At 36.2% G+C, this 144,179-nt stretch overlaps 5 protein-coding genes across 8 annotated transcripts; 3 read left to right on the forward strand and 2 right to left on the reverse strand.

The window, feature by feature from the left end:
• The first annotated feature begins 11,346 nt into the window (after nucleotides 1-11,346).
• LOC127806447 (xylose isomerase) lies at nucleotides 11,347-49,058 on the forward strand. 4 transcript variants are annotated; one of them, XM_052343753.1, is made up of 21 exons: nucleotides 11,348-11,512; nucleotides 12,276-12,363; nucleotides 13,425-13,523; nucleotides 13,648-13,722; nucleotides 13,818-13,947; nucleotides 14,040-14,131; nucleotides 14,349-14,399; nucleotides 14,643-14,719; nucleotides 14,798-14,852; nucleotides 14,964-15,065; nucleotides 15,361-15,412; nucleotides 15,633-15,678; nucleotides 15,756-15,811; nucleotides 16,970-17,021; nucleotides 17,524-17,603; nucleotides 17,722-17,792; nucleotides 17,878-17,918; nucleotides 18,356-18,455; nucleotides 18,550-18,621; nucleotides 18,729-18,806; nucleotides 19,313-19,588. In XM_052343753.1, exons 2-21 carry the CDS (start codon nucleotides 12,292-12,294, stop codon nucleotides 19,346-19,348), a joined length of 1,437 nt encoding a protein of 478 aa, XP_052199713.1. In that variant the 5' UTR covers nucleotides 11,348-11,512; nucleotides 12,276-12,291; the 3' UTR covers nucleotides 19,349-19,588. The 4 variants fall into 4 exon arrangements, with proteins under 4 accessions (XP_052199716.1, XP_052199713.1, XP_052199714.1 ...); XM_052343754.1 differs by having other exon boundaries at nucleotides 11,356-11,512; nucleotides 12,248-12,363; XM_052343755.1 differs by lacking the exon at nucleotides 12,276-12,363 and having other exon boundaries at nucleotides 11,371-11,512.
• On the forward strand, nucleotides 36,143-92,385 carry LOC127806450 (uncharacterized). The gene is made up of 4 exons (XM_052343760.1): nucleotides 36,143-36,195; nucleotides 75,920-76,021; nucleotides 85,812-85,863; nucleotides 92,194-92,385. The coding sequence occupies exons 1-4, from the start codon at nucleotides 36,190-36,192 to the stop codon at nucleotides 92,274-92,276; spliced, it is 243 nt and encodes an 80-aa protein (XP_052199720.1). The 5' UTR covers nucleotides 36,143-36,189; the 3' UTR covers nucleotides 92,277-92,385.
• Nucleotides 52,517-53,738, reverse strand: LOC127806449 (thaumatin-like protein). Its single transcript, XM_052343759.1, has one exon. The coding sequence runs from the start codon at nucleotides 53,595-53,597 to the stop codon at nucleotides 52,839-52,841; it is 759 nt and encodes a 252-aa protein (XP_052199719.1). The 5' UTR covers nucleotides 53,598-53,738; the 3' UTR covers nucleotides 52,517-52,838.
• Nucleotides 92,386-92,741: 356 nt separating the features above from the next.
• On the reverse strand, nucleotides 92,742-93,727 carry LOC127806448 (thaumatin-like protein). Its single transcript, XM_052343757.1, has one exon. The coding sequence runs from the start codon at nucleotides 93,631-93,633 to the stop codon at nucleotides 92,872-92,874; it is 762 nt and encodes a 253-aa protein (XP_052199717.1). The 5' UTR covers nucleotides 93,634-93,727; the 3' UTR covers nucleotides 92,742-92,871.
• A 5,357-nt stretch (nucleotides 93,728-99,084) lies between these two features.
• LOC127805733 (ADP-ribosylation factor 1-like) lies at nucleotides 99,085-103,255 on the forward strand. Its single transcript, XM_052342486.1, has 8 exons — nucleotides 99,085-99,317; nucleotides 99,411-99,449; nucleotides 99,621-99,683; nucleotides 100,828-100,846; nucleotides 101,452-101,563; nucleotides 102,081-102,128; nucleotides 102,316-102,446; nucleotides 102,791-103,255. Exons 1-8 carry the CDS (start codon nucleotides 99,215-99,217, stop codon nucleotides 102,822-102,824), a joined length of 549 nt encoding a protein of 182 aa, XP_052198446.1. The 5' UTR covers nucleotides 99,085-99,214; the 3' UTR covers nucleotides 102,825-103,255.
• The last annotated feature ends 40,924 nt before the right edge of the window (nucleotides 103,256-144,179 follow it).

Consider the following 144,179-nt stretch of genomic DNA (forward strand, 5'->3'; position numbering starts at 1 on the left):
CAATTAATTCAAAAGAAATAATTAATTACCTCATTCAATTGGAAGGAAAAATCGGCCAATCACCCACGCCGACGTTGCTTCCCGAGCTACCATCACATGCCCAAAATCCCATTCTCGAGCTTCCGGTATGCTCTACGAGTCTCAATATAATTTCCAGGACCTTTCCCCAAATTTCTGGAATTTTTCGGGATTTTTCCCTATTTTTCCAGATTTTCTTACATTTCCTTTTCTTTTTTCCTTTTTCCTTTTTCTTTTATTCTTTTCCCTTCTTCTTCCTTGGTCTTCTCCCGCGCGCGGCCTACCCTGTTCATCACCTTCCTCCTCCAGCGCGCGCCTGTGCACGAGCAGCCTCCCATCGCCGAACGCCGCTGGCACTGCCTTAGCCAGCCCGCTGCGTCGCCCGTGTTTCCGGACCACCGCGGTACCTTCGATCGGTCGCCATTGCTGCTGCTGGCTTCCCCTGCCCGCAAGCTGCCTGTGCGTTGCAGCTTCCATGGCCGGTTACCCCCAACGTCGCTGGTTGACGCGACCAGCATAGGCCGCCTCGCGCCACCCTGCACAGAGCCATTGACGGCTGCTCTTGGCTGTCGCACGTCCGCCCGCCAACGCTGCCTCTGCTTCGCTGCAACTGCCGACTGCCATGGCTGCCTCGACCGATCGCTCCAGCTTCGACCAGCTGCCTCTTGGTCACCGCGAGCCCTGCCATTGGCCGTTCCATGCCACCGCGACCCCGACCAGCCATCGAAGCCGGCCCTCGCTGAAGCTCCAGCTCCCCCGAAGCTGCTGTCTCATCGGCCATGGCAGCTTCCAGCGTTGTTGCTGGTCACGGCTAGCCTCTGAGCTTCCTCAATCGACCATCAACGCCCTATCACTCGCTCTTCTCCGATCACGCGAGCCTCGGCCAAGCTCTCTAATCCATCCCTCGCGAAGGCTCTCACTCTCTTCTGCAATGCTCTCTCACTCGGCTCCCACTCACTCTCATTTCAAATTACAGAGGCTAGGAAGCTTCCTTGAAGCTTCCTTACACGCGCGCCTCTATATATATATATATTTAATTACATATTAACTCCCTTGATTCTCATTAATTACACTTGAGAACCCCTAATTCCATTTAGGAACTTTTAATAATACCATTTGGGCCCTCCAAGCCTAATTTAATTATCCTTAAGCCACACCAAGACTTGACTTCTTTAAACATTAATAACCGACTTTACTCGATAAAGCCGATTTCGTCCCTGCGCCTGCCCGGGACCTTTATTCGATCCGAAAATGCTTAAGGGTTGCGTTACTCAGAAAACCGAACCACCCCTAGGGTCCCCTTAGCTTCCAGGAGGTCCCCTCCGCCTATTCGGTATTGGCACACACCCGGGTTTATACAAAATTTATTCCGAAAATTATTCCTGTTCGGACTGCTTCCAGCATCATTAATCTCATCTTGAGACGCTCGTCAATCTCTTGCCCTCTTTCCTGGACATCCAAGTCCCGAGGCACTCCCAGCCGCCAATTCGGCAAATTTGTTAATAAATTACTCAAAATTAACTTTTGGCCTTCCCGGACCACCCGAGGTCCTTTCAAAATAACCAAAAAATTATTTATTTTCAACACCATGTAATACCGGGTATTACACGCGCGCAGGTTTGTTGGAGATTCATGTTGCCTTTCAGGGTAGCGGCAGGTTGGTATGAGACTTGGGTGTCGTGTGTCTTGTGTGGGCCCCAAGGACCGGTATGTGCTTTTATGTTATTATACTATTGTGTTGTGGCGTCTCATGGTTTGTGTGTACTTGGGGTTGGTGTTTTGGGGGAAGTTTACTGGTTTTGTGTAGCCTTCAGCCTTTCTTTCCTTATGCTTGCTGAGTCTCTCGACTCATCTTGTTTTTCCATCATTCCAGGTAATCGTAGCGTGGGCCATGGGAAAGAATGTCAGCTTTTAGCAGTGGAGTCAGTATGGTGTACAAGCAGTCCCATCAATTCCTGTTAACTTTGATAGTTGAGTAGGATTTACTCTATTATTTTTACTGTGCTAGGTCATCTCTCGAGTCTCATATATGTTGGCACAGGAGTCTGTGTTTATTTACTTATCATGTGACCGCTGTAATCGCGTGGTAACCGTAGAGCATGCATGTGTTTAGTTTTGCTTCCGCTGTTCTTGTTTTTGAGTATGCATGCTAGGGTAGTTCTTGTCTCGTGTTCATTCTTTTTCTCCTCCTGTAGGCGCTCCCGTTCAGGTGGTCCTGATGGTTGGGGATATCCGAGCGGGGGTGCTTACATTAATATTTTCTAAAGATTACACATACCTCCCCCTAAGTTTATGGAAGTTGCATGCTCACCCTTCTTCTTCTTCTCTAATGGCTTATTTCACCTTTAGCGAGCCTCTAACCACCCTTATATAGAATTTTTAGCCACATTTGATTGTTGAAATTAACTACCCACCATCTTCCAAACAGAGTCGGCCCTATAGTAAGGCCAACAAGGCAGCTAGCTGCCTAGGGCCCCCAAATTAGGAGGGCCCCAAATTTTAAAAATTTGTTATTTATATATATTTTTATTTTTAATAATAAATATTTTATTAAAAAATTAAATACAAAATACAATTTGATGAAAATATCAATGATGATAAAACAAAATCTATTGAAAAATTCTTTAGAGTTGATTATTTTATGTACACGATTGATCAAGTCATTTCTTCACTTTGAAATAGGTTTGAGTAATTTGGAATATATGAAAAAAAAATAGATTTTTATGCAATTTTAAGAAATTAAAATCAATGAATGAAGATGTTTTAAAAGGATATTATTTGAATCTTAAAAATGTTCTTAAATTTGATGGACTTTCTGATATAGATGATTTAGATTTATTTTTAGAATTAAGAGTGTTAAGAGAAACTTTTTAAAAAGAAAAAAATAGTACATTGAAAATTCTTCACTATATCAAAATAGTCGATTATTTTCCAAATACATATATTGTTGCTCATAGAATATTATTCACAATTCCAATTTTAGTGGCTTTGCTGTAAAAAAAAATTTCAAAATTGAAATTGATAAAGCCATATTTGAGGTCAACTATATCGCAAGAAATATTAAATGGATTAGCTATATTATCCATTGAACATGATTTATTAGATAAACTTAATTATGGAGATTTAATCAACGATTTTGTATCTCAAAAGTCAAGAAAAATTAATTTTACATAAAACTAAATATAGTTCAACGCACATTTGTGGAATAAAATTTGATCATTATTGGTGAACTTTTCCTTTTCAATGTTATTAGTTTAATACTTTGTTTTATTTTATTCTATAAGAAAATCAGGAATGTATAGTTTTTTACTCGAGTTGCACTGATTTTCTTAGAGTTTCAAGAAAAAATTAATTTTATTTTTTCTTTGTTTATTGCAGTAGGTTGTTTAGTATTTTTTAATCTCTGAGATATTATATCTTAGTTAAAAATTTACTATCATTAAGAAATTATCAGATTTTGTAGTCAATTGAACTTCAATTTTTTTTTAATTTAATGAAGTGATAAAATTTTCAGGTAAAAAAATATATTTTTTATTTTTTATAAAAAAAATAATAATCTTAAGAAGGCCTCGATAAATTTTTTCGCCAAGAGCCCCCAAATTGGTTGGGCCGGCTATGCTTCCAAATACAACAAAACCATCTCTTTGTTGAAAATTGTCAAAAACTATTATTTAGTTGATTTTTCTACAATCTAATTTGTCAAATTAATTTTTTTAGTGAACTCGAATCTCTTCTTCTCTTTTTATTTTCTTATATTCTTTTGGCCTTGCCATCCAATTGCTTGATTCATGGCAATTTTAGATCGATGTTGTGCAGTAAATCTTGGATGCATATCATCCAGAATTTCTTACAATTTTTTGGTTTAATTTGGCTAGTTTTCTCTTAATTTTCTTCCTACTTTTAGTTTTAAGATGATCTAGATTGAATTTGGATCACATCCCAACAAGATTTGATCATTCCATGATTTTAACCAATAATTGCTTAGTTTTCTTTTAGTTTTTCTACTACATTGTTTATTTAATCTTTGGCCTTTAATTTCTCGTTTGTTTATAACCAAAATTTCTTATTGAAATCATTGAGTCACTCATTGTCAATTTGTTCCAATTGATGAATAATCATTCTAAAATCGAGTTTAAACAAGGTATCAAGAACTAATTTAGTATTTTTGACATGTTTTTCACTAAGTTTAGTACTTGATATTTTAGACTTCATTAATCAAATTTGGGAGTTAGAAATCTCAAAGAATTCTTTGTAACCTCTACTTCAAAATCCTTTTATTGGTTTACTTCATTTCGACCCCATTATTATTTTATCTAAGCTCAAATTTGAATTGGTAGTTTGATTGTTTTGAGTTGATTCCAACTTTAAATATGAATATTTTTTAATTTTTTCAACATTTTTCAATGGAGCTAAGTTCCCCAAATTTGCCTCAATGCTATCTCTGAGACCCGCTGATAGACTTAGATCAATTTTGTCGGGGCCTATTTCCGGATATACCTGCTAGCATAGGACATCCGAAAGTAGGTCCTTTCAAAATGAAACACAAAAATAAATATTTCCAAAAACTTCATATTATAAATGTGCTCACTTTTAATTTGAGCAATAATCATTCTTATAACATTTCTTAAACCTTTAAAAGCCATACACGTCTCAAAATAAATAAAGGGCGCCATTAACATACAAAAATGATTGACTTTCGACACTAGCCCTCCACACAAATCCCAAAATTTTTAGATAAGAGGAGATCTCTATACACGTTTAAAATCAACTTTAAGCCCCACTAAACTTCCTTTTTGCTATAGTTTTTCCCTTACTTGGAATGACAACAAGCAAACAAGTGAGCCACAAGGCTCAACAAGCATAAATATAGCAAATGGAATAAGATAGATGGATCCCTAAAAGCATGCATAATTAAGATAAGAGTTAAGGGAAAACTACTACCCGACATTTAAAAACAAATATTTTGATCATGCCTTCCTCATTAATAATACCTCAGAAATTGGTATTTCTTCACTTAATAACAAAGCACGCATTTAATTCATAGAGTAATATTCGCACAATTTATGCAATGGCATAGCACTCTATTTCCATACATGACTCATAGTAAGAAGTCATCAACCCATGCTCATGCAACATTATATAATGATAGAAATACAGGCACCATTCTGGTCCTCTAGACCTCCACATCCATGAGACTATGTGAATACATATATAGAAAAATTCATCAACCACCTATAGTGGCAAGAACATTGCCTACTGGGTTTATGGCCACCTCACCTGCGTCAGACGCTCATGGGATATCCCGTCTCACATTTGCAAAACTTAGCTGTCGTGCCAAAATAATAATAAGAGGTGCAAATATAATGATAGCAATGCATCACACAAGAGAAGAGATTTATGTGGACATGTCAACCAAAAACATTACTTAACAACTTCCCAAAACGTGATCGATATGGTTAATTTAGATTTAGAAAAGGCTTAACTGACTCAAACCATAACCAAAATATATGATGTTATATATTAAATTGAATCCCTCAAAATTTAGTTTATGACGCTTTAAACGGATTTCAATTTCGAGTTCTACATCAAAAGTTATGGCCGAAAAAGCGAAGCTCGCGCAGTGTAGTCAAGTCGCTACCGAGTCGACTTGGGAGAAATTCGAGTCAACTCGAGCCGAGTCGACATGCCCCAAGCCAAGTCGACTTGGGCTGAGTCGACTTGGCTGAAAATGGGGAAAAATGACCTAAAAAAACAAGTCTTGGCTGAGTCGACTAAGGCTACTACAAGTCAACTCGGCACAACCTGAAATGCACAAAATGAATACAAAACACCCAAAACCACCCATGGCTAATCCCTTTACCCCCAAGTTGCCATTCCATGAATGAAAGATGGGGAAGAACAAGCCCCATGGAGACCAAAAAACAAGACTCTATGACCTCTTGAAGGAAACCCACATTTTTAGAAAAAAGTTGGAAACAATCCACTCAACTCGAGCTTTAAAAACATCACTTGGAGATTTGAAAATATCAATTTAGTTACACATGAGGATATAGTTTTGCATTAAAAGATAGAAAAAGAGAAGATGGATACTTGCCTTTTTGATGAAAAAAAACCAAGAAAAGGAGAAGCACTCCAAGATCTCCAAACCTCCCAACCTTGAGAGCTTGATTCTACCACAACTATTGGAAGAAGAAGAGAATGATGAAGAGGGAGAAGAAGAAAAAGTTTGCTGAGAGCACCAAGAAAATGAGGGAGAGAATGAGAAGATGAATTGAAGAAGGAGCAAGAGGGCATGACAAGCCCTTCCGCCAACCACCTATACTCAACCACTTTGCCCTATTTTTCCTCATTTACCCCTTACACAACACACACACAACACTACTTTACATACCCATTTTGGTCTTTTGGTTCATTTCCATTTTCATATCATTTTTTTCCTTATTTACAATTTTGTACACAATATATATATATATATATATATTTGCCGAGGCCCAATTTCACCCATGGCCCAAACCCATTCAAAAGCCCAATTCATTTTAGGCCCACAGAATTTCTCTAAACTCACAACCTTCATTGGCCTTAAACACTTGGCCCACGCCCATTTATAACACAATTATGCTTTATTTTACACACACACATTAATTCACTTTCAGTTAAATTTTTTCCAAAAAAATTATTCTTTTAAATTAACTACCTCTCAACTACAAGGAAACAATTGACACCATTTAAGGCCCACATGAAATGCATTATACAAAAAATATATTTATCATCTAAGACCCATTAAACAAGTTATTATAAATTTAATTTGGGTTGATCAATTTTTTACATTCAAAGTACGCTCATTGACTTGGTGAAAAATGACCCATTTAGCAATTTGAAAGAGTTGATCTTATTGGTTCTCGTAAATTCTTCTCAAGATTTAATAATTTGTCCATTTATCTCTAGATCCCCTATTGGCTTTAAATTAATTCAAAATTTATATTTAATATCCAATAATTTTTTAAAAATTTCAAATATTACAAGTGGTGAACTATTTATTGAATAACTACTAATTTCGTATATTTATTATATTATCCAATATGTCTTGATATTAACCTATTATTAGGCATCACTAATTTGACAATGTCCATATTATATAACTATTATACTTAACAACATTATTACCTTTAAAAACTTTTCGTAACATTAATAATACTATTTTTATTATAATAATAGATCTAAAAGTATTCTTGTAGTGATCTAGTCCAATACTTCTCTCTAAAAATATTTGCATCTACTAGAGCCTTCACTCTAGTGACTAAGACACACTATTCTATCACATGTGGTAATATAACAATCTTTCAATGAACAGCTTGCCCCACAATGTTCATAGATTATAAACAATTTTAATATTACGAAAAAAAATAAAATCATATTTCCTTGTAATTGCTATTTCTAACCTGATTTTATACAATGTAATATACAGACAAAATATCTCCTAATATGATATAATAAATAAATAGTACCCACAAAATGCATTTAAAAAATAAAATATTAAATTCTATTATAAAATAATAATAGTTACTGGCGGCATATAAAATTCTCGTGTATATATATATATATGATGATTATTACTATTTTATACTTACAGCACAATTGTTTCTTCTTGCCTAAAGAATTGCCGGACCAAAGAATTGCCGGACGAGGAGATTCTGGTAGCGTCGAAGCTAGCACTCCAATGATGAAGTAAGTAATGAATTTAGTAGACAGCATCAATGGGCTCAAAGGAACATATTTTACCCCGTGGTGTAGGTTGGTTTATATAGATGGAAAATAAGGAATTTCCAGACATGCAAGATGGCCATAGATATTACAGTGGGATGAGATAGAGATATTCGGTGGTGACAAGACTTTCTGATAGAAGTATGATGGCGATGAAATCTTCATTAAATACAGCATTAAATGTCAATGGAACAAGAGTGTTGCATGTATATGAGTGATGAGTCATGTTACATGTACATCATTTTTGTACATCTTGGGCTACATAAGGTGTATCAATGACAAAAATATCCTACGCCTCTCCATGCGCCTCACGCGTCTCTATACGCCTCAGAGGGATATTTTTGTCATTGATACATCTTTTGTGTAACTCAAAGTGTACACAAAGGTGTACCAATAGCATTTTCCATGAGTGATAATGATCACCACTGACAAATATAATCTCGGGATCTGGCTGATAGAAGTCTTGGGTCTTCATTGGGCCGGGCCTCATTGGGCCAGTTAGGTCCAACAATCATATTATAATATTATATACACGGCAGAATTGCATTGATGAAGCATCATGCCCATGATCTTCGTTGTAACGAAATAGCGTAAGTTTCTGGGATGTCACGTCAAACTTGGGCATGCGTGTGATACTGGGATTAGTTGTTGATCTTAATTACACTTCCTCTGATCCCTTATTGCTTGTACTTTTAGCATTTGGTTTCAAGTCAAAATATTCATTATGAAAGTAACAGATATGTGTGGTATAATTAATCTAATTGAAAGTAGACATATTTGATAACTTCAACTATTAGGCATGATTTTAGTTTTATTTATTTATAAAAATTAAGAAATAATATTGTGCTAATATAATTAATTAGTAATTGTTTCCCTCCTTTTATATTCATAATCATGTATTGCACGAATCCCTAATCATAAAAAAATGTCCAATAATATTAAGGCTAATCAACTTATTTATCCGGATTTTTTTACTAATTTTAATTTAATAATATTTTAAAATTACTTTAATTTATACCTAATACTTTAATATTACTTACAATTATATCCCAATTTGCTTTAGCATGTGTCTTTATTGACTTGCTAAGATGAGCTGATATGCTAATGTAATGATGACTTAGATTAACTTATTCAAAACTCTAAAATGATGCCCAAAATCAACCCATTTCAATTACCATTGTGAAATGAGAACCTTATTTTGCTTTTTTCTTTATTTAAGTAGTGAAAACATAACAACTCAAGCTTTTAGGGTTCTTTTTCTTCACACGATTCCATTGTCATCTTTTCTCTCAATAATTTTCTTCCTTTCATCTTCTTCACACTGAATCAATTCTTTTTCTCTGTTTATATGAACTAATGATATGAATCGAATTAGGGTAAAGCTAAACCATTCAGTGCTCTAACCTTTTTCTTTTCTTTTCTGCCATTGAATTTGTTTTCAGTTGAGATGACTTTCAATTTGGAAATGGATGAAACTTCAATCAACTCCTATACCTTGCATCAAAGATTTGTATATGAGCATGGTGTATATATTTGGTGCTACACATCACAAAGTAAGGCTAATTCTAGGAGGAAATTTTTAAGGTATTGATTCACGGACATCAACTTTAAGGTTGCAGATAAGTCGAATCGTTCGTGAGTGTCTCGGTGTTAAGCTCGATAAAAACTCGTTCAAATTTGTTCGTTAAGGTAAGTGAATTGAACTTAAGTCTAACTTTAAAATTTAATTTATAAACGAGTCGAATTTGAGCTCAGTAAAGCTCGACTTGTTAGCTTGCTCGAGCTAACTCGATTAGAGGCTTGTGAGCAAGCTTATTAGAAGTTCGCAATTAGCTTTTGAAAACAGATTCGTTTATAAATGTATTAATAAATTTATTCACAATTTTATAAATATATTACTTTATAATTAACTAATATATGTATGTATAATATATTAGATATATATTTTAAAAATATATTTTTTCCCACTTTTCTCTCTTATCTCTGCCTAAGAAACCCACGTTTCCTCTTATTTTCTCTCATCTCTTCTTCCCTTGGCTGTTTGTTGCTCTTATTCTCCAACTCTCTTCTCTTCGTAGCCTTCCTCTCACCATTGCCTCGCCTCTTGTTGTTGCCTCTCCTCTTACTGTCGTCTTGCCTCTCACTACTTCATCTCTTGTTGCCGATCATCGTTGCACACTCATTCCTCTATTGTCTCAGCAGAACAACCTCCTTTCTGTGGTGAGCCCGAGCTCAAGTTCAAACTTAAGCCTGAGCTCAGGAAACCTGAGCTAAGTCAAGCTTTGTTAAGCTTGGCTCAACTTAACTTGATTGCAACCCTAATCAATCCTACCCAAAGTCACTTTGTTTATTTCTTTGAACCACAGGTGCTTTGTGTCAATGGATAAATCTCTTCATTGTCTTTTCAGTGTGGGCCAGGGGTGGGCAAGTGGGCTTCAGCCCACCCAATTTTTTTAAAAAGTAGATCTTAAATACTAAAAAATAATATTTTTTTATTATAAGCCCCCCAACCTAGCACAAGCCCAAGTTCTGCCCAGTCTAGCTCCCCCTACCCTTCTTCTTTCCTTTCCCAGATATTGTTAAAATTTTAGTTTCGCCATTTGACTATTGGAGTTGGAAAAAAAGAAATTTCTATTGGTGAAGTTCATGATTGAATTTTTTTTTGAAACCCCTAGGTGAAAAATCCTAGGTTCGTCCCTGATGTGGGCCAACTCGAGGTTTAGTTAAGAATGAGAAGAAATCTCTTCTTAGTTCATTTGTCTCTAACCTAAAGAAATTGGGATTTAGGGTGTGTTTATTAGAGTTTATTTATTCTATTACAAAACCATTGTCATTCCTTACCCAAAAAAAAAAAGAGTTGATTTTGAATTTCTAACCGGTGTCATTTTAGAGTTTTGAATAAATTGTTTTAATGAGCCAACATTAAAATATATTAGTGTACCAACTCATCTTACTATGTAAGCAGAAACATCTGTTAAGATATAATTGTCACCAATTTTAAAGGATTAAGTATAAAATAAAATAATTTTTAAGACAAAATTAAATTGAAAATTGAGAAAAAAAATTCAAGATAAATATTAGTCCAAAATATCATGATTGAAATTTGAGGAAAAGAATCTCATCCTTTTGGAAATTCAACGAAGCACCATTCTGTTTTTCGAGGTGACTCAATGCTGAGTCACCTTATCATTTGGTTTGCCACGTCATCTTTGAATTGCGTTGTCTTTGGAGAAGCTCCTATTTGGCGAAGGTAAGGGCTACAGTTACCATGCATTGCCATCTCAGAACTAGTACTGACCAATCGAACGTAGCAACATCAAAGAAAACGTCTCCTTTGTCCAACCGGCAAGTATGCTTATCACTACTTTCGGGATAATGTTTTCTTTCGAATTTTATATCTATTATGTATTCATCTAATATTCTAAATGACATATCTACCCCCACGTTGGAGTCAGTGGCAGCAGCAGAAAATCCGGCCAGCTTAAGGGTAAATCCGACAAGGTGCGGGAAACTTAAGTAATCGAATCCTTATCCTAAATATAAACAATCTCCTTAACTTTTACCAATTAAATCGTCTCTTCTTCCATGTGAATAGAATACCATTATAAATACGAAATTGCTCGCATAAACCATCAAAAGCCAAAAGGTTTGCTGTCTTGGAATTGGGTTATCATCGCCTCCAAGGATTTTGTTCCGCTTCTGAGTACAATTCCAAAGCCATTGATAGAAATCTGTAAGCTCTGTCTCTTCTATCGCTTTCTATGTAAGTATATGTCGGTGTATCGAAGTCGGTTATCGTGTTGCTAGTGCTAGAAATCTTTTGGAAGATTGGGCGCTTGGTTTGAATATGAACTCCAACTCTTGAAGGGTTTAGTAGTTCCATTCCTGAAAGGACTGGGCTTTGGCTCTATATATAGATCTATTGAGGGGCCATGTTGGTCTTTCATCAATGTGACGTTGCCCTGTCCTCTCTCTTGGGTGATTGACCTCTTTCGAGGGTGTTGTCCGGCTGATTGTCAAATTAATTGGGTAGATTGCAGAAGTTTAAGTAAAGGGTTAAACTTGAAGTCTTCAAAGGCTTAGTTACTTTCAGTAAATTTATATAATATGCGGCACTGACTGTCGTCTTTCTACGTTTGATCTCTTTCAATGGTGTTAGGCCGCTGATTCCCAAGCTATTTTGGTAAAGCACAAATAAATTTTTTTTTTTTTGAATGGGTCTCTTAAAGTACAATGATTGTTGTTGAGTTTCTTCTTCAGTCTAGCGTCCTGTCTTCTTGTTGGCTGCTCTGGAATGTCAGTCAGTTGCTAAAAATTTACAGATTGCTTGTGGATTAGTTTGATTCCTGTTTTTTATAAGATGATTAAGCTGACTATATGTTCTTCTCTTACATAAAACATTGCAAATTGGGGTGCAATTTTTTTTCTAATATTAATGCTTCGGTGATTCCTGATGTTATTTTTTTAATTTCGTTTTTTTATGGTTTGGCTTGTAGACGTTACTTTTATGAGATGAGAACGATGAAGGCTGCCGCTAAGTTATTGTTGTTCGTTCTTTGCATTCTAGCGGTCTCTCTGGCAGTGGTAATAAAAACTCTCTTCATCCCGTTTTCTGTTTTTTGTAACGCTCAATACATGCATGACATTTTTTTCTCTTTTTATGTTATTTATGCGACTCTATGGAATTGAAGATAAGAGTATGATGATTTTAAGGGACCAAAATTATATTATTATGTATTTCTATTAGTTGCATCTACAGAAATAATATCCACAAACTATCACAAATATAAGAAAGGTAACATTATCTTAGTTCCGTTTCTGAATATGGGAGTATTCAACTTACATTATACAACAAATACCAAAAGAACAGAAAAAGATAGTGGTCAATGAATTTTCATAAAAGTTAGATAAAGACACAATTCATAAAAACGTCACTCAACATCCCATCCTTATGGAAGACACTATATATATATATATATATATATGCAAACATATAAGTTCGATTTCCAACTAGCAAACAAAGCCAATTTAGACCAACTCATTGCCATTAGCATGTAATGAGGCATGTTTGGTTTGACATATTTTGATTTCTCCACATACAGGTGTTGATTTGGCAAGTTTTAATAATCAAGACACAACACAACAATAAAATATATATTTTCTTTATAAACGTTAAAGTAATAACTCCTTTTTTCCCTTTACAATACATTTGATTTTTTTTTTTTTAATGTAGACGTGATAAAAGATTATTTTTACATCCTACATATTTGAAAAAGAGTTTGAATAAAAAATTGTAATATTTATTTTAGAAAGCTCCAGTTGTAAATAAGGTTAAAGTTTTAGGTTCTAAATTTCTAAATGACAAAAGCTTGAAGGGCAAAGTGCTAATGGATGTAGGCCCAATTTTTTTTTTTTTTTTGTTTTATAATGGATTTCCGCAGATGGTTTCTGAAAAATTTGTTTGGTTCTAGAAAAAAAAAAGTCTCTGTTTGCTCAATTCAAATTTGGGATGTGGGGTAAATGCTGATCTATGATGCAAAGTGTCTGTGCTTCTTAGGTCACCATTCGTTGCTTCATGTGTTTGATTCATATTTTGTTATCCATGCTTTATGCATGCCCTTTTATGTTGCTCATGTTGAAAGCAGATTGCTGGGAGTCCGCCAACTTGCCCTGCTGGTTTAAGCAGTGGATGTGGTGAATGGGAAGGGGAATTCTTTCCTGGAATTCCCAAAATTAAGTATGAGGTAAGATAGTTATACTGTCACATCTGTGGTAGACTTTTCATATTATGTTTCACCTTTGGTTCTCAGGGTCTTTTATTATTTATCATGTAAATATCAGTAATACATGACTGGACTGTTGATTTAGGGCCCTTCAAGCAAGAGCCCACTTGCATATAAGTGGTATAATGCGGAAGAGGAGATTCTTGGGAAGAAGATGAAGGTTGATGTTTGGTTTTCCTTTTTAAATAATTTATATACTTTCTCTTGAGAGGCAATATATCTGTGTTCATTAACAAGGTAAATTGTTTACTACAGGACTGGTTCAGATTTAGTGTTGCTTTCTGGCACACATTCCGAGGAACTGGAGGTGACCCATTTGGCGCACCAACAAAGATGTGGCCATGGGAAGACGGTACCAATTCATTGGATATGGCCAAGAGGAGGAGTAAGACTAATCTTAATTATGCTCTCCTGATTAAGAAGCTGTAGGTTGCTATGCACATGCAAGTTAATATTTTCTTGTTATCAATGTTTCAGTGAGAGCAAATTTTGAGTTCATAGACAAGCTTGGAGTAGATTTCTGGTGCTTTCATGATCGGGATGTTGCTCCAGATGGTAAAACACTTGAGGTGAGTACTGAGTAGATCACTCAACTTTATAAATATTTTTTGTTAACTTTATTTTAGTGACATCATTTTTGAGACTTATTTTTGCAAGCTGCCAACATGTGTTGAGATCTAGTAAGTTAAAGAAACATGCTTAAGATGATAGTTGATAATTTTGGTTACTAAGATTGTGAGTTTGCTTATATAACATACTTATTATTGTTTGTGCTGGTTCTCTCAGGAAGCCAATTCTAATTTGGATGAAGTGGTTGCCCTTGCTAAGGAGCTGCAGGTATTCCTTTCTCTTGATAGGCTAACTTTAGGTAGTTTAAGTGGATGAAAAGGCAAACAGAAACTTATACTGTGTCTGAGTAGAAGACTTGTGTTTTAGTACATTATTATGCATGTCTTTCTTTTCCATTTTGGTAATGCATATACTCATTATACTTTACGGCGGTGAATTTCTAGACTATTTTAACTTGCTCCCCAGTTTTTGTTTCTGTCATTATTTAGTAAAATTCATTTGACGATACAGGGGACAAAAATCCGTCCATTGTGGGGTACAGCTCAGTTGTTCATGCATCCTCGCTTCATGCATGGTGCTGCTACTAGGTATTTTCCCATATATTCTAGATTGAATATAGTTATCATTTATAACAGGGTTTTAAATCTTAGGATCTTGCTTTGCAGCTCTGAGTTAGGTGTATATGCATATTCGGCAGCTCAGGTCAAGAAAGCTATGGAGGTGTGTGGTTTCTGTGTGTGATTTTTGGAATTTACAATTCTTGTGCACATGTTCTTGCTGTATAATTGCTTATGAGAAATCCTAAGTGTGCTAAACTCACACATGCTACAGGTCACACATTATCTAGGGGGAGAAAATTACGTCTTTTGGGGTGGTCGGGAGGGTTACCAGACTCTCCTAAACACAGATATGGAAAGAGAGCTTAACCATTTGGTAAGTCACAAGACTCACAGATGATTGTGTAATGTCTAAGTAAGCAATTGCAGTGAAAACATCAAGTTATGGCTTCTTCTGGCCTTTTAGTAGAGCAAATCTGAGATTTGTTTTATACTGGAAACATGCTTTTTGGTATTGTCTTAACTTCTTATTTTGATGTTTGAATGTGCAATGGTAAATTTGATTTTTGTTCTTTTCATGGTTTGTTGGCTATAAGTGCAATGCTCTTTTATTTATTTGGTAGCTTGAAAAAAAAAAAGGTTTCATCTGAGTGTTGTTTACCTACGCGCAGGCAAGGTTTCTTCAAGCTTCTGTAGCATATAAGAAGAAGATTGGATTCAATGGTACTTGCTCAATTCTTAAGTTGGGTCAGATAATGTAGTTGCATATAACTATAGAATAGAAAATAATTCACTCTAGAATTCAATAGGTCATATTATTCCAGAAGTTAATGTAAATATAATTTTTTCCTCTTATTGAATAGCTTTTATTTTTTTAAGTATTAGTACTACTTTTGTCATTTTGTTGAAAATAATAGTAACTTAATACTCTCTGTCTCTCCAGGCACATTACTTATTGAACCCAAGCCGCAAGAACCTACCAAGCACCAGTATGTTTCTTAGTTATTTCTTTTATGAAAAGTGATTGACAGCAAACTCTATTTTTCACACCTGATAACAATGACAGGTATGATTGGGATGCGGCAACCACAGCTAATTTCTTGCGAAAATATGGCCTTATAGGTGATGTTGCTGTCCCTCTTCTGATTTGCCATCTACTCATCTAATACCAAGATTTATCTTTGTTTCTAATGTCACAAGATTTAATGTCCCTATAAAGCTTTCATTTTAATTTGTTATCTTTCCCTTCCCTCTAATCCTTGAGTTCTTCTGCTATTTGTTACAGTGTAGACTAATAGTTGCTTGATAGCTTTGCTCTGTATGTCACATGTGTAGGCAGAAGAATTCCTTTGCATCCTTCATTGCCTGCCCTGTTTTGTAACTTGTCTATGGAATTATGTGGATCTTTGAAATTGCAGTAACCCTTAAGTTGATAATTTAGGGTGTTGCACACCAAATGATCTTAGAGTCAAAATGCTTAGCTATCAGTTACACCAAATGATTTCTCTGGCTATGATGTCTTTTTGTGATCAACTTCTTGTACTGTTGTGTTGTGTTGTGTTTCATCTTTTCCTTGTTATCGTTTTTTGGTGTGGGGAGGGCATGAAATTGATTAAACAGTGTTCTCATTCATTTTTGGCATTTTTAGAACTAAGGTAAATGAATATTCTAATATGTTCACAAAGTTCAGTTTTGCAAAATGTGCAATGTCAAATGGGAAATACCCACAAACAAGATTGACAAATAACCCTCACAAACTTATGTGCCACACACAAATTCATAATAGTTCTATCCAAATTTGTAACAGTCCTATCTAAAATTAATAATAAATATACTCACTACTGTGAACTATTGTTAATTTTGGGTAGAATTATTATGAATTTATATGTGCCACCTCAGTTTGTGAGGGTTATTTGTCAAACTTGTTTGTGGATATAGCATTTCCCATGTCAAACACTATAGCAGTTTACTGCTTTGATTGAGAATCAGATCTATTTGACGCCTTAGCTTTCTTTTATATGATAATGCATTTGTGTCATGTTAACAGACCTGTTCACTCATATAATTTAGTATTTTATACATATAGAACTTGATTTGCCATAACAGAGTCTGGTACTTGTTAGTAAAATCTTACATTTGGTAATGGAACCATAGCTAGTTGTTACAAGTTCTCATCTGAAGTCAATCTGTTGTTATCCATTTTACAATGTGGTAAAAAGGCCAAAATAAGTGATTTTAGAACTGAATTTAAACGTTAACTCTTGGTTGTTATTTTTGCAGGGGACTTCAAACTCAACATTGAATGCAACCATGCTACCTTATCTGGTCACAGGTTTGTCTTCTTAAACCTGAAATTTTGCTCAAGTAAAGCACACAGAAATTTTTACTCAAATAAAGCATGTGCTTGCAATCTCAGGAAGGATTTTATCAAGGCCTTGAACTGGGACAAATTAAGTTAAAATCCAGTTACTGAAGCTTCAAATTTGTTGATATGGAATCTGAAATGCACATGATTTATGAGATTTATTTGTAGCTGTAACCAACTTGAACTGAGACAGCTTGATGCACATGAGATCCAAATCTGATAAAGAAAATATTATGTGGATATTTTTCATGTTTTATTTATATTTTTGGAATGATAGTTCGTTGCATTATTTCTCTGAATATGAAAATCTACCGGGAAAGAAATAGTTCAGTTTGATTAAGCTGTGTTAAACACTACCATCTGTCATCAATTTCAGATGAATTTTGGGCATTATTTGTATTATTATGCAAGCTGACTTGTTTGATTCCTCAGAAGGTTCCATTTTTTTCATGTTCTTTGTGCTTTACAGCTGTCACCATGAGATTGAAACTGCCAGAATCAATGGTTTACTCGGAAATATTGATGCCAACTCTGGCGATCCTCAGACTGGTATAGCATTATAACCACATGTTCCTTTTTTGTGGTTATATTTCTATTGTTATATGTCATCTTTTTTCATGGAAGTTGTACTGTCTGTTGTAACAAAGAACCATTGTCAACCCTACAGGGTGGGATACGGATCAGTTCATGACAGATATAATGGAAGCAACTATGGTTATGCTGAGCGTTGTGAAAAATGTATGTAAACAATAATTTCTGAAAGTGTATAATTGCCGATGACACTCTATGAACTTATTCTAATAATATTTTCTTTTTATTTCAGGGAGGCATAGCACCTGGAGGATTCAATTTTGATGCCAAACTGTTAGTACATTTCTTTCGTATACCTTCTTTCTGTTTTTCCCATGTAGGAAAGGCATGCTTAGATATGGTGATTAATAGTATCCTTTGAAGGTTACTTGTAGATTTATTATTGATGTTTGTATGCACTTTGTCACTATTCTAATACAACATAATGACATGCCTCACCCACAAATTGATTGGCATAAAATGCTAGGCACCTGCAAGTTTTTCTTCTTCTCCTGTAGTATTTTCCTAAGAAGAGTTTTATCAGCAAAAATAAATAACTAAATAAATAAATAAAAGAAGGGTATTATGTCAGTGAATAGTTGTATTTGATGATGAGTTTGGTATCTGTAAATCTCAAAGGATTACAAATTTGAGTTGTATGCGGTTCACCTCTCATCTTATTTTAGTATTTCTGGTCTTGGATAATAACAATATTTTACGATGGCATACAGGCGAAGGGAAAGCACGGACGTGGAGGACTTGTTCATTGCTCATATTATTGGAATGGATACCATGGCCCGTGGACTGCGGAATGCTGCGAAGCTGATTGAGGTAACACATTTACTTTTCCAATGAATTATTTGAGGTATTTCAATGCCTCCTGGTTGTTCTAGTAAGTACCGTTTGCTTTTGGTTGACATAAAAGGATGGTTCCTTGGCTGAACTCGTTCGGAAGAGATATCAAAGTTTTGATACAGAACTTGGTGCTTCAGTGGAGGTAACATATGTCTTCAAGTTCCTTTTAACTTTAATCAGTTTGTTGGGTTCAAATGTATTTTATTGGTATCTAATGACTGGTTTGCAACCCTACTTTGCTGCACGCAGGCTGGGAAGGCGGATTTTGAACTGCTGGAGAAGAAAGCCATGGAATGGGGAGAACTTAAGGTTCCCTCTGGGAAACAGGTAAGTTTAATATATATTATATTTCACTTTTTATATGTCTCTTGACATCAGTTTCTTTTATCGTAGAACATGCTTGACATGATAAGTGGAACTTGTAATTGTAACAAGAAAGGGAATAGGATTACTGTGCCAATTAAAGACAGACAAAAGAATGATAAATGGAAAGAGAAAGGAGGAATAGAAGGGTGTGTAAAGGTATAGTAAATAAATAACTCACAGAAGCTGTGTTTTGAAACATGGAAAGAGAAGGGAGGAAAGAAAAATGGGAATAATTTTGCCTTCTCGGGAGAGCTTCGTTACCTAGAACAATATGTTTTGAGTACAATTCTATGATACTTAACATCCCAAAATTGAATTCACATTCAAAAACACTTTAACGCTCTAGTAAAAGAAAAGAAGATATTTTCTGATCCTTTAACATATTCTTTAATTTATGAGTGATTTGATGTGCCTAGTGTTACTTTTGGCCTGCTTAACATAAGGTTTGTTTGTGTAAAATGCTGCAGGAACTTGCTGAGATGATTCTCCAATCTGTGCTGTAGATGATGAAGCCTACTTGTTTTATCATCCTCCTTTCTTTAGAAATAATCAAATGATGTACTATGGTAGGTAGTGTAGTGTTTTTCAATAATAATAGGAGCAACATGTACGGTAGCTGGAAACTGCTTAGCTTAGATCTCCTCTCCGGATATACTGTGACTAGCTCTGGTTCATAATTATTCTCTCTCTCTCTCGTTAATATTATTATTCGTGATAAAAAAGTAGAGAATAATTTTGCATAACCAGGTTCATTAATAATGCCTACCTTAGATTTGCACAGCAGACAGCACATGGCTTCAGGCAATGAAGGTTTTATACAGATTTTGTGTTATTATTAGATGAAAAAAAAAATGTTATAACAACGGTGTTGTGCTTGTGGGCCATGTATTGTATTTGTGCACTTGTAATCTCAACCAAGTCTAAATTCACGGTTACATGGTAGGTTGAATGCTTTTTGTTTTTGACTTCTTACTTCATGGGAAGATGAAGCAATGAGCAATAATGGAGTCAGATCGATTAAGATAAGAGAATGAATGATCTTCCATCATGTGTGATGTTAATTTGTTTTGGTACGCATTAAACAAACATCCAATGCCTGATCTGCCTGCGACACTTTTATAAATTTTGAATAAAGAGTGAAGACTTAAAAGTGATAGTTCACTTAACCAATTAGTAATTAGTTGTGTACTTAATATGATTACAATAACATAAATTGTACTCAAACTCAAGATAAAATCCATTAAAATTTGAGATAAATTACAGTGAAGATTGAGGTAACTAAAGTAATTAGATAAATTTAATCAAATAAGCTAGTAACAGTTTAAATGATAAAACGTATGGTGCTGGAAATCACATCAAAACTTGGGCATCGCTCCTAAGTTGGATATAATTTTGATTTCATTTTATAAAAGATTGTTACAACTACTTTTTTACCCTCTATTTTTAGAAAACTACAAAATATCCTTATGCAAAAAAACTAAAAACAATATTTTTTTTAAACTCAAAAATCAAAATAATATTTTATTAACACCAAGAAGGTAAAACTATTATTTTATTTAAACTCAAGAAAATGAAAATCATATTTTATTAAAACCCAAAAAATAAAAATTATATTTTACTAAAACTCAGGAAAATAAAAATTATATTTTATTAATAATCAATAATACAAATAATATGTAAACAATAAGGTTTCAACACTTAGATAGGTTTAAATTTATCGTTCATTAAATAATTATTTTAATTTTTAAGATGATCGTTTTTACATGACTTTCGATACTTGTACTTCTCAATTATGTTATGAGAAGTAACTCATAAATTGAGCCTTTAATTTTTATAGAATAAAAATAAAATTCATAATTTATTAAATTAATACTAACATTTTACACATTGACCGACTTTCCTATCCCATCCCTAGGATCTATGAAGCACGGAAACGGCTCGGAGGCGTCGTTTCGGCGTTTCCGAACCGTTTCCCATTTCAGAAACTCGAAAAATGGCCCGAAACGTTTTTCGGGCCGTTTGTGTAATTTTTAAAAAGTTTCGGATCATTTCGAAATTTAAAAAACATAATCGGAAACGCGTTTCCAGTCGCCCAGCAAGGTTGCACGCACACAGCAGCTTCCTCCTTTCTTTTTCCCTCTTTTCTTCTTTTTCTTCTTCCTTTTTTTCTTCTTTTTCAAGCAATTTCACGCAGCAACTTTTTCCTTCTTTTTTCCCTCTTTTCTTCTTCTTCTTCTTCCAGCAATTTCTTCTCCTTCTTATCCAGCGATTTCTTCTCCTGCTTTCTCCTATCTTTTTCCCTTTTTTCTTCTTATTTTCCCATCTTTTCTTTTTCTCATTCTCCTAGCGATTTCTCCTTCTCATTCTCATTCTCCTTCCCTTAACAGTGTCTGCAACATACATTTCCTAATAATATATATATATATATGTATATACATTTCTTAATAGTGTCTTCAACGAAGATATATATATATATATATATACATATGTGAAGCTAACAGTATATATATTTATATATATATTTCTAATACGTTATAAAATTTATGTTTGTTATTTATGTTTGAATATTTTTTTATATTAAAAATTATATTTATAAAATTTTTTTTATATTTTTAAAATTTACAGTTTATCCTGCGTTTTTATTTTCTACTTTTCTTAAAAAATGTCATTTCTGCGTTTCTGTTTCCTATCGAAAACGTCGCGCGTTTTCATTTCCGTGCAACCTAGCCTGGGATAGCCATTCTATTTCTAATTCTTATTCTCATTGTCATTCTCTACGTGTCACTGTTTGTCTATCGTTGTTCCCGTCTTCTTCTCTTCCTGTCCTTGACTGTCTGTGGCTATTGCGTGCTTTGGGAATACTGCGTTTATCCATTTGCGGTATATCCTCCGTGTTTTTTGGTTTTGTTTATATTTGATGGGTTTATGTCGTTTTTGTGCGCGTGAGTTTCTTCGTCTTGGTGTGGTTTCTGTGGACCTGTATATACATATATATGTCCGCGTGGTTTCTGTTTTCCTGGTTCTGTTTTCCTGTTTTTACTTTTTAGAATGGATTTTTTGGGTTTTTCAGGATTTTCTTGGTTAAATTTTTAGAGCTTCCTTGATTTAAGGATTTCGTATTTTAGGGTTAAAGACTAGCTGAAAGGTGCATAGAACTAGTAAAATGAGGATCAGTCTACGGTAAAGTTGCGCGGCCCTGTGGTCCAAACGTCCAAAGATGCGTAGGAAATTGAAACAGGGAAGTTCTAAAATTCCAGATCAAGGTCACATTAGCATATGGATTCTTTAAGGTGTTTTGTTATGTTATCTGCTTGATAACCGAGTTGTTTTTTTTTTTCCCCCCAAATACTTGATGATATGGATGATTGGTGAGACAGGAAATGCATTTTGCACCTGTTTTATAATGCTTTTTGCATTTCTTCTTGTAGTTGATTAATAATGGGTTAGAAGAGTTTTGAGGGAGTTGTATGTTGTTTGGGGATCATAATTGATGTGTGATAGACAAAAACTCATAAAAAGATTAAAAAAATCAAAAGTTCTAAATAACTTTTTTTTGGGGGGGAGGGAGTTCTGAATAAAACGTAAATATGATAAGTCTAACATTCGCAAATCTCTCCAAGAATTATGCGAAAAGGATAAACGTTATCTATAAAAACCTAATTCTAGTGGATAATAAAATATCAGGATAAGTATTATCCATAAAAATTTTAATTTTAGTGAAAAACAAAATATCAGGATAAACATTATTTATAAAAATTCAAATTCTAGTGGATAACATAATATTAGAATAAGCATTATTCATAAGAATTATAATTTTAGTGAATCCTGAAATATCAAGATAGACATTATCCACAAGAATTCTAATTCTAGTAGATTTCAAAATGTCAGGTTAACGTTATCCATAAGAATCTAATTCTAGTGGATCTCAGAATATTAGGATAAACATTATTCGAAAGAATCTTAATACTAAGAAATTTGGGAAAGCTCTATATTCTTCTATGAATAGATGAGCCCTTATTTTAAAAGAGATACGTCTCTGATATTGATTTCAATATAACATTTAAGTTTTCAATGTCTGATTTAAGTATCAGAGCGTTTGTGTAGGAATTGTCCTACTCCATTTGATTGTTCTCTTTCTTTGCAGAGTTCAAGCGGCTTGACGACGATGTTTTCAGTCAATAAATATATTGTTGTGTTCAAGTGACAACAATAATAATTAGCTTCATTTAGGCCTTCTACATTTTTATGGCAAGACTAACTTCAATCTAGATACAAAATACAGAATGCTTAATGATGGCAGGACCTGCATGCTTATGATGCCAATGGAAATTAATAGATTCTCAGAAACAAACTAGACTTCCAGAAGAAGAAAATGTGGGATAAATGGTAGCGTACAGCTTACATAATCTTTAATGGAGAAAGTTATGTCAAAAGAACATGACAGTAAAAATTTTAATATTATAACCCAACGGTTTGAGTTTTGTCTTTCTCAATATGTGCATATAACAAATTGTCATTTTAGTTGTATTTTGTTTTATAAAATAATATCTTAATTATTATCATCCTTTGTCTTTTAACTTGGCATTTCACTGTGATAAATGTGTTGGCCATGAAAAAAAATGAGAAAAAGAGTTAGGAATTATTGAGAAAATGGAAGGATAGATGAAGAAGCTGGCGGCAAAAGAATTGCCGTTAGCTGCTGCCAAACCTCGCGACAGCTTGCTGCTAGAGGCAGCCTGGTGGCTGCTTGCTCCGAGAGGCAGCCTGGTGGCTGTTTGCCACGAGTTGCCTTGCGGTCGTATGCTACGAGGAGACTCGCGGCTGTATGATGGCTGGCTGCGAGGCTCAGCCTCGCGGCCGCATGCTACGAGCAACCTCACAACTAGGCGTCAAAAGCCTATTCCCGGCAAAACCTAAGCTCCACTCATCAACCGCCACGTGTCGACACCAGCCACCCTTGAGAATCGTGCCCTATAAATACCAAGCTATAGGACATTGATAAGGACCGTCAATTTCGATAAAATCTAGATACTTCGAATGTATCCTTATTGTTTTCGTGAATAGTTATTGGGATTCGAGACTGACTTTGACATCGGAGGGTCCTTGCGGGGGAAGATTCCCGCGAGCTTTCTAACTTATTTTCTGAGCATCAATAGGGTCAAATCCTTGCAGTGAACCTAGTGGCGAAGGGAAAACCTTGCGGCGAAGTCAAAAGCTTGTGGCGAATCTAGTAGCGAAGGCAAAACCTTGCGGCGAGACCTCGTGGCGAACCTAGCAGTGAAAGCAAAAGCCTTGTCGAAGTCAAAAGCTTGTGGTGAACTTAGCGGCGAAGGCAAAACCTTGCGACGAGATCTCGTGGCGAACCTAGAGGTAAAAGCAAAAGCCTTGTGGTAAGACCTAGCGGCGAAGGTAAAACTTTGTGGCAAAAGAGCTAGTGGCGAAGACTTGTGACAAAACCTTCTGGCGAGAGCTAGTGGCGAAAACTTGTGACAAAACCTTCTGGCGAGAGCTAGTGGCGAAGTCTTGTGGCAAAAGAGTTAGTGGCGAAATCTTATGGCGAAAGAGCTAATGGCAAAATCCTTGCGGCGAGCATCCTAGCGGCGAACTCCCTTGAGGCAACTTCTTTTACGACAACCTAACTTCACTTGACACCGAACACGAGTGGACTCCACATCACAAATTTTAATTGTTGTATTTTGGCAACAACAATTTGACGTCGTCTGTGGGAAACGTAACAAAAAATCAATCTTAACACAAGATGCAGAGAGAGACAAGATCAACCAGTTGGACGAACTCGCCCGCCCCCGCCCGAAGGAGTGCTCGTACCAGGACGGGAGCCATGAAAGGCCCCCATCAGGTGCACTTTACAGTGCCAGAATTTTCAGTAAATCACCCTAACAACAAAGTGCGTTAAGGGAACTTTCCTGTACTCGAATGTAGCCATACCACCGGACTGGGGGGCATGGAGTGCTCTGAACAAGGAGAAGCACACGTAGTTGGATTAAGGAGATATGCGATAGGGCGAGATAAGCGAGTCCCACATGCAACGCCCGCTAGTCAGGAACAACACTCTTTTGGGCAGTCTTCAATTCTAAATGGAAACCTCGTGGGGACTTCAAGGATAGCTCCACCCACAGTCTTACTCTCAGATTATGAACTATTGCAGAAGAATTTTGAGGAGCTGAAATAACAGAATGATGAACTTAGGATGAACAATGAGGAGAATATGAGAAGACTACAAGTAGTCGTTGCTTTGTTTCGTGAACTAATGCCGGACATTCACATTCCCACATGGGACGAATCGATTAGAGGGGAGAACACCGGAGATCCCAAGACAACCCTTCAAGGTCCCCTCGGCGGGGGATAAAAATCAAAACTCCAAGGCTGAATAGCTAAGTCCCGGAAGTAACAGACTCGAGAAGGAAATATGGCAGGAGGGCAAGAAAAGCTCCCACGTATAAAGAGACAGCAGAAAACACCTACTCAAGAGTCCCTTATGACCCATCTCTTTGCTAAAATGAAGCGGAACAGGAAACACTCAACGCATCTGACATCAAACGCCTTATAGAAGAGGTGCTAGAGTAGAAGCAGATGATGATAGTGCCAAAGGTAACTCCCCTGAAGGGGTTCTCTCTATCGGAGGAACTCCAAAGGCAACCAGTGCAACCTGAGTTTGAACTGCCATAGCTTTCGGTATACTCAGGAAAGGAGGACCCCGAGAAGCACTTATAACGTTTTGTCGCAGTGGCCGTGTTACATGGATGGAATGAGGTCACTAGGTGCAGGGTTTTCCCACTCTCCCTGGCTGGACAAGCTCAGCAGTGGTTCGCTGAATTACTGGCAGGACATATACGATCATTCGAACAGTTGAAAAAAGAATTCTTAAATGCATTCTACGTCTATCTCCCGAAGAAGAAGAGTGCAACATATCTAATGAGCTTACAACAAAAGTCGAATGAATCCCTAAAGCAATACATTGAGCAGTTCAGAGCCGCGACGCAGGAAGTAAGGGATCTTCCAGTCGGATTGGCGACGTCAGCCCTGCTAAACGGAACTACATACGCCTCGCTTAGAAGATCCTTAGCCTTCTCCGAGCCAAATTCTGTGACTGAGTTGTTCGACCGAGCATAACAATTTATCATCCAAATGGAAATTTTGGACACAGGGGAAGGTAATAGAAGAGGAAGGAAAACCCAACCCGAAGTGCGAAGGACCTTACAAAATTCAAAAGATGTTAGGCCCCAACATGTGCACATTATTGACACTACAAGGCGAGGCGATAGCAAAAGCTTGGAACACCGTGCACCTCGAGAGGTACTTTCCAACTTTAACCCCAGGGGAAGGGACGAAGCGCGAGATGTAGAGTCGAGCCTGTCACCTGAAGCGTTACTTAACCCGGCTGAAGGCCGGAATTGTCTTTAATTTTCCATTGTAATAAACATCCCCCGATAAATAAAAGAATATACCCCCTGTATTCCCGTGGAATAGGAAAAACTATAAGTTGAACCACGTAAAATCTCCATGAGCCCAGATTATTTGTATGTGTCATGCAGGTACAAGCTGGCCCGGGATCACCAGAAGATCCAATCCCTATGCCTGCAGACTCACCCGGATCCCTCGTTTGAGTTCAGTGCTATGCCTTTTTGGCTAGACCTAACTCCTTGGTTGATCTAGCGCCTAGGTCTCACGGTAAACTCAGATGTCTGGTAGGTATCCCGTGTTGGACCACTGGCCAAACCCAGATTCCCAGAGGTAGACTGGCCCTAGGAAGGCGAAAAAGAAGTGAAGCGATCACATGATAACTCTAGCATAAGCCCGTTCCTGAAGGTCAAGTCGCCTAGTGGAAATCTGGTGCCGATGACCACGAGTTGGCCCGGGATCACTAGAAGATCTGATGCCTATGCCCATAGACTCACCCGGATCCCTCGTTTGAGTTCGGTGCTATGCCTTTTTGGCTAGACCCAACTCCTTGGTTGATCTAGCGCCTAGGTCTCCCGATAAACTCGGATGCCTAGTGGGAATCCCGTGCTGGACCACTGGTCAAACCCAGATCCCCTGAGGCAGACTGGCCCAAGGAAGGCATGAAGAGATAACAACCCTATAACAGTTCTGCCATGATTCCGCTTATCAGAGTTGAGTCACCCAGTTGCAATCTGGTGCTTATGACCACGAGTTAGCCTGAGATTACTAGAACATCTAATGCCTATGCCCACAGACTCACCTAGATCCCTTGCTTGAGTTGAGTGCTATGCCTTTTTGGCTAGACCCAACTCCTTGGTTGATCTGGTGCCTAGGTCTCCTAGCAAACCCGAATGCCTGGTGGGAATTCTGCGCCAAACCACTAGTCAAACCCATATCCCCTGAGGCATACTAGCCCAAGGAAGGCATGAAGAGATAACAACCCTATAACAGTTCTGTCATGATTTCGCTTATCAAAGTTGAGTCACCCAATTGCAATCTGGTACCTATGACCACGAGTTAGCCTGGGATCACCAGAACATCCGATGCCTATGTGCACAGACTCACCCAGATCCCTCGCTTGAGTTGGGTGCTATGCCTTTTTGGCTAGACCCAACTTCTTGGTCGATCTGGCACCTAGGTCTCCCAGCAAACTCGGATGTCTGGTAGGAATCCCGCGCCGGACCACTGGCCAAATCCAGATTCCGTGAGGTAAACTAACCTCGAAAGATAAACATGGAGAACACAATAGCCAGTGCGCCATGATCCATCCTGGGATCATCAGATGCTCCGAAGCCTGTGGCCCTAGGCTTGTCGGGATCCCTTGGTTGAGTCTAGTGCTATGCTCCCAAGATAGACCCGACTCCTTGGCTGATTTGGCGCCTAGGCCTCCCTGCAAGCTCGGACACCCTGCGAGAATTCTGTAGCGGAACCTATCTCTCGAGGGCATGGTTGCCCAAAGATAATTTGGTATCCCAGCCCTCGGTCGACGTAAGATTTTTTGGGTATTCTGGAACCCTTGATTGAGTCTAGGTGCTAGACTCGACTCCTTGGCTAGTATTTTACTCTTCAATTTTATCTAAAGACAAAACAGAAGAGTGTGAGACAATTGTTGGGCCATGAAAAAAAATGAAAGGAATTATTGAGAAAATGGAAGGATAGATGAAGAAGCTGGCAGCAAAAGAATTGCCGCGAGCTGCTACCAAACCTCGTGGCAGCTTGCTGCTAGTCGCTAGTTGCCTCGTGGTAGCTTGCTTCGAGAGGCAGCCTCGAGGCATACAACCATGAGGAGACTCGCGGCCGCATGATGGCTAGCCGCGAGATTGAGCCTCGCGGCTACTTGCAAGCTGGCTCGCGGCCGCATGCTGCGAGCAACCTCACAACTAGGCGTCAAAAGCCTATTCCCGACAAAGCCTAAGCTCCACTCATCAACCGCCACGTGTCGACACCAGCCACCCTTGAGAATCGTGCCTTATAAATACCCAGCTATAGGACATTGATAGGGATCGCCAATTTTGATAAAATCTAGATACTTCGAATGCATCTTTACTGTAATCGTGAATAGTTATTGGGATTTGAGACTGACTTTGGCATCGGAGGGACTTCGTGGGGGAAGATTCCCGCGAGCCTTCTAACTCATTTTCTAAGCATCAACAGGGTCAAATCCTTGTGGCGAACCTAGCGGCGAAGGGAAAACCTTGCAGGGAGACCTCGCAGCGAAGTTAAAAGCTTGTGGCGAATCTAACGGCAAAGGCAAAACTTTGAAGCGAGACCTCGTGGTGAACCTAGCGGCAAAAGCAAAAGCCTTGTAGCAAAGACCTAGCGGCGAAGGTAAAATCTTGTGGCGAAGCCTTGTGGCCAAAGAGCTAGTAGCGAAATCTTTAAGGCAACTTCTCTTACGGCAACCTAACTTCACCCGGCACCGAGTTCGAGTGGATTTCATATCACAAATTTTAATTGTTGTATTTTGGTAACAACAAAATGCTTTTTTTTTTTTTTATGAAGTTTCTATTTGTGTATCACCCACAATTTTTTATGAAAAGAAGTTTATGTTTGTATACTAATGAGAATAATTTAATTCCATGTGTCATTTGATGTTTCTAGCTATCATTTCCAGTGGGCAAGACTTTTTCTTTTCTGCTCAGCAGTCAAGACTTTGATTGTGCAATAGATTTGATACTGAGAAATTCCATGATTTAGTAATTTGTTTTTTTCCCTGTATCAAATCTTATAATTGCAGAGACCAACATTGAAAATGTGAAAATTAGAGCTATGGATGTTTGTGCTTATTGTAATGCTTCTTAAAATCAGTAAAGAAAGAAGTAAGAACTCTGATTATTCATTACCGTCTATGTGTATGACTCATGATGTGAAGGACCATTCTTTTAACCTTTAGCATGGTATATTGGTACCTTTTGGATATACTTTTACCAAAGAAATATCTTTTGTATGGTTGCTGAAGCCATTTGAAGTCATATCTGGCCAGAAAATGATGCCAAAAACTCTGCTATTGCTAACCTCCAAAAACTCATGGGGAAGAACCATTCTGCAGGATTTACGGTAGCGTACTAATGCTCTTGAAATTTGTTTAGAATGAACAAATTTTTGCATCACCAAATTTACGGACTTTGTTTCAACTATTGCGTGCATATATATATTTATACATGTATGTATTATGCTTGGACCTTTTTAGTACTTTACTCTTAGAGTACCTCAGGCATAGAAGTGACACTTCATTTGAGATTGCATATGAAGAAGGGGCATCACGGTTACAAGGGAAGCAGAGGATAGGGTGTGTGATAGAAAGAAAAAAGAAAAAACAAAGAGCTAGAGGAATGGTACTTGCAAGTGATGATGATTTTTGATATGATTGATGATTGATTGTATATATAATGTTTTAATTAAAACATATTTTGGATTAATTATGTTATGAGTGGATTCCATCAATTTGCGTGTTTTTTATTTGTTAGTGCTTAAATTCTAATTGATGATGATGGCTTGACGAGCGTGACTACTGTGAAACTTTTGTGTGGTTCTAAAGAAATTTTGTTTATTTTGACTAACCTCACACATGTATATTAAGCAATTTTTATTAATCTGTAAATTTCGTATGCTTACAGTATTGGTTTGTTTGGGTTTTGTGGACTTTATTCATGGTTTGATTTGCATTGGGAGAAGTATGTGCCCCGTCACTGATTGGAACCTAAACAGTCTCTCTGGCTGTGGGTCACAATACCAATTTATATTTTGCCGTTACTTATCAGACAGATATATATACATGAAAGAGAATAAAAAGTAAGGGAATTGGAAGCCTTTGGGCCTCCAGGTGTTTTGTGAGATATAGATTGTTACATGTTTGCTTGGTGTTCATTTTACGCATTTGTTTGACTTGATGACCCCGTAGTGGGATAAAGGGCTAGTATGTTGTTGTTTGACTTGATGTATATCATGGAATTATCACTAGGTTTTGAGAATAAATTTGGGCTAAACAAAGTCTGCAAGTTGAGGAAAGCACTCTATGGACTAAAACAGTCCTCTAGAGCATGGTTTGGCAAATTTATTGAAGTTATGCTAAGGATGGGATATTGACAAAGCCAAGGAGATCATATCCTCTTCATCAAACACTCAAAGGAAGGTAAACTCAGTATCCTTTTGGTATATGTTGATGATATAATTTTAACTGTGGATCATGATATTGGAAAAGGAAAATTGAAGATTTAGCTTGGTAAAGAGTTTGAAATTAAAGATCTGGGAAGGTTGAGATATTTTCTAGGGATTGAATTCTCCTGCTCTAAACAAGGCATATTTATTTTCCAAAAGAAATGTGTTCTTGATTTGCGCAAAGAAATGGGAAAGCTAGGATGTCGAGCTTCTAGTACACCAATTGAGCAAAATCACAAATTGGGAGGACAAAAGGCGAAAATGCTGTTGGTAAATGTCAATATTAAAGATTGGTAGGAAGGTTAATGTACTTATCTCATACATGACCTAATGTTGCCTACTTAGTAGAGGTTATTAGTAGATTTATGTATGATCCTAGAGAAAAACATATACAAGCTGTTCACAATAAACATTGCACGTAACTCAGTGTAGCATGATCGAACTAAACATATAGAGATTGACTGACATTTCATCAAAGAGAAATTAGACAATGGTCTTATCACCATACCATATGTTGCTTCAGATAATCAATGGGCAGTGAACTAAAACGCGGCCTAGACGGCCGCTGGCTGCCGCAATTATGGCCAAATCGACCACCTTAGGTGCCGGCTTGACTAATCGGTACCGGGCGGCACCTAGGCGGCCAAGGCGAACGCCTAGCTGCGTGAACCGCCTGGCCGATTATGGCCTAATCGGCCGCGTGAATCGATTTAGTATAAATTTATTAGGGTTTTTGTTTCCCCTTACCCGTTACCCCTTCTCTCTCGCGCGCATCGCCACCGTCTCTTGCAGTTGTAGAGTCGTCTCCGGTTCTGTAAAGATCCAAAAAAAAAAAAAAACTAAATTAATTAAATTAATTAAATTATATATATAATAATTAATTAAAACAAAAAAAAAACAAAAATATAAAAAGAAAAGGGGGAAGCGCTCGGCAGCCCCCCCCCAAATCAGAAAATCTCTCTCTGTCTTTTATTTTCTCTTGATTTCCTCTCGGATTTTCTTCGATTCCAAGCGATCCGGCCGTTCGATCGTTGATCCGACTTCGCTTTCACCATTAAAGTGCCCCCGATCTACAAGGAGGTAAGTGTTTTGGCTTCATCCTCTCTGTTTTGCTTGTTGTTTTCGTGAAATGAGGGTTGAGGCGCGGTGGGGCTTGTTGGCCGAATGTTTGAGGTTAGATCTACGAAGATCCAACCGTTGGATTTTTGTGATTCTTGGATATGATGGTCGGTTTGCTTAAGAGGGTTGGGTGGCGGTCTTGGATCGCTGGAAATCGCCGGCCACGGTGGCCGGCGACGTTGGCAGTATTTTTTCTCTTTTTGGCCGAAACTTCGACTCTAGATCTACGAAGATCTAGCCGTCCGATCTTTCTCATTTTTGGGTATGTTGCTCTCCTTAGTGTTGCGCACCTCGGGGTAGTTTCTGATCGTCGAAAAAATGGCCGGCGGCCGGCGAACGGCGACGGCCAGATTCGCCCCTATTTTCGGCTGAAAATTAAATCTCAGATCTAGTAAGATCTGACCGTCCGATGGGTTTCATTTTAATATATGTTGTTATTCGTGGCGAGGGCTTCGTATCGGTATATTGGTCGTCCATTTTTGGCCGGCCGGCGGCGGTGGCAGTGTGTAGAAAAGAAAAGAAAAAAAAAAGAAAGAAAAGAAAAGAAAAAGAAAGAAAAGAAAAGAAAGGAAAAAGAATAAAAGGAAATAAAAATAAAAAAAATAAATAAAATATAAGGAAAAAGGAAATGAGGGCTTTTGGGGTTGGGCATGTCGGGTTAGGTTTTAGCCTAGGATGGCGGGGCCCGATTGGGTTTTAGGATGGCCCAATGAGTTGGGCATGACTGACCCAGTTGTGGCAGCCCTTGGGCTGGCCCACTCGGCTTGTTCTCCCTTGTCGCTTGTCTGGGAACCTAGGATGACTTGGTTAGGTTGGTCCTACTCGAGATATCGATGTCAGTTTAATTTGGGTTCTCTTTAGGTCTCCTAGAATTAGCGATATGATTGGCGAGTCATTTTGTTGATTGGAGTCCTAAGGACGAAGCCCTATTAGACGACTCGAGGCCGAGTAAGACTGACCCCGAGTGCGTTCTAGGCTAGCCTATGATGATGACGTGGGTTTATTTCGAATCCTGATTTCTGATGGATTCCTTTTATCTGAGGCTAGAATATTGCAATTTATTCCTTTTAAACCATTTATTAAATTATTAATTAATTATTAAGTTTTCAAGAAAATTTATCAATTTAGTTATAAATATATATATGTATGTATTTTTGATAAAGGAGGAATTTAGATAAAAAATATATTATCTATATTAAAAGAAATTTAGTTTATGGGTAAATATATATATATATATATTAATGATATTGCAGCCTATAAGTGGGTGTGTAGTTCCACTATACACTTACACGTAGCAAGCAAAGCGAGACATGATGACGTAGTCGATGGCTTAGCTCGACGAATTCCATGACGCCAGATTTGAATATTGCGCGGGCCAAGGTACCAAATAATCGATTTAGGGTGTTAGGCAATGGTTAGGATTTTCGGTAATTTCTTTACGTCGTTATTCTTGTTACCTAAATGTGACACCCCATTCTATTTATTGTAGGCTCAGATTCTCAGGATTTTGTTCGATCTTCTCCCCAGACTCGGACTTGAGTCATCATTTCCCAGGCGAGTAGACATGATATGTTATGTTTACCTTATATTATGCACGTATATACTGTTTTATTCATAAATATTATAACCTTGTATAAATTTTTATATGCATAACTCGTACATGATTTTTATATGCGGATCATAGAAAAATACTCTTAAATGTTTCTAATTTGCATGAAATATTTTCATCCTACTGGGAGAGACATAAACTGAAAGATACCCTAATTGATTTCTTGTTTTGAGAATGTGAATTATTGAATGATATGGTGTATTTTAGGCACCACATGAAATGATAAATGATTATGACTTGTGCATAAATTAGGGTATTATTTGCATTATTATTAGAGGACTATCTAGTAGATTCCCTGGTGACTCACAGCAGGAAAAGATCATGGTACTGTGAGGCTTGGCATGCCAAGGCCATGAGAGACACGGATAGTATGTTTCAGCACTGCTATCACGTGGGCCTTTATGATGATATTGTGTGATGATGATGTATGTGCCGATATATATATACTTGTGTGCATGTGTATATAGGCGTTAGGCCAGTTTCTACTAGTGTGTCCTCAGAATCAGTGCATGCATCTCATACAAAAGTATAGGGGACTTAGGTGGTTAGGGAACAACTTATGGGGGTTGTCTTTAGGCACCTATTTTTCCTACACTATGTTTTCCTTTGAAATCTCAAATTATTTAAACTTATGGTTTATAATTCCACTGTTTATACTGTTATTACGTTATTATACTCATGATGATCATCCTAGCATTTTATTGTATACTCTCCTAGTGGGCATGACATACCTTATACTCGCGAGTCCACAAGACTCATCTCGTTTTATTAAAAATATTTTCAGGGAATTCTCCTTTTGATTATTGGTCCAGCAAATCTTCTGGTATGATGTCATACCCTCTTTTGATTTCGGATGTATTATAGGATGCTCTGTGGAGACATACCCATGTTGTAGAGTCTGATGTTTTGTCTTTATTTTTGTTGGCACATAATTGTGCCAAGGGCCCGAGATGCGGGATCGGGTATGTATTATTGACAGCAGTGTGATAGATATTCTTATTTTGTACAGCTGCTGTATATGAAATATTGAGATATTATGTTAGAAGGTGAATTGGTATTTTATTCATGTTCTATATCTTGTCAGTAATATTGTTTTATTCAAATCGAGCTAGAGAAGAGGCTTACTAGTCCATTTTGGGGCCGCTGGGCCTAGGGATTAGTGTCGGTCATGACATACCAGATTTCGGGTCGTGACAGGTTCTTGCAGTTGCAGAGTCGCGTCTCTCGTGCTCGCGCACCGCCACCAATTTCCCCTTCTCTCTTGTGCTCGCACACCAGTTGCAGAGTCACCTCCAGTAAGCAGTAAGCAAGCAGCACCATCAATTTCCCCTTCTCTCTCGTACTCGCACATTAGTTGCAGAGTCGCCTCCGATTTCCCCTTCTCTCTTGTGCTGCTTGCTGTTGCGTGTTGACTCTTTTGTTTTCTTTTTGTTTTTTTTGTTATTTAATTAGGATTTATGTTAATATTTGATTATTTGTTATTCACTTATTTAAATATTTATTATTTATTATTATTAATGTTTTAAAAAATTTAATGTCATTCCATTATTGTTGTATTATTGGTTTATGTTGCATTATTGATACTTTTCAACTTTGATTTAATTGAAAATAATATCAAATTACATCACAAAATTAAAAAAAATAAATAAATAACAGTTTTCCTAGGCCCTACCTAGGCGCCCCAGGTGCCAGGCCCCAGCCTGGCGCCTGACTAGCGCCTAGTGCCTTTTAGAACACTGTCAATGGGTAGATGTCTTTACAAAAGGTCTTCCTACAACTAGATTTAAAGAAATTACATGGAAGCTGGGAATGGAGAATATCCACACCAGTTTGACGGGGAGTGTTAGAAATATCACAATTTACTCAAAGAATAATTCGAGTAACAACTAGATTTGTCTTCTTATCTTATGGCTGAAAAATAGGAGATAAAAGGATAAAGTGATAAGGTGATTTGGAGACTAGAAAACTCTAAAAATAAAAGGATAAAGACAGCAGATAATTCAAGATACCTTAGCAGTTTTTTAAATTCTTCTTGTTGTATTTTATCTTCTAAACATTCAAATTTGTTCATAGAGTATAGGGGATAACCTAGGTGATTCTTCTTGTTGTATTTTATCTTCTAAACATTCAAATTTATTAGTAGAATATAGGAGATAACCCAAGTATTGTGTATAAATACCCCATACTACCCGAGAATAGATCAAGCAAGCAATATACAGTTATTTCAGCTTGTTTCATCTTCTTCTACATATATGATCTCTTCTACAAGTCCTAGCAGATTTTATTAGAAAGTGAGGCTCGATTTTCATGCTAATTTTCTAATGTAACTCTTTTTTTGCCTTGGTAAAAGAGGAAGATGGGGCAACCAGCATAGCAACCCCCTTTGGATGTAGCCATGAGGGCCCTTCTTTATTAGGGAATGTCTAGTTTGAGCTATAGCTAATGCTAAGAAGGCGAGCCTATCACCCTAACCCCTAGGCTTGGCCCTATATCCACCGCTCATTTTGGCATGACATGGGTTCAGGTCATCCTGCAAACAAGATGGGTTTAAGGTTCAAACCTCCAAACCTAGAAGACACGGGAGGACTCTAGAACCATTGGGCTACCACCACAGTGGTAATACAACCACCTTTTACTAACCTATACTTGTGAGTATATGTGCATAATTCTTCACATCTTGTTTTTATTCTATATGTTATGGTTGCAGAGCAATTAATCTCTACTACTAAAATGTAGTATTAACAACTCGCTTCGATAATTAAAAGTTGTTTAAACAACTAATTATTAATTTAAAGAGAACATCCACTTTGCTAATAAATTATGTGAAGTCTGTATATTTATCTTTTTATACTTACATGTTGTGGCCAACAGGAGCACTAGGTATATTGCCCAATGTTATGAATGAAGTTCCATTTTGCAACCAAGTATGGATCCTTTGTCATTACCTCTACCAGCACTGAGTTAGGTGTATATTCATATTCTGCAGCTTAAAAATCTATGGAGGTTGGTGGTTTCTGTGCGTGAATCTTTGTTTGACTTTCGTGTTCATTTATGTTCTTGCTGTTTGAGAAATCCTAAGTATGCTAATCTCACACATGCTACAGGTCACACATTATCTAGGGGGAGAAAATTATGTCTTTTGGGGTGGTTGGGAGGGTTACCAGATTCTCCTAAACACAGATACGGCAAGAGAGCTTAACCATTTGGTAAGTCACAAGAGTCACAGATGACTGGCTAATATTGTTGAATATTGATTCAAAGTTGCTGATTTAGTGGATTGATTGGGTCAAAATTCTGTTTATTGATTTAGTGGGTTGAGATAATTTTGTTATTTTTTAAATTTAAGTCCAACAGTAAATCCTATTTTTTTGTTATTCAGTTGACAAGTATTACCTATTTAAAGACATGATATGAATAAAAATAATGAGGTTACAGTCTTTCACATTCATGTTTTTTTTTTCAGCTTTTGTTCGTTAACTTCATAGCTACCAATGTTTTTAAAATTCCAACAGTGGTATCAGAGCATTCAATGATCGTAAGGGGTCTGTGAGAGAGAACCCATCAATGCCTTCTTTATTTCTATGGCTTCCACCAACACATCATATCTTTCACCACCAGTTTTTGATGGAGAAAATTATCAAGTATGGGTTGTCAAAATGAAAGCTCATTTGAGAGGTCTCAGTTTATGGTAGTGGGTCGAAAGTGAAAGGGAGATACCTCCGCTTGGCAACAATCCTACGGCAATTGAAGAGGAAACGCTCTTCTAGTTGGTGAGAAGTGCACCAAGAAGAATTTTTTGAAGAGAAGTGCTCCATGAAACTAAATTGAGTTTTTTTTAACATTTGAAGGAAGTATTGATTGTGATGAGAAGTGCATCAAGAAGTGAAGAGAAGTGCTTCACAATTGGGAAGAAATTTGGAGAGAAGAGCTCCATAAAAAGTTGAAGTTTTGCAACTTTGAATCAAGGAAGAATGTTGAATATTGATTCAAAGTTGCTGATTTAGTGGGTTGATTGGGTCAAAATTCTGTTTACTGATTTAGTGGGTTGAGATAATTTTGTTATTTTTTAAATTTAAGTCCAACAGTAAATCCTATTTTTTTGTTATTCAGTTGACAAGTATTACCTATTTAAAGGCACGATGATATGAATAAAAATAATAAGGTTACAGTCTTTCACATTCATGTTTTTTTTCTAGCTTTTGTTCGTTAACTTCATAGCTACCAATGTTTTTAAAATTCCAACAAATATCTACGCAAGCAATTTCAGTATAAATGTCAAGTTATGGCTTCTTTTGGCCTTTCGATTGAGCAAATCTGAGATTTGTTTTGTACTGGAAAACATACTTTTTGATATTGTCTTAACTTCTTATTTCCATTTTCTGAATGTGCAATGGTAAATGAGGTTTTTGTTCTTTTCACATGATTTGTTGGCTATATGTGCAATTCTCTATTCTCTATTTGGTATCTTTAAAAAAACAAAAAGGTTTCATCTGAGTGTTGTCTACCTACATGCACGCAAGGTTTCTTCAAGCCAATGTAGCATATAAGAAGAAGATTGGATTCAGTGGTAATTGTGTTCAATTTTTAAGCTGGGTCCACACCCCACAGATAGCTTAGTTGCAAATAACTATAGAATAGAAAATAATTCACTATAGAATTACACAAATAGGTCATATTGCTCCAGAAGCTTAATGTACTTATAATATTTTTCCCACTTATTGATTGCCTTTCGTTTTTTTAAAGTATTTTTTATGCTATTTTCCTAACTTTGCGAAAAATAATAGTAACTATCTCTCTCTCTCTCGGCACATTACTTATTGAACCCAAGCTGCAAGAACCTATCAAGCACCAGTATGTTTCTTACTTGTTTCTTTTGTGAAAAGTGATTGACTGCAAATTCTATTTTTCACACACGATAATAATGACAAATAAGATGGGGACGTGGCAAACACAATTAATTTCTTGCAAAAATATGGCTTTATAGGTGATGTTCACTGTCCCTCTTCTGATTTGCTGTGCACTCATCTAATACCAAGATTTATCTTTGTTTATCTAGTTTCTGATGCCGCAAGATTTAATGTGTTTGCAATGCAATCACTTTAATTTGATATCTTTCTCCCAAATCCTGTAGTTCTTCTATTTGCTACAGTGTAGACTAAATGCTTAATCATTTTGTTCTGCATGTCACATGCGAAAGCAGATGTTCCCTTGCATCCTTTGTTGCTAATCCCATACCTGCCCTGTTTGGTAACTTGTCTATGGAATTTTATGGAACTTCAAACAGGAGTGGATCCAGGATTTTTGTATGGTGGGGGCGCAATTTATAATTTGAAATTATCATTCACAGAATTTATAAATTTTAGAAATTTACTTTACATAATAATGAATATCTTTCCATTATATATTAATTTAACACATAAAAGTTTACATATCTAATCAATATATCCGAAAGAAATGCCTTTCATTATTTTCTGCCAAACATCTTATGCAAAAAAAAGGAATTTTTGGAGAGAGCCTCACAACGATATAACATCTTCTGTGTATATACATAGTTATATGCCACATATATTTCTGTTAAAATTCCTGAAATTATTCCTTGCTATATTCCTGAAATCATGCCTTGATTTCCTACTCTAAAATTAAAGATAACTTCAATTTAGAAATCAATCTCTTTGATTGCTGTATTTCCTTGTACGTGTTGTTTCCTAAATTGGTTCCTTCCTCGTAATTAGAATCCTGTCCATATTTAGAATAGGATTTCTTCTATATAATGTACTGCTCTCTTGATATTGAATAAGAAGAAATTTTACCAAGAATTATTACATGGTATTAAAGCAGTTCTTCTAGGTTTTCTGTTGGCCGTAATTGCTCAATACTTCCAGACTTCATTGCTTAATTGGCCTTAATAGCCCTTTCTTCCTGCTGTTGTTGCAACTATCCCGAACCCTCCACCAGAAGATGTCAACACTTTCCACTGATGCATTCTCACCCGACTCATCCTCTGCTACTGTTGGCGAACCTCTTGTTGTTGCTACACCTTTTAATGTAACCAACCACTCCTCTACTGGATCAGCCAGTGAACTCCAAGTATGAGCCCATTCTACAGCCTTGATGGAACAAATTTTCTGCAATGGAGTCAAGATTGTCAGAACCTTCCTGAAGGGGCGAGGGAAGATGGACCACCTAACTGGTACTAGACCAAGCCCCGAAGAGCCAAGATTCAAGATATGGCTTGAAGAGGATTCCATGATCACATCATGGCTATGGAACTCCATGAAACCAGAGGTCAGCAGGAATGCGATATTCCTCTCAACCACAAGAGCCATATGGGAGACACTGCAACAAACCTATTCCAAGAAAGATATTCCTCGAATTTATGAGTTAAAGGTTCGAGTAGCTTCCACTAAGGAAGCATGCCTGTCACTTATTACTACAATAAGATGACAGGTTTATAGCTGGAAATTGACCACTACCGAGACCTGAAGATGAAATGCAGTGATGATATTCAAATCTTTCAGGAGATCATGGAGTATGATAGAGTGTTCGAATTCTTACTAGGCTTGAACACATAATATGATCAAATTAGAGTGCAAATTCTTGGTAAGGATCCAATCCCAAAACTTTGTGAAATCTTCTTCATTGTTATGGCTGAAGACAGTTGATGGGGTGTCATACAGGAATCGCACACATCTGAAGCTTCAGCAATGGTGCCTAGAAGGGCTGGAGACAGAGGAAATAAAAGAGAAAAGCCAGGTCATAACACTCGGCTTAAACAGTCCTCTAGAGATGGACTGTGGTGTACTTATTGCAATAAACCACGCCATACCCAGGAGAATTGTTTCAAGCTGCATGGGAAGGCATGGGTTTTTGCTCGAGCTGGAGGATTTAAAGGCCATGTACAGTGTCAAATCAACCTGACCTGGAAGGAAGAAATCTCACTGGAACCCGCAACTCAAAACAACAACGATCTTAAGGAGTTTAGCCAAGAAGAGATGAAAAGGCTGAGACTCCTCCTAGAGTCACTCAAAAAACCTTCAGGTTCTTGCTCTCTTGCTCGAGTCGGTATGTGTCTCTTAATTGAATCTCCTAAAGCTTCACAGACTGCACATTTGAGTTCATGGGTTGTTGATTTGGGTGCAATTGATCACATGACTCAAAGTCCTACTTTTTTTGAATCCTATAAATCCACTATGGGAAACCAGAAAATTAAAGTAGCAGATGGCTCTCCTACTGCTATTGCTGGCCAAGAAAGTCTTTATCTAACCCCTTCAGTTTCCTTAAAGAATGTCTTACATATCCCGAAACTGTCCACTAATCTTCTTTCGGTTCACAAGCTTACGAGAGAACTTCGCTGCGAAATAACCTTTTTTTGACTCTCATTGTGTTTTTCAGGACCTAGTCTTGAGGAAGATGATTGGATTTGCTAGGGAACGTGATGGTTTGTACTATCTAGAAGACATTCAAAGTTGCGGAATAAAGGAGACATACAAGGCTGTGGAACCACTCTCTTACCAATCTCCTTCCTCCTTTTTGGCTTCCTCGAACAAAACCAAGGTCTAGGCATATCATCTTCACCTCGGACACCCCTTTTTCCCTTTGTTAAAACAAAATGTTTCCTTGTTTGACGATGTTCTTATTACAGATTTTCATTGTGATGTTTGCCAGTTTGCAAAACATCACTGTGCTTCTTTTCCTACAAAATCAATAAAGTGCAATAAACCTTTTTCCTTGATACATTCTGATATTGGGGACCTTTGAAAATTTCTAATGTTAATGGGGCTAGTGTTGGACCCCACCAGAAAACTTTAGGACTGAGCGCTTACCACCGTGCCAAAAGCTATAGTTGTTAGAAGGGTGCAACTCTTTATCCCTATCCATACTATGGGTGCAACTTTCTACCCAAGTCTCACAAACAGACAATCCCACGAAGCAGTTGCTAGGGCATGGGCTATGGACAAACAATCCCTCTTCCCCCCCCTCCCTAAGAATTGCGCTGGGCCATGGGCTATGGATCACCAAAATCCCCCGCACTCCCCTAGAATTGCCCCAGAGGAGACTCGAACCTGCGACCTACTCTGATACCAGCTAGACCCCACTAGAAAACTTCAAGACAAAGCACTTACCACCTTGCCAAAAGCTATAGTTGTTAGTAGGGGCGCAACTCTTTATCCCTATCCACACTATGGGTGCAACATTCTCCCCCAAGTCTCACAAACAGGTAGTCCCATGAAGCAATTGCTGGGCCATGAGCTATGGACCAACAACTAGGTGGTTTGTCTTTTTTATAGATGATTGCACTTGTACAACTTGGTTGTTTCTCATGAAAGAAAAATCAGAAGTTAGTATTCTATTTCCTCAATTCTAAAGAATGATTGCCACACAATTTGGGAAAAAAATCAAAAGAATTCGTTCTGATAATGTAAAGGATTATTTTAACCAAAACCTTTCCCAGTTTATCCAAAAAGAGGGTATCATCCATGAGTCATCATGTTTTGAAACACTCCAACAAAATGAGGTTGCAGAATGCAAAAATTGCCATCTCTTAAAGTAAACCGTGCCTTTTCCTCTTTCAGTCTAATGTTCCAAAATTTGTTTGGGGAGAAGCAGTCTTAATAGCTGCTCATCTCATCAATCGGCTTCTTTTTAGAGTTTGGGGGAATAAAAGTTCTTTGTCCACCCTCTGAGTACTTCCCTAATTTTTTTTTTTGTACTTGCAGCCTTTCCTGAAAAGTTTTTGGATGCATTGCCTACCTCCACATTCATAAGACAAACTGATTCAAGTTAGACCCTTGAGCAAAGAAATGTGTCTTCATTAGCCACTCTTCCAACCAACAGGGGTACAAATGTTATGATTCTTCTAGCCGACGTATCTTTGTCTCCATTGATGTTACATTCCATGAAGCTGAACCTTTCTATAAGCCCCTTCCCACTCATCTTCCGGGGGGGGGGGGGGGGGGGGGGGGATTCTTCAAGGAAGTGTGTTCAGGTTCTACATCTTTTCTCGAAAGCCTTGAAACTGAGCCAGCTGATTTCATTGAACCAATTGAACCTACAACAACAACTCAACCCATTGAACTAACTGAAACCACTCTAGCAGCTATTCAACCCATTGAACCAATTGAAACTATAACAGCAACTGATCCCATTGAAATTATTGATACCGAGGTCATTCCTGCTCAACCAGTTGAAACTATTCCATTTCCAGCAATCTCAGCGGCCTTGCAAAGCTTTGAGCTTGTTGCAGAAGCAGAATCGAAAAACTAGCTTCCAGGAGGAGACTTAAGCAGCTAAAACAATATTCACTAAGAGTACAACCCTCACTAGTACAAAATAGAACCATGAACCTAACTCAAGGACAAGTACTGAAAGCACTCTAAATAGACCTGTTTTTGGTACTAATAAGTCTATTTCATGTGATAACTAGTCCACCTCAAAAGTGACCTTGACCTTCCCCTTGCCTTGAGAAAAAGGACACGAAAGTACACTTAACATTCCATATCCAACTTCATTTTCCTCACATTGTCTCTCCACCCAACACAAAAGCTTTCTTTCTACCTTGAATGCATTTGAAATTCCAAAAATAGTACATGAGGCTTTAGGAGACAAACATTGGATATATGCGATGAAGGAAGAGAGGAAGGCCTTCGAGAAGAACAAGACTTGGGATATTGTCATACGTCCAAATGGAAAAAGGGCAGTTGGTTGCAAGTGGGTCTATACCTTGAAGTTTAAAGCAGATGGAACTCTAGAGAGGTACAATGCAAGGTTAGTCACAAAGGGCTTTAACTTATGGGATGGACTGTATAGTCATTCATTGTTGGCATATTAAGAACCAGGTAAATGGATATTCTAATCTGTTCACAAGGTTCAATTTTGGCAAAAAGGCAAATATCAATGGGATGTAGTTTACTGCCTTGATTGTCAATGGGATGTATTTGACACTCAGTTTAACTCCTTTAATATTGTTGAATTTGTCTCATGTTCATGGACCTGTTCACTCATATTGTTTATCATAGATATATAACTTGATTCGTCATAATAGAGGTTGGTACTTATTTGTAAAATCATACACTTGGAATGCAACCATAGCTAGCTGTTATGAGTTTTCACTGAAGTCAATGTTTCATGATCCATTTCACAATATGTGGTAAAACGGCCAAAAAAATAAGTGATTTTGAAGCTGAGTGTAAGGGTTAACTCTTGGTCGTTGATTTTGCAGGGGACTTCAAACTCAATATTGAATGCAACCATGCCACCTTATCTGGTCACAGGTTTGTCATGTTCTCTTTCTAAAATCTGAATTTATTTTATTCTTTAGTAATATGTGCCTGCAACCTCTCTCAGCAATGATTGCATCAAGTTCTTCAACTGGGACAGATTAATCAATCGAGTTAAAATTCAGTCGCTAAAGATCAAATTTGTTGATATTCAATGTGAAATGAACATGATCTATGAGATTTATTTGGAGCTGGAACTAACTTGAACTCAGATTGATTTATCCACATGAGATCCAAATATGATGAAGTAAATATTGTGTGGAGGGTTTTTGTGTTATATTTATTTATTTGAAATGATAGTTGCATCGTTTTTCTGAATATGGAAATCTACTGGGAAATAGAAGTTGAGTTGAATTAAGTTGTTAACCACTACCATCAGGCATCAATTCTCAGATGAATTTCTGGTTTTATTTGTATGTATTATGCAATTTGAGTTGCTTGACCCTGCTGAAGGTTCACCTTTTCTTGTTCTTCGTGCTTTAACAGCTGTCATCATGTTCTTGAAACTGCCAGAATCAATGGTTTACTGGGAAATATTGATGCTAACTCTGGCAATCCACAAACTGGTATTGCATTATAAACATATGGTCATTTCTGGAGTTATATCTCTGTTATTATATATCATCTTTTTTCATGGAAGTTTTAATATCTTAGGTGTGATAATTATGACTCAAAATCCTTATTTATATATGATTGGATTTTCTAATTTGACCGTGATTATGATTTCGAATTTGACTATGATTATAATATTGTCAAATTCAATTTTATATGAGATTTATCTCATCTGGAGGAATATCCTCATGCATCATCTTCTGATCAGGATATGATTTCATGTGTACATTCATAGATGATTTTAGATTTATAAATAGGTGCCCAAGTCACATGGAATTTAACATAGAGTGTGTGTGACAATATGCCTCTTGTACCAGCAATTATTTGCTTAGTGATATTTTTTGTTTTTTCTACTCATGGTTTTTCTTGATTTGCGTTTTTCACGTAAATTCTATATTCGTGTGTGGTTGATTGGTTTGATTGTGGTTTATTGTTGATCCAATTTCATAACAAAGTGGTATCAGAATCATTGGATGAAACCATTACCGTTTCTAGATCTCGGTCGTTGGATCTAATTTTCATCATCATCTTCTTCAAGCTAGGTTTGTGGTTACCCAACCCTAGTTGTTGCTGCCGCCAGCACTGGTTGCCGCCCTTGTTCGTTCATCTTCCTCCTACGGACAACCTTTTTCCCCGTCGAACACCATCGTCGCCCACGTCGTCAGTAACCACTGTTGTGTATGCTTCCGTTAGCCACCTCTAATGCTTGGTTGACCGTCGACCATCGGACCCGCCATTGCGGCCCCTTGGTCATCACTGACTGTTCACCTCCTTGCTTGCCCGGTCTTCTTCTTCACTTTAGCGGCCGTCTATCAATGCCTTCGGCCCACACCGCTAACAGTAGTCATTCTCGTCGATTGCCTCGCCATCAACCCTTCTACACAAGTCGACATCTATTGCCAACCATTGAAGCCTATTACATTGCGGCCGCCAACAACTTCCCCTTGCGTGACCATCTAACCTCCGCCTTGCTGTCTGACCGCTATGCCAATCATCGTCGTTCCAGCTTCTTTGTCGCGACCCATCCCTACCTTCTCAGTTGCTTCTACCATTGAAGAAGCTCTAAGATTCAAGACCCAGATCCTTGCCATATCTGGTCTGACCCACCAAGATTCATGACCCACTTCAGATTTGTCATCCAGTTCCAGATTTGATTTTTGCCCAGTTTTGGTCCAGATTCGGTATTTTTGATCCGTTTTCAATTGGATTTCTTATTTAAATTATTTTGATATTATTCAAGGTTATTTAATGACTTCGTTGAAGTACGTGTCACGACCCTAGGGAGTAGTCTGTAATATTGTCGAATGTTAGGGTCTAAATAAGGAAATAAAGAAGTAGTAGAAATACTATAAGCGGCTAACTGAAGCCGTTGGGTAGGTAGAAGGTAGTTGAGGTAGCTAGGTCCTATAAAAGATAGACCTATGGCACTTTGAGGGATATCTTGTAAAATGAATAATCAAAGTCTCTCTATTGATTCTCTCTATCCTTCTCCTTTCTTACTGTTCTCTCTTTTCTATCAATTCTAGCATTCTTATATCGCCAAATTGCAAGCCCTAATTCAAGGGCTTGACAAGTGGTATCAAAGCTGGACGAACTAGCTGTGGGGTAATCGGCGGAAGCCATCAAGGTGAGGACCAGCATCGGAACTTGGTAGCAGTAGCAACTCCAGCGCAGTCACGGTAGTTGAAGGCGAAGTGGTAGTCGCAAGCGATCAAAGGGTAGACAGACTCGTGACTCGACAAGACGCAACCAAAGAGGGGGCAGAACTGGCGGACGCAAGCAGTCTGGACTGAAATTCAAAATCGAGGAGCTTGGGCTTGGGTAGGCGAGCACGAACAACGGCTCTTAGTCAAATCTTGAAGTGGTGTAATTCTTTGCGAAAATTCTTGCATCCTATGCAGCAACGCATCAAGTGGGCCACGACTGGGGTAGGTGAGAGTGAAGGCATGATGTGGGTTAAATCTTGAGATGGCGTAAAGCGATGAATTGAAGTTTGGCAGATGGCTGAGTGGAAGGAAGCCATGCAAGCGACATCAGAAAAGCAACAAGCAGTCGGAAGATGCCAAGAATCGATTCAAAGGTGTCAAGAAACGGTAGAGAAACAAGGGAAGAGGATCAACAATATGTTAAATATGTTGGCTTCTCTGCCCCAATTATGGTTGTCGCCGGAATTTCCACCAAGGCCGGCGTCGGAGACGATCTTGCCGCATCAAGGCAATCAATCGGGAACGGTCGGAGTTTTGGAAGAAGTGGAACAACAGATAGTTCAAGAAAATCCGAGAAGAAACTTGCAACAGTTAGCGCACAGCAATGCACCCATGCCAAAACTGGAGATACCCATGTTTGAGGGAAAGAACCCAAGGTGGTGGCTAAGGAGGTGCGAAAGGTTCTTTCAATTCTATCAGATTTATGAGGAACAGAATGTGACTCTAGCGGCTACCTATCTAAATGAAGTGGCAGATTCTTGGTACCAAGGGTGGGTCCAAAATGAAGGGCTGCAAGGAGGTTGGAGAGTTTTTTCGGAAGGGCTCTGTGAGTGTTTTGGGGAAAAGAAAATGGCAGATGTTATTGAAGAATTCAGCAAGCTGAAGCAAGAAGGTACTGTAATGGAGTACCAAGCCAAATTCGAGGAGCTAAGATCCATGGTATGTACCATACAACCAGGGCTCACTGAATAGTACCTGGTATCAAGCTTTGTTAGTGGGTTGAAGGAGGAGTTACAACCCATGGTCAAGATGCTGACACCTAAGACGGTAGGGTAAGCTGCCAAAAAAGTGAGGCTGCAAGAAATGACCTTAGAGACCATTTTTAAGAAGCATAATGTGCCCTACGAGCCAAGTCTGTTAGCCGGACAGTATGGGGGACGGAGTTCCGGGGCCTTGCTTATAGGGCTTGATCAACCAACAGTAAAGACAACAATAAAAAATAATGGCGGTAAAGGAGGTTGGATGGAACAGAGAAGGTAATTGGGGGTATGTTTCAAGTGTGGAGACAAATATAGCCCTGGTCTTCAGTGCACAAGACAGTTGATGAATATGGAAGGTTATGATGGGAAAAAGGAAAACGAAGACGAAGAAAAAGATATTTCCCAGGCAAAAATAGGGGAGTGCAGGGTGATCATCGGAGAGGAATCACAACTGGATGAAGTGTTTGAAGGGAAAGCTGAAGCAGCAACGCAACAATTAGAGGCAGACGCTGCTACACTTCTAATACTCAAAAGGGAAAAACAAAATAGTAAGGAGAAGACGGAGGCAACAAATATTGAAGGTAGGGATTGGTTGAACCATAGCGTTCGTTGTCAATTCTTGGGGACATAAATTGTTTGAAGGGGTGGGGATTATCACGACCCTAGGGAGTAGTGTGTAATATTGTAGAATGTTAGGGTCTAAATAAGGAAATAAAGAAGTAGTAGAAATACTATAAGCGGCTAACTGAAGCCGTTGGGGAGGTAGAAGGTAGTTGAGGTAGCTAGAGGTCCTATAAAAGATCGACTTATGGCACTTTGAGGGATATCTTGAAAAATGAATAATCAAAGTCTCTCTATTGATTCTCTCTATCCTTCTCCTTTCTTTCTGTTCTCTCTTTTCTATCAATTATAGCATTCTCATATTGCCAAATTGCAAGCCCTAATTCAAGGGCTTGACAGTACGATATTCCTCTGTTGGACCGGAATATCAGATTTTCATTATGGCAGGCTAAGATGCATGCAATTTTGGCACAAATGGATTTAGACGATGCACTTTTGGTCTTTGAAAAAAATGCCACAATCATGGAGTGTTGAAGAAAAATAGCGTAAGGATCTTAAGACCTTGTCTCAGATACATCTGCATTTATCAAATTAAATTTTACATAATGTTTTGAAAAAAAAATCACTACCGTTCTGTGGTTGAAACTAGAACAGCTGTGTATGACGAATAATTTAACTAGTAAGTTGCATATGAAGTAAAGATTGTATTCTCATTGAATGGTCGAATGTACGTTTAGTGAAAGTCATTTAACATTTTTTAAAGAAATTGTTTCTAATTTGGAAAGTATGGAGGTTAAGTATGATGATGAGGGTTTGGGTCTAATTTTGTTATGTTCTCTATCAGTTTCGTATTCAACTTTTAGAGACACCATACTCTATAGTCGGGACACTCTCACCCTATATGAAGTTTATGATGCTTTATTCTCGAAAAAAAAAATGATAAGCAATTATTGGAGACTTTTGAAAATCAAGGGAATGGTCTGCTGGTTAAAGAAAAGCACAAGATAGAAATTCTGGTGGTAGAGGGAATTTAAGCTAAGAATAAAGAAAAAGTTTGTAATTATTGTAAGAAAAAAGGACATATGAAAAAAGAGTGTTATAAGTCGCAGAATAAACTTAAGAGACAGAAAGCTAACCAGAAAGGAAAACAACCAAAAACTTTTAGTGAAGTCAATGTTGTTAAAAATAACAGTAATGATAGGGAACTTATTGTGGTATCTAAGGAGGTTATTAAACCTAGTGAAGATTGGATCATCGACACAACATGCATATTTTATGTGTCTCATAATAGGGATTGGTTTTCGACATATAAAACTCTGAATTCTGGTGATGTGTTGATGGGTAATAATTCTTTTTGTAAAATTGCTGGTATTGGAATAGTTAAAATTAAGATATTTGATGGCATTGTTCGAACTTTAACTGATGTCAAACACGTTCTTGATCTTAAAAGAAATCTTATTTTATTAAGTATTCTTAATCTGAATAGGTACAAGTTCATTGGTGAATGTGGAGTTATTAAGGTCAGTAGAGGTGCTCTTGTTGTGATAAAAGGTACGAAACAGTACGGTCGATTGTATGTTTTGCAGGGTTCTATCGTTATAGGAGATGCTTTTGTTTTTACTTCTTCTTTATCTGATACTGATATCACTCAGTTATGGCATATGCGTCTTGGACATATGAGTGAAATAAGTATGGCTAAATTAAGCAAAATATGACTTCTTGAAGGGTAGAGTATTGGAAAATTGGAGTTTTGTGAGCACTGTGTCTTTGGTAAGCAAAAACGAGTTAGATTTACTAAAGGCATTCATAATACAAAAGGTATGTTGAACTATGTCCATTCTGATCTCTAGGGTTTGACCAGAGTACCCTCTGCAGGTGGTGCCAGATACATGTTGACTTTCATCGATGATTTTTCTAAGTTTGGGTATTCTTTTTGAAATAGAAGATCGAAGTTTTTGCTACTTTCAAGTAATGAAAGACTATGATTGAGAAACAAACCGATAGACAGATTAAGTGTCTCTGCACAGATAATGGCTTAGAATTTTGTTCACGTAAATTTAATAATTTCTGTAGGAAAAAATGAATTTTAAGGCATTTAACAGTTCCAGGTATGCGTCAGCAAGATGGTGTAGCCGAGCAGATGAACAAAACCTTGATGGAAAATGTACGATATATGCTATCTAATTTCGGTTTATCTAAGTCTTTTTGAGCCGAGACTGCTTATATATCATGTTTTCTGGTTAATCGATCTCATTCGTTCGCTATTGATAAGAAAACTCTTTTCTAGAATTATGGTTAGGTACACTCCTGCAAATTATTCTGATTTAAAAATTCTTGGATGTCTCGCATTTGTTCATGTTGATAATGGAAAATTGGAACCAAGGTCTAAATAGTCTCTTCCTTGGTTATAAATCTGGCGTTAAGGGTTATAAATTATGGGATCCAAAAACGTTTAAAGTTGTGATTAGCAGAGATGTTATTTTTGATGGAATTGCTATGTTTCGTTGTTCGCCTGCAAAGTAAACTAACCCTACAGATCACCAGAGTTTTGATATTCAAGTGGAGTTTGAAATCGACAATAGTCATACATTTGAGTTGTCGTCATCTCAAACTAAGTCTAGCCCGAAAGAAAGTGTCGGTCCATCAGATTATTATATTGCTAAGGATAGTACCCAGAATAAATATCAAACCTCCTTAAAGGTATGTTGAAGCTAATCTTATTGCCTATGCCTTGAGTGTGGTTGAAGAAATTGATTATAGTGCAAAGCCTTCCACTTATTTTGAAGTAGTTAGTTGTGCTGAATCTGAGAGATGGATTATTGCAATGCATGAAAAGATGTAATCCTTATACAAAAACGGTACTTGAAAATTGACAAAACTACCTGAGGATAAGAAAATAGTTAAGTGCAAACAGATATTCAAGAAGAAAGAAGGTATACTCGTAGCAAAGCCATACTTGTAGCAAAGGGATACAATCAGAAATAGGTGTGAACTTCACAAACATATTTTTCCTAGTTGTGACACACAGTTTCATCCGGACCCTACTTGGTATTGTGGCTATTCAAGATCTTAAATTGGAATAATTGGATGTTAAGACAACGTTCTTACATGAGAAACTTGATGAGGATATTTATATGCAACAACCAGAGGATTTTGAAGTTCCAGGCAAAGAATACTATGTGTGATTGTTGAATAAGTCTCTATATGGCCTGAAACAGTCTCATCGGCAATGGTATGAAAGGTTTGATTTCTTTATGATTAAGCACAATTTTGATAGATGTAGTTATGACAGTTATGTCTATTTTCAAAGAAACAAGAATGGGCCCTTTATATATCTGCTTTTATATGTTAATGATATGTTAATAGCATCAAAAGATAAGGACGAGATAAGGAGAGTGAAAGCTCATATCAACAAAAAATTTTAAGAGATATCCAGGTAAATTGTATCTAAGTCAAAAGAGATATGTTGATAATGTCTTGACTAAATTCAATATGCAGAAGGCTAAATTTGTGAGTACTCCATTGGCTTTTAAGCTTTCATTGAGCTTATCTCCTCAATCAGATGATGAAATTGACAAGATGTCGAAAATTCCATACTCTAGTGCAATGGGTTGTCTTATGTATGGTATAGTTTGTACATGCCTTGATTTGGCTCATGTAGCGAGCATGGTTAGTAGATACATGGCTAATTTTGGTAAAAAAACATTGGGAGGTAATCTAATGGATTCTCTAATATTTGCGCAGTACCGCTGATACCTGTTTATAGTTCAAAAATACTAGAGACGAAGTTATTGGTTTTGTTGATTCTGATTTTACAGGTGATCCTGATAAGATAAGATCGCTTACTGGGTATGTTTTCACCATTAGTAGTTGTGTTATTAGTTGGAAGGTTACCTTATAGTCCATTGTTGCCATGTCTACTACATAAACATAATATATGACAATTACTGAGACCATTAAAGAAGTTGTTTGGCTAAAAGGGTTGATGGGTGAAATTAATAACAATCTTCATGACAATACAGTTTATTGTGACAGTCAAAGTGTTATTTTCCTCACTAAAGATCAGATGTTTCATGAGAGAACGAAACACATTGATGTGCGATATCATTTTATTTAAGAGATTATTGCTTGTGGTGAAGTAACTATGAGAAAAATCAGTACTCATGATAATCCTGCAGATATGTTGACCAAGTCCTTGCCTATTGCAAAGTTCGAGCATTGCGTGAGTTTGGTTGGTATTCATCAGGGAGATTGATTCTCCGTGATTTCGTTGGAAGAAATAATTCTAAATAATTTCATTTGTGGATTTAGAGTTAAGGTGGAGATTTGCAATAATTATGGCTCAAAATTCTTATTCATTTGTGATTAGGTTTCTTAATTTGATTGTGATTATGATTTTGAATTTAACTGTGATTATAATATTGTCAAATTCAATTTTATATGAGATTTATCTTATCTAGAAGAATATCCTCATGCATCATCTTTTAATCAGGATATAATTTTTTATATTCATCCATAGATGATTTTAGGTCTATAAATAGATGTCCAGGTCACATGAAATTTAACATAGAGTGTGTGTGACAATATTACTTTTGTATCAATAATTATTTGCTTAGTGATATTTTTTGTTTTTTATGCTCGTGTTTTTTTTCGATTTGGGATTTCTATGTAAATTTTGTGTTCTTGTGTAGTTGATTGGGATTTCTATGTAAATTCTGTGTTCTTGTGTAGTTAATTGATTTGATTGTGGTTTGTTTGATCCAATTTCGTAACACTAGGAGACGTTGTAACAAAGAGCTATAGTCAACCCCTCGGGGTGGGATATGGATCAGTTCATGACAGATACAGTTGAAGCAACTATGGTTATGCTGAGTTTTGTGGGAAATGTATGTAAATAGTAATTTCTGAATGCTTATAATTGCTGATGATTAATGGTAAGGAAGGGATACTTAAGTTTGGTGATTAATGGTATCCTTGTAGGCTACTTCTTGATGTTTTTGTACTACTTTGTCACTAATACAAACACAAAGGACATGCCTCATCCTCTATTTGGTTAACAAAAAATGCTACGGCACCTGCAAGTGTTTCTTCCTCCTGTTTTTTGTTTTATTATTCTTTTGTTTCTTTTTATTTATTCATTTATTTTTCAGGGTGGGGAGGGGGTCATTGAATTTTCTGTAGTCTTTCGTATAGAAGGGTTTTATTGGAAAGAATAAATAAGTAAATAAAAAAAAAAGAAGGGTTTTATTTCAGTAAATCATTGTATTTGATGGATGAGTATGGTATGTGTAATCTCGAAGGGTTTACAAATTGGATGTGTTTTGGTTCACCTTTCATCTTATCTTTATATATATGATATCGTATAAAATAATATTTTATGACTCCATTCTGGGGAAGGGAAAGCACAGATGCGGAGTACTTGTTCATTGCTCATATTATTGGAATGGATAGGAATAAGCTCATAAAAGCTGAGAATTTGCACATCACAGGGGCTTTAGGCTACGAAGGTTCTATTCAGATTGGAAGACATTAACTTTATATGATGTGCCATCCCCGGCTACATAATCAGCCATTTCATCAAACCAGGAGCAGCTGCAGGGACAAAACGCTACCCTGTAATCAGTACCGCTAGGACATGTGAAAGTGGAGGTTTGATCATCCTTGGGATAACTATACGCATCAGGGCACCTCTGTTTGAAGAACTTTGAGTACGTGGTTGGATTGCAGTTACCACTAGTGCAACAATACTCACTTGTATTGAACACTCTGCATGGATTGTTGCATCCTCCGGGGGCCTTCAACTCCGTCGGACACTGCTGGTTGATATCAGCCGTACATTTAAGTCCACGGCAATTTCCGGTGGTTGGAGTAAACTCCATTGCGACGTTGAAGCCATCGACGAGGGAGATGTCGTAGAAGTCCAGATCGCTGAACTGTTTCAGGGCGTATTCGGCAAGGGTGTTTGGGGGTGTCCCATAGCCTTTGCATTCAAGTAGACCATCGCAGTCCCCGGTCTGACAATGGCCGCGCCCCTTTTCATCGAAGTTGCAGTTGGTTCGACCCCAAAACCGGCCAAGTGTCGAGCCTGATCTCACGTTGATGCTCCAAGTCTCGCCTTGGTCTAGCCGGCGGCCACCTCCAGGGATGGCTGCAGCCCAGACTGTGAAATTGCAGTTGTTAGTGATATCGAAGGTGGCTGCGTGAGTCTCTGCTAAGGCTAGGGAAATGAAAAGGCAGAGACGAAAGAAAAAGTTTGTTGAGGAAGCCATTAAAGAGCTGGAGAGAATATGAATATATGATGGCTATGCTGGACTGGAGCAGGCATCTGAGGAAGTTGCTTTTAGGAAGGTGATAATAGTGGTGGGCGACTACAAGAGAGTCTACGATTATTGGTGCTGGAAAAGTCTCCGAAGTATGGCTTGGGCTTGACTTGAGTTTTTGGTTGGTCTCTAAAGAAATATGTCGAGAAAATAATTAACAAATAAGGTTGTTCATAGAGGCACGGCAACAAGCAATCGTGAGATTTTGTATTATAAAGAAGATAATAATAAGGGTTTGAGTCTCCAAGCCATAACATTTATCTGTAATGTTGACTTGATTTCTGCCTTCAAATTAAGACTTGCAGTCTCAATCAAGTCTAAATTCAGGGTTAGATATAAAGTTAATGACAAAACTTAATTTACACACATCGCAGGGCTGCAGCCTGAAGCTATATATAAAGGAATTTTATTCCGACTGGAATACAGTAACTTCATTCGTACACTGCCGTTCTTGAGTATAGCATTTGGGAAATTTAGCTTTTTTCTGTCAAATTTTTTTATCATTTTTCGAAAATCTTATTTTACCCTTCTGTCACCTCCACTATATCATCTTCCTTCTCTTTTTACTCTGCACAATTACTCCATCTCTCTTTCCCTCTCATTATACCTATTTTTTTCTCTCTCACACCCATCTCTCCATCTCTCTCTCCCAATGAGCACACACATAAATATATATATATATATATATAAACACACACAGATAATTTATTATAATAAAATAAAATTAAAAAAGAATTTATTTATTAAATAAATCTAACTAATAAGATATATGTATCTTTTTAAAAAGAATTTATTTATTTGTACTTTTTTTATTTTATTTTATTATAATAAAAAAGTAATTAAAATAAAAAAAAAACTTTCCCAAAAGTTGGTTTTCTGGGAATCTAGCGTTTCCCGACCCCCAGCTTTCAGGGAACGCTGGGTTCCCCAAAAGCTGGAGGTCGGGTACGTTGGGTTCCCCGAAAGCCAGCTTTCGGGAAAGTTTTTTTTTTATTTTAATTACTTTTTTATTATAATAAAATAAAATAAAAAATACAAATAAATAAATTCTTTTTAAATGAATTTATTTAATAAATAAATTAGTTAATTCTTTTAAAAAGATACATCCATCTTTAAATAAATTAAATTAGTTAATTTTTTTAAAAAATAAATTAGTTGAATTTATTTAATAAATTATTTTTAAAAAGATACATATATCTTTAAATAAATTCAATTAATTTTTAAAGATATATATCTTATTAAATTAGTTGATTGAATAACTAATTTTAAATATATGTATTTTTAAGTAATTTAATAAAATAAAATAACTAATTTTAATTTTTTTTACTATCAAATTGTTCCCCGAAAGCTAGCTTTCGAGGAACCCAGCGTGCCCTAACCTCTAGTTTTCGGGGAGCCCAGCGTTCCCGACTCCCAGCTTTCGGGGAATGTTGGGTTCCTTGAAAATTGGAGGTCGGGGCACGCTAGGTTTCCCGAAAGCCAGCTTTCGGGAAAGTTTTTTTTTTTTTTAATTACTTTTTTATTATAATAAAATAAAATAAAATAAAAAAATACAAATAAATAAATTCTTTTTAAAAAGATACATATATCTTATTAGTTGGATTTATTTAATAAATAAATTAGTTATTTCTTTTTAAAAATAAATTAGTTGAATTTATTTAATAAATTATTTTTTAAAAGATACATATATCTTTAAATAAATTCAACTAATTTTTAAAGATATATATCTTATTAAATTAGTTGATTGAATAACTAATTTTAAATATATGTATTTTTAAGTAATTTAATAAAATAAAATAAATAATTTTAATTTATTTTTTATAATTAAAATGTTCCCTGAAAGTCAGCTTTCGGAACCCACTGTTTCCCGAAAGTTGGCTTTTGGGAAGTTTTTTTTTTAATTTTAATTAATTTTTTATTATAATAAAATAAAATAAAAAATATAAATAAATAAATTCTTTTTTAAAAAATACATATATCTTATTAGTTGAATTTATTTAATAAATTAATTAATTAATTCTTTTAAAAAGATACATCTATCTTTAAATAAATTAAATTAGTTAATTTTTTTAAAAATAAATTAGTTGAATTTATTTAATAAATTACTTTTAAAAAGATACATATATCTTTAAATAAATTCAATTAATTTTTAAAGATATATATCTTATTAAATTAACTGATTGAATAACTAATTTTAAATATATGTATTTTTAAGTAATTTAATAAAATAAAATAACTAATTTTAATTTTTTTTTTACAATTAAAATGTTCCCCGAAAGCCAGCGTTCGGGAACCCACTCTTTCCCAAAAGTTGGCTTTTGGGAAGTTTTTTTTTTTAATTTTAATTAATTTTTTATTATAATAAAATAAAATATAAAATATAAATAAATAAATTCTTTTTAAAAAGATACATGTATCTTATTAGTTGAATTTATTTAATAAATAAATTAGTTAATTCTTTTAAAAAGATACATCTATCTTTAAATAAATTAAATTAATTAATTATTTTTAAAAATAAATTAGTTGAATTTATTTAATAAATTATTTTTAAAAAGATACATATATCTTTAAATAAATTTAACTAATTTTTAAAAATATATATCTTATTAAATTAGTTAATTGAATAATTAATTTTAAGTTTATGTATCTTTAAGTAATTTAATAAGATAAATTAACTAATTTTAAATTTTTTTGAGTATCAAAAATTTAACTTACGATAATTTAAAATTAGTTAAAAAATTTATAATTAGTTAATTTATAATTATTTAAAATACAGATATTTAAAAATAATTTATTTATTTATATTTTTTAATTTTATTTTATTATAATAAATTATCTGTGTGTGTTTATATATATATATATACATATTTGTGTGTGTGCTCATTGGAAGAGAGAGATGGAGAGATGGGTGTGAGAGAAAAAAATGGATATAATGAGAGAGAAAGAGAGATGGAGTGACTGTAGAGTAAAAAGGAAATAAAGATGATATAGTGGGGTGACAAAAGGGTAAAATAGGATTTTTGAAAAATGATGAAAATTTTTAACGAGAAAAGACTGCGAAGAGTAAAACTCTCGCTGTGAATAGAATTTCTCATAGCATTTTCACATGTTCTAGTAATAGTATTTACAAGACAATTTTGTCCTTGCAGTTGCCTTTCGATTGATCATCCATGGGAGGCATAAGGACACTCTCTGGCTTTGCTTGAAGAACCTTCGAAGTTGCTTCGCATGTCCCAATAGTACTATTGCAACGCGAGTTATGCTATTTGTACAGAAAGATATTTACAGAAGTTTTACAGGAATAAGGAAATGACCAATTTGCCCCTGATAAATAACCAAATGACCCAAACCTGAAGACCCAAAACACTCTCTCTCTGCCTCTGTTTCTCTCTCGTTGTCAATGGAGTCATCAAATCAAAGATTTACTCAAACTGCCAAAAGATTAAATCTTAAGGAGTTCAGAATCAGCCATGAGAGGGCGGCAGTTGCAAAGCAAAGCATAATGGGACACCATTCAATTCATTTATCAGTAAAAATGGATTGGAATTGGTAGATTTACAGAACACAAACATATTATTCTCTTCTTCACCCAAAATTTGTTCCAAATCAGGAACATCTCCCAAATGGACCCAAAACCCACAAATTTTGTAAATAAAAAAAAGAAGAATCAAAGGAAAAAGAACAGATTGAATCTGTACACAACCATGAAATGAATATCTGAAAGAAAATGGAAAGAATAATCAAATCAAATCAAATTTGAATGCGAAGAAGTCGATAACGGCTGCTTCAATCTGTGATGCTCCCGATCGTACTGCTGCCAGAGATAATCCAAGGGGCACGGCTTCTTCAAGCAAGAATGGCGGCAGCGAACCCAGCTCGTAGATCCGCTGCTTCTTCTGGAGCTCCATCCAAATCTCGATCTTGCTCTGGTAATGACCCACCCGCTTTTAGTTCTTCGATTATGCAAAGATAAGTTCTTACCTTCTTCAGGACCTCAATGGACCCAGCAGCTCGACGAGGAGGACGATGAAGACTAGTCTTGCTTCTCGGATTCATCGGAGAATGACGAAGAGGATGACGAGCTGAGTTTTGTCCCGTCTCTCTATCTCTTGCTTTTCAAATCCAATTTATCGTGATAAATTGCTTTAATTTACATCTCAAATATCACTAATTTCTCGCCAAATATCACACCTGTAAATCAATCTGTAAAAGTATTTCTGTACAAATAGCATAACTCATTGCAACAATACTCGTTACTGTGCATGGATTGTTGCACCCACCTGGCCTTCAACTCCTCGGTCGTCAGTGTATGTTGGCTGCTGTAAAAGGGCAATTGGTTATGTTAGGATTTAGTACCAAAAATAAATCACAATTAAATTATTAAATATATAAATAAACACATAATTTTATGTGAAAAATTTAAATTAAAAAAATTATTAGTAAAAAAATAAAATATTAGATATTGTTATAATAATTTTAAGATATTAAATATTTATTTATACACTTAACATTCATACATATATATAAAAAATTATATTTTGATTAGAAGATAAATTAAAAAGTAAGTTTTTAATTAAAGATAATCTTAATCACAATCAATTTTCTAAGTCTTAATCATGGATAAATTAAAGGCATATAAATTTAAATTTCTAGATACTATTATCACATGTTACTTGCGTTGGAGGTGATGTATGAGTTTGTTAATAGGATCATGCCAGGGGTACCCTTTGGGCTACTCCTTTGGTTACCAAATACATGTTGAATGAAAAAAATACTCTTTGCATCTTATCGTCTCGTTTTATTATGCTTCATCATCTCATTTTTTTGGATAAGAGATGTTTAATCATGTCTCATCGTTTTACCTTATCTCATCACCTCACCTCATTGCATTAAATCAAGAATATTTTTATCATTTGATATATATTTGATAGCTCAAAGAGTAACCCAAAAGGGAGATATAGCATTTTGCTTCTTATAGAGCGACGAAAAGGCGGAGACAAAAAAAAACATATTTTACGTGGTGTGCAAAGACTCTTTAGATATACATTATATATTCTATGGAACTTTCCTGGAAGTTCTGAGGCAATGCAGTGATGGCGTTCACAAATTATGGGTTGGGTTGGCTCGACTTTGGATTTTGACTTTGACTTATGAGGTCTGGTGCCAGCGCAACTATTGTCCAGCTTGTCTCGAGCAGTTGTTTTGATTTGAAAATGTAATTTGTATAATTATACATTTGAGATGATTTATATATTTATATTAATATGAGACATAACATAAAATATTGATGTAAAATATTATGATAAGCATCAAATTTAAATTTATTTGTTCATTTAAGAATTTAAGTTTTGGTAGGCAGAAATGGAATTTTAAGAGATGCCTCGGAGATTGATTTAAAATTAGGCTCAAATAAAATTTTAAATGAAGGCCCAAAGTTTTAATTTATATTGGGCCTCAAATTAGGCCTAAGTTGTATTTTAAAAGAGGGCCCAACGATTTATCTAAAATTAGGCTCAAATGGAATTTTAAAGAAGGACCAAAGATTTATAGGTAAATTGTCGACACTACTTTTAAATTTTGGGTTTTTAGTTTGATATCTCTTAAATTTTATGAGCTGTTAAATTTATTCCTAAACTTTTTTAAAATAGCCACAACACTCCTTTTATTACTAATAGTGTTAGAAAATCAATATACATTGTCTGAAAACTAATTATGGACGATGGAATTTCCAATGAACCCATTAGTTTGTGGCCATTTTAAGAAAATTTAAATATCAATTTGACAAAAAATAAAGTTTAAATAGTTCTTGAGCTAAAAGTTTAAAATTTAAGATGTGTATGGTCAATTTATTTAATGTGATTAGCAATGGAGAGGATATTGTTGTTATTTCAAAAAAAAAGTTAAAAAGCTGATATGATAAAAAGTAAAATTTAAACACTCTCTGGACAAAAAGTCTTGATATACAATCAGTTTACCCAATATTTATTTAAATCAGATCCAATATGGGTTGAAAAAAAAAAAATAAGTGGGCTTGGAGAAATTTTAATTACGAGGCTTTGATTTACAGGTTTTTGATTTATGAAAATATTTTTTATATATATTTTATTTCAAAAATTAAAAAACTAAATGACAAATGACAAGTCTGATTTTAAGATTTTTTATTTACAGACGGAAATCACCCACTAGTAACTTAAATATTAACTTCACCGGTAAATATTTAATTTTACCCAAATGCCCAAAAACTGCTATAAAAAACAAATCAAATATTAACTTCACCGGTAAATATTTAATTTTACCCAAATGCCCAAAAACTGCTATAAAAAACAAATCAATGAAACTTCACCGGTAAATATTTAATTTTACCCAAATACCCAAAAACTGCTATAAAAAACAAATCAATGAAACTTCACCGGTAAATATTTATTTATTTTTTCATTTAATGACAAATTTATTCTGTAGCTAAATAATTTTAAATTGAGTTTTATTTTTATTTTCTTTTAGCGATGAAATTATTCCGTCGTTAAAAGATTTTAATTTTAATTTAAGTTTTATTTTTATTTTCTTTTAGAGACAAAATTATTCTATCGCTAAATTAAAAAAATTAATAAAAAATTTAAATTATATTATATTTTAAATTACAAAAATTATTTAATGACGGACATATTCATCGCTAAATTTTAAAAATATTTAACGACGGATTTTTCCCGTCATTAATTCTTTCACTAAATTTTAAAAATATTTAGCGACGGGTATTTCTCGTTGATAATTTTGTCGCTAAATTAAAAAATATTAACAAAAATTAGCGATGAAAATTCCATCGCTAACCTATGGCTAATTAGTTATGGAAAAATTTGATCGCTAAATAATATTTTTCTTCTACTGTATTGAATCCTATCAGCTTACCCAACTTTCAGCTCTCAATCATCTCATTACATTGTTCTTTTGATAATTTATAATATTATTAATGACCGATGAAGATGATTATGAGCCAAACAAATGAAAAGTGTTTATTTGAATTTTTACAACTGGTTAATAGGGAGTTAATTATCAGTATTTTGTTTACTCACCTCTCTTAATCAATGGAACGATGACCAACTGCTACTACTATTCTTATGAGATTAATGACAATATTAATTTGATTTCATTAGCACTTTACATTTAGCTTTCACTCTTTATTAACTTTGGCTACACAAATTGAGAGGGAAGAGAGGAATAAACTCATAAAAGTAGAAAAGTTTGCACGAACCAGATTCACTCAAGGCTACCATAATTTGCATTTCGCAAGGCTGGCTAGTGGCTTTGAAGGTTTTATTTAGATTGGAATATAGTAACTTCATATATTGTGTTGTTAACGGCTACATATTAGTCTGTAATTGTGCCATGAAATAGGAAGCCGCTACAAGGATAAAACACCACCTTGTAATCAGTACCCATTAGGGCCTGTGAAAGTGCTCGTTGGATTATCATAGGGATAAGTATAGGAATAAGGGCACCTTTGCTTGAAGAACTCTGAGTAATTGGTTCATTCACATGGGGCAGAACCATAATCGCAACAATATTTGGGATCCCATCCGCAATTTTTGATGTTCGTGTCTTCGATTATATCAGCAGAGATAAATTATAAGTGAGAGATTTTATTTTACTGCCATATAATAAGAATCGAACTTACGACCCACTAAATTAACACCGACATATCATTTCATCAACCACTCTAACTCATGTCCAGGAGCATAATTACAACACTACTTGATTGTTTTGAACACTCTGCATGGATTGTTGCCCCTGGGAGGCCATCAACTCTGTAGGACACTGTTTTGACATCAACTACACATCTAAACCCATGACAGTTGTCGGTGAGCGAAGTAAAGGCCATGGGGCGATGAAGCAGTCAACGAGGGAGATGCCGAAGTAGTCCAAATTGTTGGCCTCTTTTAGGGAGTATTTGGCTAGCTAGGGTGTTTGGGGGTGTCTCGAGGCCCTCACGCTCTATGCGACCATCGCAGTCCCCGGCCTCTCATTGGCCCTGCCTAGATCCATCGAAGGTGCAATTGGTTCGAGCCCAAATGTAAGCATTTCTCATGTGTGGGTTCAGCTTAGCGTCGAGGCTCCAAGTCTCGCTTTTCTTGAGTCTATAGCCACCCCTTGGGATGTCTGCTACCCAAACTGTGAAGGGGCATTGGTTAGTTATATGAATTATGGTTTCATCCGTCTCTGCTAAAAATAACACAATAAAGAGGCAAAGAAAAAGAAAAAGTCTGTCCAAGGAAGCCATTTGATTATTATGCCATATATAAATGCAACATCACCATAACTGTTAGGATCCATAGAGAATACCAAGATAGATGAATTTTCTCCGTGGACTTGCAAAATAGAAATGAGTGAGTGAAAACTCCTTGGAAGGATAAGTTGACACTCATTGATGGAAGACAAAGAGGAGGCCATAAAAGATATAAGAATGTTTGTAAAAGAAGAAGAAGAAGAAGATGAGAGAATAGAGATTATGCTTAAAAGCAAGCCCCTAGATATTTATAGACTTGACTTCGAGTCCTCTCCAAATGAATTAGATTTAAACTTAACTTGGACTTTGCATTGTGTCTAACTTAAACCCTAACACAAGTGAAGTTATTTATTTTTGCTCAAAAATACTTTCAAACACTTTAACTTGAGTTGCATTACCTTCAAACCTTCTGCATATAGGGTGACTCTTGATCAATGTCATTCAATATTTAAGTTGATTGTTAAATAATAATTGTTTTCTTATCTTAACCCAAAAAACAAAAATGTTTTGTTATCCTTAAAATTATAAATGGTTTCTTGAGGCTAAAAATATTCCACTTTTTAATGACAGCAAATGTTTTTTAAGGAAAAGAAATACCATTTTTTTTCCTTTTTATCATAAATAATTTTTAAATCTCTCCCTAAAAATATGAAATGTGTATGAAAAAAATATAATTTTTCACTCTGTCATGTCACTTGTGATGATGTCGACATGATTCCAAGACATTTCTCAACTAGTGCCCTAAACACTTATTTGAATGTACTATACAATGTCACCTCGATCCTAAATAACATAGAAAAAAATAATATAATCATACATAATTATTGATACAAATAAAAAATCAAATAAACTATATTTCCAAAATTAATTCCTCATGTAACACAAAAAGATCATGAAGTAAGAGTTTGTGAGTGCCTCTTTAGAAAAAATATTATTCTCTTTTCTTGACTTCCCAACCTTTCTTTGGTGATGGAAGTTTTTTCATCCCTCCACTAGTTTTCTTTATTTTTTCCTTCCTTCCCTATTCTTTTTTATTTTCTCTCCTCTCTTACATTGCTTCAAGAACATTTTTTCTTCTATATACTCATTAGTTTTCTCCTTTCTTCCTTCTCTATTTTTCTTTATTTTATCTCATTTGTTACATTTACTTCACCTTGAGTAGTTAATTTGGTATACCATAAACAAGAAAGAAGCCATGATGAATAATATAAGAAAAATAAAAATTATATTTTATTAATAATCAATAATACAAATAATATGTAAATAATAAAATTTCAACACTCACATAGATTTAAATTGATCATTCATTAAATAATTATTTTATTTTTTAGGATGACCATTTTACATGACTTTCGATACTTATACTCTCAATTACGTCATGAAAAATAAATCATAAATTAAGTCTTTAATTTTTATCTTATAAAAATTAAATTCATAATTTATTAAATTAATAATAACATTTTACACATCTGAGCACCGACTTACCAATCCCATCCCTGGGATAGTCATTCTATTTCTAATTCTTATTCTCATTGTCATTCTCTAGGTGTCACTGTTTGTCTATCGCTGTTCCCGTCTTCTTCTCTTCCTGTCCTTGACTGTCTCTGGCTATTGCGTGCTTTGGGAATACTGCGTTTATCCATTTGCGGTATATCCTCCGTGTTTTTTGGTTTTGTTTATATTTGATGGGTTTCTGTCGTTTTTGTGCGCGTGAGTTTCTTCGTCTTGGTGTGGTTTCTGTGGGCCTGTATATACATATATATGTCCGCGTGGTTTCTGTTTTCCTGGTTTTTGTGGTTCTGTTTTCCTGTTTTTACTTTTTAGAATGGATTTTTTGGGTTTTTCAGGATTTTCTTGGTTAAATTTTTAGAGCTTCCTTGATTTAAGGATTTCGTATTTTAGGGTTAAAGACTAGCTGAAAGGTGCATAGAACTAGTAAAATGAGGATCAGTCTACGGTAAAGTTGCGCGGCCCTGTGGTCCAAACGTCCAAAGAAGCGTAGGAAATTGAAACAGGGAAGTTCTAAAATTCCAGATCAAGGTCACATTAGCATATGGATTCTTTAAGGTGTTTTGTTCTGTTATCTGCTTGATAACCGAGTTGTTTTTTTTTTTTTTGCCCCCCCAAATACTTGATGATATGGATGATTGGTGAGACAGGAAATGCATTTTGCACCTGTTTTATAATGCACTTTGCATTTCTTCTTGTAGTTGATTAATAATGGGTTAGAAGAGTTTTGAGGGAGTTGTATGTTGTTTGGGGATCATAATTGATGTGTCATAGACAAAAACTCATAAAAAGATTAAAAAACTCCAAAAGTTCAAAATAACTTTTTTTTTGGGGGGGAGGGTGTCAGCTTCCCGAAGCGGACAATAATTTTTGATCAAACAGTAGAGTAGGAATGAGGAAAGCAGAAAGGATAAGAATTGTGCAGGGAGGGAGAGAGAGAAAGAGAGAGAATTGAATCCAAGATTCTCTGATATTTTCATACATAACTGTAGGAAATGATTCAGCACTATATATAGCTGGATACCTATCCTTCAATGAGCTGTAACCGCCCACATGCATGAGAATGTACATGATGCTAATGCAGCAACTGATTTAGTACCACCCTCACAGCTAGCTAATATCAAATGCTTTCTTTCTACCCTTAACTATAGATAATTATAGTGCCACCCCCCCTTACAGCAGGTTATTACATGACAATACCCCCCCCATCAAAATTTTCTTGTCCTCAAGAAATACTAAGGAGGCTTGCAGTTCGGGAAAATTGATTAAGTAGATCTGGGAGATATTCCCAGGTATTATTATTTGTGTGTAGGCCCGACCAGTTTACTAATACTTGAGGGATGGGGGCTCCATGCTTGTAGATCACTCTTTTATCCAGAATGGCTTTAGGTTCTTTCGGCTGCTCCACATTCTGTATAGAATTAGGCAGTGTAGGACTGACCTGTTGTTCAGACACTGATTTCTTGAGGAGCAAAACATGAAATACCGGGTGGATGTTAGAACTCTCTGGAAGCTATAGTTTGTAAGCCACACTGCCCACCCTGGCAATTATTAAAAATGGCCCATAGTATTTGGGTTGTAGCTTTGAGATAGGTCCTGAGGATAGGGACTTCAGGTGTCTTAGGTGTAATTTCAAATAGACTCTTTCCCCTTCTTGGAAATGTCTGTCACTTCTCTTTCTATCCGCAAATTGTTTCATGCGGTTTCTGGAATTGGCTAGCTCGGTCTTAATCAGTTGCAAAGCCTGCTGCCTTTGCTGGAGGCTGCCACTGAGGATGTCTCTCCCACCCTCGGAAGTAGTGGTGGGTTGTAACCGTAAAGTGCTTCAAAAGGGGACATTTTGATGGCACTATGGTGGCAAGAATTGTACCACCGCTGAGCAGTGGCCAGCCACTTATGCCATAATTTTGGTTCTAGGAAGCATATACACCTCAAGTACATTTCTAGGCTTTGGTTTACTCTCTCCGTTTGCCCATCAGATTCTGGGTGATAGGCTGTTGACATGTTCAACTTGACCCCCAATAGTTGCATTAACTCCTTCCAAAATAGGCTAGTGAAAATCTTATCCCTATCCGATACTATAGCCTTGGGTACTCCATGTAATGCTACTATCTGATCCATGAAGATTTTAGCAATTTCCCTGGCAGTATATGGATGAGACAGCCCCACAAAGTGGAAGTCCCTCAATGAAGTCCGTGGAGATGCTCTCCCAAGGCCCCACTGGAACATTCAATGGCTGTAATAGTCCCGGATAGGCCACATTCTCTGTTTTGCACCTCTTGCAAGTGTCACACCCCAATATTGTCATGTAATAACCTGCTGAAGCTGAGACTCCATTTGTTTCATCCTCGTTTCGTCGGCCATGATTAAAATTTCTTGTGAGTATTGTTGTCGCCCAAGAGCTGCTCTGATACCAAGATTGTCAGCTTCCCGAAGCGGACAATCATTTCCGATCAAACAGTAGAATAGGAATGAGGAAAGCAAAAAGGAAAAGAATTGCGTAGAAAGGGAGAGAGAGAGAGAGAGAGAGAATTGAATCCAAGATTCTCTGATATTTTCGTACATAACCATAGGAAGGGATTCAGCAGATATATAGCTAGATACCTATCCTTCAGTGAGTTGTAACCGCCCACATGCATGAGAATGTACATGCTGCTAATGTAGCAACTGATTTAGTACCACCCTCACAGCTAGCTAATATCAAATGCTTTCTTTCTACCCTTAACTATAGATAATTGCAGTGCCACCCCCTTTACAGCAGGTTATTACATGACAGAGGGGTTCTGAATAAAGTGTAAACATGATAACATCAACATTCAAAAATCTCTCCAAGAATTATGCGAAAAGGATAAACGTTATCTATAAAAATCCTAATTCTAGTGGATAACAAAATATCAGGATAAGTATTATCCATAAAAATCTTAATTTTAGTGGATAACAAAATATTAGGATAAACATTATTTATAAAAATTCAAATTCTAGTGGATAACATAATATTAGAATAAGCATTATTCATAAGAATGATAATTTTAGTGAATCTTGAAATGTCAAGATAAACATTATCCACAAGAATTCTAATTCTAGTGGATTTCGAAATGTTAAGTTAATGTTATCCATAAGAATCTAATTCTAGTGGATCTCAGAATATTAGGATAAACATTATCTGGAAGAATCCTAATACTAGGAAATTTGGGAAACTAGTGGATAACATAATATTAGAATAAGCATTATTCATAAGAATGATAATTTTAGTGAATCTTGAAATGTCAAGATAAACATTATCCACAAGAATTCTAATTCTAGTGGATTTCGAAATGTTAAGTTAATGTTATCCATAAGAATCTAATTCTAGTGGATCTCAGAATATTAGGATAAACATTATCTGGAAGAATCCTAATACTAGGAAATTTGGGAAAGTTCTATGCTCTTCTATGAATAGATAAGCCCTCATTTTAAAAGAGGTACGTCTCTGATACTGATTTCAGTATGACATTTAAGTTTTCAATGTTTGATTTAAGTATCCGAGTGTTTGTGTAGGAACTGTCTTGCGCCCTTTGATTGTTCTCTTTCTTTGCAGAGTTCAAGCGGCTTGACGATGATGTTTTCAGTCAATAAATATATTGTTGTGTTCAAGCAACAACAATAATAATTTGCTTCATTTAGGCCTTCTACATTTTTATGGCAAGACTAACTTCAATCTAGATACAAAATACATAATGCTTAATGATGGCAGGACATGCATGGTTATGATGCCAATGGAAATTAATAGATTCTCAGAAACAAACTAGACTTCTAGAAGAAGAAAATGTGGAATAAATGGTAGCGTACAACTTACACAATTTTTAATGGAGAAAGTTATATCGGAAGAACATGATAGTAAAAATTTTATTATTATAAGCCAATGGTATGAGTTTTGTCTTTCTCAATATGTGCATATAACAAATTGTCATTTTAGTTGTATTTTATTTTATAAAATAATATCTTAATTATTATCATCCTCTGTCTTTTAACTTGGCATTTCATTGTGATAAATGTGTTGGGCCATGAAAAAAAATGAGCAAAAGAGTTAGGAATTATTGAGAAAATGGAAGGATAGATGAAGAAGCTGGTGGCAAAAGAATTAGTGGCGAAGCCTTGTGGCAAAAGAGCTAGTGGCAAAGCCTTGTGGTGAAAGAGCAAGAGGTAGTGGCGAGATCCTAGCGGCGAACTCTCTTGATGCAACTTCTCTTACGCCAACCTAACTTCACTTGACACCAAGCTCGAGTGGACTCTACATCACAAATTTTAATTGTTGTATTTTGGCAACAACAATTTGGCGTTGTCTGTGAGAAACACAACAAAAAATCAATCTTAACACAAGATGTCGAGAGAGATAAGATCAGCTGGTTGGGCGAACCCACCCGAAGGAGCGCTCATACCAGGACGGGAGCCACAAAAGGCCCCCATCAAGTGTGCTTTACAGTGACAGAATTTTTAGTAGATCACCCTAACAACGAAGTGCGTTCAGGGAACTTTCCTGTGCTCGAATGCAACCATACTATTGAACTAGGGGGCATGGAGCGCTCAGAACAAGGAAAAGCACACGTAGCTGGATTAAGGAGATATGCGACAGGGCGAGAGAAACGAGTCCCACATGTAGCGCCCGCTAGTCAGGAACAACACTCCTTTGGGCAGTCTTCAATTTCAAATGGAAATCTCGTTGGGACTTCAAGAATAGCTCCACCCACAGTCTTACTCAGATTATGAACTATTGCTGAAGAATTTTGAGGAGCTGAAACAACAGAATGATGAACTCAGGATGAACAATGAGGAGAATATGAGAAGACTACAAGGAGTCACTGCTTTGTTACGTGAACTAATGCCGGACATTCACATTCCCCACATGGGATGAATCGATACGAGGGGAGAACACCGGAGATCTCAAGACAACCCTCCAAGGGCCCCTCGACAGGGGATAAAAATCAGAACTCCAAGGCTGAATAGCCAAGTCCCGGAAGTAACAAACTTGAGAAGGAAATATGGCAAGAGGGCAGGAAAAGCTCCCACGTATAAAGAGACAGCAGAAAGCACCTACTCAAGAGTCTCTTATGACCCATCTCTTTGCCAAAATGAAGCAAAACATGAAATACTCAGCACATCTGACATCAAACGCCTCACAGAAGAGGTGTTAGAGCAAAAGCAGGTGATGATCGTGCCAAAGGTAACTCCCCCGAAAGGGTTTCCTCTATCGGAGGAACTCCAAAGGCAATAAGTGCAACCCGAGTTCGAACTGCCAAAACTTTCGGTATACTCAGGAAGGGAGGACCCTGAGAAGCACTTACAACGTTTTGTCGCAGTGGCCGTGTTACATGGATGGAATGAGGTCACTAGGTGTAAGATTTTCCCACTCTCCTTGGCAGGACAAGCTCAGCAGTGGTGCGTTGAATTACCAGCAGGACATATACGATCATTCGAACAGTTGAAGAAAGAATTCCTAAATACATTCTCCGTCTATCTCCCAAAGAAGAAGAGTGCAATATATCTAATGAGCTTACAACAAAAGCCGAATGAATCCCTAAATCAATACATCGAGCGGTTCAGAGCCGCGACGCAGGAAGTAAGGGATCTCCTAGTCGGATTGGCGGCACCAGCCTTGCTAAATGGAACTACATACGCCCCGCTTAAAAGATCCTTAGCCTTCTCCGAGCCAAATTTTGTGATTGAGTTGTTTGACTGAGCAGAACAGTTTATCATCCAAATGGAAATTTTGGACGCAGGGGAAGGTAATAGAAGAGGAAGGGAAACCCAGCCCGAAGTGCGAAGGACCTTACAAAATTCAGAAGATGTTAGGCCTCAACATGTGCACATTACCGACATTGCAAGGCGAGGCGATAGGAAAAGCTTGGAACACTGTGCACCTCGAGAGGTACTTCCTAGCTTTAACCCCAGGGGAAGGGATGAAGCGCGAGACGTAGAGTCGAGCTTGTCACCCGAAGCATTACTCGACCCGGCTGGAGGCTGAAATTGTCTTTAATTTTTCATTGTAATAAATATCCCTCGATAAATAAAAGAATATGCCCCCTGTATTCCCGTGGAGTAGGCAAAACTATAAGTCGAATCACGTAAAATCTCTATGAGCCCAAATTATTTGTATGTGTCATGCAGGTACGGTGGCTCAAGTACAGCTCACTTTCAAAGGTCAAGTCGCCTAGTGGCAATCTGGTGCCAATGACCACGAGCTAGCTCGGAATCACTAGAAGATTCGATGCCTATGCTCGCAGACTCACCCGGATCCCTCATTTGAGTTCAGTGCTATGCCGTTTTGACTAGACCTAACTCCTTGGTTGATCTGACGCCTAGGTCTCCCGGCAAACTCGAATGTTTGGTAGGTATCCCGCGCCAAACCACAGGCCAAACCCAGATCCCTTGAGGTAGACTGGCCCTAGGAAGGCGGAAAAGAAGTGAAGCGATCACATGATAGCTCTAGCATAAGCTCGTTCCCGAAGGTCAAGTCGCTTAGAGGCAATCTGGTGCCAATGACCACGGGCTGGCCTGGGATCATCGGAGGATCCGATGCCTATGCCTGCAGACTCACCCGGATCCCTCGTTTGAGTTCGGTGCTATGCCTTTTTGGCTAGACCCAACTCCTTGGTTGATCTGGCGCCTAGGTCTCCCGGCAAACTCGGATGCTTGGTGGGAATTCTGCGTCGGACCACTGGTCAAACCCAGATCCCCTGAGGTAGACTGGCCCAAGGAAGGCATGAAAAGATAACAACCCTATAATAGTTCTGCCATGATTCCGTTTATTAGAGTTGAGTCACCCAGTTGCAATCTGGTGCCTATAACTAAGAGTTGGCTTGGGATCACCAGAACATTCGATGCTTATGCCCACAGACTCACCCAGATGCCTCGCTTGAGTTGGGTGCTATGCCTTTTTGGCTAAACCTAACTCCTTGGTCGATTGACGCCTAGGTCTCCCGGCAAACTCAAATGCCTAGTGGGAATCCCGTGCCATACCACTGATCAAACCCAGATCTCCTGAGGCAGATTGGCCCAAGGAAGGCATGAAGAGATAACAACCCTATAACAGTTCTGCCATGATTCTGCTTATCAGAGTTGAGTCACCCAGTTGCAATCTGGTGCCTATGACCACGAGTTGGCTTGGGATCACCAGAACATCCGATGCCTATGCCCACAGACTCACCCAGATCCCTCGCTTGAGTTGGGTGCTATGCCTTTTTGGCTAGACCCATGTCCTTGGTTGATTTGGCACCTAGGTCTCTCGGCAAACTCGGATGTCTGGTAGGAATCTCGCGCCGGACTACTGGCCAAACCCAGATTCCCTGAGGTAAACTAACCCCGAAAGACAGACATGAAAAACACAATAGCCAGTGCGTTATGATCCATCTTGGGATCACTGGACGTTCCGAAGATAGACCCGGTGCTATGCTCTCAAGATAGACCCCACTCCTTTGCTAATCCGGCGCTTAGGCCTCCCGGCAAGCTCGGACACCCGACAAGAATTTCGCAGCGGAACCTATCTCTCGAGGGCATGGTTGCCCAGAGATAATTTGGTATCCCAGCCCTCGGTCGACGTAAGATTTTTTGGGTATTTTGGAACCCTTGATTGAGTCTAGGTGCTAGACTCGACTCCTTGGTTGGTATTTTACTCTTCAATTTTGTCTAAAGACAAAACAGAAGAGTGGGGGACAATTGTTGGGCCATGAAAAAAAATGAGAAAAAGAGTTAGGAATTATTGAGAAAATGGAAGGATAGATGAAGAAGTTGGTGGCAAAAGAATTGCCGCCAGTTGCTGCCAAACCTTGCGGCAGCTTGTCGCGAGAGGCAGCCTCGTGGCTGCTAGCCGCTAGATGCCTCACAGCCGCATGACCGCAAGAGGCAGCCTCGCAGTCGTATGCTGCGAGGAGACTCGTGGCCGCATGATGGTTGGCCACGAGGCTGAGCCTCGCGGCTACTTGCAGGCTGGCTGCGAGGGCTAGCCTCGCAGCTACTTGCCGCGAGTTGGCTTGCCGCCGCTTGTTGCGAGCAACCTCACAACTAGGCGTCAAAAGCCTATTCCCGACAAAGCCTAAGCTCCACTCATCAATTGCCACGTGTTGACACTAGCCACCCTTGAGAATCGTGCCCTACAAATACTCAAATACAGGACATTGATGAGGACCGCCAATTTTGGTAAAATCTAGATACTTCAAATGCATCTTTACTGTTTTTGTGAATAGTTATTGGGATTCGAGACTGACTTTGGCATCAGAGGGTCTTCGCGGGAGAAGATTCCCGCTAGCCTTCTAACCCATTTTCTAAGCATCAATAGGGTCAAATCCTTGCGGTGAACTTAGCGGTGAAGGCAAAACGTTGCAATGAGACCTCGTGGCGAACCTAACAGCGAAAGCAAAAGCCTTGCGGCAAGACCTAGCAACGAAAGCAAAAGCTTTATGGCAAGACCTAGCGGTGAAGGTAAAATCTTATGGCAAAGTCTTGTGGCAAAAGAGCTAGTGGCGAAACCTTGTGGCAAAAGAGCTAGCGGCGAGCATCCTAGCGGCGAACTCCCTTAAGGCAACTTCTCTTATGGCAACCTAACTTCACCTGACATCGAGATCAAGTGGACCCCACATCACAAATTTTAATTGTTGTATTTTGGCAACAACAAAATGTTTTTTTTTTTTTTTTTATGAAGTTTCTATTTGTGTATCACGCACTATTTTTTATAAAATGAAGTTTATGTTTGTATACTAATGAGAATAATTTAATTCCATGTGTCATTTGATGTTTCTAGCTATCATTTCTAGTGGGCAAGACTTTTCCTTTTCTGCTCAGCAGTCAAGACTTTGATTGTGCAATAGATTTGATACTGAGAAATTCCATGATTTAGTAATTTGTTTTTTTCCATGTATCAAATCTTATAATTGCAGAGACCAACATTGAAAATGTGAAAATTAGAACTATGGATGTTTGTGCTTATTGTAATGCTTCTTAAAATCAGTAAAGAAAGAAGTAAGAACTCTGATTATTCATTACCGTCTATGTTTATGACTCATGATGTGAAGGACCATTCTTTTAACCTTCAGCATGGTATATGGACCCCCAGCCATACAACATATTGGTACCTTTTGGATATACTTTTACCAAAGAAATATCTTTTGTATGGTTGCTGAAGCCATTTGAAGTCATATCTGGCCAGAAAATGATGCCAAAAACTCTGCTATTGCTAACCTCCAAAAACTCATGGAGAAGAACCATTCTGCAGGACTTACGGTAGCTTACTAATGCTCTTGAAATTTGTTCAAAATGAACAAATTTTTGCATCACCAAATTTACGGACTTTGTTTGAACTATTGTGTGCATATATATATATATATATACACATGTATGTATTTTGCTTGGACCTTTTTAGTACTTTACTCTTAGAGGACTTCAGGCATAGAAGTGACACTTCATTTGAGATTGCATATGAAGAAGGGGCATCACGGTTACAAGGAAAGCAGATGATAGGGTGTGTGATGGAAAGAAAAAAGAAAAAACAGAGAGCTAGAGGAATGGTACTTGCAAGTGATGATGATTTTTGATATGATTGATGATTGATTGTATAGATAATGTTTTAATTAAAACATATTTTGGATTAATTATGTTATGAGTGGATTCCATCAATTTGCGTGTTTTTTTTTGTTAGTGCTTAAGTTCTAATTGATGATGATGGCTTGACGAGCGTGACTACTGTGAAACTTTTGTGTGGTTCTAAATAAATTTTGTTTATTTTGACTAACCTCACACATGTATATTAAGCAATTTTTATTATTCTGTAAATTTCGTATGCTTACAGTATTGGTTTGTTTGGGTTTTGTGGACTTTATTCATGGTTTGATTTGCATTGGGAGAAGTATGTGCCCCGTCACTGATTGGAACCTAAACAGTCTCTCTGGCTGTGGGTCACAATACCAATTTATATTTTGCCATTAGTTATCAGATAGATATATATACATGAAAGAGAATAAAAAGTAAGGGAATTGGAAGCCTTTGGGCCTGCAAGTGTTTTGTGAGATATAGATTGTTACATGTTTGCTTGGTGTTCATTTTACGCATTTGTTTGACTTGATGACCCCGTAGTGGGATAAAGGGCTAGTATGTTGTTGTTTGACTTGATGTATATCATGGAATTACCACCAGGTTTTGAGAATAAATTTGGGCTAAACAAAGTCTGCAAGTTGAGGAAAGCTCTCTATGGACTAAAACAGTCCTCTAGAGCATGGTTTGGCAAATTTATTGAAGCTATGCTAAGGATGGGATATCGACAAAGCCAAGGAGATCATACCCTCTTCATCAAACACTCAAAAGAAGGTAAACTCAGTATTCTCCTAGTATATGTTGATGATATAATTTTAACTATGGATGATGATATTGGAAAAGGAAAATTGAAGATTCAGCTTGGTAAAGAGTTTGAAATTAAAGATTTGGGAAGGTTGAGATATTTTCTAGGGATTGAAGTTGCCTACTCTAAACAAGGCATATTTATTTTCCAAAAGAAATGTGTTCATGATTTGCTCAAAGAAACAGGGAAGCTAGGATGTCGAGCTTCTAATACACCAATTGAGCAAAATCACAAATTGGGAGGACAAAAGGCGGAAATGCTATTGGTAAATGTCAATATCAAATACTAGTAGGAAAGTTAATGTACTTATCTCATACACAACCTAATCTTGCCTACTTAGTAGGGGTTATTAGCAGATTTATATATGATCCTAGAGAAAAACATATACAAGCTGTTCATAATAAACATTGCACGTAACTCAGTGTAGCATGATCGAACTAAACATATAGAGATTGACTAAGGGTGCGTTTGATAGGGGTGGAAAATAGGGGTGGAATTCGAATTCCATCTAAATTTCAAGAAATTCTATCAAACAGCTTTTCAATTCCATGGAATTCGAATTCCATTTTAGTTCAAAAAGTGAAGATTTTTCTTGAAATCAAGGAATTGGAATTCTTAGGGGTTGGGGTGAGAATTGGAATTCCATGGAATTGGAATTCCATTCTCATTTTCCACCTCTATCAAACGCACCCTAACATTTCATCAAAGAGAAATTAGACAATGGTCTCATCACCATATCATATGTTGCTTCAGATAATCAATGGGCAAATGTCTTTACAAAAGGTCTTCCTACAACTAGATTTAAAGAAATTACATGGAAGATAGGAATGGAGAATATCCACACCAGCTTGACAGGGAGTGTTAGAAATATCACAATTTACTCAAAGGATAATTCGAGTAACAACTGGATTTGTCTTCTAATCTTATGGCTGAAAAATAGGAGATAAAAGGATAAAGTGATAAGGTGATTGGAGATTAGAAAACTCTAAAAATAAAAGGATAAAGATAGCAGATAATTCAAGATACCTTAGCAGTTTTTTAAATTATTGTTGTTGTATTTTATCTTCTAAACATTCAAATATGTTCCTAGAGTATAGGAGATAACCTAGGTGATTCTTGTTGTTGTATTTTATCTTCTAAACATTCAAATTTGTTAGTAGAATATAGGAGATAACCTAGGTGTTGTGTATAAATACCCCATACTACCCGAGAATAGATCAAGCAAGCAATATACAGTTATTTCAGCTTGTTTCATCTTCTTCTACATATGTGATCTCTTCTACAAGTCCTAGCAGATTTTATTAGAAAGTGAGGCTCGATTTTCATGCTAAATTTCTAATGTAACTTTTCTTTTGGCTTGGAAAAAGAGGAAGATGGGGCAACCAGCATAGCAACTCCCTTTGGATGTAGCCATGAGGGCCCTTCTTTATTAGGGAATGTCTAGTTTGAGCTATAGCTAATGCTAAGAAGGCGAGCCTAGCACCCTAACCCCTAGGGTTTGGCCCAATATCCACCGCTCATTTTGGCATGACATGGGTTCAAGTAATCCTGCAAACAAGATGGGTTTAAGGTTCAAACCTCAAAACCTAGAAGACACGGGAGGACTATAGAACCATTGGGCTACCACCACAGTGGTATTACAACCACCTTTTACTAACCTATACTTGTGAGTATATGTGCATAATTCTTCACATCTTGTTTTTATTCTATATGTTATGCTTGCAGAGCAATTAATGTCTACTACTAAAATGTAGTATTAACAACTTGCTTTGATAATTAAAAGTTGTTTAACAACTAATTATTAATTTAGAGAGAACATCCACTTTGCTAATAAATTATGTGAAGTCTGTATATTTATCTTTTTATACTTACATGTTGTGGCCAACAGGAGCACTGGGTATATTGCCCAATGTTATGAATGAAGTTCCATTTTGCAACCAAGTATGGATCCTTTGTCATTACCTCCACCAGCACTGAGTTAGGTGTATATTCATATTCTGCAGCTTAAAAATCTATGGAGGTTGGTGGTTTCTGTGCGTGAATCTTTGTTTGACTTTCGTGTTCATTTATGTTCTTGCTGTTTGAGAAATCCTAAGTATGCTAATCTCACACATGCTACAGGTCACGCATTATCTAGGGGGTGAAAATTATGTCTTTTGCAGTGGTTGGGAGGGTTACCAGACTCTCCTAAACACAGATATGGAAAGAGAGCTTAACCATTTGGTAAGTCACAAGAGTCACAGATGACTGGCTAATATCTATGCAAGCAATTTCAGTATAAATGTCAAGTTATGGCTTCTTTTGGCCTTTCTATTGAGCAAATCTGAGATTTGTTTTGTACTGGAAAACATATTTTTTGATATTGTCTTAACTTCTTATTTCCATTTTCTGAATGTGCAATGGTAAATGAGGTTTTTGTTCTTTTCACATGATTTGTTGGCTATATGTGCAATTCTCTATTCTCTATTTGGTATCTTTAAAAAAAAAAAAAAAGGTTCCATCTGAGTGTTGTTCACCTACATGCACGCAAGGTTTCTTCAAGCCGATGTAGCATATAAGAAGAAGATTGGATTCAGTGGTAATTGTGTTAAATTTTTAAGCTGGGTCCACAGATAGCTTAGTTTCAAATAATTAAGAAGATTGGATTCAGTGGTAATTGTGTTAAATTTTTAAGCTGGGTCCACAGATAGCTTAGTTTCAAATAACTATAGAATAGAAAATAATTCACTATAGAATTACACAAATAGGTCATATTGCTCCAGAAGCTTATTGTACTTATAATATTTTTCCCACTTATTGATTGCCTTTCGTTTTTTTGAAGTATTTTTTATGCTATTTTCCTAACTTTGCGAAAAATAATAGTAACTATCTCTCTCTCTCTCGGCACATTACTTATTGAACCCAAGCTGCAAGAACCTATCAAGCACCAGTAAGTTTCTTACTTGTTTCTTTTGTGAAAAGTGATTGACCGCAAATTCTATTTTTCACACACGATAACAATGACAAATATGATGGGGACGTGGCAAACACAATTAATTTCTTGCGAAAATATGGCTTTATAGGTGATGTTCACTGTCCCTCTTCTGATTTGCTGTGCACTCATCTAATACCAAGATTTATCTTTGTTTATCTAGTTTCTGATGCCGCAAGATTTAATGTGTTTGCAATGTAATACTTTAATTTGATATCTTTCTCTCAAATCCTGTAGTTCTTCTATTTGCTACAGTGTAGACTAAATGCTTAATCATTTTGTTCTGCATGTCACATGCGAAAGCAGATGTTCCCTTGCATCCTTTGTTGCTAATCCCATACCTGCCCTGTTTGGTAACTTGTCTACGGAATTTTATGGAACTTCAAACAGGAGTGTATCCAGGATTTTTGTATGGTGGGGTCGCAATTTATAATTTGAAATTATCATTCACAGAATTTATAAATTTTAGAAATTTACTTTACATAATAATAAATATCTTTCCATTATATATTAATTTAACACATAAAAGTTTACATATCTAATCAATATATCCGAAAGAAATGCCTTTCATTATTTTCTGCCAAACATCTTATGCCAAAAAAAAAGGAATTTTTGGAGAGAGCCTCACAACGATATAACATCTTCTGTGTATATACATAGTTATATGCCACATATATTTCTGTTAAAATTCCTGAAATTATTCCTTGCCATATTCCTGAAATTATGCCTTGATTTCCTACTCTAAAATTAAAGATAACCCCAATTTAGGAATCAATCTCTTTGATTGTTGTATTTCCTTGTACGTGTTGTTTCCTAAATTGGTTCCTTCCTCGTAATTAGAATCCTGTCCATATTTAGAATAGGATTTCTTCTATATAATGTACTGCTCTCTTGATATTGAATAAGAAGAAATTTTTCCAAGAATTATTACATGGTATTAAAGCAGTTCTTCTAGGTTTTCTGTTGGCCTTAATTGCTGAATAATTCTAGACTTCATTGCTTAATTGGCCTTAATAGCCCTTTCTTCTTGCCGTTGTTGCAACTATCCCGAACCCTCCACCTGAAGATGTCAACACTTTCCACTGATGCATTCTCACCCGACTCATCCTCTGCTACTGTGGGTGAACCTCTTGTTGTTGCTGCACCTTTTAATGTAACCAACCACTCCTCTACTGGATCAGCCAGTGAACTCCAAAGTATGAGCCCATTCTACAGCCTTGATGGAACAAATTATCTTCAATGGAGTCAAGATTGTCAGAGCCTTCCTGAAGGGGCGAGGGAAGATGGACCACCTAACTGGTACTAGACCAAGCCCCGAAGAGCCAAGATTCAAGACATGGCTTGAAGAGGATTCCATGATCACATCATGGCTATGGAACTCCATGAAACCAGAGGTCAGCAGGAATGCGATATTCCTCTCAACCACAAGAGCCATATGGGAGACACTGCAACAAACCTATTCCAAGAAAGATATTGCTCGAATTTATGAGTTAAAGGTTCGAGTAGCTTCCACTAAGGAAGCATGCCTGTCACTTATTACTACAATAAGATGACAGGTTTATAGCTGGAAATTGACCACTACCGAGACCTGAAGATGAAATGCAGTGATGATATTCAAATCTTTCAGGAGTTCATGGAGTATGATAGAGTGTTCGAATTCTTACCAGGGTTGAACACATGATATGATCAAATTAGAGTGCAAATTCTTGGTAAGGATCCAATCCCAAAACTTTGTGAAATCTTCTTCATTGTTATGGCTGAAGACAGTTGATGGGATGTCATACTGGAATCGCACACATCTGAAGCTTCAGCAATGGTGCCTAGAAGGGCTGGAGACAGAGGAAATAAAAGAGAAAAGCCAGGTCATAACACTTGGCTTAAACAGTCCACTAGAGATGGACTGTGGTGTACTCATTGCAATAAACCATGCCATACCCAGGAGAATTGTTTCAAGCTGCATGGGAAGGCATGGGTTTTGGCTCGAGCTGGAGGATTTAAAGGCCCATGTACAGTGTCAAATCAACCTGACCTGCAAGGAAGAAATCTCACTGGAACCCGCAACTCAAAACAACAACGATCTTAAGGAGTTTAGCCAAGAAGAGATGAAAAGGCTGAGACTCCTCCTAGAGTCACTCAAAAAACCTTCTGGTTCTTGCTCTCTTGCTCGAGTCGGTATGTGTCTCTTAATTGAATCTCCTAAAGCTTCACAGACTGCACATTTGAGTTCATGGGTTGTTGATTTGGGTGCAATTGATCACATGACTCAAAGTCCTATTTTTTTGAATCCTATAAATCCACTATGGGAAACCAGAAAATTAAAGTAGCAGATGGCTCTCCTACTGCTATTGCTGGCCAAGAAAGTCTTTATCTAACCCCTTCAGTTTCCTTAAAGAATGTCTTACATATCCCAAAACTGTCCACTAATCTTCTTTCCGTTCACAAACTTACCAGAGAACTTCGCTGCGAAATAACCTTTTTTTGACTCTTATTTTGTTTTTCAGGACCTAGTCTTGAGGAAGATGATTGGATTTGCTAGGGAACGTGATGGTTTGTACTATCTAGAAGACATGCAAAGTTGTGGAATAAAGGAGACATACAAGGCTGTGGAACCACTCTCTTACCGATCTCCTTCCTCCTTTTTGGCTTCCTCGAGCAAAACTAAGGTCTAGGCATATCATCTTCGCCTTGGACACCCCCTTTTCCCTTTGTTAAAACAAAATGTTTCCTTGTTTGACGATGTTCTTATTACAGATTTTCATTGTGATGTTTGCCGGTTTGCAAAACATCACCCTGCTTCTTTTCCTACAAAATCAATAAAGTGCAATAAACCTTTTTCCTTGATACATTCTGATATTTGGGGACCTTTGAAAATTTCTAATGTTAATGGGGCTACTGTTGGACCCCACCAGGAAACTTCAGAACTGAGCGCTTACCACCGTGCCAAAAGCTATAGTTGTTAGAATGACGCAACTCTTTATCCCTATCCACACTATGGGTGCAGCTTTCTCCCCAGGTCTCACAAACAGACAGTCCCATGAAGTAGTTGCTGGGGCATGGGCTATGGACAAACAATCCCCTTCCCTAAGAACTGCGCTGGGCCATGGGCTATGGATCACCAAAATCCCCTCCACTCCCCCAGAATTTCCCCAGAGGAGACTCAAACCTGCGACTTTCTTTGATACTAGTTGGATCCCACCAGAAAATTTCAAGACGAAGCGCTTACCACCTTGCCAAAAGCTATAGCTGATAGTAGGGGCGCAACTCTTTATCCCTATCCACACTGTGGGTGCAACATTCTCCCCAGGTCTCACAAACAGGTAGTCCCATGAAGCAGTTGCTGGGGCATGAGCTATGGACCAACAACTAGGTGGTTTGTCTTCTTTATGGATGATTTCACTCGTACAACTTGGTTGTTTCTCATGAAAGAAAAATCAGAAGTTAGTATTCTATTTCCGCAATTCCAAAGAATGATTGCCGCACAATTTGGGAAAAAAATAAAAAAGAATTCGTTTTGAAAATGTAAAGGATTATTTTAACCAAACCCTTTCCCTGTTTATCCAAAAAGAGGGTATCATCCATGAGTCGTCATGTTTTGAAACACTCCAACAAAACGGGGTTGCTGAATGCAAAAATTATCATCTCTTAAAGTAAACCGTGCCCTCCTCTTTCAGTCTAATGTTCCAAAATTTGTTTGGGGAGAAGCAGTCTTAATAGCTGCCCATCTCATCAATTGGCTTCCTTTTAGAGTTTGGGGAATAAAAGTTCTCTGTCCACCCTCTTAGAGTACTTTCGTAATTTTTTTTTTCCTACTTGCGGCCTTTCCTGAAAAGTTTTTGGATGCATTGCCTAGCTCCACATTCATAAGACAAACTGATTCAAGTTAGACCCTTCAACAAAGAAATGTGTCTTCATTAGCCACTCTTCCAACCAATAAGGGTATAAATGTTATGATTCTTCTAGCCGACGTATCTTTGTCTCCATTGATGTTACATTCCGTGAAGCTGAACCTTTCTATAAGCCCCTTCCCACTTATCTTCAAGGGAAGGGGGGGGGGATTCTTCAAGGAAGTGTGTTCAGGTTCTACATCTTTTCTCGAAAGCCTTGAAACTGAGCCAGCTGATTTCATTGAACCAATTGAACCTACAACAACAACTCAACCCATTGAACTAACTGAAACCACTCTAGCAGCTATTCAATCCATTGAACCAATTGAAACTATAGCAGCAACTGATCCCATTGAAACTATTGATACCGAGGTCATTCCTGCTCAACCAGTTGAAACTATTCCATTTCCAGCAATCTCAGCGGCCTTGCAAAGCCTTGAGCTTGTTGCAGAAGCAGAATTGGAAAACTAGCTTCCAGGAGGAGACTTAAGCAGCTAAAACAATATTCACTGAGTACAACCCTCACTAGTACAAAATAGAACCATGAACCTAACTCCAGCACAAGTACTGAAAGCACTCTAAATAGACCTGTTTTTGGTACTAATAAGTCTATTTCATGTGATAACTAGTCCACCTCAAAAGTGACCTTGACCTTCCCATTGCCTTGAGAAAAAGGACATGAAAGTACACTTTACATTCCATATCCAACTTCATTTTCCTCACATTGTCTCTGCACCCAACACAAAAGCTTTCTTTCTACCTTGAATGCATTTGAAATTCCAAAAACAGTACATGAGGCTTTAGGAGACAAACATTGGATATATGTGATGAAGGAATAGAGGAAGGCCTTGGAGAAGAACAAGACTTGGGATATTGTCATACGTCCAAATGGAAAAAAGGCAGTTGGTTGCAAGTGGGTCTATACCTTGAAGTTTAAAGCAGATGGAACTCTAGAGAGGTACAATGCAAGGTTAGTCACCAAGGGCTTTAACTTATGGGATGGACTATCAAGAGACGTTCGCTCTTGTAGCAAAGATGAATACTGGCTAAGAATTCTCTTATCCCTTGCTGTTTACTTAAAAGGGAACTTTAATAATTTGATGTGAAGAATAAGTTTCTTCATGGAGACTTTTAAGAAGTATCCATGGAACCCCTATCGGGTTTTGATGAAGAATTTGGTCTCATTAAGGTTTGTAGGTTGAAGAAAGCCTTGTATAGGTTAAAACAATCACCAAGAGCTTGGTTTGGAAGATTCATTGAGGCTATGGTGAAATTTATCCGTGGACAAAGTCAAGGCAATCACACTTTATTCATTAAACATTCAAAGGAGGGGGGAGATTACTATGTTACTGGTGTATGTTAATTACATCATTACCACTGGGAGTGATGAAGAGGAGAGAAAGAGATTGAAAGCGCAACTAGCTTGAGAGTTTGAAATCAAAGAATTGGGCAAGTTGAGATACTTTCTTGGGATTGAAGTAGCATACTCCAAACAAGGAATATTTGTATCTCAATGGAAGTATGTACTAGACTTGCTTAAGGAAACAAGTACTTTAGGAAGTAAGGCTTCAAATATTCCTATTGTTCCAAATCACATATTAGGCTAAGAAGATAAGGGAAAAGTTGTTGATAAAGGACATTACCAATGGTTGGTTGGGAAACTAATCTACCCTTCACGTACTTGGCCTGACATAGCCTATGTAGTGAGTATGGTCAACCAATATATGCATGATCCAAGAGAGGAACATCTACAAGCAATTCAAAAGATTCTCCATTACTTGAAGGCTACTCTTGGAAGAGGAATTTTATTTCAAAAGGGAAATGACTTGCTAGTAGAAGCATACACCGATGCTGATTGTGTAGGATCCGTAACAGACAAGAGGTCTACTTTTGGCTATTGTGCTTTTATAGCTAGAAATCTTGTTACTTGAAGAAGCAAGAAACAAAGTGTTGTGGCAATTGGCAAGATCAAGTGCTGAAGCAAAATTTCAAGCCATGGCACATGGGATTTGTGAGCTTTTATGGGTTAGGACTTAGGATTATTCTAAAGGATTTAAAAATCAAAGTAAGTGGACTGATGAGATTATATTGTGACAAGAAGTCAACTATTAGCCTGTGTTATTAAAGGCCCAAGGCACACTAAGGTGCAAAGGGTGTTAGAGCCTGAGGTACAAGGCATAAGGCGAGGCGTGCGTCTGGTGGATACTAGGTGTATGCTGACTAAAAAAAAAAAAAGAAAAATATGTCATAGTTGAAGAATAAGGTATAAAATAAGTTCTTACTCCTAATAACATATTCACAAGTATGTTATCAAGAAAATTAAAAAATTCAACATATACTAACTAAAAAAAATATTAAAACAAATTATATACCCGTAAATTTTAGTAAAACACATCCCATCATATTTGAGTAACCTGCATATAAGCATCACAAAAGTTAAAAACTTTGTAAGAAATTTAAAATCTATTGTTGGCCTATATATATATATATAACGAAAAGAACAATAAAAAATGCCAAAAGATACAATTTAAAAGTCTTTAAGTCCACTTAAATTAAATCTTAAACAATTTATAGGTCTTAAATCTTAATTAAGATTAACTAATTATGTATTTTAAATAATCTAAAAATCATGTTCATCATCAAGATAAAACATTTTCATATTTTCATCATTAGAAGCATCTCCAATATCCTCTTCTTTTGCATCATCTCCCTTTCCATCTTCTTTAAGTTTAATTGAAGCATTTGAAGTAGCAGCCTTTTTACTCAATTGTTAAAAGTTTCCTTTTCCCATTAGGATTCTGTGGGAAAAAAGGAAACGATATTCCTTAATATTTTATTGATGCAAATAACAGAATTTATACAAGAGTATTTCTAAGAATTCTCCTAAGTTTTAGAACTAGATTACATTCCCTGCCTTTTAGGACTAGATTACTTACCTTATATCTAGGACTAGATTACAATAATTTAAATATACAACAAATAGATAAAACAAAAAATAGATAAAAAAGGTAAAAAGATAAAATCCTATCTCTATCTTGATTCTTGGCCGTCTCTTATCTTCACCGCTTCTTAATCTCGTTTCAACAGATTCTATTAGATATAGTTAATTTTTAAAAAAGTTACAACAATAAATATAAACCCTAAATAATAAAAAATTAAATAAAGTAATAAACAGTAAATATAAACCCTAAAAATAGTTAAAAAAAAAGCCAGACATGCCTAAACCCAAGGTGTAGGGGCTTGGAGGGTCTAGGCGCACCTGGCTGGTCTGCACTTGCCTAGGAGTATTCTAGGCGCCAAAGGTGCACCTTGCGCCTAGGGGCGCACTGCTATTAGCATAGCTCATTATCTAGTCCAACATGATCGTACCAAACACATTGAGGTTGATAGACACTTTACCAAAGAGAACTTAGATTAGTGGACTTATCACAAATCCCTACATACATCATGAGATCAACTAGCAGAATTCTAACTAAAAGGCTACCTACTTCCAGATTTTAGGAAATCACAAGCAAGCTGGAAATTGAAGATTTTCACTCACTAACTTGAGGGGGAGTGTTAAGATTCTTGAAATTATTCGTTGATATATTCCTGAAATTATGCCTTGATTTCCTATTCTAAAATTAGAGATAACTTCAATTTAGGAATCAATCTCTTTGATTGTTGTATTTCCTTGGGTGTGTTGTTTCCTAAATTGCTTCTTTCCTTGTAATTAGAATCCCGTCCATATTTAGTACATGATTTCTTCTATATAATGTACAGCTCTCTTGATATTGAAACAAGAAGAAATTTTACCAAGAATTACTACAATTTCACAGGTATATTACCCATAAAGAGTATGTTACAATATATATTTATAGGTATGATACCCATAAAAGTAGGCTATAATGCACCATATGGCTTTAGTTTTTCTTGTAACATTATAATGGATGTATGTAAGGGAGTTGAAAATGGTTCTGTCCGTCAACTTCACATACCCTATGTGAATATTCATCATCAAATTTCACAGTTGGCTACAAGCAATTTGTCAGTTTTTGGATTGAAAAAGAGATGACCGAGAATGAGTGTTGCTTGGAACCAGTACAATCAAATACATTAACTAGAGTAGGAAAGTTTATTATCAAATAATGGAGTAGGAACTTAATATTACATGGTTGGAATCAAGTTGGATTGAACTACTTGAAAAAATCTTTTTATATTTACTAATATTTTTCTCTACTTCTATAACTAAATTATCTGATAAAGTGATAATAATAAAAGTAGGGTAAAGACTTTTAGAAATTCTACTACTCGGCTGGGGATTGAACCCATACTATATGGTTTCAAGCATTTGTGGCCTACCGCCTCATCCAATGTGGACATTTTACACATTAAAGTACAAATTTATGAGAAAAACTACTTTATCTCCGTAATAAAGTAAAATTCTAAAGTGCACGGGGGGCACATGCCTCTGGTGCCCCCACTGTAAATCCGCGCAACTTCAAGGTACCAGGAACCCTAAAGTTGATAATTCAAGGTGTTGTATACGAAATGAACTTAAAGTTGAAATGCTTAGGTATCCGTTTCACCAAGTGATCTCTCTGGCTGTGACAATTTTTTCTTGTGATATACTTACATTTGTGTGCAAAGCATCAACTGGTTTTGTCCCTCTTTAACAATTAAGTACTTCCTTTACTTTCATGTTGTATTTTATCTTTTTTTATTATTTTTTAGGGGTGGGGAGGTCTGAAATTTGTTAAAACTGTAGTCATTCATTGTTGGCATATTAAGAACCAGGTAAATGGATATTCTAATCTGTTCACAAGGTTCAGTTTTGGCAAAAAGGCAAATATCAATGGGATGTAGTTTACTGCCTTGATTGACAATGGGATGTATTTGACACTCAGTTTAACTCCTTTAATGTTGTTGAATTTGTCTCATGTTCATGGACCTGTTCACTCATATTGTTTATCATAGATATATAATTTGATTCGTCATAATAGAGGTTGGTACTTATTTGTAAAATCATACACTTGGAATGCAACCATAGCTAGCTGTTATGAGTTCTCACTGAAGTCAATCTTTCATGATCCATTTCACAATATGTGGTAAAACAGCCAAAAAAGAAGTGATTTTGAAGCTGAGTGTAAGGGTTAACTCTTGGTCGTTAATTTTGCAGGGGACTTCAAACTCAATATTGAATGCAACCATGCCACCTTATCTGGTCACAAGTTTGTCATGTTCTCTTTCTAAAATCTGAATTTATTCTTTAGTAAATATGTGCCTACAACCTCTCTCAGCAATGATTGCATCAAGTTCTTCAACTGGGACAGATTAATCAATCGAGTTAAAATTCAGTCGCTAAAGATCAAATTTGTTGATATGCAATGTGAAATGAACATGATCTATGAGATTTATTTGGAGCTGGAACTAACTTGAACTCAGATTGATTTATCCACATGAGATCCAAATATGATGAAGTAAATATTGTGTGGAGAGTTTTTGTGTTATATTTATTTATTTGAAATGATAGTTGCATCGTTTTTCTGAATATGGAAATCTACTGGGAAATAGAAGTTGAGTTGAATTAAGTTGTTAACCACTACCATCAGGCATCAATTCTCAGATGAATTTCGGGTATTATTTGTATGTATTATGCAATTTGAGTTGCTTGACCCTGCTGAAGGTTCACCTTTTCTTGTTCTTCGTGCTTTAACAGCTGTCATCATGTTCTTGAAACTGTCAGAATCAATGGTTTACTGGGAAATATTGATGCTAATTCTGGCAATCCACAAACTGGTATTGCATTATAAACATATGGTCATTTCTGGAGTTATATCTCTGTCATTATATATCATCTTTTTTCATGGAAGTTTTAATATCCTGGGTGTGATAATTATGACTCAAAATTCTTATTCATATATGATTGAATTTTCTAATTTAACCGTGATTATGATTTTGAATTTGACTATGATTATGATGTTGTCAAATTCAATTTTATATGAGATTTATCTCATCTGGAGGAATATCCTCATGCATTATCTTCTGATCAGGATATGATTTCTTGTGTACATTCATAGATGATTTTAGGTTTATAAATACGTGCCCAAGTCACATGGAATTTAACACAGAGTGTGTGTGACAATATCACTTTTGTACCTGCAATTATTTGCTTAGTGATATTTTTTATTTTTTCTACTCGTTTTTTTTTCTTGATTTGTGTTTTTCATGTAAATTCTGTGTTTGTGTGTGGTTGATTAGTTTGATTGTGGTTTGTTGTTGATCCAATTTCATAACAAAGTGGTATCAGAACCGTTGGATGAAACCATCATCGTTTCTAGATCTCAGTCGTTGGATCTAATTTTCATCATCATCTTCTTCAAGCTGGGTTTATGGTTACCCAACCCTAGCTATTGCTGCCGCCAGCATTAGTTGTTGCCCCTGTCCGTTCATCTTCCTCCTACAGACAACCTTTTTCCCCATCGAACACCATCGTCGCCCACATCGTCAATAACCACTGCTGTGTACGCTTCCATCAGCCAGCTCTGTTGCTTGGTCGACTGCCGACCATTTGACTTGCCATTGCGGCCCCTTGGTCATCACCGACCGTTCGCCTCCTTGCTTGCACGGTCTTTTTCTTCACTTTAGCAGTTGTCTATTAGTGCCTTCGGCCCACATCGCCAACAGTAGTCGTTCTCGTCGATTGCCTTGCCGTCAACCCTTCTACCCAAGTCGACATCCATTGCCAACCATTGAAGCCTATTACATTGCGGCTGCCAAAAAATCCCCTTGTGCGACCATTTGATCTTCGCCTTGCCATCTGACTGCTATGCCAATCGCCGTCGTTCTAGCTTCTTTGTCGCGACCCATCCCTGCCTTCTTTGTTGCTTCTACCATTGAAGAAGCTTTAAGATTCAAGACCCAGATCCTTGCCAGATCTGGTCTGACCCATTGATCCGACCCACTTCAGATCTGTCATCCAGTTCCAAATTTGATTTTTGCCCAGTTTTGGTCTAGATTCGGTATTTTTGATTCGTTTTCAGTTGGATTTCTTATTTAAATTATTTTGATATTATTCAGGGTTATTTAATGGCTTCGTTGAAGTATGATATTCCTCTATTGGATCGGAATATCAGATTTTCGTTATAGCAGGCTAAGATGCGTGCAATTTTGGCACAAATGGATTTAGACAATGCACTTTTGGGCTTTGAAAAAAATGCCACAATCATGGAGTGTTGAAGAAAAATAACGTAAGGATCGTAAGGCCCTGTCTTAGATACATCTGCATTTATCGAATCAAATTTTGTAGGATGTTTTGAAAAATAAAATCACCGTCGTTTTGTGGTTGAAACTTGAACAGTTGTGTATGACGAAGAGTTTTAACTAGTAAGTTGCATATAAAGCAAAGACTATATTCTCATTAAATGGCTGAATGTACGTTTATTAAGTCATTTAACATTTTTTAAAGAAATTGTTTCTAATTTGGAAAGCATGGAGGTTAAGTATGATGATGAGGGTTTGGGTCTAATTTTGTTATGTTTTCTATCGGTTTCGTATTCAACTTTTAGAGACACAATACTCTATAGTCAGGACATTCTCATCCTAGATGAAGTTTATGATGCTTTATTCTCGAAAGAAAAAAATTATAAGTAATTATTGGAGACTTCTGAAAATCAAGGGGATGGTCTATTGATTAAAGGAAGAGTACAAGATAGAAATTCTGGTGGTAGAGGGAAAAGTAAATCTAAGTCAGGAACAAAGAAAAAGTTTGTAATTATTGTAAGAAAAAAAGACACATGAAAAATGAGTGTTATAAGTTGCATAATAAACTTAAGAGACAGGAAGCTAACCAGAAAGGAAAACAACCAAAAACTTTCGATGAAGTCAATGTTAAAAATAACAGTAATAATGGGGAACTTATTGTGGTATCTGAGGTTATTAAACCTAGTGAAGATTGGATCATCGACACGTGCATATTTCATATGTCTCCTAATAGGGATTGGTTTTCGACATATAAAACTCTGAATTCTGGTGATGTGTTGATGGGTAATAATTCTTTTTGTAAAATTGTTGATATTGGAACAGTTAAAATTAAGATGTTTGATGGCATTGTTCGAACTTTAACTGATGTCAAACATGTTCCTGATATTAAAAGAAATCTTATTTTATTATGTATTCTTGATCTGAATGGGTACAAGTTCATTGGTGAAGGTGGAGTTGTTAAGGTCAGTAGAGGTGCTCTTGTTGTAATAAAATGTACGAAACAGTACGGTTGATTGTATGTTTTGCAGGGTTCTACCGTTATAGGTGATGCTTTTGTTTCTACTTCTTCTTTATTTGATACTGATATCACTCAATTATGGCATATGCATTTTGGACATATGAGTGAAATATGTATGGCTAAATTGAGCAAAATATGACTTCTTGAATGATAAGATTACTGGAATGTTAGCGTTTTGTGAGCACTGTGTTTTCGGTAAGCAAAAACGGGTTAGATTTACTTAAGACATTTATAATACAAAAGGTATGTTAGACTATGTCCATTCTGATCTCTAGGGTTTGACCAGAGTACCCTCTGCAGGTGGTGCCAACTACATGTTGACTTTCATCGATGATTTTTCTAAGAAAGTCTGGGTGTTCTTTTTGAAATAGAAGATCGAAGTTTTTGTTACTTTCAAGTAGTGAAAGATTATGATTAAGAAACAAACTGACAAACAGATTAAGCGTCTCTGCACAGATAATGGCTTAGAATTTTATTCACGTGAATTTAATGATTTTTGCAGAAAAAAAAGGAATTCTAAGCCATTTAACAGTTCCAGGTATGTGTTAGCAAGATGGTGTAGCCGAGCGGATGAACAAAACCTTGATGGAAAATGTACGATGTATGCTATCTAATTTCGGTTTATCTAAGTCTTTCTGAGTCGAGGCTGCTTATATACCATGTTTTCTGATTAATCAATCTCATTCGTTCGCTATTGATAAGAAAACTCTTTTCTAAAGTTATGGTCAGGTACACTCTTGCAAATTATTCTGATTTGAAAATTCTTGGAAGTCTTGCATTTGTTCATGTTAATAATGAAAAATTGGATCCAAGGTCTAAACAGTCTCTTCCTTGGTTATAAATCTGGCATTAAGGGTTATAAGTTATGGGATCCAAAAGCGTTTAAAGTTGTGATTAGCAGAGATGTTATTTTTGATGAAATTGCTATGCTTCGTGGTTCGCCTGCAAAGTAAACTAACCCTACAGGTCACCAGAGTTTTGATATTCAGGTGGAGCTTGAAATCGACAATAGTCAAACATTTGAGTCATCGTCATCTCAGACTAAGTCAAGCCCGAAAGAAAGTGTCGGTCCCTCAGATTATTATATTGCTAAGGATAGTACCCAGAAGAAATATCAAACCTCCTTAAAGGTATGTTAAAGTTGATCTTATTGCCTATGCCTTGAGTGTGGCTAAAGATATTGATTACATTGAAGAGCCTTCCACTTATTCTAAAGTAGTTAGTTGTGCTAAATCTGAGAGATGGATTATTGCAATGCATGAAAGGATGGAATTCTTATATAAAAATGGTACTTGAAAATTGACGAAACTACCCGAGGATAAGAAAATAGTTAAGTGCAAACGAATATTCAAGAAGAAATAAGGTACACCAAGAGTTGAAAAAGCAAGATACAAAGCTAGACTCACAGCAAAGGGATACAATCAGGTTCCAGGTGTGGACTTCACAGACATATTTTTCCTAGTTGTGAAACACAATTCCATCCGGACACTACTTGGTATTGTGGCTATTCAAGCTCTTAAATTGGAATAATTGGATGTTAAGACAACGTTCTTACACCGGAAACTTGATGAGGATATTTATATGCAACAACCAGAGGGTTTTGAAGTTCCAGGCAAAGAAGACTATGTGTGATTGTTGAAGAAGTCTCTATATGGTTTGAAACAGTCTCATCAGCAGTGGTATGAAAGGCTTGAATTCTTTATGATTAAGCATAATTTTGATAGATGTAGTTATGACAGTTGTGTCTATTTTAAAAGAAACAAGAATATGCCCTTTATATATTTGGTTTTATATGTTAATGATATGTTAATAGCATCAAAAGATAAGGACGAGATAAGGAAAGTGAACGCTCAGCTCAACAAAAAATTTTAGATGAAAGATTTGGGTGCAACGAAGAAGATACTTGGAATGCAAATTTTAAGAGATAGGGAGACAGGTAAATTGTATCTAAGTCAAAAGGGATATGTTGAGAACGTCTTGACTAAATTCAATATGCAGAAAGCTAAATTTGTGAGTACTCCATTGGCTGCACATTTTAAGCTTTTATCGAGTTTATCTCCTCAGTCAGATGATGAAATTGACAAGATGTCGAAAATTCCATACTCTAGTGTAGTGGGTTGTCTTATGTATGCTATAGTTTGTACATGCCCTGATTTGGCTCTTGTAGCGAGCGTAGTTAGTAGATACATAGCTAACTTTGGTAAAAAAACATTGGAAGGTAGTCTAATGGATTATTTGATATTTGTGCGATATCGCTGATACCTGTTTATAGTTCATAAACACTAGAGACAAAGTTATTAGTTTTGTTGATTCTGATTTTGTAGGTGATCCTGATAAGATAAGATTGCTTACTGGGTATGTTTTCACCATTGGTAGTTGTGCTATTAGTTGGAAGGTTACCTTATAGTCCATTGTTGTCATGTCTACTACATAAACAGAATATATGACAATTATTGAGATCATTAAAGAAGCTATTTGGCTAAAAGGGTTGATGGGTGAAATTAATGACAATCTCCATGACAATACAATCTATTATGACAGTCAAAGTGTTATTTTTTTTACTAAAGATCAGATGTTTCACGAGAGAACAAAACACATTGATGTGCGATATCATTTTATTCAGGAGATTATTATTTGTGGTAAGGTTACTGTGAGAAAAATTAGCACTCATGATAATCCTGTAGATATGTTGACCAAGTTTCTGTCTATTGCAAAATTCGAGCATTGCGTGGGTTTGGTTGGTATTCGTCAGGGAGATTTATTCTCCGTGATTTTGTTAGAAGAAATAATTTTGAATAATTCCATTTGTGGATTTAGAGTTAAGGTGGAGATTTGCAATAATTATGGCTCAATTCTTATTCATATGTGATTAGGTTTCTTAATTTGATTGTGATTATGATATTAAATTTGATTGTGATTATAATGTTGTCAAATTCAATTTTATATGAGATTTATCTTATCTGGAGGAATATCTTCATGCATCATCTTCTAATCAGGATACGATTTTTTATATTCATCCATAGATGATTTTAGGTCTATAAATAGATGTCCAGGTCACATGAAATTTAATGCAAAGTGTGTGATAATATCACTTTTGTATCAACAATTATTTGTTTAGTGATATTTTTTGTTTTTTTATGCTCGTGATTTTTTTTCAATTTGGGTTTTCTACGTAAATTCTGTGTTCGTGTATAGTTGATTGATTTTATTGTGATTTGTTCTCGACCTAATTTCATAACACTGGGAGATGTTGTAACAAAGAGCTATGCGAACCCTAAAGGTTGGGATATGGATCAGTTCATGACAGATACAGTGGAAGCAACTGTGGTTATGCTGAGTTTTGTGGGAAATGTATGTAAATAATAATTTCTGAATGCTTATAATTGCTGATGATTAATGGTATCCTTGTAGGCTACTTCTTGATGTTTTTGTGCTACTTTGTCACTAATACAAACACAAAGGACATGCCTCATCCTCTATTTGGTTAACAAAAAATGCTAGGGCACCTGCAAGTGTTTCTTCCTCCTTTTTTTTGTTTTATTATTCTTTTGTTTCTTTTTATTTATTTTTTCAGGGTGGGGAGGGGGTCATTGAATTTTCTGTAGTCTTTTGTATAGAAGGGTTTTATTGGAAAGAATAAATGAATAAATAAAAAAAAAAGGAAGGGTTTTATGTCAGTAAATCATTGTATTTGATGGATGAGTATCGGATGTGTAATCTCGAAGGGTTTACAAATTGGATGTGTTTTGGTTCACCTTTCGTCTTATCTTTATATATATGATATCGTATAAAATAATATTTTATGACTCCATTCTGGGGGAAGGGAAATTAAGCACAGATGCGGAGTACTTGTTCATTGCTCATATTATTGGAATGGATACAATGGCCCGTGGAACGAGGAATAAGCTCATAAAAGCTGAGAATTTGCACATCACAGGGGCTTTAGGCTATGAAGGTTCTATTCGGATTGGGAAACAGTAACTTTATATGATGTACCATCCCCGGCCACATAATCAGCCATTTCATCAAACCAGGAGCAGCTGCAGGGACAAAACGCTACCCTGTAATTAGTACCGCTAGGACATGTGAAAGTGGTGGATTGATCATCCAGGGGATAACTATACGCATCAGGGCACATCCTTATGAAGAACGTTGCGTAAGTGGTTGGATTGCATTTCCCACTAGTGCAACAATACTCATTTGTTTTGAACACTGTGCACGGATTGTTGCATCCTCCGGGGGCCTTCAACGCCGTAGGACACTGCTGGTTGATATCAGCCGTACATTTAGGTCCACTGCAATTTCCGGTGGTCGGAGTAAACTCCATTGCGACGTTGAAGCCGTCGACGAGGGAGATGTCGAAGAAGTCCAGATCGTTGACTTGTTTCAGGGAGTATTCGGCAAGGGTGTTTGGGGGTGTCCCATAGGCTTTGCAGTCTAGAAGACCATTGCAGTCCCCGGTCTGACAATGGCCACGCCCCGTTTCATCGAAGGTGCAGTTGGTTCGACCCCAAATCCGGCCGCCCGTCGCGTTTGAGCTCACGTTGATGCTCCAATTCTGGCCTTGGTCGAGCCGGCGGCCACCTCCAACTGGGAGGGCTGCAGCCCACACTGTGAAAGGGCAGTTGTTAATGATATCGAAGGTGGCTGCGTGAGTCTCTGCTAAGGCTAGGGAAATGAAAAGGCAGAGACGAAAGAAAAAGTTTGTTGAGGAAGCCATTAAAGAGCTGGAGAGAATATGAATATATGATGGCTATGCTGGACTGGAGCAGGCATCTGAGGAAGTTGCTTTTAGGAAGGTGATAATAGTGGTGGGCGACTACAAGAGAGTCTACGATTATTGGTGTTGAAAAAGTCTCCGAAGAATGGCTTGGGCTTGACTTGACTTTTTGGTTGGTCTCTAAAGAAATATGTCAAGAAAATAATTAACAAATAAGGTTGTTCATAGAGGCACGGCAACACGCAATCGTGAGATTTTGTATTATAAAGAAGATAATAATAAGGGTTTGAGTCTCCAAGCCATAACATTTATCTGTAATGTTGACTTGATTTCTGCCTTCAAATTAAGACTTGCAGTCTCAATCAAGTCTAAATTCAGGGTTAGATATAAAGTTAATGACAAAACTTAATTTACACACATCGCAGGGCTGCAGCCTGAAGCTATATATAAAGGAATTTTATTCCGGCTGGAATACAGTAACTTCATTCGTACACTGCCGTTCTTGAGTATAGCATTTTCACATGTTCTAGTAGTAGTATTTACTAGGCGGTGCTGTGCTTGTAGTTGCCTTCCGATCAAATTGATCATCCATGGGACACCCCCAATACTCGTTACTGTGCATGGATTGTTGCACCCACCTGGGCCTTCAACTCCTTGGTCGTTAGTGTATGTTGGCTTCTGTAAAAGGGTAATTGGTTATGTTAGGATTTAAAATTGAAAATAAATCATAATTAAATTATTAAATATACAAATTAACGCATAATTTTATGTAAAAAATTCAGATTGAGAAAAATTACTAAGCAAAATATCACTACATTGTTATGATAATTTTAAGATGTTAAATACCTATTTATACACTTGATATTCATTTGTAGATATATATAAGAAATTATATTGAAGATCAACTATAAAGATAAGTTTTTAATTAGAGATGAATTCTAATTGTCGTTAATTTTAAGTTTTAATTATGGACAAATTAAAAATATCGGATAAATATAAATTTCAAGGTACTATTGTCACATGTTACTTGCGTTGGAGGTGGTGTATGAGTTTGTTAATAATAGTATAGCACCGAGAGAGGGGGGGGAGACAAAAAGAAAAAAAACATATTTTACATGGTATGCAAAGACTTACAAGTTACATGTACATCATATATTCTTTATTTTGTACATTATATTTTTGATTTTATACAAAATGTCATGGAACTTTCCTGAAAGTTCCGAGGCAGTGATGGCGTTCACAAATTATGGGTGGGGTTGGGTTCACTTTCGGTTTCGATTTTGATTTTGATTTTGACTTTGACTTATGTGATTTGGTGCTAGTGCAGTCACTAATGTCTAACCTGTCTCGAGTAGTTGAATTGATTTGAAAATGTTATTTATATAATTATAAATTTAAGATGATTTATATATTTATATTAATACGAGACAACATAAAATATTAATTTAAAATTTTATGGTAAGCATCAAATTTAAATTTATTTGTTCATTTAAGAATTTAAGTTTTGTTAGGCAGAAATGAAATTTTAAGAGATGGCCCAGAGATTGATTTAAAATTAGGCTCAAATAAAATTTTAAATGAAGGCCCAAAGTTGTATTTTAAAAGAGGGCCCAACGATTTATCTAAAATTAGGCTCAAATGGAATTTTAAAGGAGCACCAAAGATTTATAGGTAAATTGTCGACACCACTTTTAAATTTTGGGTTTTTAGTTTGCCATCTCTTAAATTTTATGCGCTATTAAATTGATCCTTGAACTTTTTTGAAATAGTCACAACACCAGTGATGCTATGTTGCCCATCAGTGGGCAACAGTGAGAAAGACGCAGGCCTCATGCACATGGAGCTCATGTGGGCAACATAACATTGCTGGTCACAACACTCCTTTTATTACTAATAGTATTAGAAAATTAACCGTACATTGTCTGAAAACTAGTTATATAGATTCCAATGAACCCATTAATTTGTGGCTATTTTAAGAAAACTTAAATATTAATTTGGAAAAAAATAAAGTTTAAATAGTGCTTGAGCCAAAATTTTAAAATGTGTATGATTAATTTATTTAATGTCGTTAATTATAGAGAGGATATTATTATTATTTCAAAGAAGTTAAAAAAGCTGATACGATAAAAAAATAAAGTTTAAACACTCTCTGGACAAAAGTCTTAATATACAATCAATTTACCCAATATTTATTTAAATCAGATCCAATATGGGTTGAAAAAAATAAGTGGGCTTGGTGAAATTTTAATTACGTATGCTATAGGCTTTGATTCACAGGTTTTTGATTTATGAAAATATTATATATATTTTATTTCAAAATTAAAAAAACTAAATTACAAATGATAATTCTTATTTTAAGATTTTTTATTTAGAGACGAGAATCAACCTCTAATCACTTAAATGTTAACTTGAGATCTTGAAAAAAAGACAGAGTTTTCGTGATATCTCAACAAACATGACACCTAACTAGCTTATAGAGAATATGGAGCTGTTTATTTATTTGTTTATATATTTATTTAGATAGTATTTATTAAAATAAGTAATATAAAGTTATATCAAGATAATATTGAAATGCTGTCCGAATTAAAATATAAAATATCAATATTTTAATTTATGTTGATCTCTCTCACACCTATTATTGTTATTATTACTATTATACTATTCATAATAAACTCATATAATTTTTTTCCTTTGTGACTTGTGATAAAAGTAGCATTTTTAAAATTAAAACTATTATGGGAATCACCCAATTATCATTACCACTACAACAAGTTTTAGCAAAATAGTCAAATAAATTGAAATGATATGAGATAAAATACGATCATATTAATTATTTTTAGTAACCATCATTTTTAGAGATAGATTTAGGTATTTAAAAGGCAGAGATTAAAAATTAAGAAAGTTAATGCAATGGAGATAGAGAGAGAATGGGAAGGATGTCAATGTCTTCAATGTAAGGATATAGTGAATGCCTTCCATGCAATAAACATGGATATGGTTTATTATAGTAAAATTAGTGAATGCCTTCATAATATCTTTACATTGAAACATGGATCTGGAAAATAGTAAATTCTTGATAAATATGGATCTGGGTTGAGGCTGATATGGACTGCAGTCCAGTCTAGTCTTTCCTCGTATTTACTCATGATGATTTTATAATTTTTTTTTATATAAAGACATACCATAAAGGGGCCAGAATAAACTAAAGTCACTAAGTTAAATAACACCAAAACCTAACGAAACAACCCCATCAAAACAAATGCAAACAACCCTCCATATAAATGCCAATTAAACTAGATAACTGCAAACTAAACCACATCAAAGCTAAAGCTAATCAACCCAGTTCCATCCATGAATCCAACGCAAAGATCCATGAAGAGCATAGGGAGGAATATCACGAATATAGAGATGAAAAGAAGCCATCACAAACCAAATGCCCCAAAAATCAAGGAAACTTCACCCATCAATAGATACCAACACTAAACTAGCACCCATAGAGAGATGGAAGGGAGAACATAGCAGATCCCAGTTTCAGAACACTTATTAAAAATGATAATTAATTTCTACTGTTGTCATAGGCAGAAGTCTATTAAAAGTTTAAAAAATCAAAATAATTTTTTGAATTAAAAGGTATAAATTTTTCATACATTGGGGGTGGGGAGGGGGTCACACAAACTAGATAATTCCGATATTCAAAAATTCCTTTGAATATTTTAAGAAAAGAATAAGTAATTATCTATAAAAAAAAATTTAACTCTAAAAGGATTTCAAAATATTAAGATAAATATCATTCATAAAAATTATAATCCCAACTAAATTAGTAAAAATCAAGATAAACATCATCTATAAAAATTCTAATTCTATCGGGTTCCAAAATATAAGAATCTTAATTCTAACAAAATTAAGAAATATCAAGATAAACGTTATCTTTAAGAATTCTAATCTCGGATTAATTAAGATTACTTCATATCGCTCTATAAATAAGGTAGACACTCATTCTTGAAAAACTATGTCTTTAATATTGGTTTTAATACAGTTTATATCATCTTTAGTATCTAAGTTAAGTATTAAAATATTTGTGTGAAAACTTTTCCGTGCCCTCTAACTATTATAATTTTTTTTTGTAGATTTAAGCAAATTAACGACGAAGTTTTTCAGTCAACAAATATATTTATTGTTGTATCATGCAACAACACCTACAGTGAGCATGGAGACTCTTATGATTGCTATAACCTTGAATAGTACCACAATACATATGATTCTTTTTGGAATAGAGAACCCCAATCCATCACCCTTAACTATCAGCAAAGATCATATAAACTGGAATAGGCCTTTAACCATCCAACATGCCTAGCCTTATTATACAGAGGCAAAAACATCATCTCCAAATCCAAAAAAATGATCCTTGCAACTAGCCTAGAGCTAGCTTGTGCAAAGCAAAAGCATAGAGAAGAGAGAATGGCCAACTCCCATGAAGAAAGTCCCCGCCATAACCTGAGATTAAAAGCACAAAAAATGTACAGAACAATTCTATATAATAAGAATATATATCTCTTTATCTCCAAGATACGGATCAAGTGATTAGTTCACGATAAATTGAGATTCATATCAATAGGTCGTGAGTTCGATTTCTTATCATACATAGTGAGACAAAACCTTCACTTACGATTTATCTTATCTATCGAAATTAAGAGTACAAGTGACGAAAACTACGTAAGAACGGCATCTCAAGAATACATAGCACTTTTTGAGATAACAAAATCATGATTTACCAATACCAACACACCAATACCAACACACATAACAAAAATGTAGCAATGATGTATCATCTAAACCTCAAAACCCATCTATATAATCACCACTTGCTTCTTGACATTCGAGAAAAGGCTACACAAATTGCACATCAGAAGAATTTCATTTGACAATATAGATTTTTAGCCCCAACATTTTCCTTCCTTGCTGCCTCCAATTCTTCAAGTTCACACTTTTCCGAATCAACTAGAATTTGAATTAAGATTTCCTCATTTCCCTTGTATTGAATTCCTAACAGCTTACCCAACTTTCCGCTCTCAATTGCCTCATCACATTGTTCTTTTGCGTAGATAAATTGTAATATTAATAAAACATAAAATTTAAAATAGATTTAAAAATTAAAAATGTAAAGAGAAAGCAATCTTAGTTGAAAATGAAAAATTACGCCTGCGGACAAAAGCTGCTGGTTGTGCAGATTCAGCTTGGTCTGCTCCCTCGTATTGTACTAATAAATACAAATGTTTTATAATTCTTAACCACAAAGATTGTTGTTTAGAGAATTTTGAAAACAATTTTTGCGTCTAGTCCAAGAATCATGGCCTCCTACCAGGCCCAGGTACAGTTTGAAGCCTTGCAGTGCTAATGGGTGGGCTCAACGCGGCCCAATTAATCTGTCCATTAGGATGAGATCATTGTTTGCTCCGAGAAATCCAGTTCAGCAATTGCAGTTCCTTCTTGTCTAATCTGTGTCCCCAGGCGTTGATGGTTTCAGTTTCCTCGGGGTTCATGCTTTGAAGATCTGATCTGAAATATATGCTACACAAGAAAAATGGGGATAGTGTTTACTCGATTGTTCTCTTCGCTGTTCGGTAGTAAAGAAGCTCGGATCCTCGTTCTCGGCCTCGACAATGCCGGCAAAACCACAATTCTCTGTACTTTAAACCCCTTTTCTTATCTTAATTTTTTCTGAACTGGGTTCCCACTGGATTTGTATAACTCAATGATTAAATCCAGCTTTGGTGCAGATCGCCTTCAGATGGGCGAAGTTGTTTCCACAATTCCAAGTTAGTTAGTCTTTCTCTGTCTCCTTTTAGCTAATAAGATGATTAGAGGGGAAAAAAGTAATGAATATTGTTCCAGTTTTTATAATTATCGATTTCTAGTTGAGGAAATTCATATAAAGTGATGATCCTACACTTTAATGTTGAATTGATTGCTGGGTATATTTGTTGCAGCAATTGGGTTTAACGTGGAGACACTGCAGTATAAGAACATAAAGTTTCAAGTTTGGGATTTGGGTACGTCAGCTTATTATTATCTTTTTGAGTATTGCTAAGGTTTGTGCATTTGTTATCTGAAAGAGTTTTTGTTCTGTGTTCTGAATTGATTGTATTGGGTTAGAGAGTTCATAGGAATTTCCAAATAACAGCCCTTTCTGTAAGTATTAAAGAGTTGTTAGAAATTTATTGAAATTCATTTATATTGGTGTTTTGCATGCGGAATAGGTGCGCAAATAGATCTATTGAGTGCATGTGACTGTTATTGCATTGTTAATATCCTCTAAAGGCTTGGCGGATCAGATAGTTGCATGTTGGGACCTTTTTCAATTTATCAAGTAGATGAATGGAATGCATCTTGAAGAAATGAATGGAGCTCTTATTTATGGGGATCAAACTTACTTGAATGCATGTAGAAGAAACGATAGTACAACATTTTCTTTCCATTTTAGAATTGCTCGGATTAAATGGTTATTATTGCAGCAACGTTTTGGTAATTGCTGGGCGGGTAGTCATTTTGTGGGGCTAGAATGTGAGGCTGTAGGCTTGGAGCAATTATTCTATTATCTACTCAAGATACGGACTAGCATTGCATTAGCAAGTAGAAAATGCGGATCCTTAGAATTTTTGGCAAGATGAAAACAAAAAGATCAAAAAGAAATAACAATAACATGGAAGTTAGGTCCTAGTAGGATTAAGGTTTGATATGTTCTTGTTTTTAAATATGGAGTTTAGGTATTATATAGTACAAAGAATATGAGTGGTTATTTTGACTAGTTGTTTGTAGAAAGAAAAGCTCATGGTTATATATACCCTTGATTTTATAGGTAGCTTCCATGATCAAGGCATGTATGGTTGCTTGCTTCAAATTTTATTTTCTGACAGTGTGCTCAAACTTAAGAATGTATATGGCTGAGTTTCATCAATCTTCTGATTAGGAGGGGTTGTCAGGGTCCCTTCTTGGATATTAAAAAAACATGCAACTTGTATTCTTTTCTTTCTTCTGTTCTTTAATCTTTTTTCTACTACTATCATGCCTTAGCTATTCACTCTCCTAATGTGATATGATAAATTGTTCTTTCCTTCTTGGTTGTCAGTTGTCATAGTTTAACTATTGTTGGGTCTCATTGGCATCTTTCTAACTTTGGCTTTTGATATGACACAGGTGGACAGACAAGTATTAGGTACATTTCTTTCACCTTGAACTTCTTACCTTTCTTTCATTCAATGACACTAGCTATAATTATTCCAATACGTGTGTGGCTTTATGTTGTACCACATGCATAGCCTGCATAGTGATTGTGCACTAGTCAGACTGCAAAATTCCTTAACATCAATTAGTTTCCTTGACGTCTTTTTGTCTTCAGAATGGATGGATATTGAGTATCCACTTCTTTTAACGCTCCTTTCTTAGCATGGATGTGTATAAACCTTGTGCATGCTCCTTGATAAACCATCCCTGGCTTCTTTTACCTTAATTTTTTCAATTCCTGTGCCTGAGCATTTGGGTTGGTGGGAATATTTTATATTTACCGTTTAGCTATGTGATATGTATAGCCTCTTTGCCTTTCACACCTTGTTTGAAATATTACTCTATGTGCTCTTCTGCTGTATTTGTATTGACTTGAAAAGAACTTTCCAATGTTAAGTTGAAGACATAATAATAGAGTGTTGCAATGCTGGGACTGTTACTAGTGATAGATTATTTAGATATAGCTGATCTTTCCAGGATGGTTGGTTACTTTTGATAAATGGCCTAAGCTCCTGATGGTTCTTTCGATTACTGCAGGCCATATTGGAGATGCTATTTTCCTAATACTCAAGCTGTAATCTATGTTATCGATTCAAGTGATACTGACAGGCTTGTAATTGCTAAAGAAGAATTTCAAGCGATCTTGGAGGTATAAGTTTCATGTTTAATGTGATACTTTGTTCACTGCAGAATATTAAGGAGTTTTGATATTGCTTTATTTTGTTAAGTAAAATTTTATGGATACAGCTGTTAATGGTATTGTTTTATGGTATTTTTTTGACACTATATGTCATTGACTCATGTTGAATTGAAGCATCCACTTTAAAGTTACTTGTCCGATTATAGCTTTAGAATATGAAACAGCACTTAATGTTTAATATGTAGTAGCAGTGTGCAAACATGACAAGCTAATGATCTTAAAGCTGTCAGAGTCCTTATCACTAAGAATCCTTAAACGGTAGTAATCTACTCCTGGACTGGATTCCTCTAGTCCAGGTCCTCAAAAACTTGGTTTATTTGTCTTCAGAGATTCAATTTTCCATTTCATCCTGTAGTCCAGGTCCAAATTGTCCATTTCCCGTCTTGCTATCCCATGCCAGCATTACTTTTTAAACATAAACTGGCATATATAGAATACAAAGTCATGTTATTTTGTTTTTGGTCAGGAAGAAGAGTTGAAAGGGGCTGTTGTACTGATTTTTGCAAACAAACAGGTGCATCCTTATTATCCCTTTTAATAATCTTCTGGTTTCTTTTAATTTTATCCGTGATCTACAAGCCATGGATAGCTTCTTGTTTGAGCTAAATGCCTCTTTTCACTTGAAATGAAGTTTCCTGGAATGCTTGTGGATTCATTGCTTTGCTTTGCTTTTATTTTATAGGTCTTTTTTTTATCTGCAGGATCTTCCCAGTGCACTTGATGATGCTGCAATGACTGAGGCCTTAGAGTTGCACAAGATAAAAAACCACCAATGGGCTATTTTTAGAACTTCTGCAATAAAAGGAGAAGGCCTCTTCGAGGGCTTGGACTGGTAAACTTAACTGCCTGATGATTAGATGTTGATGTTGGTTGCTATATACCTAGGCATCTCCACTGCTTTTGGATTGATCTCATAAGCTCTGGCATCCTCAAATAAATAACCTCCATGACCCAATATTTGTATTGCTTTGAGGCTTTTGTATGAATGTTATTCAACATTTGCCTCTCTGCTTCAGCTCACTTTTCTTGAACCCAGGAAGTCCTACGGAAATTGTAATACTAGGTAGATCGTGTCTGAAAAAGAGGAAGAAATAGAAGCAAAAGTTATAATATCAAATGCCACCATGCACCTGTCTTCTGTTGAAGAAAAACTTATGTGGTTACTTCTTTATATAGGTTAAGTAATACACTTCAGCCTGGAGGTGGCTAAAACTTGGATAGAAGAGGCAGAAAGCGAAAGCCAGAACCAAGAAGGCTTCCCCATTTGCTCGGTGTGACCTGTGATCGAGGTTTTGTGAGAAGTGCATTTACATCTTACGTTACACTGGAATTTTGGACAAATTGCTATCATACATACTTCCGATGGAGATTAAGTTCATGTTTGGCTTCATTATCTTAGGTTGCATTTGGATGGATGGATTGGATTTCAAATTACCGTCATTTGAAGTCGATAATTCATATAAAATTTTGATGTTTGGATCTCTGACTTTGTCGTGCATTCATTTAAAGGGTGCATGATCTGTCAGTTTTTCTTCCGGCAGAAGTTAGTCGTACCAGGTTGACTTTGTGGGTTGTTATGTAGATTGAGTTGTGTATATGCCCCTCTGCTGCTGCTATATTTAACCACTCCTCAATTTGCCACCCTCTACTTGCTTACTTTTGTGCCTCGTTGCATGTTGAAATCTTCCAATAAATGGGCTTTTGAAGCTGTTGAGAATTCAATTCATTGCATTTCTTAAAGGCAAATTGCACCCAAAGAAAAAAAAAAAAAAAATCTAGATCAATATTTTTTTCCATCTGTTTTAATTCTAGACCATTTTTTTTTTAATTTTTTTCATTAGTAGTATAAAATTTTAATTTTACACTGACGTTAATTTTCATTAGTAAAAATCATTAAATGATGACTGAGTCGAGTGAGGTGACTAATGTGGCTATCATCTCACTAGTTTTAGTTTTTGTCGCATCGCTTTATATTGTATAAATTAACGTCACCCATGAGGACCAATAATCATCCATCAAAGGTCAAAATTTAATACTGATTTGATCGATCATGGAAACGTGAGTCCAAAGATAACTATAAGTAAGTTTCGAAGACCGACATTGTTGTAACTTGTGTTCCAACCAATTCCTTTTGTGGAGTGGGGATTTGACATTTTGAACCCATTTCCTCATATTTCTGGTTAGCGTAAATTCCTTCTCAAAGAAAGTCACTTCATTAAGTGGATGGATTATTGAAGTCGAAGCTATGGTTATAGTCATTGCAAAGAAAGTTAAGACAATGATGTGGAGAGACGTGTGTAGATTTAGGGTCCCAAAGAACTATAATTAAATTGATTGTGAAAAATAGTTTAATTATGACTCTTTAAAAAAAATTTGTGAGAATTTAAAAATTCAGTTAGGAATGGTCTTGGTGGCCTACCCCCAAATCAATGAATTGGCCGACGTTAGCAATAGAATTATGTTGCATGGCTTGAAAACCCAAGAATTATCAACACTATATCTCCGGCGTTCCTCGCTTTGATCCCTTCTCTCTCTCTCTCTCTTGTCTATCGCAGGTCTTTATTGGCCCTGATCTAGAAAGAGGTAAGTATTTTAAACATATCCATAATAATTTTTTGCACGGATCCATGATATATACCTATATACGTGCTATTTGGGTTTGAGCAAAACTTTAAACTTAGATCTACGGATATTTGACTATTGAATCTTGTTGATTTTTGGATATGTTGGTCGATAGACCCTTGGGTGTCCGATGGTTGCCTCTGATCACCGAAAATCACTGGCTACGGTGATTGGTAGCGATTGACAATGCATTTTTTAGTTGTTGTTGAAAATTAAATCTACAAAAATTCAACTGTTAAATGTTGCCCCTTTTTGTGTATGTTAACCCTCTTAACTTGATATTTCTAATGATAAACTCTGATCGTGGGAATCTTCGACCGATGGTGATCGTCGACGGCCACTGGTGGTTGTAGTTGTGGCTAGTTAGGGTGCATGCATACATATATACATACATATATATATTTATATATTTCCCTTCCGCTTTAGTTTTTTTTTGTTTGTATATGTTGTTTTTTTTATGGTGATGATGATGATGATTTGGTTGTTTAAATGAAAATTAAAAAACAGGATTTATTTCTTTATTGTGTTATGTGGGCATCCAAGGTTGAGAATGAGTTTGGGGTCTCCTATGTGAAGGATAGGGAGAATTGGGCCTATGTGACGGGGCAGGCGGAAGGAATTCAGCCTCTTACGAATGCCGTGGGAAAAGGGCTGTAGACAGTATTGAAATACAAATCAGTATAAATATTATTTTGTAATTATTTTAATACTTGTTATGTGGATATTGATGTTGATGATTTAATCACGTGGATGTTGATGTGGAATATGATATTTAATTATAGATTTGTATTGCAAAGGTTGATTGGATATGTGATATTTTGTATATTGTGAAAGTTAAAATGAAATGATAGATTGAAATTTGAATGTAAAAAAATTGAATTAGTTTGTATTTGTTTTGTGCACCTTTGAAGTTGATGTTGATGATTTAGTCATGTGCATGTTGATGTTGATGTTGATGTTGAATGTGACATTTAATTATGGATTTGTATTGCTGAGCTTGATTGAAACTAAGATATTTTGAATATTATGAAGATTAAAATGAAATGATATGTTAAAATTTGAATGTCAAAAAATTAAATTGGTTTGTATTTGTTTTGTGAACCTTTGAACTTAAATTATTAGGTTTAATTAAGAATTGAATGGTAAATAATTACTGTTAATTTTATTTGAATTTAGGTATTTATTAATGTGTATATATATTTTAAATTTATATTAAATAAGATAAAAAAAAATTATTAACTCAATTTGAACTATGTCAATCTTTTTCAATAATAAATTAATTCCGTCTTTTGTCTTTAAAATGATTTTTTTTTAAATTTTAATCTAGCCTAATCAATCAAATAAAGTTAACTATATTTGGATGTACATACAACACAATAAAAAATCAAATCATGTTTTTGTAACTCAAAACAAATCATATTCTTTAATTTCCATTTCAACAACTCATTCAATATACGAAATTAAATGCAACCATATAATTTTAAGTAAAAATGCTTACTTTATCCATTGTTTATTTCTTTCACATTAGTTCAAAAGAAAGTTTAGAATAAACAAAGTATCAAATACTGTCGTGTGGTGGGTAAATTTCAATAGTTGGGAGAATAAAATTACAACATCGTTCTCCAAATCAATCTTCAAGAGTTCTCATTTCTATTTTTTTAATTTCTTATGCTTATGATCAATCTTTAAGAATTTGATCTTCAGTCTTTAAAATAATTTTTTAATAACTCAATTTGGCTCTATCAATTCTTTTTGATAATAAATATTTTAGGTTTAAGAAATAATACATATCTATTATTTTTAATTCAAAAAATGCATTATAAAAAAGAAAAAAGAAGACAAGTAAATTTTTGAACCTAATATAATACCAAAAAAAATTATTATTTCATATTCAGATCTAAAATAATAAGATATTATTTCAAATAATTTTCACATAAATAATCTTTAATTCATGATTCATTCTCACCTCTTTATTAATAATGTAGTGATGTTCTTTAATTTATTAAAATTAATTAATGACAACTTAAAAATCATGTTAATACTTATTAACAATGAAAAGATAATACTTGTTATGAGTAAAATTATGTTTAATTTATTTTTAATATATATAAAATAAATAAATAAAACTGAACAAACTAAAATTACTAAATCATACATTAAATTTTTTATTTTTAAATAAATTAAAACATGACATAAAAAATCAACACAAAAATATAATAAATAAATCATGTCTCTCTCAATATTGCCTTACAATCTGTCTCTCTCAGCATCGTCTTTGGCCCTTTCCCCGCGGCATTCGCCAACGAGTAAATTCCATTTGCTGCCCTTAGAGCTCAAGGATGCCCTGAAAAGTTCGCATAGGCCCATCAAGGTAAGTTGTTCCGGTCCTTCCTATCACTCGATGCAGGATGTTACACTACTGTTAGAAATAACAAGTCCAAGAGGTTAACATAGAAATTGACCAGATTTAACGATTGAATTTTCGTAGATCTGATTTTTAATTTTCAGCCACAACTTAAAAACACACTGTCAGTCATCACCAGCCGCCGTGGCCGGTGATTTTCGGTGATTATAAGAAACCACCCGACACCCTTATCCCCATCGACCAACATACCAAAAAACCAATAAGATCCAATGATTGAATCTCCCTAAATCCAAGCTTAAACTTTCAACCAAACCCAACACCCATGTAAATGCACTACCAGTCGCCATCGACCACTATGGCCTGTAATTTCTGCGATCAAAGGCCACCACCCGACACCTAAGGGTTTATTGACCAGCATACCCAAAAACTAGTAAGATCCAACGGCCGAATCTCCATAGATATAAACTTAAAGTTTCAGCCAAACCAAATAGCGTGTATATACATATATATCATGGATCCATGTTGAAAATCATTGTGGATAGATTTAAAAGACTTACCTCCTTCTAAATTAGGGCTAATGGAGACGTGCAATTGATAGGAGAGAAAGAGAAAGAGTGGGCCAAAGTTGTTGCAATGGAGGAGACGCGGAAGTTGCTACAATAGAGGAGGCTCAGTCGCACGAGTGGGAAAAAGAAAGAGATGGTCGTTGGAGTCGAAGGGATGCTAGAGGCTCGATTAAATGCGAGAGAGTGAGAGAGAGAGAGAGAGAGAGTTAAACGTTGGAGTCAAATGGACGCAGGAGCTCATTCAAATGCACAGGAGAGAGAGGGAGAGAGACAAGCGACTGGAACGAGTCGAAGGAACTCTAAAGGTTGGGTCACACAGGCAAGAGAGAGAGAGAGAGAGATGGGCAAAAGGGGAAGAATAGACGTCAGAGATGCAGTCGCACAAGTGAGAGAGAGAGAGAGAGGAGGCTGAACGAGCCAATTTTCAACGTGGGAAAGAGTGAGAGAGAAGAAGAAATTTAAATTTTGATGCTTTTGAGCTGCTCTTTCCACTGAAAAATATTGTGAAATTTTACTTCGAAATATCGCAATATCTCAATATTTCGTGGGATGGCACTAGTTTTAGTTTTTGTTACATCGCTTTATATTATATAAATTAAAATATAATTACAAATTTATAATATACGTACATATAAAATATTGATACGTTACAAAAAAATTCGTAATTTAGTGACAGATTTAGCGATGGAATTTTTCTGTCTCTAATTAGAGACGGATATTTTGTCACCAAATTATTTAATTTTTTTTAAATTTAGCGACGAAATATTTAGTCATTAAATAATTTTTAATATTTTTATTAAAATTTTAAATTTAGCAACAGAATATTCTGTTGTTAAATAATTAAAAAAATTAAATTAAAATTAAAATTATTTGGCGACAGAATATTCCGTAACTAAATAATTAAAAAAAATTAATTTAATTTTTATTTTTTCTCTAAATTTTAATTTCTTCTTATTATTATTTTTTTGGAACTGGTGTGACCCTGCCGCTAAATTTTGTATTTTTTATTTATTTTATTTTTATTTTTTAGTGACGAGATAATCCAATCACTAAATTTTAATTTTTTATTTAATTTATTTTTATTTTTTAGCAACTAGGTTCTCCCATCGCTAAATTTTGTATTTTTTATTTTTTTTATTTTTATTTTTTAATGACAGGTGTGACCTGGTCATTAAATTTTAATTTTTTATTTAATTTATTTTTATTTTTAATGACGAGAGTTCTTCCGTTGGTAAATTTTGTATTTTTTATTTATTTTATTTTTATTTTTTAGTGACGGGTGTGACCTAATCACTAAATTTTAATTTTTTATTTAATTTATTTTTATTTTTTAGCGACAGGATTCTTCCATCACTAAATTTTAATTTTTTATTTAATTAAATTAAAATTATTTAACCACGAAATATTTCATCGCTAAATAATAAAAAAATTAAATAAATAATAAAAAATTAAATTTAAATTAAATATATAATTAAAAGAATTAAATTAATAATTAAAAACTTTAGCGATGGTATTAATCAGTAGCTAAAAAACATAAATTAAAAAAAATAAAATTTATTAATTATGTATTAAAAAATTAATATTTTTTAATAATTTTTATATAAATAATTAAAAAAATTAAATAAAAATTAAAATTATTTAGTATTAAAATGTATTTTATTTACTAACCAAAATACATAAATTGATATGATATTGTAAAATTTATAATAACAAATATGTATTAAACTAATTTTTAATCAAATAAAACTTAAATATTTAAGAGATTAATTAATTACAACATTTAAGTTATACATTAATTGAGTTAAAATTTATAACATTTATTTTTTTAAGTATAAATTTATGAATTTAAAAGATTTAAAATTTAAAATAAAATTAAAACGACTAACAGTTAAATGTAGTATATAATTAATATGTGCAATGTATATATTAAAGAGGCTCGCAGCTCGGATGGTCGCACGTATGCGCACGGAGGGGATCTGGGATCGAAATTGAGGAGGGGAAGAAATGAGTGCGGTGAGAAAATCCAGCGCTACACGTGGCAGCCTAAGGGGGAGCCACTTGGCTCGTAGCAGCCGCGCCACCTGTCATAATTATTTTATCTTTTTTAAAATAAAAGTTAGCGACAAAAATGGTTTTGTCGCTAAAATAATACTTAATTTTTTAATTTTTTTTATTTTTTTAATCAATGATGAAAATTTTCGTCGCTGATTTCGTCGCTGATTTGTGCCGTCGTTAAATTTCATCGCTAAAATTATCAACGCCAGTTTTAGCAACAGGAATTTGTCCGTCACTAAATTTTTTAGCAACAAATTTTGATATTTTAGTAATGGATATTTTCAACGCTAAATACTATTTTTCATATAGTTACGATGATGTTATTATGGGATGGAAGTTGTCAGCCTTGAGTACCAATGATCATCCATCAAAATTCAAAATTTAATGCTGATTTGATGGATCATGGAAACATGAGTCCAAAGATAACTATGTAAGTTTCAAAGGCCCACATTGTTGGCTAGATGTCTTGACAGATGCCAGAGGTATGGCCCTGATTTAGTCTGTCCCGAAATCACACATGGAAACATGAGTCCAAAGATAACTATGTAAGTTTCAAAGGCCCACGTTGTTGGCTAGATGTCTTGACAGATGCCAGAGGTATGGCCCTGATTTAGTCTGTCCCGAAATCACAATTGGAACTTACGTTCCAGCCAATTCATTTTGTGCAGTGGGGCTTTGACATTTTGAGCCCATTTCCTCAAATCTCTGGTTAGCGTAAATTCTTGTGCAACACATTACCTTATTAAGTGGACTGAAGTTGAACCTCTGACTATTATCATTGCAAAAACAAGTTGAGACCATGGTGTGGAGAGATATCGTGTGCAGATTTAGGGTCTCAAGAATTATCAATATTAATTGAAAAAATTAATTTAATTGTGACTCCTTTCAAAGTTTTTGTGAGAATTTAAAAATTCAATTACGGATTACCTCAGTGTTGTTGTACCCCCAAGCCAACAGGCCAAAGTCAGCAACAGAACGACGTTGCATGGCTTGAAGACCCAAACCTAGTGGGGGCAAAAAGAGCATATATATGGGTAGATGAGCTAGCAATCGTTCTAGTTTATTTAACCAACAGTAAAGTTAATAATTTTTTTTTATTCAACTCATGCCTTAAATTATTATTTAACCATATTAGTTAATAATTTTTAGTAGCATTCTATGATTATAACAAATAATAAGTTAAGTTACTGAATTATTAAAATCAAACATTTATTTTAAAATAATAACAAATCTAAGAGTTTAATATCTTTTCCTCTAATTTACTCTTATTTTAATGTCACATCTATATTTATTTTTATTTCAAAAATTAAACTTAAGTTATAATTTTTTTTTGATAAAATATATATAAAACAAAATTTAAGAAAAGATATATAACACACACACATATATATATATATATGTGGACTTGTATTCTAAAAATCAAACTTAACTCATAAAAGAACTTCTGTAATATTTTAAAATTTGAAAATAAATAATAATTAGTCAAATTGATGTTTGAGGACATTATTGAATATTTGAAAATTTAAGAGGAAGTATTTATTTATGTGGTTTTGAGGAAAATAAGGAATTCAATGTAATTAATTAAATTATTTGAAAATGATTGATAATTATTAATTATTGTATTTGTGGTGATTATTGAATATTTGTGGGTTAAAAGAAAATATTAATTTATTTAGAAATTTGGAGATTTAAGAAAATGTGTAGTTATGTTATTTTGAGAAAATAACTAGGTTAATTGGGAGTATTTAGGAAAATAATAAAATAAATTAAATTAATTGAATTTCTGGAAATTACGGGGTGTTTGTGTAATTAATGAAAGCTGTGGGTGTTGAAATGCAATTTGCGGAAGTGACCATGGTTCATTTTAAATTTAATGGGCCGCGTAATAATAACTGAAGGCAGCGGCTAGGCTGGTCGCGTGCGCGCGCGGGATGAAGGCGGTCGCGGGTTCGAGGCTTCGAGGTGGGTCGCGCGTTGGGGAAGAAAATTGCCGAATTTTCAACAAACCCAGCCCCCAAAACGACATCGTTTTGGGGCTGGGCGGTGGCACCAGTTGGCTGCCACGCGGCAGCTTCTGGTGGCCCAATTCTTTGGCTTTTTAAAAGCCAATTTCAGCGAAGCTTCGTCCCAACTTTGAACCAGCAAACAGAGAGGAATTAAAGAGAAGAAGAAGCAGTGCGCAGGGCCAGTTTTGGGGGAGAAATTTGAGATTAGATGAAGTTTAATCGTGGTTTAATTATTTCGGTAAGTAAATAAATGTGTATAAATCTTTTTGTATGATTGAAATTTTGTTTTTGGTCTAATTTTATTAATTTTTGGAGTGTATATTAATTTACAGCGTGTATTAATTTGATAGTATTCAAGCATGGGAACGCTGTAATCAGCTTAAGCGAGGCAAGCTTCCTTTACCTTTGCGATCTCCTCTCATTTTATGAACCCCTTGTCTTTCCTTAACTCGTTTCGGTATCGCGTATTAATTATATATATAAATTGAGGATGTTATTGGCGTTATTTAATTTAAAATAAATATGAGACTTATTGGGATTTTATTTACGGTGTGCCTACGTGGGATTTTAGATGATTAAATTATTTATATTACACGGTTAGGTTTAATTAATGCGAGCCAAGGTTTTATTAATCACTATTAAACGTTTTACTTCGCAGCGGGAGTGCAAGAAATGCAAGAAACGACCGTGTAAAGGCAAGCTCCTAACCCTCTCCTTATGATCTTTAGTTCCAATTAAAGACCCTGTGATTTCCTGTATTTTATCCTCTCTCTTACTCTAATTTGGCACCTAGCATTAATTATTAAATTATTATTTATTTATTTTAATTTAAATTAAATCCGAGACTTCTAGAATTTTATTCGTTATGAGCCTATGGGGGTTTGTACCGCTCCCACTCTTTTTGGGAATGATGCTGACCCAGCTTGGGGACTAGGTTCCTAGACGTGCAATTTATTTATGATTTTCTCGGATTTATTTATGATTCGGTTAGAGCTATCGAGCAGTAGAGCAGGGGTCAGTTGTTGGTGACGTTGCAGTAGACTATTGTACGGCCCTGAAGTGGACCGTCGGGTGGACACTCCTAGTCACTGGCCGTTGACCGGTGTCGGACACTGCTGACTAGCTCTACCAGTATGTGATTCACTGCACGTTTAGATTTGTTATATTACTGTTCATGATTTGATATGCATATGGGTACGGGTTGCATGTTGGGATATTCATTTATTGAGTATGCTTGGACACGGACATTCTAGCTTGGTTAGGTTGCATCTGGCACGGGCATATGCATCGCGTGTGGTTTACTATGTGGGCAGAGCATGGCCTGATGCCTAGATGTATGGGCGCTGGTGTATCACGTTGATGCTCACTACGCCATTGCATTGTTATGTGTATTGCATGGTTATTTGTAGTATTTAGTTCTCGGACGGGAGTACCGTTCCGAGGGAGCCTCTGGCTCCGGTGTCGGGAGTACCGACATGGACGGGTGTCAGGAATACCGACACGAACATACGGGTGGCGGGAGTACCGACCCGGGATGGCGCGCATAGGATGCTGGAGGTATTTGTTACCGTTTAGGGCAGCGACAGGTTGGTATGGGACTTGGGTGCCAGGTGTCTTATGTGGACTCCAAGGATCGGTATGTGCTTTTATTATGCTATACTATTGTGTTGTAACGTCTCATGGCTTGTGTGTATTTGGGGGTTGGTGTTCTGTGATTAGTGGTTAATTTTGTAAAAATTATGTTATAATTACACTTTTCTTTTGATCTTAAAAATAACTTAAATTAGATATTAATATATATTTTATGGTTATATGCAAGTTTAAATTGAATGATGAATGAAATGAAGTTCTAAAATAAATAATAATAATATATAAAATTATATATAATACATATACATCATTTATGCATGCATGTAATATATATATATATAATATAATCTAATAAATATATATGTGCCATGTGTAATACATATATATATAATATATAATTTATTAATAACATTAAATTATTTTTTTAGGCATGAAGAATTAAGCCTATGAAGAATTTAAATTCATGAAGAAATCAAACCCATGAAGAATTCAAGCCCATGAAAAATTAAAGTCCATGAAGAATTTAAGCCCATGAAGAATTAAGGTTCAATTTGAGCAACCCATGGAAGATATTATTTGGAGAAAACCCAAGGATTATTTTTAATCCTATTGAAGATCAAAAATCAATTTATAGAAATCTATTTTTATTTTTTAATGTGAGTGCTTTATTAAGTGTATTTTTTAGTTAAAATCCATTTAACTATTAGGTGTGTATTATAGCTAAAATCCATTTAACTTTATGAGTGCTTTATTAGGTATGTATTTTAGTTAAAATCCATTTAACTATTAGGTGTGTATTATAGCTAAAATCCATTTAACTATTAGGTGTGTATTATAGCTAAAATCCATTTAACTTTAAGAGTGTGAGTGCCCATTAGATATAATTATGTCTAGTTGAATAATTGAAATTGTGTGGTTTGTATTGCATCTTGTGGCCTATAAATAGCTCACTTGATTGCATTTGTAAGTGTGATTATTATTCTTGAATCAAAGTTTAGTTATTTCCTTAGAATTCTCTCTTTGAGAATTGCTTTTGTTCTATCTCATTTTCTTTAGTATTTTCTCTTGTAATCTTACTTCTTTCTTTCTTCTTTTAAATTCTTATGTCATTTATGGTTACTTTATTATTCACCGCTTAAATGGCTGGTTAGTTTATGCCTTTAAATTTCTGCAATTTTAATTCTAGTCTTTTAATTATCCACCGCCTAAATGGCCGGTTAGTTTCTGTTATTTTAATTCTTGTCATTTAAATTCTGTTATTTAAATTACGTCGTTTAAATTCATGTCAATTAACTTTTAAATGGAAATGAGTAACTAAATCTAATCTTGGGTTAAGGCAAGGACACTGTCCAACGCTAATTGTAATGACCCTAAATTGGGTCTAGGTTTTTTTTTTTTTTTTTCCTCTAATAATTAATTTTAGCTCAAAGGCATTCTAAATGTGGATCGAAGTATTTTAACAATTTATGATATATTGTTTTGATGGCATAACATGATTTTGGATTAATATGAAATTTTCTTGATGCATGTGATCATGAATTTAAGTGTATGAATCTAATTTTTAAGAATTTGATAAATTAATATTTTAGACTCCATTTAATTAGTTAAATGAGAGTTCATGGGTTTATTATATGGGTTAAATAAATTGTTAGGTTGGGCTTGGGCCCAATAGTAAAAGAGATTTAAATTTTATAATGTGAAAAAAAAAAAGAAAAACAGGAAAGAAGAAAAAAAAAATTAAAATAAAAATAGTCGCCAAATGTCAAAAACGCCCCCAAAAAGCTTGTCTGCTGCCAAAAAAGAAGGGGCAAATCAGTCTTTTGAGGGAAACAGTGCAGTCCAGCCTTTTCTGCTTGTCTTTTACTTTATGCACAGATTGTATCTCCACTTTTCAGTGCATATAATATACCCATGTTGCTGCCTACTGTTGCAATACTTCTTCTTCTTCATTTGCTGCTTCGTGTTTCTGTTGCTGGTTGAGGGTTGCACTTTTCATCAGGCAAGTTCCTCCTATATCTCTATTTTATTCTCAAGCCCAAGTTCTATCCATACACTCCTTATGTATTACGTGAAATATAATCAATCATTGTTCTGTTTCTCTATATTTCAACCATTATCCTGTTTCTTTACTCCCTATGAGTCCCTTTGATGTATCCAAATGGGGTTTGATTTACTCCAAGATTTACTTCTGGAATGGCCTAAGGTAAGTAAAGGTTATATATATATAATATGTATATATACATACGTAGCAAGTCTGGGCGCTCTTCCCCTGTTTCGAACAAAACACACACATACCTATATATATATATATATATATATATAACAGCCTCCATTGTTGTACCAGTTGAGTGACCTACTTGAATATCCCTACCTCCATTGTTGTACCAGTTGAGTGACCTACTTGAATATCCCTATATATATATATATATATGCTACCAGCCCTTGTATATACATGTACGCACGCCCCCTGCTTCTATCCCAGCCAATCCTCCATTTACATATTCATATATGCAGATATATATAAGCATGGCAGTGTACTCTCGTTGTTTATTCGGATACCCCCTACTTATTTTAAATCATATATATATATAAACTCGACTTCATCTCTCCCTTGCCATATTCAGATCACTCGCTTAGTATATATATATATATATCCGTGCCCCATTGAAACATCCCTCTACCTATTTGAGCAACCCACTTATATATACAAATATATATATATATATAATATAACCATCCTAATGCCCCTGTCCCAACCGACCCACCCAGTTATATACTCATACATATACATTTATATGTGTGGCAGTGCAACTACTCACTTGGGAATTCTCTCTCTCTCTTAAGCCTCTGTTTTGTTTTAACAATCTTATATGCTAACCAAGAATGTAGACCCACTGAAAGCCCAAGGCACCCAAATAGTATAAATAATATTTATTTATATATATATATATATATATACACATATTAAGCACCCAAATAATATATATATATATGTTTAATACCGTGTTCAACACTCACTGAAGGCGTAAGACACTTAAATAATATATATATATATGTATATGTATGGTTGCTGCTCTTTGTAAGTTTAAAACAAACGTAAAGCACTTAAATAATATATATATATATGTATATGTATGTTTGATATTCTGTAAGTTCAAGGTAAGACACTTAAAATATATATATAAAGATATATGTAACATATGTTTAGTAATCTCTGTAAGTTTAAGAGCACCCAAATAATATATATATATATATGTATTCACATGGTTAACACCCATGCACCTATTGTATATTGCCATGAACATTATTTAATTATCTATCAAATGAATTTTGAATATGCCTAAATTTATGAGAATTTATATCAAAACTTTGCTTGCATTTTTAGTATTCATTGGAATATGGCCAATAAATTAAATGCCACGGTGTGTAAAGATTAATAGAGCCAATGTACATGATGTGGTTCTTTTAGTTGCATGGGAACTCTAATCATAAATTTGAGACTTTTTGTGGAGATATATTTGTCATCAATACGTGGTATTAAACCATGGGGATACTTAATTATGCATTCGAGAGCATAGCATTCAAGTTGGTAACCTTGCGTGATTTCATAAATGGCATGTCAAAATATGATATATATACTATTGTTATTAAATTTTGCGCACCTATTATTTTGCGCGGAGGGAAGGGTACCCTAGAGCACCTGGCACGGGACGAGGTGGCCATAGCCCAGCAGGTTGGCTCCATATTCATTTGTGAGATTTTATGAAACTTATGCACTTTCGCATGCATTGATTATGGCTTGAGAGCCAGGAAAATTGATATTGGTAATGAAATGATGCATTCTTGCATGTATTGAATGATGGCTTGCGAGCTTGTGAGAATTGATAACGATATTGGAATTTTATACACAATTGTATAGTGATACATGGTGACATGATATATTAAGTTGAATTGATAAACTCACGAATTATGAATCTTGTATATAATTGTGGAGTTCTTGATTACTCTTTTTGGTGTCATCGTGTTATTGGATCCTATATATTGTTCCTTGTTCCTCGAACTTGCTGAGCCTTGTGGCTCACTTGATCTTCTTTGCCATTCCAGGTAAAGGAAAGACGATTATTGGGGGCGAGTCCAATAGGACTGTAGCCAAGGGATAGTGGTGTACGGAGACACGTCCTAACTTTAAAGATCCTAGTTAGTGATTTGGTGAGGTTTGTAACAATGAGAATTTGTTATGTTGTGGGCATATGAGCCTCTTATTATTTTGTATGGCCTTTGAGCCTAGAGTTATGAGATGTTGGGAATATAATTAAATCTTATTTAAATTTCCGCTGCTAGAAATGAAATGAGTTGAGTTCAGTTTTGTTCTATATCATCTCTGTAATGATCTTTTTTCGAGTATTCGGAAACGAGTCTTACAATTTTGGTATCAGAGCGTAAGTTAGGAGTAAATAGAATCTCTGTACACCTAGGAGTGATGGGTAGAGTTAGGACTATGATTAGTAGTCCAAAAATTTAGAAATGTATTAGAATAATGTCCAAAAATGGCTAGGAATGAGAAAAATGAGTGCTCATGGCAAGAAGCCACTAACTTGAGGGCAAGGTTAGAACACCTCCCTTATATACATATATATATATATATGTAAGTATTATTGTCATCCCATAGGAATGGTTAGGAGAGTATTAGTAATAAGGCATATGTGTTCTAATTATGGTGCTTGGGAGAAATAGTCTACTTTGGTAAGGGATTTGACACTTGACCTTGCGTGCAAATTTTGGGAACACCTTAGCATGGAGTTTGGGGAGCCAAGATGGTGGATGCTAGAACCAAGTCTTGGGGAACTAGATTTGCTTTGGCATCGCTGGGAGGAAGAGATACTCTTGGTACGTGGAGGAAGGCAACGAGAAGATGAGCCCGTGGTGAGTTATCTGGACCGAGTGGAAACAGTATTTCAGTTGGGTACACGTGAACCCCTGTGGGGCCTTCCAGAGAAGCAGGTTTTGTTTACAAAGAAGTTCATGAATGAAGCATGGGGACAGCTTACTAGAGTCATGATGCTGGATATGCATCTTCGGTTCCATTTTGGTGATTTTGCTAGGGCGGTGAGGCAGCAAGCTGAGCTATGGGAACCTTGTCAAACCCTACCTTATGACCCAGCCGAAGGTAAGACCATTTGTGGGGACATTCCTTCAGAGGTCGTGGAATAGGGACCAACTTATCAGAGGAAGCAAACTGCTGGACCTGAAACAAGTGTAGGCAGTGATGGGTACTTAGATTGCTGGGCAGATGAGGCCCCGTCCCGTGCTGAGAGGGATGCGAAGAGCATTGTTAAGTAGCAGTGTTGTACCGGAAAAGTTTTAATCGTTAGCTTGAATCTATGTAGTAATGGAAATATGAATGGAATGTATTGAATGTAGAAGCGAAATGTACCCAAAACTTTGTTTTGTTGCAACTAAGACCATTTATGAATATTAGTTGTGTAGAAATTATCATACATGTATGGAAGAGTGTATGAATGGTATGTCATGATGTGGGATTGGATAGATTATATTTTGGTTAACTGGTATGTTTGGAGCAAACACAACCTAAGGGTGGCATGTTAACTCTCGAGGCCTTAAAAAGGGAAAGGATCGCTCTCATGAGAAAGGGAGCTAGATGAATCGAGTGTCACCGAATTATTATCATAGGCTAATGGACGCGATGTATGGACAATATAACTGTAATTAGTTAGAAGTGTAGATACTTGTGAAGCATGTGAGTGGGAGATAATTCGGTAATAAATGATGAAGATTCGAGGGAAGTATAGTAACCACAAGTGAGCTAACCAGGGCGAGTATGTAGCTATATCAATGAAAAGCTAGGATTGGAACCCTAGGAATTGCTCGTTTAATTACTCATGGGAATAACTAATTGGGATTTTGTATGGAGATTATGTACACATATGAGTATGTATATATGTAAAATATAGGTTAGCCTATAATTAGAAGAAAAATGTAATGCAAAAATGGTAGGCCAGTGTGTGGTAAGGGGAAATAAGCAATGAGGTGAGAGCCTTATTTAGCATAGCAGCTGTCAACAGATGGTAAGGAGCTGTAGACCGGTCGCGAACGGTCGCCAGCGTCCCTTTCATTTGGTGACTGTGTTGATGCTAGACTTGGTTTTCTAATACCATAGGAAATAATAATTATTGCAATAAAGTTATCTATATATATATACATACGAGTTTATATGGTTCGTGATATTGTAATATACCGGTTTTGCATGGGTAAGCATATAGTAATGCGTAACTAAGTAGAAGTCCATCATTTTTTTTTTTTTTTTTTTTTTTTACTTAGGGAAGAGGAAATAAGAACGTCGGGCGACGGCCTATAGTGACCTGGGAAGTGAAGGATCTACGACCAGATTGGATAAGTAAACGTGTTAAATGAGAAGGATATGTTGGAAGAAATGAAGCTATAAGAGCTCATAGTGAAGTTTTAAGATTTCGAGACAAGGAAAGTGCTCGCTCAAGTGTATTCATTAGAGGAGAGTCCTAATGTTCTATGAGGAGGAAACGTGGAAGATTTAGAACATGCATAGACTGTAGCACTTGAAGTAAATAACTATAGCGAGTAAGAACCTCCACCATGAGTAGATAATTTATTGGATTACGTGTTGAGGCGATGTATCTTTTAAAATTGGTATGTGGTCAAATGGTACCAGTGAATGGTAAGATGGGAAACAAGTCATCTCAAGGGGTATTATGGTACTATTGATGGAATGAAAAATACTTGTCGAGTGAAGGGACTCACTGGGAATACTTAAGGGTCACTTGTACAAATTGGGGAATTGCAGAATGTATGCTATGGTTAGCAAATGTGGAATTGGTTGAAGGAAATGGTTTCCGTGTGGACCCCACTTTAAGCCTAAGGTACCTTATATTATTCACTTGGAACGATTTAAGGGGAGATGTGGCGAGATTTGTTTTGCAATGTCTAGTGTGTCAGCAAGTTAAGGTCGAACGTCAAAAACTATCAGGTTAAGGCAGAACATCAGAAGTTGGCAGGCCTTCTACAGTCGTTGCCCATTCCAGAGTGAAAGTGAGACAACATATCTATGGACTTCGTGTCAGGGCTGCCGAGGACGACAAAGGGGAATGATGCTATATGGGTGATAGTAGACCGTTTGACTAAATCAGCCAATTTTCTACCGATTAAGAAGACTTATCTTTTGAGTCGTCTGGCTAAGATGTACATTGAGGAGATAGTGAGATTACATGGAGTACCCTCTAGTATCGTGTCAGACCAGGATCCTTGTTTTACCGTACATTTTTGGGGAACGTTGCAGGATGCTTTAGGGATGAAGTTGAGGTTCAGTATAGCGTTCTACCCTCAGACAGATGGGCAGTCATAGAGGACCATCCAAACACTAGAGGACATGTTGACGGCGTGTGTGTTGAACTTTCATGGAAATTGGGATGACCACCTGCCACTAGTAGAATTCGCCTACAACAATAGTCACCACTCCAGTATAGGTATGCCACCTTATGAGGCGCTCTATGGTAGGCCATGTAGATCACCCATTTGTTGGGAGGAGGTTGGAGATAAAGCCTTGTTGGGGCCGGAGATTGTGGAATAGACAACGGAGAAGATTCGCCTCATCAGAGCGAGAATGAAGGCCGCCCAGGATCGACAAAAGAGTTATACGAACAAGAGATGACGAGACTTGGAGTTTTCGGCTGGGGATCATGTATGGCTGAGAGTGATGCCCATGAAGGGCGTACGTTGATTTGGGGTGTCGGGGAAGCTTAGTCCTCGCTATATTGGGCCGTTTGAGATTTTGGAACGGGTTGGCACTTTGGCCTATAAGTTGGCCTCGCCACCGCAGCTTTTTAGCATTCATAACGTTTTCCATGTGTCCATGCTAAGGAAGTACGTGCCAGATCCTCGGCACATTATTGACTATCAGAATATAGAGGTTGGGGAAGATGTGGCGTACGAGGAAAGACCTAATAGTATTCTGGAACGGAAAGAGAGAGCGCTACAAAACCGATCGATTCCTTTTGTGAAAGTTTAGTGGCGTCGTCATTCTCCGGACGAGGCTACTTGGGAGCGTGAGGAGGAAATGAGGCATCTTTTCCCCCAGCTATTCTAATGACCAAGTATGAATTTGGGGACCAAATTCTTTGAAGGAGGGAGAAACTGTAATGACCCTAAATTGGGTCTAGGTTTTTTTTTTTTTTTTTTCCTCTAATAATTAATTTTAGCTCAAAGGCATTCTAAATGTGGATCGAAGTATTTTAACAATTTATGATATATTGTTTTGATGGCATAACATGATTTTGGATTAATATGAAATTTTCTTGATGCATGTGATCATGAATTTAAGTGTATGAATCTAATTTTTAAAAATTTGATAAATTAATATTTTAGACTCCATTTAATTAGTTAAATGAGAGTTCATGGGTTTATTATATGGGTTAAATAAATTGTTAGGTTGGGCTTGGGCCCAATAGTAAAAGAGATTTAAATTTTATAATGTGAAAAAAAAAAAGAAAAACAGGAAAGAAGAAAAAAAAAATTAAAATAAAAATAGTCGCCAAATGTCAAAAACGCCCCCAAAAAGCTTGTCTGCTGCCAAAAAAGAAGGGGCAAATCAGTCTTTTGAGGGAAACAGTGCAGTCCAGCCTTTTCTGCTTGTCTTTTACTTTATGCACAGATTGTGTCTCCACTTTTCAGTGCATATAATATACCCATGTTGCTGCCTACTGTTGCATTACTTCTTCTTCTTCATTTGCTGCTTCGTGTTTCTGTTGCTGGTTGAGGGTTGCACTTTTCATCAGGCAAGTTCCTCCTATATCTCTATTTTATTCTCAAGCCCAAGTTCTATCCATACACTCCTTATGTATTACGTGAAATATAATCAATCATTGTTCTGTTTCTCTATATTTCAACCATTATCCTGTTTCTTTACTCCCTATGAGTCCTTTTGATGTATCCAAATGGGGTTTGATTTACTCCAAGATTTACTTCTGGAATGGCCTAAGGTAAGTAAAGGTTATATATATATATAATATGTATATATACATACGTAGCAAGTCTGGGCGCTCTTCCCCTGTTTCGAACAAAACACACACATACCTATATATATATATATATATATATATAACAGCCTCCATTGTTGTACCAGTTGAGTGACCTACTTGAATATCCCTACCTCCATTGTTGTACCAGTTGAGTGACCTACTTGAATATCCCTATATATATATATATGCTACCAGCCCTTGTATATACATGTACGCACGCCCCCTGCTTCTATCCCAGCCAATCCTCCATTTACATATTCATATATGCAGATATATATAAGCATGGCAGTGTACTCTCGTTGTTTATTCGGATACCCCCTACTTATTTTAAATCATATATATATATAAACTCGACTTCATCTCTCCCTTGCCATATTCAGATCACTCGCTTAGTATATATATATATATCCGTGCCCCATTGAAACATCCCTCTACCTATTTGAGTAACCCACTTATATATACAAATATATATATATAATATAACCATCCTAATGCCCCTGTCCCAACCGACCCACCCAGTTATATACTCATACATATACATTTATATGTGTGGCAGTGCAACTACTCACTTGGGAATTCTCTCTCTCTCTTAAGCCTCTATTTTGTTTTAACAATCTTATATGCTAACCAAGAATGTAGACCCACTGAAAGCCCAAGGCACCCAAATAGTATAAATAATATTTATTTATATATATATACACATATTAAGCACCCAAATAATATATATATATATATGTTTAATACCGTGTTCAACACTCACTGAAGGCGTAAGACACTTAAATAATATATATATATGTATATGTATGGTTGCTGCTCTTTGTAAGTTTAAAACAAACGTAAAGCACTTAAATAATATATATATATGTATATGTATGTTTGATATTCTGTAAGTTCAAGGTAAGACACTTAAAATATATATATAAAGATATATGTAACATATGTTTAGTAATCTCTGTAAGTTTAAGAGCACTCAAATAATATATATATATATATATGTATTCACATGGTTAACACCCATGCACCTATTGTATATTGCCATGAACATTATTTAATTATCTATCAAATGAATTTTGAATATGCCTAAATTTATGAGAATTTATATCAAAACTTTGCTTGCATTTTTAGTATTCATTGGAATATGGCCAATAAATTAAATGCCACGGTGTGTAAAGATTAATAGAGCCAATGTACATGATGTGGTTCTTTTAGTTGCATGGGAACTCTAATCATAAATTTGAGACTTTTTGTAGAGATATATTTGTCATCAATACGTGGTATTAAACCATGGGGATACTTAATTATGCATTCGAGAGCATAGCATTCAAGTTGGTAACCTTGCGTGATTTCATAAATGGCATGTCAAAATATGATATATATACTATTGTTATTAAATTTTGCGCACCTATTATTTTGCGCGGAGGGAAGGGTACCCTAGAGCACCTGGCACGGGACGAGGTGGCCATAGCCTAGCAGGTTGGCTCCATATTCATTTGTGAGATTTTATGAAACTTATGCACTTTCGCATGCATTGATTATGGCTTGAGAGCCAGGAAAATTGATATTGGTAATGAAATGATGCATTCTTGCATGTATTGAATGATGGCTTGCGAGCTTGTGAGAATTGATAACGATATTGGAATTTTATACACAATTGTATAGTGATACATGGTGACATGATATATTAAGTTGAATTGATAAACTCACGAATTATGAATCTTGTATATAATTGTGGAGTTCTTGATTACTCTTTTTGGTGTCATCGTGTTATTGGATCCTATATATTGTTCCTTGTTCCTCGAACTTGCTGAGCCTTGTGGCTCACTTGATCTTCTTTGCCATTCCAGGTAAAGGAAAGACGATTATTGGGGGCGAGTCCAATAGGACTGTAGCCAAGGGATAGTGGTGTACGGAGACACGTCCTAACTTTAAAGATCCTAGTTAGTGATTTGGTGAGGTTTGTAACAATGAGAATTTGTTATGTTGTGGGCATATGAGCCTCTTATTATTTTGTATGGCCTTTGAGCCTAGAGTTATGAGATGTTGGGAACGTAATTAAATCTTATTTAAATTTTCGCTGCTAGAAATGAAATGAGTTGAGTTCAGTTTTGTTCTATATCATCTCTGTAATGATCTTTTTTCGAGTATTCGGAAGCGGGTCTTACACCAATGATTCCCAAAGAAAGCTGCGCTTTAAATGAGTAACATTAATTTAAATTTCATTACGAGTGTGTCTTAATTATTGAGAAATCACTAGATTTGGATTGGAGCGGAAGCCTAACTTAGAGCTTTCATGTCACGCATGAGAGTTATTAGAACTGGAAATGCTATCATACCCAAACCCGAATGATTAATTTAGTTGTCTTGTATATTAATTGTAATTAGATTTATGATAGTTGCTTAAATTAGAATCTCACATATCATGTATGGGGATTGCTTAAACTAGAACTATCATCATCTCTAATTGCATTTAATAACAAACCCTCATATCTGAAATTAAATTAATGTTGCTAATCTTTTATGTTAAAATTTGGGAATCAAGGGGTTGGTACTGAAATTGTCTTAACTTAAGTACTATCCAATTTCATATTCTCACGTTCAGTATTTATTTCAACTTCTGTCTTGCTTTATTTTCTAGTATTTGTTATCTAAAAAAAAACCATAAAAAAATTATGTTATCAATCCATCTAAATGCGTGTGCGTGTGTGTGATATTCTTTTTCTTTTGCCATAAATAAATCTCTCAGTAGACGACCTAGACTCATCCAGAAAGTATAAATTTAAATTTGGACTACAACTGCACTCGTATACTGACGAGTATAAACCTCTCGCCTAAATAAAGAAAAAAATATAAAATTTTTATTGTGTTGTGTTTTGTGTTTTAATTGCAGGGTGAGAGTGCAGTCATTATGGGAGAAGTTTATTGGCTTTGTGCAACCTTCAGCCTTTCGTTTCTTATGCTTGCTAAATCTCTCAACTCACATTGTTTTTCCATCATTCGAGGTAGTGGCAGCGTGGACCATGGCAAGGGAGTCAGTGTCTAGCGGCAGAGTCGGTATGGTGTACAGGCAGTCCCGTCATTCCCTGTCAACTCTGATGTCTGAGTATGAGTTACTCTATTATTTTATACTGTGCCAGGTCTTTCCTCGAGTCTCGTGTATGTTGGCACATGAGTCTGTGTTTATTTATTTATCATGTGACCGTTGTGATAGCGGGGTACCCATAGTGCATGCATGTGTTTAGCTTCCTTTCCGCTATTCTTATTTTTGTGTATGCATGCTAGGGTGGTTTTTGGTCTTGTCTCATTCTTTTCCCTTCCGTAGGCGCTCCCGTTCGGGTAGTCTTGGTGGTTGGGGATATCCGGGCAGGGGTGCTTACATTGTTGGTATCAGAGCGTAGTTGAAGTCTGTTTTGTGAGACGAGTTCCTGTACAACAAGATTGTCGGGTAGAGTTGGGGAGGTGTCTAGATTGTTTTTAGTGGCCGGATATGAGTCTACATGCGGAATCCTATGTTTATAGGTTGGTTTTAGGTTAAGGGGTGAGGAATTTGGTACTTGGCTTGATACCTAATTTTGTGTGCAAGTCACAAGGTCTTTTGCTATTTGGTATGGATCCAAGAGGGTCAAGTTCTAGGGTGCCAGACCCGGATCAGGTGGCACTTGACTTAGTTTGGAATCGTTGGGAGCGCGAGCTACTCCCCACCCTAGGCGGTAAACAGCGAGATAGGGAGCATGTGATGGCTTTCTCGTGGCACATGGACCAAGTGTTTCTATTGACCACGCATGAGCACTTACTAGGGTACTCCGAAAAGCAAGTGCTTTTCGTGAGAAAGTATATGAATGAGAGATGGAGGCAATTCACTCAAATTTTTATGGAGGATGCGACACTTCGAGTCCATTACGATCAGTTTGCCCGTGCTATAGAGCGACAGGTAGAGATTTGGGACCCAATTGATTTCGAAAGACAACGAGTATCGTTTGCTGGTCATTCAGCAGAGGCTTTGGTGCGGAGTTCTGCTCACCCGATGGATGAATCTATGGGACCCAACTCTAGTGTTGGGAGCAGCGGGGGATTGGTGAGCCTGGCAGATGAGGCCACATCTCGAGCAGAAGGGGACACGACGAGCACCACCTAGTGGGAGCAAGCCTAGGGTAGCAAGAAGAGGTGATAGGAAGTTGTCTGTAAATAGAGTTCATGTATGTATTTTCCTTTGGATGTCGTGGTGGATGTAATCTCTGTTATATAGGGTAGGTGTAAATTAAAAGAATAGGAGTTTTGTGTAAACTCTCCTCGTGATGTATGATGTTATCGTGACTTGCCAAGTCACTTTTATTGATAGGTGCGTATGCATGTGTACTGATAGGCAATTGTAAGAAAAAGAGTGAGGCAGTAGCGAGGCACAACAGGTAGTCGACTGTGGGTGAGGGAGCTGTTGGCCGGTGGCCAACGGACACCAGTTCTCTTCCTATCTGTCAATCTCTTTGCTGGGAGCTCGGTATCTGCCATGTGTAGCAATGGGAAGGAAAGTACAAATTAGATGTGTTCATTGCATACTTAAGGATTTGGGTAAATGGGATAGGATGGAGTATAATGATTAAAGGTTTATGAGTTGCCACGAGGTAGGAAAGAATTGACGGTAGGAAAGTTGGTGAAATAAGGAGAGGGACTCATTGGTACGTTTATAGGTTGTGTGCATATCTGGATGTTAAAGTTTTGTTATTGGGTATGACGAGCAAATAAATTGAAAGTTTCGTACCTGGAAGGCCTAACCGCGATTTGATGATGACTGCTCTGTGATATTTGGGCATTTACTCGGATGTGGAACAGAAACCGAGTAGGCAATGAAATCAAACTGAGTTCGTGATAGTTCCAATCGTTAAAGATTTGGAATTCTAGTGTAACTCTGAGTGGAGAGTTATCGTCTCGGTGACTCGTGTGGATGGGTTTTAAGGAAACGAGTAAATTAAGTGATCGGGACCTACTAGGTGAGGTAGGTAGTTCACTCAAGACAGTTATTAATGGTTGTGTTGATAATGGAAACTTAGAGATGTTGGGCTCAAGTGAGTGTAGAGCTTATGTCGGGACATGAGGGTATACTCAAGTGCATTTTTGGGAAAAGTTACCCTCTAAGCTGGAGATCGAGACTAGTAATGGATTGTTGTTTGGGTTCGTTAACGATCCCGCTTGATTAAGGATGTTCCCTAGGGTGCATTTGTGTTTTGAAGGTGAGGATAAAATAAAATAATAAAAGATTTGAGGGTGAACAAGGATAGTCGTACATAAAATGGGAAGACCATCATTACCCTGTTACTTGGTTTGGGGTAAAATAGTCCGTTTGTTAATGTTTGAGGTAGCTAACATACTGGAGGCACTTATGGACTGTATGGGTTGAACGTCCCGAGCATCTTTGGTTAGATTTACCTTTGATCTCGTTGGTGTTGTTTGAGTAAGCTATTGGCGGGGTTGTGGTTGGACTCCTGAGGTGCAGACCGTGAGGGAAAGGATCACCGTGGGTCGTCCAGTTTCATTAATCTGTCTGCTATTTGTGTGGCCAGTCGGGCCATATGAGATGAATTGTCAGCAAACAATGGGGACGGTTGTTGGTTCAATGATCGTTTGCTTTCAATCTTACCAGAAAGAGGTCACAAAGTGAGTAACTATAAACAACCGCCATAGCTTGATGAACAGAGGTTTGGAGGACAAGGCAGAGGGTTGATAGTCACCGAATGAGCCGTATGAGGGATCCACAATTGGGTATGTTAATTCCTTTAAGGAGGGGAGATCATCTGGTGACATTTTAGATATCAGGATGTATTGAGTGGAGACTGTATATCCCTTGATAGTTCTGATTAAATGGCTACCCATATTTATTGATGGGACCTCGAACGTACGCGACAAATGTTGGAGAAAGTACTGTCGAGAAAATGCTGTGTACCTGGTTAAGAATTAGTTGAAAAAGTCAAACTAAAGGATATTACTGTTGAATCCTTGATTGAGTATGGGGTATCATTTCCATGTTCTTATGCTTCGTAAGTACGTGACAGGCCCCGGTCACTTTATCGAGTACTAGCCTCTCGTCATGCAAGATGACGGCTTCACTCTTGTCACAACCGGTTATATTTGAAGTTGGTGGTGTTCGCAAAGGTTAAATGTGTATAAATCATTTTGTACGGTTGAAATTTTGTTTTTGGTCCAATTTTATTAATTTTTGGAGTGTATATTAATTTACAACGTGTATTAATTTGGTGGTGTTCAAGCGTGAGAACGCTGTAATCAGCTTAAGCGAGGCAAGCTTCCTTTACCTTTGCGATCTCCTTTCATTTTATGAACCCCTTGTCTTCCCTTAACTCGTTTCGGTATCGCGTATTAATTATATATATAAATTGAGGATGTTATTGGCGTTATTTAATTTAAAATAAATATGAGACTTATTAGGATTTTATTTACGGTGTGCCTACGTGGGATTTTAGACGATTAAATTATTTATATTACACGATTAGATTTAATTAATGCAAGCCAGGGTTTTATTAATCGCTTTAAACGTTTTACTTCGCAGCGGGAGTGTAAGAAATGCAAGAAACAGCCGTGTAAAGGCAAGCTCCTAACCCTCTCTTCATGATCTTTAGTTCCCATGAAAGACCTTGTGATTTCCTGTATTTTATCCTCTCCCTTACTCTAATTCGGCACATAGCATTAATTATTGAATTATTATTCATTTATTTTAATTTAAATTAAATGTTAGACTTCTAGAATTTTATTCGTTATGAGCCTATGGGGGTTCGTACCGCCCCCACTCCTTTTGGGAATGATGCTGACCCAGCTTGGGGACTAGGTTCCTAGACGTGCAGGTTATTTATGATTTTCTCGGATTTATTTATGGTTCGGTTAGAGCTATCGAGCAGTAGGGCAGGGGTCGGTTGTTGGTGACGTTGCGATATACTATTGTACGGCCCTAAAGTGGACCGTCGAGTGGACACTCCTAGTCACTGGCCGTTGACCGGTGCCGGGCACTGCTGACTAGCTCTACCAGTATGTGATTCACTGCACGTTTAGATTTATTATATTACTGTTCATGATTTGATATGCATATGGGTACGGGTTGCATGTTGGGATATTCATTTATTGAGTATGCTTGGACACAGACATTCTAACTTGGTCAGGTTGCATCCAGCATGGGCATATGCATCGCGTGTGATTTACTATGTGGGCGGAGCATGGCCTGATGCCTGGATATATGGGCGCCAGTGTATCACGTTGATGCTCACTACGCCATTGCATTGTTATGTGTATTGCATGGTTATTGGTAGTATTTAGTTCTCGGACGGGAGTACCGTTCCGAGGGAGCCTTTGGCTCGGGTGTCGGGAGTACCGACATGGACGGGTGTCGGGAGTACCGACAGGGACATACGGGTGGCGGGAGTACTGACCCGGGATGGCGCGTACAGGATGCTGGAGGTATTTGTTACCGTCCAGGGTAGCGACAGGTTGGTATGAGACTTGGGTGCCAGATGTCTTATGTGGGCCCCAAGGACCGGTATGTGCTTTTATTATGCTATACTATTGTGTTGTAACGTCTCATGGTTTGTGTGTATTTGGGGGTTGGTGTTCTGGGAGAAGTTTATTAGCTTTGTGTAGCCTTCAGCCTTTCGTTTCTTATGCTTGCTGAGTCTCTCGACTCACCTTGTTTTTCCATCATTCCAAGTAGTGGCAGTGTGGATTATGGCAAGGGAGTCAGTGTCTAGCGGCAGAGTCGGTATGGTGTACAGGCAGTCCCGTCATTCTCTGTCAACTCTGATGTCTAAGTATGAGTTACTCTATTATTTTGTATTGTGCTAGGTCTTTCCTCGAGTCTCGTGTATATTGGCACATGAGTCTGTGTTTATTTATTTATCATATGACCGTTGTGATAGCGGGGTACCCGTAGTGCATGCATGTGTTTAGCTTCGTTTTCGCTGTTCTTATTTTTGTGTATGCATGCCAGAGTGGTTTTTGGTCTTGTCTCATTCTTTTCCCTTCCGTAGGCGCTCCTGTTCAGGTAGCCCCAGTGGTTGGAGATATCCGGGATGGGGTGTTTACAGCTTTAGACTAAAAAATAATAAAAAATGAAAGTTAAGTAGGTGAAGAGGAGGTAACGGCCGTGACGACCGACAATGGTGGATGTGTATATATCTTAGAAATGGAACAAATACATTTTTTTTGTTTCTATATTTTTATTTTTTTATAATTATTCAATTTTTTTTATTATTTTGATTATATTTTTGTATTTATATTTTTTAAAATTTAAATCTTATATTTTGATATTTTTTTTTATATAATAACTCGAACTTTTCATAATTTTATTATGCTTCTGTATCTATATTTTTTTAGTAAATTTAATCTCTATACTTTAACATGTAAAAAAAATTTAATTAACTAACTCATCTCACTTTATTTTTTTATATATTAAAATACATAAGTTAAATTAATTAAAAAATATATGTCTATATAATTAAAATAATAAAATATTCAAATGATCATGAAAAAATATAAAATATAATAGAAAAGCATAGGTTTAACCCTAAGAAATGACTTGTTCCAAAAATAAAGACAATACATATATGTTGAACAGAATATTATCTAATATATATTATTATTTAAGCAAACGCCCCTTCCGATATACTAAAACTTTTTTAGTTTCTAAAATATCCCCATTTAACTTTTGTATTTTATAATTTGCCCAATAGTTATTTTATAAAAAAACATAAAATAAAATAAAAATATGACTACAATTTTAAAATATGCTCCAATTTTCACGTGGGAGTCTCTCAACTTATTTCGAGGTCCCTTTAAAAAAAATAAAATAAAAAAAAACTGGCTTCACATCCCTACTTATCTTTATTCCAAAAATAAAAATTAATTTAAAAAGGTAAACTACCTTTTAGTAATATTGCATATCCTATTTTTTAGTACAACAAGGATAAACTCCAATTGTTAGCACTATACCTCTTTTATTAGAACTACCATATCTCTTTTACTAGAAATTAAAGACGACACGTTGTATGAAAAGTTACCTATTAGTATTCTGGATTGAAAGGAGAAAGTACTAAGAAATCAATCTATTTTTTATGTAAAAATTATCATAGTCCATACAGGACTACTTGGGAATTAGAGGGACAAATGAGACATGTCTACCCTCATCTATTTAATTAGTTAGGTGAGAATTTTGGGGACCAAATTTTGTTAAGGATAGAAGAAATTGTAACAACTCATAAATAGAGTTGGGGTCACCTTGTCAATATTTTTGAGATGGGATTGAAGGCCGGCAACCAATTTGATTGAGGGAGAAAGGGAAAAAGTTTACGTGAACTTTGCCTATATATATATATATATTATTATTATATTATATATAGTATTCTATTATTATATTTTTTTTTTAAGAAAAAGAAAGACAATGGGAGTCGGGTGATGAGGGCATGTGTTGTGTATATATATCATATAATAATATTTATTATATAATATATATTAAAAAGAAAAAGAAGAAGATGGGTAACACGTTAAATTACTTGACTATTTCATAAAATCACATGAGTAATAGATTTATTAAAATACAATCTTAATTTTAATTAGAATTGCATTTAATTTATACTTATTGCCAATTTGGTAAAGACCTAATGGATCCCACAGGAAATGAATTTAAGTGACAGATTAAATTAGATATAACGGCCCGTCTCCCGAAACCCCCGTGCACCAAGAGGATCCGTGAGAGGGTCATTATAAAATGATACTGAACAATAACGCAACTACTACTCTTATACAACCCTTATTAAAATCGTAATCTTTCTTTTATTTAACATCTCATAATGTTCTTTACAAACCATTCCTCACTTGGGCCCACCTAGGCTTACATAACATACGACAAACTCAAAAACGTAAACATTAACCTTATCCAAGACAAGATGACACCCAGGATCTAGTTTCAGGAGAGCTCTGCACTTGCTACCATGACACGACGGCTTAGACCCAAACCTTGCTGAACGCATTTGCGGTCTCGGGACACTCTCTTACCTGGAATGATGGAAAACAACATGAGTCGCGAGACTCAGCAAACTCTAGAAAGGAAGGCTATAGGTTTAAGGATAGAACTCTTCCCATGACACCCCATGCAATTCATGTCAATGCAACCACACCATGTCGTGATCCATACGTGCCTTACTTTTACATGCATAACATAAAGTTAACTGCACATAAGGAACCAGGGGCCCACATAAGTCATATATCGGCACCTAGGTCCCGCATACAAACCTGTTGCAGCCTAACATAGGCTACCATATCATCATTCTCTTAGACCAACATTTTCCTGACATGGTCGGCTTTTCCTGACATTCAACATTTGTCTTTTCCTGATACTCGTTACATACTTTTCCTGATACCCATCATATTCTCATATGTTCTTCATGTCATACATCACATAATCATATACTTCCGCGATCTTGGTCTTCCCTCGGGCCAACCTCGAGCTAATATCTAAGCCGAGCCGAAGCTCATATGAGTCGGTACTCTCGACACCTGGCACGGTACTCCCGTCCAGAATAACAGTAACAATAAAACATGCAATGCAACACATAGGAAATGCAATGGCCTTTGTAGCATAAACGTGATGATAAGGCCCCCATAAACCCAGAATCAGGCCCTACTACGCCTCACATAGAAATACACACATGCAGCATGCTCTAAATGCATATGTTCACCTATGATACTCAAATTGGCTCTTAGACCAACCGGGTCATGCAAATGCTCATACATCCCATCACACACAAAGCATGTCCCCATGTGAATGCAACCCAACCCCCTGTAGCACACACATCATGATATGCACAAACTAAGGCGGGAATCTGGAGTATCAGCTCTTCTGGCCGTCTAGCGCTTATCGTAACAATCGATGACTGGCGCCCATACATCCCGCCATCAACTGCCACGACCCACGGTTGACAGTCAGTGACTTTGTACCCATACCCTTAGACACACTTACTGACACCATTAACTTTATATCTTATAAACTTAACATTACACATCATTTCTTCATAACTTTTCATGTACATAATCACATAACATCATGATACCATTCTCATTCCTTTTCATTCGCAAAAAACCATCTTAACATACATAATAGACCTTTAACATATCTCTATAATATCATATCATTTTCTAAGAACCTAGCCCCAGTGGGTTCGGCATCATTCCCAAGGGAAGCGGAGTGATACAAAGCTCCGTGACGATCAAAATGAAAGACACGAAGATATCTTTACTTAACTCATTCCATCAACAATAACCTCATTAACAAATATAAATCATATGGTGGTTTCCACGCGGAGTATTTTTATTAAAGCGTGGAACCGAGTCAAGGTGGGGGAGGGATTACAATACAAGAAACCTCGAAGACTCTTACAGGAAATGAATAACATGAGAGAGGGGTTAGGAGCTTGCCTGAAAATAGCTGCTTTCAGCCTCTCTTGTGCTCCCGATGCGAATTAAATCATTTCCTAACAAATAACATAACCAAGACTTAAATTAATTATTTCTAATTGCGCAAAATTTATAATTTACACATATCACGCTTCTATTAATTTTTAACCACGTACTTGATCACTTCCTATGCCGAAAAATTCCAAAATTCTTTTATTTTTCCTTGTTTTCTTTTCTTTTCTTTCTTTCCTTCATTTTCTTCTTCTTCTTCCTTTCTTCTCCTCCTTCCCGCGCCCACTACTCTCTGCGCGCCATTCTTCTTCTCCATTCCTTTCCTTTCTTTTTCTTCTTCTTCTTCTTCCCTGCGCTCAGCCACCTCGGCGCACCAGCACTGCCGCTGCTGCTTGCTCGGCTGCCATGGCCGAGCTTCACTCTGCCAGTCTCTCTCCCTCACTCGATCTCGATCTCTCCCTCCCTCGGCCAACACCGTTCTCAGCCTTCTCTCTTAATCTCTCGGCTGCTCACTGCTCTCTCTCTCTCCAAGTTCTTATTCTCCTTCTCCTCTACTTCACCCATTTTTATTTCTATTTACTGTTTCAAGCTTGGCTTCCAAGCCATTCACGACCACCACATAAATGTACATATATATATCATTAATTTTATTTTATTTAAGTTAATTTGATTTACTCTATTATCATTATAATTATATTATTATCTTTATTATCATTGACAATATATATATGTATTTATATATTAATTCATTAGTTTTAAGTTAAGTTAATTTACTTTACACATTTATTATCTCAACTATCATTATTATTATTATCTCTTTTATTAGCATTATTATTATTATTTGATCACCTTAAATCCTCAAACACCAAAATTTAATAATTATTTTCGTCTCCAAAATTTTTGGAATATTACATTAGATATTAAGTGGAGACTTAATTCATTTAAATATGATATATTTAAATAATGTGAAAATTAATATTTAAATAAATAAGGCTAATGATGTAAATTAAATACATCAAAAAGGTATTTAAATCAAGAGGGTGGAAGATAAAATCAAATCCTAATTAGGTTAAAATTATAAACCCTAGACTTAAAAAGCTTATAAATACCCCGTTATGCCGTATGGGATATTGAGACAATACCAAAAGAATTTCCTACACTTTCAATATCAAAGGAAGAACTAGCATTTGTCAAGATTGAAGACTTGCTCGATTGAAGAGTTTAAGCTTAGAGATCCAGTACTAGTTTATTTATGGATCACTATTAAAGACTAGACATTTTTGCAGTTCAATTTGAAAAGATCAGGGATTTACAAAAATTATGAACAAGGTAACTTTAATATTTACATTCTTAGTTGTTTTAATTATATAATGAATATAACGATCAAAGATTCGGTAAATGAAAATAATTATTTTAAACTTTTATGTTTTTCACCGTGTTACATGTACGATGATACACGACTATTCTTAGTAGTGATATTAGAGTCACATTTGCATTTAATAATTGAATTATTAGGGTAAAAACAACACGAAATTAGAAATTAACCCACTCCCGCCTCTAAAAAAAAAAAAAAAAAAACTTTTCCTATTACTGCATATCTCATTTTTTAGTATCACAAGGACAAATCCCAATTTTTAGCATTACACATCCTCTTTTTGGGAATTGCAACACCAATTTTTTATTTGTGAGAAATCTTAATTTCTAGTATCACATGCCCCATATTTTAGTTCCGCGGGGACATACCCCAATTTTTAATATCACACCCTATTTTTTGTGGAATCACAATATTAATTTTCTATAACAACAAAAAAAATTCTAATATGGCATATTCTATGTTTTAATATTGCAGGGTTCAAACTCCAAATTTTAGCATCATATCTTTTTTTTTTTTTTTTTCATAATTGCAACGCCAAATTTCTACAACCATGAAAAAACCCTTTTTCTAATTGCGTACTCTATTTTTTTGTACTGTAAGGACAAACCCTAATTTCTGGCACTACACTTTTCCTTTTTTCGGAATTGCAACATGGATTTTCTATAGTTGTGAAAATTTTCAGTTGCGTTCTCTTTGCTATTTTCAAGTCAATTTTAATTTTTAATTTTTTAAAATAATGAAAATGTGTTTTCTTTACTGTTTTTAAAAATGTATTTTTGAAAACAAAAGGAAAAATTGTGAAAAAAACTCAAAATAACAAAAAGTTGTTTTGAATGTTTTCATCCAAAACAAACTCTAAACTCAAAACACATTTATTTATTTAGTTATTCATATTTTATTATTATAATAGAAAAAAATATTATAAAATTCATTAACTTTAAAATATAGATATTTTTTAATAATTTATAAATATTAAATATTTTTAATTTACTAAATAATCAAATTTATTGAATAAAATATTATTAAAAAATTATTTTCAAAATTTCAAAGAGAATGGATTTTCAATTTTCTAAAAACAGATTAGCAAAACAGAAAACTAAAAATGAATTCAAAACTCAAAACTGAAAGTTGAAAAGTAAAGAGAACACACCTTTCATTTTTTAATACTGCAGATCACATTTTTTAGTACCACGGAAACAAAAATCAATTTCCAACATCACATTCCCTTTTTTTAGAAATAATAACACCAATTTTCTTCGACTGTGAAAAATCTCAATTCTTGATATTGTAGACCTCACTTTTTAGTATTGTAGGGACATATCCTAAATTCTAAGGCTTCACTTTTTTTTTGGAACCTAAACACCAATTTTCTACAATCACAAAGAAAATTTGTTAATACTGCATGCCCTATTGTTTTAGTGTTGCAGGGACATACCATTCTTTTTGTATTGTAGGGATATTCTCCAATTCCTAGTACCGCATATTCTATTTTTCTGGTACTAAATCATTAATTTCTTATATATTGTAATATATAAGTATTATAATATTTATTATAATCGATGGTAATATGTTATAAGACATTATTATATAATAATTCACTATTATTGTAATATTTATTAATTTTTTGATGCACAAAAACGACTAGGAGATGTTGTTTAGCATTTCCGAAATTTTTCCTATTTTTGAAATTCCCAAAAGATCAAAAAAACGTTTTTGGCATGTTTTTACAATTTCAAAAATGTTTTGGGACCATTTCATAATAAGCTGAAAATATTGAAAACATGATTATGTCCACGAACGAGGTTAGAGACCGAACCAGCATATATTATTTTTCATTCAAGGTGGGTGCCTCAGTCCTTACTTTTTTGTTTCTATCTCTCTGATCGTCCTCTTATCATTGATCCCCTTTGTCGCCCGGTTGCTCTGTACTTGGTGCTTAGTGCTGCCATCAATTCACAAACGTGAATCAACATCTCCATGCTAGGTGTCATCTCTGATGGATGGAAACGGATTGAAGACACTGTTTCGATGTTTCCAAACCTTTTTCTATTTCGAAAAAGACAAAGATAACCTAAAATGTTTTTTGGGCTATTTCTATAATTTGCGAAACATTTCAGGGCATTTCACAAATTACAAAAACTTATCGAAAATGCGTTTCCAACACGAAATTACTAAGTCAAGAGAAGTTGGAACAATGGTAAGGTTCTTGACAGTGAGATCAAACACCTCCTTCCAGTCGCGGACGTTCTTAGTGAGCTCAGCATCATAGTAACCTTATGGATTCGCCTGATTTCTTCTTACTTTCCCCTTCTTCTCTGGCAATTGTGCGAATAACCTCATCGTCGTTACCTCTAACGTTTTGTGCGTTTTTGGTGGCACCCTATGAAGCAACCCAATTCCAGCCCCATTTTCACATCTCTCTCCAGTGCGTTGTACTGTGCATACATCTTCTTCTCAAAATTTTCTAGCACCCTCCATCTTCTGTCTTCTTCCTCCCTGGTATTCTGTCCATCCATGAAATCCACTACAATACATATATATGTTGTGGGGTGCCCTTTAATTTTTCAAATCTCAGAAGTAATTTTGGATCATTCTTCCCCAAAAGGTCTTCGAGACGGTAGCCTCCCGGACCCCAATGGGTCCCTGGGATGAGCTTGCATCATTTTTTGCTAAAGTCTTTGAACGCCATTCGGGGTTTCCCGAACCAAGCCATCCAATGGCTCAAAGCCCTTTCGGTACCACCCGGAGATAGCTATAGAGGTGGTCCACCCCAAAGCCTTCTCCAGGCTGTCAAAGCCTCTTAAAGGTACCCTTCAAGCCATCCGGCTCAATTATGGGTCTTGTAATTTTGCTTATAAATAGATGATTCCTTGATGGTTTCAAGATCTTTTGGAAGAGATCTAGCCCGACCCTCTGTCACTCTACATTCTCATGCCATTGAGCCAACACCCTATCTGGGAATAGTGACATAATTTACATACCCATTTGGGGCTTGAACACGAGCATCTAAACACATATTGATATCATTATATATATTATTCGGGACATATATTGTACATATTTCTTAGACCTTCGTTTGACTTAGACATTGGAGGGCCTGCTTGGGGGAGTCTCTTGTGCGGCTTTTTGACCATTGTCGTGCTCGCAGATGGAGTTCCAGACTGCTTGTCCGAAGCTCTGGAAAGCCAACCCACCAAAGACTCTTCTGGGCACCTCGCCTTGAAGGCCCCAAAGACCTTTTTGGGCTAGTACCCCATTGGGCTGACCCGATCCAGATCTATTTTGGCCTCGTTAGTGATACCTTGAACCCCTTGGCCGTGGTGAAGGATTATTCTAGCTAATCCCAAGGAAAATGAATGTAACTGTTGTAGTTAGCTAGGCAACAACAATTTGGCATCGTCTCGAGCAAAAATCCATACCTGAGCTATCACCACGAGGGTCAGTTGTGTGAATATGTTATGCTCTTGTCTCACTTTGCAGCACCTCCCTATAAGCTATGCTCTAAATTTGCCAAGGAGGCACTAGAGAGCTTTTCATGAGGCTTTTCTCCTGCTATTGCCAGCCTTCCAAAGATTTTCTCTCGCTATTGTGTTGACCCTCGGGAGAAAAGCGCACCTCACCACCCTGTGTCTTTGATCCCTCATCCATGGTGTTGTTAAGATAGAAACACCGTTAAGGAAAGTGGGAAATGAGGATAAGCCCTTTCAAGGATATCTGATGGCCAAGTTCGGGAGCCCGTCAATCCCTAAGCTTGAACTTAACGATGAGGCCATTCTCCCTGCCGGCCTTCCACAGGAAGAACATGTTCCGAAGTTAGGAATTATGAAAGCCTCTCCTGCGAGAGAAAACCTCTTGGGATATGTTTGCAAAAGGGTTCTACAAACCCATAAAATAGCCCATCTGGCATGCCAGTTCCCTAGATTTACGCCAGATGAGGTGACTTACCGAACTCTCAACTTTCTAGGATATTTTCCCCAAGTTCGGAGAGATTCCAGCATAGGGGAGTAAGTAGAAGTTGGTAAAGCTGCATGAAATGCCAACGAGCCTTTTACAATAGGCCCGTAAAAACTGAATTATCAATTCAAGAAGACAACTCTACGGTGGCCTTTTTTCTGCAACCACTCCTAGACTCCCTCATGTCAAAAGTTCCACCTTGGCTCACCTAAGCCAGGCGAAGACAGAATGAAAAGGCCATAAGAGCATTGAAAAGCTTGCGACCGCGCGACAGAGGAGCCAAGTAGCTCCAAGATTGAAAGTGGAAGCTATTAAGTTACAAGTAGAAACAGTTGAAAGAAAACATTACTAAATCATTGTAAACCACAGATGTAGGTTCTTGTATCGAACCGCACAAATAAAACGCCCTTGTAATATCCAAAAAAATATAAGGTAATGCATATATGTGTATCCTTTATTTTGCAGCATTTCAGGAAAGGTGTAAGAACCAGATCGAGTAGCTAAGGGGATGGAAACCCTTAGGCTCAACCCAGTGTATGTCTCCTGTAAATTTCAAGTTCAGAATTAGACAGAAGTAAATAAACAAGGTTTTCGAACATAGGAATGCTAATATCATCACAATTTATCTGAAATAAGGACTGAATTATCATTAATGTATATGTAGGCATTCTCGAATCACTTCAACAAAATCTCATTATCAACACAGATGTAGGCATTCTCGAACCGTTTCAACAAAATCTCATTATCAATGCGGAAGTAGGCATTCTTGTTGAATTGCTTCGACAAATCTTGTAATTGTGAAAGTAGGCACTCTCGCTAAACCGCTTCAACAAATTCCTATAATTGTGGAAGTAGGCACTCTCGCTGAACTGCTTCAACAAAATCCTAGTATCCCAATTACAAAAATAAGTGGCCTAGGACAATTCCTACCTAACTGCGTCACCAAAATAGAGCACCCCTCAATGTACTCTGTGCCATTAAGGCCTCTATCCTCTCCACCCGAAACTCTTTTACAGGCCAAATTCATACTTATTCGGACAGTCCCATTGTCTTAGGACTAGGGTCGCGCCTTTTGGGAAACTACTCTAGTGCATTCACGCACCAATTCATATCTACTCACTAGCCCGATGCATCCACACACCCATTGGTGGGAGGAGTGAAGTTGTAAGGAATTTGTCTTTCCATTGTATAGGTCCACTGGTATTACCCCTTTCACTGTTCTAGGGCACCTAGGACTGTGTATCGCTTTTCATAGCTAGGCCTTTCCATAAAAGGACTTTATGAGTCGATGTCCTCTCTCCTGATTAGCCCCGAGGCATAGTGGTGACCTCCCAACTACTAACAAGATCAATGGGTAAAAGGCGGTCGGTGGACATGTATCTCACCCCTAATTACAAGTGACAATATAGTAGTACTCCTGAATGATGCTAGATGTAGGACATCTCATACCTTGCTTTAGGCCTTTTAATATCTTATCTACATTTCAGGGCAAGCTATTTCTTATTGCCCCCAACAGGTATATTATTACCACTTAAAGTATTTTGTTATCTCTCTTATAATTTCCTCATGAATACATAACTGTTTCACCCTCTATAAGTTGGAAAATAGCAGCACCCCTTATTTGGGGAGTTGGACTCTTTAGATACATATATAAGAGCCCAAGTGCCTAGACCTTGCTCCGCAAAGGAATATGCCCTTGACGATAACAATTAAATTACTCTCATATCTTATCTTACTTATCTTATATCTTATGCATTCACATAGTTCATATGCACAATAGACTTTCAATCAATCACATGAAACGAGTAACTCAAAAAAGAAGAATGCTCATATTTGTGTAATTCTCAAAAGTACAATAGAAATAATGAGCCAAAAAAAATAAAAAAAAAATACTGGCCATGTTCTTGCTCAAGTAAATAACATCAGAAAAGTCGGTGTTCGAGTGCGTTCTTTCCAAATACTCCTAGGCTAAGTAGAATCCATATTTCATGAAGCTCGAGGCATATCTCTCATTCTCTTCAAAGCACACCCAAGATGCCCGGTGATGGACTCGATCGTCATTCCCCCATGCTGATAAGATAGTTCACCAACTTGCCATTTTTCTTCCAAAAATTGGGAGCGGGCTTCCTCTTTTTCCTGAATGCCTTACTTCAGCTTAGCAAATAACTCAGAATTTGTTGTTGATAGCGATGCCTCATTTTTCCTCAAATATCCATTGTCATTCTCTAAGGAGGCATTCTCTTTCTTTATTTCTTATGCCTTTCACTGTAGTCGAGAGACTCGCATTTCACGCACTTTCAGGCACTAGACTTCACTCTCTAGGATCTTTGCCTAGCCTTGGAAACATAGAGCACATTGGACCATCTCCTCCCTCTCATTCCAAGTCTTGAGCAAGTTAACCCAATTCCATCAATGTGGCCTTTTCCTAGCATTTTATCCCCTGTTAAGCAAAAATCCAAATGTCATAAGTTGTGATAAATATAAAGGGATGCTAAAAAGAAATCCCAAGTCTCCCTTACCTCGGTCAAATATATTTCTATCAGGTCAAGCTGGCTCAGAGTATCTCTTGTGAACCTCGCATCATCTTGCAGCATAATTAAGGTATACATCAACCTCATTGCGACACCCGACTTTGCAATTTCAGCCTCAAGCAAACCAAAATTTTGCGCCCCTCTACTCATTGGTTCCCAGCTTGCACCGCTCCCTGGTAAATGGGGCCTAAGTTTGGGAAAAGGGGTAGGTGTGCCCTAGTTTCCAAAGCCAACTTTCTCTTCCCCGATTGCTCCGTTGGCTGCGAAAAAGAATAATTGTTGGTAGCCCGATTTTGGCCATGATATTTCTTCAACTTTTCTCGGGCAGCAGCATTCCCTCGAGCTTCTCGTTCCCACACAACAACTATAATAGTCTCTTAGGCTCCTGGGCTTAGTGGCGGTGCCTTTGGAATTTGTCCCTCCACCAGAGTAGTCCTATCAGTAGGCATGGAAACTTGCTACATCATCTGTTCTAACCCTTTTATTCTTTTTGGCCTGCAGGGTTTCTTCTTCCTCAACTTTTTCCAAAAGAGAGGCATGAGAGGACGGCAGTTGTGTTTTTTGTAAGGCCTCCTATGCTCGTCGCTCTGCTTCTTGCTGCCTAGCCCGCACTAACCCTTAAAGACACCTAATCTCTGCACAACCACAAATCAAATCATTAGTGCAATTATCAAAGTCAATATCAAAGCACATCAAAATGTTGAATAAAAAGATAAAGGTCTGGGTGAGCACCCCTAGGGTCTGCCTCCTCTTCAGCCACCTTTGAGTCCCTAGTAATAGTCACCTCTTCGTCATTTCTCTCATATCTTCTTTCTCCCTTATTATTATTCGATGAAGAGGGTGGCAGAAATGTGGTCGCTTAAGTTTGAACTGGTTCTGAAGCACTCGCGCCATCGTTTCCTTCAACAACCATCCATCCCGCCTTAATAAGGCATGTATCATTTATTAAATTTGTTAAAAATACTGGGCCTCCCTCAACCAACTTATTGATTTCAGCCCTGTGATCTTCCACCAGCGAATCTACATCTGCCTAATCGCATCTCTCGTTCTTTATTCGTTGTACACTAGTATCGCGATGACCCCCAGCATCTTGCAGGCGGTGTGACCACAATCCATCCAATTTCAAAATCATCTATCTTTTGAGGTCCATCCCTAAACAATTTAGTTCTAAAATGGGTTTGTTGAAGGGTCACAAATTCTTTGTCCCTTTTAATAGTGCGAACGTGATAAAAGCATCGCAATAAGGACGTCGTGGATTCTACCCCTCGTTCCTTGCACAAAACAAAAAATCTTGCCAGTACGATCCAGCCATTAGGATGCAACTGGGTTGGCACCAAAATCTTCCCTCTCAAAAACTACATCCCAAATGGGTGCAAAGGAATCCTAAATCCTGCTCGTAAACTATCTAAATGAATCGCTATATCTCATCCCCTAACATTAGCAGTAAATTATCTGTCGCTAGCTATGAGCCTTTAGCCTCCATGATTGGGGAATAAGAAATGATCACGCCATGTTCCTAGCATCTCTGCCTTTTAAAATCGAAGGTTTCTATCGTGGGGAGATAATAATATCAGTAAGGGCTAGTTCAAAATCTATTTTTACCTCAAAATGTTAGAAGTTCTAGCAAAAAGAGCGAGTCTTCCAGAGAAGTAGATAGCTTCGGGAGCTAAGAATGGGCCAGGGTCTCCAGGAAATTATAGTCTTTGGAAAGCTCTGGATGACTCAAGCTTTTTAGGGAACAGATGTGGTCCGCATGGCACCACCAGATATTTATAGCCAAAGTCTTCGGTGTGCCAAGCGTTGTGAGTCCCCCGAAAACTCTCCCTCAATGGGCCATCAAACACTCATTTATTCTACTATTCCCTTCGCCTTTCAGTCTATGGTAAGAGTAGGGAGCTATTGTTGTGGGGTGCCTTATAATTTTTCTAAATTTTTTAAGTCTTAGAAGCAATTTCGGATCATTCTCTCCTAGAGGGTCTCTGGGGTGATAGCCTCCCGAACCCCAATGGGTCCTCGGGATTAGCTTGCATCATTTCCTGCTAAAGTCCTTGGACATCCTTCAAGATCTCTCGGACCAAGCCATCTCGTGGTTCGAAACCTCTTTAGGGCCACCCAAGACTCTTTTGAGCTCATACCCCATCGAGCACCTTTGACTCGATCTAGATCTATTTTGGCTACAGTGAAGGTCTCTACTCTACCAGATTTCTAAATAAATAAATATAATTATTGTAGTTAAATAATAATAATATATATAATATTTTTGAAAAACATGGCAGCCAAAGGGAGATTTTTCTCCCCACAATTGATTTTATCAAGCCCTTAGGCGCAATTAATCATGCGGCTCTACAGTTGCCCATCCCTCACATGCCTCTTACTCTTTTGTGTCAATTCAATTGACTTTTTCAATTTCCAAGTAACCCCTCCCGAGAACCATCTCCTCCAATTCCAATTGCTTCTTTTATTAAATTATTTTTTATTATTTTTATATTAAAAATTATATTTATAAAAAAAATTATATCTTTTTTTTATAAAAAATTATTCCATATTTTTATACTTTTACATTTTTTTAAAAAAAATATTTCTTAATTTCCGTACAACCTAAGGTGTCATTGTCAATTTACAAACACAAATTAACATCTTTGTGCTTGGTACCATTATTTCTGTTGAATATAAATCAATTCATAACTGTGATTGTGTGATTGTTCGATTTCATCGTCAATTCACAAACACAAAATGTACTTAACTACCATAAATTCATTGAACTTTACTATCGTAAATTCATAAACATGAATTGACGTTCACAAACACAAATTGAACTTAACTACCATCAATTCACAAATAAGAATTATGCTCGGTGCTGCTGTTTTCGTGCAACAGTAATGGTGAGTTGAAAACTTGTTTTGCTAAAGATGGGTTCTTAGTTTTTGCATGTTTAAAATGCAAAAGTAATTTATTCTGTTTATTAAAGATATAATTAAGTTA

Source organism: Diospyros lotus, chromosome 7 (assembly GCF_014633365.1).
Source record: "Diospyros lotus cultivar Yz01 chromosome 7, ASM1463336v1, whole genome shotgun sequence".
Lineage (NCBI taxonomy): Eukaryota > Viridiplantae > Streptophyta > Magnoliopsida > Ericales > Ebenaceae > Diospyros > Diospyros lotus.

What these genes read in the sequence shown, in the direction of transcription:
- LOC127806450 (XM_052343760.1), top strand. An exon ending in AAAGAGAGCTTAACCATTTG is followed by an intron (nt 76,022 to 85,811) that starts GTAAGTCACAAG and finishes TTAATTTTGCAG; the next exon opens with GGGACTTCAAACTCAATATT. An exon ending in GCCACCTTATCTGGTCACAA is followed by an intron (nt 85,864 to 92,193) that starts GTTTGTCATGTT and finishes CGAACCCTAAAG; the next exon opens with GTTGGGATATGGATCAGTTC.
- LOC127806447 (XM_052343753.1), top strand. Translation starts at nt 12,292, where the DNA reads ATGAGAACGATGAAGGCTGCCGCTAAGTTATTGTTGTTCGTTCTTTGC. An exon ending in CTCTGGCGATCCTCAGACTG is followed by an intron (nt 17,604 to 17,721) that starts GTATAGCATTAT and finishes TCAACCCTACAG; the next exon opens with GGTGGGATACGGATCAGTTC. An exon ending in TTCAATTTTGATGCCAAACT is followed by an intron (nt 17,919 to 18,355) that starts GTTAGTACATTT and finishes GATGGCATACAG; the next exon opens with GCGAAGGGAAAGCACGGACG.
- LOC127806449 (XM_052343759.1), bottom strand. Translation starts at nt 53,597, where the DNA reads ATGGCTTCCTCAACAAACTTTTTCTTTCGTCTCTGCCTTTTCATTTCC.
- LOC127805733 (XM_052342486.1), top strand. Translation starts at nt 99,215, where the DNA reads ATGGGGATAGTGTTTACTCGATTGTTCTCTTCGCTGTTCGGTAGTAAA. An exon ending in CGGCAAAACCACAATTCTCT is followed by an intron (nt 99,318 to 99,410) that starts GTACTTTAAACC and finishes GCTTTGGTGCAG; the next exon opens with ATCGCCTTCAGATGGGCGAA. An exon ending in AATTTCAAGCGATCTTGGAG is followed by an intron (nt 101,564 to 102,080) that starts GTATAAGTTTCA and finishes GTTTTTGGTCAG; the next exon opens with GAAGAAGAGTTGAAAGGGGC.
- LOC127806448 (XM_052343757.1), bottom strand. Translation starts at nt 93,633, where the DNA reads ATGGCTTCCTCAACAAACTTTTTCTTTCGTCTCTGCCTTTTCATTTCC.